Source organism: Lepisma saccharinum, chromosome 21 (genome assembly GCF_977018435.1).
Source record: "Lepisma saccharinum chromosome 21, izLepSacc3.1, whole genome shotgun sequence".
Classification (NCBI taxonomy): Eukaryota; Metazoa; Arthropoda; class Insecta; order Zygentoma; family Lepismatidae; genus Lepisma; species Lepisma saccharinum.
In genome coordinates, this window is record NC_139249.1 from 5,410,889 (window position 1) to 5,555,067 (window position 144,179).

The following is a 144,179-nucleotide window of genomic DNA, read 5'->3' on the forward strand; positions in this document are numbered from 1 at the left end:
GATGCATTTATGGATGTTATTTTAATGCTAAGAGCCCTAAACCCAACCTGCCTAACTTAATGGAAGCATTTTTGGATGTAATACTCTTTCATATCCACACACATGAAGTAGATGGCAGCAGCAGTCCATATCCAAGATTACAGTAAATGGATGGCTGCCTGCAAAGGAAGAATCATATAGGAGTATACCAAAGGGGAAAATTGTTCTCCACAAACATGCAGTACGTACATAATCCCCAAGACACTGTTGGCACACGTAAATAGAAATCGAACCACATGTGTACCATGATTAATCCGGAATTAAACAATCAGAACTTGGGCCTTATCAGCCACTATCCAACAAGTATCATGAAAAAGAAAACTGAAGGTTACTAATCTGATATTCCCCGGACAGATTTCTTCATTTTTACAGAGGAAACTACTTACGGTAATAAGTTCCTGTAGGATTGTCTAACACCGGGAAGGTGTTTCGTGTGATGTAACGGATTTCTTCAAATTGAAAAGTTTCGGGCTCATTTGGGTGCAGGTGACTCCGGCCAATTTCTAACATGCCTTTAACAGGGACTCTATAGATAAAGCCGGGGAGCCGGAGCGGAGCGAAGGGCGGGGCTGCGTTAGCGGTTGGGGGTGGTAGGTCAATTACCCCAGGGGCGAAGCCCGGAAACGGTGGGAAATTTGGACTCAAAAATTTCAAACAAAAATAATTTTTTAGTTTAAATTTTCCACCGATTCCGGGACGAAAAACGTGAATACACATTAAAGAATGTTCCACGTGAATACACATTAAAGAATGTTCCAAGAAGCAGATAGGTAAGTACAAATGTCAAAAATTGACAAAATGAAGAAGTTACAGGTGTCCGGGTAATATCAAATTTTTACCAACTGAAGTTCTTTAAAATGTTGGCAACTACGCATCAAGAAAATTTCCTATTTTACCATTTTTTGTGTGGTGTATGTCAACAATGGAGCAAATTCTACTGAGCAGTGAAAATAATCTTCCCTTTTTCAAGGTCTGAAATATTTTTACATGCTAGATTTTTCACTAAAACTTGCATCGTATCATCCTGATAATTTGAGTAGCATTGTATTTTAAAACATGAAAGAAATTTACACTATTCAAAGGGTGAAGATGAAATACATTATTCTGTCATATTTACCCAAGATCCTTCTAGATCATTATTTACGTAGACACCTGTATTGCAGTACACCCCTGATCCCCTTATTGCATCCACAGCAGCAAACTTGAGCTTGTTTATATTAAATATTTTTTTTAAAAAAAAAAAACAGAAAGCTAGCTTCAAAGTTGCCACATGTTAATATTCACCGGATTATCAGCATGTATTCTTAGAGGCATCACAAAAGAAACAAGTGTACATGTAAAGAAGTTACTTTCATCATGCAAATTTTTAGGGTAACGGTTCCAAATGTTTAATGAATTCTTGCAAGTTTTATAGTACTACTAGAAAGTGCTAGGGACATTATCTTAATGCTAATAGCTTTAAACCTGATCCACCTAACCTGAAAACAAAATAATGAAAAATAACCACACACTTGAGTAGATAGCAGTAGTAGTCTGTACCAAAGATGATAGAAAACAAATGGCTCCTCGGAATTTAAGAATCATATAGGAGTTTGAGGAAGGAAAAATTGTTCTCCAAAAAACTCAGTAAGTAATCATTAAGATGAGTCTGAAGTACGTGTTAACAGGCATAATTACAAATGGAACCATGCAAAAATCATGTGCACCATGATAAATTCGTAATTAAACAATTGGAACTTGGGCTGATTTTAGTGTTGATATCTCAAATATACATTTTATAGGACATAAGTTCATCTATTGGCTTAAGTCATACAAACTATTCATTTCAAAGTTTCCTCAAAGTACTTGATGACAGGACGTACAGTTTAAATTGTGATCAGAACCATTACATGTGCATAATAATTTAGTGCATCGTTCAAAACCATGCTTGCAGACAGCCGGCATCTCTTCGGGTAATTACCTTTTTCTTTTTACTTTCTGTTCACGTTAGCTCCAAAAACCATGCAGAGGTAGCCCCACGAACCATTCACGGGGACGAGGTAAGCCTATGAGGTTAGGTTAGGTTCCATTAGCACTCATTTCACCCCTAAATATGTGCTTCATCATCGAAAAATTTCCTCAGTATGTTCAATTACGCATATCCAGACAACATAGGTTTTTATCGATTTCCTTCTCCAGGTAATTTTTCCTCGCTTTGGGATTTACGTTGTTGAATTCCTTATACAATAACCTTTCCAACAATATATATGACATATATTCCTTAGGAAAAGGACGTAAAGTAGAGTCTTACCGCTACTTAATCTTTGCAACCTGTTATCTAGAAAAGAAATGTGGATATGCTAGATCTACGTATTATTTACTTAAAAGCTTCTATGACTATTTCATACTGAAATAGTAACAAGTATAATACCACCACCAAAAATCTTCCTTGCACTTAAAGATAGTTTACGATAATAAACATGAAATGATTAAAATGTACATTACGACAGATGAGGGAGTACAAAACACACATTTAATGTAAATAAATGTGTTCTCAACACAAGCAATAAAGAATAGTTTCTAGTAATTCGAGAGGAACTTATAATCATATTTAAATGGTGATACTTTCAACAGGTCTTAACATCACATCCACAAACTTGCATTATTTTAAAAGCAAAGAGAACGAGAATTTGTAAAATATCAACCGGTGTTCCAGTACAAACCTTTGTACACAACGGTCATGAATGATTTTGTGCTAAAAGGAAAGAATTATTATTTAAGTTTAAATGCGATGCTCACATTCCATGCATTTGAATTTGTGTTCTAACGATTGTTACTTTCTCACATTTCTGTAAAACATTTTTTTTATTGCTTTCCGAAATCGCTAAGGGGATTGTAGATGGTTTATTCGTCGCATGCCATTTCATAACAGTTCCTGTTTCAACTGAGTATTCACATTCATGTTCATATTATAAGAATCCCGGCATTTCAGACAATTTACAAATACGGCGAACACAATAAAAACCCTAAAATTTAAAACATACTTCCTTTTGAGGAATTTACAGGGTACATCCATCCTTATCCCTAATGGCAGTCCGATCAGGGACGCACGTATTTTTTTAAAAAAAAGTTACAAAATTTACATCTATAGCATAAAATACAGAAATAAAAAATACACATCAAATAAATCTAAACAAAAATACCAATCATCTCACGCACCTGGCTTTCGAAACTAAATTGCCTTTGAAACTCAAGTTCGCATTTCTTTTTGAAAAAAAGAGTTAGAAATTTATTCACCACTTCACACTTCGGACACAACAAACGCCGTTTGCGAAATAAAACGTCTTTCGTGAAAACTTCCAAAACAATAATTGGGTTCAATTAAGAGAAAAACAATGTAAAAAATGCAAAGTTCTATGCCACATAATTAGTAAGTTGCAAAAGACAGTTCATTAAAAAAATCAATTAAAACTCCACATTTACAATTTCTTTCAGCAACTACCCGAGTCGCGGCAATTTCTTTAACAAATTTATTTTTCAAACCAAGAACTTACATCATCTCTAGTAGATAAAAAGAGAATCAGAAAAATAAGAGAGAAGTCAATATAGTAACTTTTCGTATAAGAGCTTCTCACTACATAGCTTTAATTTAATTAATGTCAAGTGAAACTGAAATCCGTAAACGACTTCAATCTAAAAATTAGTGACTTGAGAGACATCTACAGTAAATCAACTTATTTCTGGAAACTAAAGCATAAGTTATGTAAGGAATGTGGATATTTTGTGTGTGATATAAATGTAGTGTAATGTGCAGTGAGTTGTATTCTATCTACAAAATATTGATGGCTGGGAAGTTATTATTACGAACATAACAATGAAAATGATGTTAATCGAACCATAAATATGCTTACAACGAAAGTAAAGAGTGACAAATTAAAATTTACTGTTATTTTTCCAATGTTTTTATTCTTAAGTGAACGCATCCCTGCTCATATCAAAAGGCTGGTTCAGAATCTGCGTATTGACTGAAAGAATACATCACCCATGCCTTTGCTGGGACTCGAATCTTTAACCTTGGAGCTTGTGAGTCGACTATTCTATGTGCCTGACCATCAAAACGACCGTGACATGACAAAGCATTTCTGGCTTTGCAAATAATTAAGTTCATTTTCCTGTATTACATACATACATTGATGTATTTTATTAGGGTATGATGCTTGAGCCTCTAGAAAATTCCTGAAATCAATATTAATCATTGATTGACTTCATTGCTCGAGGTGAGGGGGTTGGTATCTCCGTAGCTAACATTTTCCATTTCAGGGGCTTGTTGGCTTAATAAGGAAATCTACCCTTGAAAAAGAAGTATTTTCTCTCATTCACAAATATAAAGTACAGCCATTCAATTTTCACCACTAAATGACATTTTACCCCCCCCCCCTTACACTATATCAGAAATCCCTCGTTTTTTCTCTTTATATCCTCTCTCCCCATTTTAATGAGCGACATTTGCATTGGTAATATTCAAGAGGCAGTTCACAATGTTTTTTCCAGGATAGGGTACAAGTTGTGGGAATTCCAGCTAGTTTTTAAATAAACCCTAAAGTACGGAATATTTTCTCCTGACTGTATAGTACATAAAAATACAGAACTAGAAACACTTAATATATGTACAGTTGCATCAGCAGTCTCAGAGCTTGAAATGGAAATTGTTAGATGGGATATTTGCTTGGCCGAGTATAGCTGCAGGGATGCATCAGTTTTTTTATATGAGGACAATTGAGCAGCTAGGGGTTGCTTTGGGTAACTTTTATTAACCATCACCCTCCAGTTCAAGCAAAGGGCAGTCTGAAAATTCTTTAGTTTTTCCTCCCCTGCTACCCTTTCCACAATGTTTTGATAACATTATAGTATAGGGGAGACGGATTTCTTCAAATTTACAGGAGAAAATACTTAACAGAAATCATTTTCTGTAGCGTTCTGCCGCTGAGTTTTTTTTTTTTTTTTTTAACTATGCTTGCCTAACATAACCTTACGGAAAATTGTTTTTGGGGCTAAGGTGAATGGTTTGTGGGGCTAACGTCAATAGTTTGCGAGGTATTAGCATAATTTTAAATCCAGGCACGAAAGTAGGTATTTTCCGGTGAAAGAGGTTGCAACACTGCATAAATCGACAAAACCCTCTCACAACGCACCCTGAACATGCACGCTATCGCCTGCCATAATGTGTTACAGAATCAAAATAACAAATAACAGTAAGTACTCGTAAATGTAAGAAATAGACATTATCTTGGTTAGAAATGCATTATTTCACCTTAGGAAATGTTCCGTATTCCAAAATAGTACGTTAGCAATGTAAAAAAGTGCAAAATATATGATTTATAGGTGTCTCCCCCATACTATAATAGTACCCAATGTTTTATGTATCGATATTCAGAAGAAGCCGCGGTAGCTCAGTCGTTAGGGCATCTGACCATGCAAGAGAACCAGGTTCGATCCCCGGTGGAGAAGCGTGACTTTTTCAACCTGTTCAAGCGGCTCTAGCACTCACCCAGCACCATATAAAGTGTGTACCTGGAGGAGACTCGGGGGGGGGGGGCTAAAGCAGGCAGGGGCATGATGTGATCACATCACCCCCATCTCTGCCAAGATCAAGAAAGTGTGGGGCCCTAACCCCACAGGGGAGCACTTTACTTTATACATATTCAGAAGTAAGTTATGCAAGAATGTAATTAAGGAAAGTAATGTTACTTTTGGTTCTTTATCCTGTAAATGTGTATAATTTGGGGAATTGATGACCGTCGAGTTTAAGACAAAAACTTCCTTGAAAGAATATAATTAGTTGGTTGCACACAGGAGAGATATTTTTCCTTTTATTTTAAATTGCTTTTCTGCATTTTCGGTTAATCATGATAATGAGGAAGGAGCTGATGGAAGAGATTGACTCCACAGAGGATTATACTGTCTGTCGGTCCAGGCACCAGAACCTTGTCATCTTGCAAGAATGCAATTTCCAGTGTGTACTATGTGGAAGAGAGGTGTTAACACATTTCAAGCCACTCCCTTATACCTTGTGTGCAAACAAGGGGGAAATGATCACTTCTTTTTTCCACTTGCAATACTTTAGAATAAAAAGAGATACTTTTTTTTTTTTTGTCGTGAAACAGCTCCACGAGAGGGATATTCTACATACAAATATTATTTTATTTTTGTCCAATTATTTTGAACAATGCTGAATAAACTTTATTCTCTTGAATAGCATGTTGGTCATTATGTCAAAGCACCACAGAATGGTCTCTTAAATTTATTTTAAAAACTTCCTGGAAAATCCAGAAATATGTTTTGCCAAGTGAGTGGAAATTATTTGTGTACTTCTCTGTGATCATCTTTATTGTCTGCTACATTTTGACTCCCTCGCTACTGGTCATATGCTATGTTAAAATTAAATCTATATTTAGTAGAGCTTGGGTGATACCAATATATCATTATTGGTATCAGAACTTATCAGTTTAAATTCAATGGAATGCCTAATTGTAATTAGTTCTCAATCAATACCATTACAAACTGATGCCAAATTAAAGTTATTCCACAAAATACTGGTGCAAAATTAATTAAATTATAATTTTCACCATATTTCAAACCCCACAAAAATGTTGTACTGCATTTTATGGTCCTCTTCATATATCCAGACTCCAGAAAAAAGTAATCAGTGATTAAAATCAAACTAATAACTCTGACAATATTACCCGTCTGATTGTAACTACATATTCTGAAAAAAAAAACTCCAAATGCTATAATCTTCAAGTCCGTAGGCTTATAGTTTCATTTGTACCCATAAAAAGGTACATCTAATGTGAAACCTCTAAACATAATAAATATATATAATAAAGATGGGCTGTTTTGAAATTTTTGGCCGATACCGATATTCTACCGATCCAACATAAAATTAGAAATGGTCCTTGAAGAACTTGAAAGGTCATTGACCTCCTTAATAAATGTGTGTTTCGAGGTGACTGCAGTGAAAAAGAAATTGCATATTTAGACATTTACTTTTTTAGAAATTACGGCATGGAGATTGTCCATAAAAATTACAACAAAATGGCAGAATTTTGCACTAAATTATCAGATATTTATCGATATATCAGATAGGTAAAATAATCGGTAATTTTACCGATATGCCTATATCGGCCGATACCGATCGAGTACCGATTAATCGGTCCCATCCCTAATATATAACAACAACTAACAAAGTCACAACACATACCTTTCTTTTGTTGTAGTTCTTGATTCTTTTTCGGAGATGGGAGATAACTACAAGACGTAGTAGAAGAGTTTCAACACATTTCAAGATTACTTTAAAAGGTATAAAAACTAGATCCTTATCAACACATGGGTGGAATCGCTAGTTTCCTGCAGCTACGATGGAATTACAACTGCTTCTTTCAGAACATAGCATTCTTCTTTTCCAGGACTGTGTACACCTGACGTCATTCAGATGTTTATATTACCAAATATTTTTTTCATGGACCGGTTTCCATATTCTACTAACCCATGTGGGAAGGGAGTTGGTCAAATTTCAATTTATCGGAAACAAATTGTTGCTACTACATGGTTCAGTTATTTTTATTTACAAGACAAGAATTACAAGTTTACAACTTGATGTAAAAATTCATTTGTTTTTGAAACGTGAGATCACATTTTTTTTAACTCACAAACAACTTGCACACTATAAAAGCATCTTAAAATGTAAAACAATGGCTTCAATTCATGCTACAAAGTTTACATTTAAGTTAGAACATCACAAAAAAAAAAAATACATATTTGCTTCAAACCTTCCCTTCTAACTTTTTTTATAACACCCACCTTCAGATGCACTAATGTTGATACATTACTGTTATCATTACAAAAGTTACAGTTTATTATAAGATAAGGAAGAGTTACTAGTATAGATTGACACTAGTTAAACATAAAATTGCACACAGGATTCCTCTTCCTGAGACGAAACTAGCTTGTTCCTTACGTCTTTCCCAAAAAGCAGCAGGACAGTGAACACAGCAAAATATTCAGATCACCGCCCAAAGCACTCCATTGTTAGACAAGGGATCGCTTCCCATTCAGTGCGTTGTCAGTCATCTCCTTCAGTAAAAAAAATCGAAATGAGCACTACGTGTTAATGACCGTTTACAAATCTTCACAATGAGCTGCAGCAGTTTCTTCTTTAGAAATAGATGTGCCTTGCATCAGATGGGTTTTGTTCTACTGGGCAATATGGGCACTTCAACCTGGATGAAAAGAAAAGTGCATTAATTTATTTAATTCTTCAGCAAATCACAGTCAATATAAACCAAAGAATCATAATTAGGGCTGAGCCGATACCGATATATTGGTATCACATCAGATACCAGTGGTTGGTTGGTTGATTGAGGTGGGTTTTGAGTCCCACGTTTATGCACTGACTGTACAGATATGCTATCAGGGGCTGGATCTATGTGCATCCACTGGGTATCAAACCTGGGACCTCTTGATTACAAGGTGACAATGTTGCCACTATGCCATGCCATCAGGGAGGCCCCTGATAACAGATTTGGATTTTAATCACCGATACTTTTCTGACATTTTTCTTTTTTTTGCCGGGTATGTAAAACATGCCACTCAACATTTTTGCAAAATCTAATTATCCTGAAAATTGTGCATAAGTTTCCATTTATTCGTCACCAATATTGTGTGCAAAAACCATATTTGATGATTACATAGGAGGTATTGCATTATTCTGATGAATTCTTGAATATTTTGAAGCAAAACTGATAAATTAATGCTTGTAATTGGAATGCAATATTTACACACTAACATTTATTTTCAACAACTTTTAATTGTTACAATTTTCAAGCATCAGTATCTGTGACAACTGCTGAGATTATTGGTATTGGTTCCAAGTATCAGTCCTGCTCTAATCATGATGTTACACATATTGTTAACATTTTTAACCTGGATCCAATTGATTGAAGGCTGTAAAAATACAAATATCAGAAGATGACATTTATTAAAATACCACACCTTTAAACTATTTAAAGCTTGATACTGTAAGAGGTAACACAGGGGTGCCGACTTGTCAAAATTATTGGGGGAGGGGGCCTCTGATCACTGAAATAAATTAATGAATGACTCACTCCCTCCCTTTTTAAGTTTTGGCCTCAGTGTTCGGAATCTCGTAAATGCCCATGAATTCCTTAAAAATATTAAACTTTTCATTTACAGTTCGAATGCAAAATGTCAATTGTTCACGGATGGATATGTCAAGTTTCGTCAACCAAAATAGCAAAATATTCCCGACTTTTAATATCTGCTACCACGGAGCGCAAGACAGATCTCCCTAATATATCAATGATCTCGTTCTGAATGTCATGTGAGAGCCATTTGTAGCCCGAACGTCCCATCCACTCTCCTAGTTCATGCACATCTTCTTTTGAAACTTTTTAGTAAAAATGTTAACAATACTCATAATTATATACTTAGTATATAGTAATAAGTCATGTGTTTTGCTGTCTCTGGTCATAGCCCCCAAAATTTGATGGTTTAACAGTCTCAGCCCCCCCCCCCCCCCCAAGTTGATGGTATAGAACATTTCAAATGTGTATTTAAAGTTCATGTGGCACAATTCAGAGTAAACTTTACAAGAGAAGCAAAATAATACATTAGATTCTCTAAAGCAAAATTATTTGGGGGGCTCTGCCCCCACATCGACAGCTCCATGGAGTTGGCATCTATGCAACTTATTTAACTCTAAATGGTATCTGTTCAGTAGGTGTGTGGAGGAAGATAACACTTAACTGATTGCAGCGGAACATCAATTTTATGATCCTGCATTTTACATTTTCCCACATTATACATTCAACCTTGATGGTCTCAACATAGCAAAATGTTTTAAAATTTTCCTTCATTTTACATTTTCAAGCATTTTAAGTTTTTCCAGCTTGGTCCCCTAAAAAACGTAAAATCGAGGTTCCACTTTACTCATAAAGTTTCAAACATTGTTCCACAACATGCCACCCTTACTACGTCACTTCTGGCAGGAAAAAAAACAACTACATTGGCTCATTAGTCCTGGGTTCCCATCCCATTCCTCACTAGAGCGCTCGGAACCAAAGGATCAATTTGACAGGCAAGATCACACTGAAATTACCATGCAGGGTAATTGCTGAAAATCGCAGTAATGGGCTTTATAATTTATTTACAATCAAGGCTCCATTAAGTTCTCTATTTTACATTATTTACATTGTCCCTCTAATGTGAGCCCACGCGGAACCGCAAACATGGAAGCTAGACTCGGCGGAACCGCCACGGGATGCTTTGTGACCGATGGGAGGCTGCTGAAGTCCGAAAGATCACTCTCCCTCCAGCTATCAGTTTCACACACACTGTCCTTCTCCTCCGTCAGACAGGCCATATTTATACTCCCTCACTGCGAGGGGAGGTCTGGAAGTTCAAATCCTACTGGCTCTTTCAAACTACACTCGTAAGAACCATGGAAGAAATCCAAGGATACACACAACTTTTTACAATTTAAAATAGCAAAACCTAATTAGAAATGTGATTCTGGCCAGAACACACTCATCCAAAAACAAATATGAAATGCCAATACAATCAATTAGTTATACATAATTATACACACAAAAACAAATACTGTTCGATCAATTTCACCATCTTTCTGGCAGCTTTTTCAAGGGCAGTGTCAAAATTCCCATTGTGACCAAGGAAGAACTACTACGTTTGCAACAAGCTTGAAGAAGTTGCTAAAAGGCAGTGAAATCTGTTTTCAAAATTTATACATAACTGACAATCTTACACTGAATGTGTTCCACTGCGATGAAGCCTCAATATATTCTGCTTCATTTGAAAATAAGCTTTTCTTCAACACTAGCAGAGGATTTAAAATCCCTGAGCATTATGTTTGAAGAAAATCTTGAGATCCATTTCTAATTTTTAAAGAATATAATTTTTATTCAGCTTTTGATTTCAGTGACTCATTGCCATCATTTACAAATATAGTTTTCTTCAAAACTGACCTTCCATCTATCAGTATTGGAGGGTACTCACAAAGATCACACAATCAAACCACATTTCTCATTTTTTTAAAACGTGAAACATCTTATCTCATTCACATATGTATTTTAATTTACATTACTTTTCTGCTGCTTCTGTCTAATGGTGACAATTAGGATGAATGATGATTAGATCGGAAGAATACTAAGAAAGGCAAAAGTGAGCCTCAAGAGGTGAAAGAATCGAACAAGTAGACAGATGCATCATAATTGGTGATATGAAATGCAGTCAAGAAATAAAGTGAGCGTAGCAATGGCAAAGGAAGCCTTCCATAGAACAAAAAATATTTTCTGTGGATCTATGAACAAAGAACTGATGAAAAGTCTAATGAAAAGCTTTGTATGGAGTGTAAAGTTCAAATCACCAACCCTGAGACTTCTGTAAACAAAACCACGTGCATGTAGAAAGCATTGCAAACTCATACAAGTAAAATAATCTACATGAAAATCCAGCATTGTTACAGGATTCATTACGTAAGGTAAAACAACGGCCAATTTGTAGTATGGTATATGCTGCCACAAATCATGTCTCACTTTAAACCCAATGCTCTTTCTTTTGTACTTATTGCTTCACCTTTATATTTAACTCCTTGCACCAGTAATCATTTCCCATAAATTTGGCTTCTTGCATGCGAATTGAATATATTTTACTTGCATTTTTTAGACAAAATGACATGGTAATGTATATTTCTAAAGTTTGATATAGATAGGAGTGTATTTGAAATTTGTTTGTAGATTTTATGTAAATATAAAATGGGCATAAACAGCCATATGCAATGCTGTAAGTCCAATAAATATATTGATGATGATCAAAACAAGACAAAAGAAGTTCGTAAATTTATTGCGGTTGGAAAGTTTGACAAGCATCCTAATAACGATTTTTGTTGTGCCAAATATAGTGCACTTTGTAAAATAACTTGATGACATGGCAAGGCAAGATAAGTATGAATATTTTGTAGGAATATGCATTGTAACTTTCAATGAGCTTATACATTTGTGTACATAATGATATTTTATAACATTGGTTTCTAAAAATAATCATTTGAACAGCAAGGAAGTAGTACCACTTTCAACATGGCGAGTTCTATGCGTGTGGGAAGGAGTGATACATCGAATCAGTGAGACGGTTTGTTTATAGAAAGTCTCGGGGTTGGTGATTTACACTTTAGATCTATATGGTGCGGAAACATGGACACTGAGAACAAGTGCGAAAAAGCTTTTGGAAGCTCTATAAATGTGGCTATGGAGACGAATGGAACAGATGAAACGGATAGAAAAAGTGAGAAATGAAACAATGCTAGAAAAAGTAAGGGAAAATGCTGAGATAATTGTGAAGAGAAAAAGAAATTGGTTGGGTCACTAGATGAGAAGAAACTGTACGAGGGTCACTATTTATATTTTGAGCCTAACAATGAAAATACAGGAATTTGGCATTGAAAACTGCTTTATTGTTTTTCGAAGTATTCTCCTTTATGGTCAATACACTTTTGCATTTGTTCGAACCATTTGTCAAAGCAGTTTTTCCAATCTTCTTGAGACACCTCCATAATATAGTTTTTGAACGCATCAACGGCATCTTCCGCCACGCAATTTATTCTTGACATTCGGGAACAAGAAGAAGTCATTGGGTGCCAAATCAGGACTGTACGGCGGATGACCCATCAATTCGATTTTTTGACTGTTCATAAAGTCGGTTGTTAGACGAGATGTGTGACAGCTGGCATTGTCTTGATGAGGAATGATCCGACGGCGTTTGTTTGTTTTCCTTATTTGACCGAAGACCTCTGGCAAACAAATTGTTGTGTACCATTCAGAGTTGACCATTCTACGTTCCTCTAAAGGCACAGTTGCCACATGACCAGTTTTCCCGAAAAAAAACAACAGGCGACCATTTGTTTCGATGTGCTTCGAGCGCGAACAACTTTTGTTGGATTGGGTTCATCTTGAAACACCCATACAGTCGACCGCTGTTTACGTTCCGGCTCATATGCATATATCCATGATTCGTCACCTGTTACAATCTTATAAACGTCTTTTGAAGCACCACGATTGTATTTATTTGCACCAATTGACGCAAGCGTCTTTTTGAGTTTTTTGTCAAATTGTGTGGGATCCAACGAGAACATACCTTTCTCACAGCTAAATGATCCATGTAATATTTTATATATGCTGGTGGAACTAATGCCTATGGTTGCCTCAATCTCACAGTATGTCACATGACGATCTTGCAGTATTAGGTTTTGCACAGCATCAATGTTTTCTTGAACAACAACTGATTTTGGACGACCTTCGCGAATCTCGTCGGTGAGCGAATGGCGGCCACGATTAAATTCGTTATACCAGCGTTTCACAGTGGCAAAGGATGGGACTTCATCGCCAAATGTGGAAGTAAGTTGATCGATGCACTCTTGTCTTGATAATCCACGTCGAAAATCGTAAAAAATCATCGCACGAAAATGTTCACGAGTTAATTCCATTTTATTGTTGTCGCGCAATCTCCAAGGCAACATAAACAACATAAATCAAGCTATTGACAAAACATTTGAAGTACGTTATGGTCCATAATGCCAGACGATTCCGTGCAAACGTCAAATCGCGCCTAACTTCAATCAGTGTTGCCAAGGCTCAAAATATAAATAGTGGCCCTCGTATCCTAAGGGATGCTATTGAAGGGGTGGTCGAGGTGAAGAAGAAGATACGAAATGATTGATGATGTCAAAATAAATGGGTCCTTAGCTGCTACAAAGCGAAAGGTTCAAGATCGAACAGCATGGAGGTTGCAAGGAAAGACCTGCTCCTGGGCAGAAAACAATGAATGAATGATGATTAGATGAAATGACATTCACAAAGCAACACCTATGCTCAGAAGGAGGCTACATAATAATTTCACCTTGCCTAAATTTTCATCACACTTAATTTCTAACCATCCTATTCATAATTTTGGAAATAAATGTTATACTATCAGTCACTTACTTGTTGCCATTGCTAAGCTTGTTGAGTGCATCTCTTGAAATCACATGTCCACAAACCAGTCTCATAGGTGGGTTAGATTCGGTGCTTTGTTGTCTGAGAATTGGGCACGCAAATACAGAGTGGTACCTGTTCTCCTTACCCAGGTCTATTTCAATCTGAAAGGAAGAAAACGTAATATTCATAGCATGGAACTTAGCAAATTATGTGGATTAAAATTAAGTCTAACAATCACAAAATTGGCGCATGTTCCACAACAGTGCTTTTTAATTGATTTATTTTACTTCACATTTCTGCCACTTTCGGCTAATTGCGAAGATGGATGAAGGAACAATCACAAACACACATGGCCGACACAACACAAGTCCTACACAGGATTATGCTGGCTGCAGGTCCAAGTGCTCGAGCCTTGCAAGTCTGCAAAATGCAATACATGGTGTAGTATGTAGAAGCAAGGTTGACATCTGGGTGCATTCCGAAAGAATCACCCCTTACACCCCACAGTGCTTTTTAATTTTAAAGTGTTGAAATGTTTCAGAACAAGGCACTGTTTGACGACACAAGGCACACCTAGATTGAGGTCATTTCTTGACCACTTTTGGCTAATGGTGACGATTGATGGTATATGATGAAGGGACACTTGCAAAGAATGCCCATGCCCAGGCTGGGATTCGAATCTGGCACCCCTGGTGTCATAGGATACTGTGATAACCATTGTGCCATGGAAGTTGACTGCAAGATTCAGATCAGTATTTGATTTGCGTGTGTTTAGTTTTTTTTAGGGATGGGAATGATTAATCGGTACAATTACCGATCCAATATATCTATAAAGATCTGATAATTTAGTGCAAAATTATGCCATTTTGTTGAAATTTTTATGGATAATCTCCATGCCCTACTTTCTAAAAAAGTAAATGTCTAAATATCCAATTTCTTTTTCACTGCAGTCACCTTGTAACACACATTTATTAAGGTCAATGAATCTTTCAGGTTCTTCAAGGACCATTTCTAATTTTATATTGGATCAGTAGAATATTGGTTATCAGTATTGGTAAATTTTATATCGGTAGTATATCGGCCCATTCCTAGCTTTTTTTAATATAACTCAAGTTTTGAGTGTTTGTGATGACTGTCACGACTCATACTTTTCACACTGCACCTATAGCAGTAATGGTGCATGGGCACTTGGATTGGTAACTGAGAATACCACAGATTGGAAAGTTCTCTCTCGATTTTCCTGCATATTACGACTACACTTGGAAACTGCATCACCTAAGAAAATCATATTTGCAACCTCTTTTCAATGGTGTTACAATAATGTCTAGCATTGCAAATAAAAACAAAGTACATTTATCCATATGTATTTATTAATAGTGTAGGCAAAGCACTATTTCAAAATGAACAGATGCAACCTTTATACCACAGTTTCGGTAAACATGACTGTTATGCCTGAAATGCAGGTCTCCTACTCTGTTCATTTGATTTGATTTCTGTTATTTAGCATCGCTCTTTTGGCTACTTGCGACAATGAGGATGAGTGATGAAGGAACAGATACTCCTGTTCAAGTTTGCCTATGGAGAGGTTTGTATGCAATGAGCCATTCTTGTGCCCATGCCTGTACCAGAGATCCCGAGCTAATGTTTATCTGCAAAGGTGAAATTGTTGCAGGTGGGTCAGGAAATTGGGACTGGGATTCTGGAGTTTAGGTCTGTTGTGAAGGTAGAATTCAATGGAGCAGCTGCTGTGCGAGTGAGGGAAGTCACACCAATGGATTTCACAGTCACTGTCCATGCCAAGTCACAATACCACCTTCAATGACTGTTCCGGATAGTGGTCAACCACCCATTACTGTTTGACCAGCGATCCGAGAGCTCTCGAGTTTTCTGCGCATGACCGAAGTAGCCGAGTCCAGTCGTAAATTGGGGGAGTTTGCGGAGGTGTTTCTCTGAAACGCGAGCAGCGCGAGTGTCACGTGGGGAAAGAAAGCAATGTTGCCAACCGGAGAATATTGACACAAGTTATTGGAAGTGCTCTGGCCGTGGAGAGGCGTCTTTGCAAATGCTGGTCTTGAACGTAGCGCAAGTTCGACATCTTTGACCCAACCTCACAGGAAGCCGACCGGACCCGTATCTGGTTTCGGGCCACCACCATGGGGGTCTGGAAGGGGGGGGGGGGGGGGGGGGGGAGGGGGGACAAGAAAAATGAAAGTCAACCAAAAATTATGTATTTCACACATATAATTTCATTTTAGCCACAATAATGTGTGTTAATTATTGCATGATCACCAGAAATTCAAATTTAAGCAATGTTTTTTTATGGAACTGCACTATTTTTGGAGAAAATGTGCCTTGTTTGCCCCACTGGAAAAAAATACCTTGTATAAGTGAAACTGCAATTCTTTACCCTACTATCCTTCTATTTTAAATTGTAAGAAGGACAAACGACATGATTGTAATACAAAACAAGTCCTTGTCACAATCCTTTACTTCTGTGCATGTCCCTCAGTTTTCGATACTTATGTTCTGGTGGATAAGCATCCTCGCAGATTGGTAACACTGTTCAACGTGCAACCCCGAACTGCATTCTCCCGCCTGCCTACCTCTCACGAACTTCCCCTTTTTCTTGGCACTTTGCCAACTGGAGCTCTCTGATCGCTGGTCAAACAGTACCCATTACCCTAATTCATAACATCTCAATACAAAAACACTGGAAGAGGGTTTACACTCCGTAACTTTCCCAACCTAAATTTCATCCTCCTCTCTCCCATGCCTGGCTAGAGAACCATCTTATTTTGTACCAATTTTACCCTTGCTTTTAACCTGGCAACCTTGGAGTCTGTTTACATCATCTTTTACCAACACCTGTTGATGCGAATATTTTCAGTTGTCTTCAGTGTCTGTTGTTTCATATTTCCTAGTTAACTATTTCAAAAGTTGAACACTTTAACGTGATATGCCACCGAGTTTGCATGTATGTAAAGCAGCTAAATCCACCCATCTCCTTTCTTGACTTTACTCCAATGATTAAATATTACAGAAAACAGTCAACAAGAAGAATTTTCCGTCACAACCAAATCATTTTTATAACGTTAGTATTGTTATTTATTGAGTTGGTGTTTTAAGTCCACTTTATACACGCTAATCGGGACTACGGTTTAAAGTGGGATCCGAAGCACTATGTGCCTCCAACGGGTATCGAACCCAGGACCCCTTGATTACAATGCGACGACGCTATCACCGCACCATAGGGGAGGCCCTATAATGTTAGTATCAACCATTTGCATATTAAAATGAAGATAAAGCTATAAATGCATCAAGTCGACAATCTGAACAACTAAAATAACCATACTTGCTACAGCGTCGCACCAATGCCAAAACTAAGAAACTGCTAATCTTACTTTTCAAATAAAAGGATATTAATATTAAAGGCCCAGCATAGATGGTGTCGCTTCTTATTAGGTTAGCATAGGAATCTATCAACACTAGATGAAAAAGTCAAAATTTGCACATTCATGGTTTTGGCATTGTGGTGCGACGGTATCTATTTTCTAAGAAAAATAATTGGAATTTTCATACCTGAAACATACTCACCGGCAGTTCATCCTTTCCATTCCAAATTCCAGTTACTTGTCTCTGTTGCATCACCTGCTTAATATTTAGGAGGGCTGGAAGGGCTGTGCATCCTGCATTTATACTGTAAATAAAACACATTACAATATTATAATACATCAGTTTTAATGTGTTTGATGTTACTATTACATTATGAAACACGCGTGGTTACACATCCTCACATGTGGCAAAATTAAAAAAAAAAAAAAAAAAAAAAAAAGTCAACATTTGTAGACTAGTATGTAATTATGTAATCAACTAAACACTCAATCCAAAATTTTACTTGCTGGCATATGCACTCGGTGACATGGGGGGAGAGTTACATATACTTTTTTAGTAGCGACTCCTCATTTTGCCATCTATTCCTTCCTTGGATGGTTTTTTTTTTAAAGAAAACTGGGCCACAGGGGGATATGACCTTACCCCTGGGAACACCACTGTCTGCACTGCAGCATCACCAATACATCAGGGGCTTGGCTTTAAATTAGGGCTGAACCTTACCCATACCAATACTTGAAAACTAATAATGAAAAATTGTTTAAAATAAGTATTGAATTCCAAGCATCAATCTATCAGCTTTAATTCAAAATATCCAAAAAGCACATCAGAATATTAAAATACCTCTTATACAACCTCTGACAATAAAGTTCAGTGAATGATCCCGAATATCGAAAGTAGACGAATTCTTAATGAAACCTACCTTACTGTCCTTCGAAGTAGTCCCCTCCCATGGCTATGCACCCTTGAGAACGGCTGTACATGTCCTGGAAACTTTTAGAAAAGTCTTCTTTCGGGATGGTGTTCAAGACCCTCGTCACGTTCCGTTGGATGTCCGGAATATCCTCAAATCTCTGACCTTTCAAAGCGATTTTGAGGCGTGGGAAGAGAAAGAAATCTGGAGGATTCAGATCCAAATTTCTTGCAATGCATTACTACAGAGGATGAGAGCTGGTGTGTTAGGTACGACCCTGAAACGAAATGCCAAAGCATGGAATGGCATTCTCCTGCAGCACCCCATCGGAAGAAGGTCAAGGCGTAAAAATCACGCATCAAGACGATGCTTATCACTTTCTTTGACAGTGATGGCATGATCCACAAGGAATTCCTGCCAGAGGGAACAACAATTTTTCCGCATTGGCCTTCTTCCGACGGGGAGATGCAGGAGAACGCCATTCCATGCTTTGGCATTTCGTTTCAGGGTCGTACCTCACACACCAGCTCTCATCCTCTGTAGTAATGCATTGCAAGAAATTTGGATCTGAATCCTCCAGATTTCTTTCTCTTCCCACGCCTCAAAATCGCTTTGAAAGGTCAGAGATTTGAGGATATTCCGGACATCCAACGGAACGTGACGAGGGTCTTGAACACCATCCCGAAAGAAGACTTTTCTAAAAGTTTCCAGGACATGTACAGCCGTTCTCAATGGTGCATATGCATGGGAGGGGACTACTTCGAAGGACAGTAAGGTAGGTTTCAATAAGAATTCGTCTACTTTCGATATTCGGGATCATTCACTGAACTTTATTGTCAGAGGTTGTATAATCACAAAATACAGTTTTTCCCCCACACAATATGGGTACAAAGTAATTAGAAACTACATTGTACTTTCAGAATAATTAGACTCCCCAAAAGTGAAGCAAGTCATTTTGGCAAACCCCATCATGAAAGATCAAAATGCCAGAAAAAATTATCAGATAGTATCAATACATAAAATCCAACCAATAATGATACATGGGTATCGATATTGAATCAGCCCTATACTCTGTCCCAGCTATCGCTGGAGCGAGGCTGTGCGTGGCCAGAGCAAAGCAGTACACGCTGCTCAAGGCTGGTAACTGCAGTCGCTTCCCCCCCTCCACGGAATACCATTCCCTCACGTCGTCATTGGTGGAGCCGTCTCCAGTCACTACTTGCACAGAGATTTGTTTTCGTTCGCTTGCTCAAAAAAAGAATGGGACAGAGTATAGTTTAAATCCTGATGGCATTGATGTGTACTGGTTATCAATTCATCCTCATCATAGCAATGAACCCAGATAGATAGGAAAGTGATGCAGGAGGAAAATTTTACTCACCAAACAGACAATGGACTATCTACACTGAGGCCTAGAAGTGCGCAGGCATCTCGAGTAAAGACATCATAGATCTCTACCCATAAATTAGGATCCAGTAAATGATTATATGGAGAAGATGCTATACCTTGGGGAAGGTATAGAAAGGTACCCATCAGATTCTGTATCTCTGAAATAAAAAAATATTACATTACATGTGGGTACTACATGAAATTTTAACAATTAAACGCTAAACCAACTTTATAAATATTGATAACCATTACCATTTGATCAGATATAAAACTGCAAACATTTTATACAACCTATGAATAATGTTTACTTTCTTTTAATCTATGTTCTCAGTATCAATAAAAGGATGAGCAAATACCGATCTGTTGGAATTCAGTTACAGATACTTCTCCGGAGTCGAAATATGCCTATATGCCAGAAATTTTTCAAAATGCACAATGTTCAATATTTTGGCAACAATATTGTGCAGAGAAATGGATGATTATCTCATGTGAAATTATGAATACTTTAATGCAAAACTCTTGTTACAATTTATAGATATTCTGAACTACCATATTTACGAGTGTATAATGTGCATCCTGGTTTTTGATGAGGAAAAGAGACAAACAATTATATCTCATATATAATGCGCAGTACAATTCAGGTTCAAGAAATGGCTTTTTTACAAGGGACAATCAAAAGCGCAAAAGTGCCATTAAAAATCTTTTTTTTTTAACTAGGCATTTGCAAATTTGCAGACACAGTCCTTGACGTCTTTCCGAGCTGGTAGTACGAAGCAGTGCCGGTAGGTGGGGTTGGATGTGAGTAACAGCTGATTCAAGATGGTGGCACCACTATGCAGTTGCACCAAGCAGGAACAGCGTGGACTTATTCGATTTTTATGGAGTGAAGGTGTGAAACCGGTTGATATTCATCGGAGAATGCAGACGAAGTATGTCACAGCAGCAAGTCTACGATTGGTGCACGAAAATCGCAGAAGGTACGACTTTATTGATTGATGCTCCCAGCCCGGGTCAGGCTCAGCGAGTTGTGACAGAGGAGTCCATAGCAGCAGCAGATCGGCTTATTCAGGAAAACCGGCTTGTCACCCTGGCTGAAATGGCTTCCTTGCTGAATATGAGCTTCGGTTCAGTACAACACATAGTGCATGACGAACTCCGCTACAGAAAAATTTCCGCCAGGTGAGTTCCTCGACAGCTGACGCAGGAGCTGAAAGTCTGTCGGGTTGATGCAGGTCAAGAGCTGATGAAGTGTTATGAAGAGGAGAGAGGATTTTCTAGCTCACTTTGTCACCAGGGATGAAAGTTGGGTGCACCATTTTCAACTGGAGACAACGTGCAAGCAAATAATGGCGACATTCGTCTTCGCCGAAACCAAAGAAGTTTCGCAGCCAGCCCTCTGCAGGGAAATTCATGTTAACTCTATTCTGGGATAAGAAAGGTCCTATTCTGGAACACTACATGCCCCCACGTATGACAGTGACTAGTGCCACATACATCGACCTTCTCAAGAACCATTTGAAGTCAGCGATACGGGGGATTGCTGAGTGCAGGTGTTTTGCTTAAACATGATAATGCCCATCCTCATTCTGCTCGTGCAACCATGAAAACCATCGATGACCTACGCTTCAAGTGCCTACCACATCTGCCATACTCACCAGATTTGGCACCATCTGATTTCCACATCTTTGGTCCATTAAAGGAGCACCTTCGAGGGCAGAGGTTCAAGTCTGATGAAGACGTCCAATCGACGGTACACGAGTGGCTACACAGTCAACCGAAATAATTTTTCCCACGTGGTATCGAAGCACTACCTATCCGATGGCGTAAGTGCATTGAACTGGGAGGGGACTATATAGAAAAATAATGTACAATCAAACATTATCCCTGCATTAAAATAGTGGGAAAAAATAATTGCGGTTTTCATTTGATTCTCCCTCGTAGTTGTAGGATGTAAAGCTGTTCCTATGTGAACCAAGAGGAGGATATCGTCTTGTGTAAACAGTAAGTCGCCAACCCTCGCCACTTCCCCCCCTCTCCCTCCACTGTTTAGTATCCCAGAGCTTTCACTCTTTAATGGCTGTATTTATTCTATAATAGTAGAAAACTATATAAAAATTATGTTATGAATTCGTAGTGCTCAGGAAGTTATTTTCTATTATTTCTCGCCAATCAAATACCACTGACACGCATCCCATTTGATGGGGGGTGCAAGCTCGAATTCTCAGAACAGCACTGCTGTTAACAACTGTTATTAAACAGCAACTTGAACATTAACATTTGAAGTTAAAACTAGATGATAATTATAATTGTACATTTACAAATGAACATAAGAAGTAAAATACATTCGAGCTGTAGAGAACAGTCACAACATATATGTAACATGATAGGGTTCCGTAAACATGAAAAATGAATGCAAGCGTCACAAAATCATGGAATGCCCCCGTACAGTTTCATGTTGGCTGTCTGAATTATTCTGTGCACAATACACACCAACGTTTTGGGGAGCAAAAATTTTGGAAAAAAGTGCACATTATACATGAGTAAATACTGTACTTTAGGTAATTACAATTTTCAAGTACTCAGCAGTGTTATCGGCAGTGCTTTTTTCCTCTGATGGTATGCTGTACCAGCACCTTTTCATAGGTGAAAATAAACTAATTACATTTTACAGAAAAAAGTATATGTGTGTATATAACTGCATGGATGCATTATCATTTATGAACTTACCACGCTATTAAGATGCACAAGAAACGAGCTTACGTATCCACATACCTGTTTATTTTATTTGATTATCTATCGTGTCTCAAGCCCCTTACTATAAATACCACACTATTTTGTGTAGTTCTTATGATGAGCACAACAAACCAACTTGAAAGTACTGGAACCTTCCTTCCCAGAAAAAAACAAGCACTGGGCATCGGTACTGGCTCAGTGCTGGTTACACTGTTAAACAATATATACTGATACATATATAGGCTTAATACCGCCGCCTTGTAATCAAGGGGTCCCAAGTTCGATACATGATGGAGGTACATAATGGTTCCGACACCACTTAAAACTGTAGGTCCAGTCCCGATTAGCCTGTATGTGCATAAAGTGGTCTTAAAACAAAAACTCAATACTCAACTCAATATACAGGCTTGTAAAAAACACAAAGTACCATGATACACACCACTTTTAAAGTTTGCTCGTAGACAAATAAATGCTGTTTTGTGTGTGGTTTTTAATAAGAATGTTCCCGGCACATAACGGTATGATAAACTCCCTATCAAAGAAGAATGACTAACTCTGTACACTACCTTTGTCATGACGTTGCACAAACTGTGGGAAATAAGTACGGGCATAATGGATAGCTTCAGCCTGCTTGGATGGACCTTGTTGAATGAGGGCGATAAACTGTAAACGATGCAATTTGAATTCCAGTGAAGAGTTCTGAAAAAAGACAGGTGGCAGAATTTTAGCACACAATCAAATTTGTATTTACCAATGTGACACTTTCTGAGGTCTGAATTATCCTGCGAGTTATACACATCACGAAAAATTATTTTCTCTATAGATATTTCATAAGCAAAAATGGATTCTTTTACACAGGAATAAACTTAATACTCTGATAACTACGTAAGTGTGATATTACAAGGGTAATGTTTATTTTGTGTAATAAGCAATGTTAGAAAATAAAAACTAGGGTTATATTCATCATTTCAGCACTGAAATGCCATTTTATATACAACTATTCATCCTGAAATGTACTTAGTTTTCGCACCAAAATCTTGATATTTTATTCACTATGAATATGTGGCCCTAAACAATGCACATGTTTCCTAATGCGGATTCCAAACGTGTGGCAGGAATTCTATTTGGATGAACAAACATTATTACACTATGCAGTTTTTAAAATATCCCAATACTGTGGATTTTGAATTTATTTTCTACTTCAAACTATAAAGTCATGTACAGCATGTGATGAATTTTATTCTAATTAGGGATGGGCAGATATGAAATTTCGGCCGATACCGATAAAGTATATTAAATTTACCAATACCGATAACCAATATTCTACCAATCCGATATAAAATTAGAAGTGGTTCTTGAAGAACCTGAAAGGTTCATTGACCTCCTTAATAAATTGTTTCAATGTGACTGCAGTGCAAGAGAAGTTGCATATTTAGACATTTACTTTTTTAGAAATTAGAGCATGAAAATTATCCATAAAAATTACAACAAAATGGCAGAATTTTGCACTAATTTATCAGATATTTATTGAAATATATCGGATTGGTAAAATAATCGGTAATTTTATCGATAAACCGATATGCCTATATTGGCCGATACCGAATAGAGTACCGATTAATCGGTCCCATCCCTAATTCTAATCATACACTACATACATCTACAATAATCCCATTCTCATCACTTCTCACACCTTCCAGATCAGCAAATTTGCCCTCCACCCCCAAAGGGACCTGCCACACCTCACCTGCCACATCTGTGGGGGAAACATCCACATCAGAATAAACAACCACCGCTCCTCCACCCACAACCCGGACGTCACTGTCACCAACCATACCAACAATCACAGCATCCCTGATCATTCACCTCTTACCCCATTCTCGCTACACCTCAGTACGCAAAGATGGGAGAGCTACATATCAGCCATGAGTGCAGCCACATCCTCTGGCCTAAACCATCTCCAATCCCTAACCCCCCATCCCCACCCTTTCTTTACCACTCCCACCCCACCACTCACAATTTCTGACGAGCCTCGTGAAAAGAACAGGGTTTCTTCTGTACTTCTACATCTTCGATCCAGACCTAGGAACACTGCAGGTTTCTAACTTCCATTTCAGCTTTCTCTTCTACCACTGACAATGCGGCTCACGGCCAGAGTTTTTCTAGTGTTTGGTGAGCATTTTCTCTTCTTTTTAACTTTTTATAATAATCAATTGATGTGTGTGAATGTGACTGTAGATTGTAGCACATTTTTTGGATCAAATTTGAGAAGACACTTCTTGCACAGCTACCATTTAATTCCTGGTACAAAAAAATCCTGCCCAATGCAAGTAATAAACAGGGAAAATCCACTGACAACTCGAGCATGGGAGAAGCTAATACAATTTACCTGGATTTATTTCACGCCTCTTCCCTTCAAAACTATTATTATTATGCACAAAATGATAACAAACTGCGGTTAATGTTGCAGCTTGCTTACTTACTTGAGCGACAAGACTATCCCTGTGCGAACGAGCCCAGTCAAGAGCTGGTTCCAGATTATGCTGCTTCAAAGAGTCCAAGATCTTGTTTAATTCAGTAAACGGTTCTTTACTGCCTTCTTCGATTTTCAGACCAGCTTCCTGTCAAAAATAAATAGAATTATTATTTTCATTGCATTGCAAGCTCAAATTCATACTAAATATTTAACTGATAATGAAATTACAATAACGTAACCTAACTAGAGGGATCAGAATTTCAACACAGGATAATCAGCAAATACTTCATTCTTTTCACTTTTGTTACTTTGTGGGAGAAAAAACATGTTGAAAGGTAATGTACATTTATGTTATCTTGGACTGTGGTTATGCACACTAGAGTACTGTATGAAACCACTTTTACTCTCTTGTTCTCGTTCAGGTCTCACACCCTCGAGCGTATACAATGGAACATCATTTTAATGTGACAATAATCGGAGACACATACATATATGTAAAATCTCCACCTTAGTAGTTTCAGCCCACAATCAACTATTTGATTTTCATATATTATGGTGTATTGGTAAGATACACTACATTTTTACAACTTTTTTCAAAATTACAATGTATGCAATTAACGAAGAGGTGGGGAAGAAGATAGGAGAGGAAGAGATGAAGGCCCTGTTGTTCGCTGATGACTTAGTAATATGGTGAAACAGGGAAGAAGAAGTACACAGACAGCTTGATAGTTGGAATGAGGAAATCAGAATAGCAGGAATGAAATTCAGTGCAGAAAAGAGCAAGGTGCATAACAACAACAAACAGAGCCAGAAATGAACCAAGTTGAGGGTAGTGGAGAGCTTCAAATATCGAGGCAGCATAATTGAGAGAAGTGGAAGAATAGATGAGGAACTGAAGAGGACAAATGGGTGGTGGACTCTTATCAAAGCGTTTGAAGATCAAATATGGAACAGGGATGTGCGTACAAAATGCAAGAAGGTGATATCGTATCATGCCGAAGGCATGACTTGAATCTGGGACCCCAGGTGCCATAGTCCGATAGTCTAATCATTTCATAAAAAGGGCCCGAGTATGAAAGAAGCTGGAGAGAGCTTCTTTCAAGGAAATGACACCTGCGATCTTCAGCGGATGTAAAAATCCGCTGATATGAATCCTTCTGGAATCGCAGGAAAGATAATGCAAACACAGCTTTATGCTGAAACACCGTTATTGAGACACGCGGTCTCTCAACGGCCGAAAGTTCGAATTTCATTTAAATAGATAGACAGAATATTTCTTCCCGCAGTCGGTATCTGAAATCTATCGCGTGCACAGTCGGTGCCTCGGAATTATACAAACAGTTGAACTAAGAAAGATATGGCGTGAACAAGTCGGATTACCGAACTTTACAAACGGAGTTACAGCGATGAGTAGTACACTATCAAAAAGAAGTTATATTTCAGGATAGTTCATCAGTGTTTCATCAACGAACCAGGTAGTCGATCATCACTTCCGAGTTCTACAGGTAACGAACGTTCCTCTATCCTTGTCTTTCACTCTCTCACACCCCTGCCAGACCAGTCAATTGAAGTGTTTAAATTTAATCGTGAGTGTTGTTCTTATTTCACGGGGCAAGCCCCTTGTGTGGTAGAGTGTTGACGTTGCTTTTCAGAGCTATACCCCCACCCCTTTTACGATACAGATGATTACTATGTTCACTTAAGTTTCAATTTCACTTCATGATACATATTTGAGAACCCACTACCCCAGACAAATTGCGGTTATACATGTACTACTGGGATTGAAGTATATACTGCTCATTTTGCCTGTTCGAGCAAAATCCTCTTCCTGCAGCGCTCTAATGCACATAGATATCCACTGGGAAAGGAAAATAACAAATCATGAACACAGTGCTATGGAAATCGAATGACACAATATCATCTTAACAAAGAAAATAATTCTTAATACTAACACACCTTTGCCAATTCTTCTGCAATGTCTAGCATTCCCTGCCTGTAAAAGTGTTGGCAGATCACTTGATTCAGCAACTGAACCTTCTCTGGACTAGAGAAAACTTCCTCCCTGCTTGTTGATGCAAAATCAGCTACAAAATTCTGTAAATGACAGAAAAAGATTTAATAAAAGCATACACAAGAGTTCTGTCGTTTATCTATTTTTATCGTCAACAATTGCAACTTTAATACATCAAAGTTACGCAATCATTCACATCACAAAATATAACGACAAAGTTAATTGCTTTAACCTTATTTTAATATAATAATTATTAATAATAATAATAATACTTTTATTATTTATTAGATACGGGACAGAATAATCAGTACTCTATTGGTATCGGCCGACAGTTTATCGGTAAGACTACCGATCCAATATATCTATAAATATATTATTATTTAGTGCAATATTCTGCCATTCTTATAATTTTTATGGATAATATCCATGTCGAAATATGCAACTTCTGCAGTCACTTTAAGAGACACATTTATTAACAAGGTCAATGAACCATTCATGTTCTTCAAGGACCATTTATAATTCCATATCAGATTGGTAGAATATTGGTTATAAGTATCGATAAATTATATATTGCTACTTTGTTTGTATCGACCCATCCCTATTATTTATATTATAATAAATTAAGATTGTCAATTCTTTTCATTTCCAGGTCGTCAGAATATCAAGTTTTTAAAAAGATAATGCTCTTCATATCCAGTAAGGTAAAAAAATCTAAACATACCCTGTCTATTGCCTTTCCAACTTTTGAAACAGTACTATGAAGATCTCTGTGATCTGTAGCAAGTCGTTGGACAGTTTCTCTAATCCTTACTACAGCCTGCCTCAAAATGGTTATCTGGTCAGCGGTCAATTCATGGTCAGGCGGAGCTGAAAGATAAACAAAACAGCTTACCATATCATGTCAACAAAAAAGTAAATAAATATAATTAAAAAATTTAAAAGGCTTGTATTGCTGCCTACTACATAAATTTTGTTTGTAATACTTGGAAACAAATAGTATGCTGCTTCAGTTTAATGTTTATGTGGAAGAAATTATCTTGTTCAGTGCTTGAAGTGGAACTTTCTAGCTGGGGGAAGGGAGGTTGCTTGTACGAAACAACATGAAGACTGGCATTCTCTGCATCCCCCTGCCCCCCTGCCAACACACACATTTTGAGCACTGATCTTGTTGCATGTGGAGCAAGATGATGAAATATCACACGTTCATGAATATTCCCAGATCTTAAAATTCACTTTGTGAATAACCTTTCTTGTGCCTCATCACACATCAGTCTGTCTGACAAGCCTACATGGAGATGAAATCAATTTCAAATTTGAAATATCAGCAAACATGTGGGGTTTAATTATAAATAATAAATTTGCAAATTACTTTCACTAAGCTTACTCACTTCTCTGTTAATAGATTGTGAATGTACACCACTTGTTACACCTTCAAGGTTGTTAATCATTTGATTAATTTTGAATGCTTCCTTGTTACAATGTCCAAACACCAGAGATTCAAGTTTACACAGTGTATTTGTACTATTGATTTTGAAATGTTATCAATTTTGTAGCCCATAAATTAATGGAATAAAATATGAAACTGGCTACGCAAGTTCAATATGTTTGTGTTATATTAGATTTTAACACTACATACTCTATCTTCCAATACTAGTAATCAGCACTCTATTTTTCCAATTTTTGTGAATTTTCTGTGTTGTAGTGTTTCTGTCAATTGTAAAGCTCACTGTTTCTTTGGCATGTACATTTGTGAACTGAGTCATACATCGCTGAAAGTGTAATAGTGTCACTGCCACTATCCTCTTGGTGTGGTTTGGTGTTCTACGTTTTGCCATATGCCGATAGGTGCAGTGTTGTTGCATATTCATTTATTCATTTTATGCATTCTTTATGTTCAAGTTTTTGTTTTGAGTCCATGCATGGATAGGCAAATTGGGACTGGACCTACAGCTTAAAATAGGATCCGAACCACTATGTGTCTCCACTGAGGTATTGAGCCTGCAACCTCTTGATTGCAATGTAATGATGTTGTTGATTAGGTGTTTCAAGTCCACTTTATGCACAGTAAGGCTAATCGGGACTGGACTTAGTTTAAAGTGGGATCCAAACCACTATGAGCCTCCACAAGGTATCGAACCCGGACCCCTGCAATGTAATGAAGTGACCACTATGGCATCACTATTTTTATGTACAGGACCAAAATATCAATGGTACATAATATACTGTGTATATACAGTATATTACAAATGCAAAGGCAAAATTGGAAGGGAATACGTGCTTAGTTTGTCTCAGGCAGAAGCTGGGCAAGTGACAGACAGCCTAGTTTCACTACTGATACCGGTATTCCAAATGAAAATATGATTAAATTTTCCTCGGTGCTAATATTATTGTGTCAAAAGGTCAAAGTTGAATGGAAAAATAGCTGCTGTCCTTTCAATTTGGACCTTTTGAATCGTTTTAATATGAAGCAATACACTGCTCCTACACATGTGATGCATAGATGATGCTAGGTTCCAAACTGCTTGTCCAAATGCAACTAGCCTTCAATGTGTGAGTTACTGCTTTATGATACAGTAGGATGCCCACTAATCAGTATTCCAGTAGGTACAAATATTCTCCAAATTGATTTCTTCAATGGTGTGGTTACAATTAAGCAATGGACGTACATAAGACATGGATGTTTCTCATGAGCCTGTTTAATTAATCACTTCACCATTAATTCCTGCAGTCATAAATAATTTTTCCACCAGAAAGGTACCGAAAGTACAGAAAATATTAACTAGACTACAAACTATGAGTGATAAAGTCTGGTGAAGGGAGAGAGTAGGTACGACCAGTTCAACTGGGGAAAAGGGAAATGTGAGTGCAACCTCCCACAACACGCACAATATGATTTATAGTTCCAAGGTTTGAGGAAAATACTGTAATAATGAAAAACATCAAAACTGGATGTTTCATGAATGGCATTTTCCCATTACAGTTTTTTCAGTGCCATGAACATTCTATACTTGAATAACTTCTGAAAATATATTCGATTCAATTCTATTGGCCCTTCTCCCCCCCACATGCCTAAGGCACAAATAGCTTCAACCCCCCTTACTGGGTCAATGACACCCACACCTGACAAGTCAGCTGGGAAGGGAGGGTTGCCACATTTTAGCATAACTCATGCAAATGTCTCGTCCTTGGTCCCCAAAAGTGACAAATCGAGACACGCGGTACGCGAAAAGTCATATGACGTAATAATCATCACCGAAACTTGGCTTTGCAATACAGACGATACAAATGAGATTAACATTCCAGGTTACACGGTTATACGGAATGACAGAGCGAACAAGAGAGGCGGGGGAATTGCCATCTTCTTCCGCTCGACCATCCAAGCGGATGTCCTTGATATTCAGTCTCCAGAAGAAACAGTGGTCGAATACATGAATATCATTCTTAACATTAACACTTTAAAACTTGGTATTTGCACGATTTATCGCCCACCGAACGTTCCGTATACCAACTTGTCTGTCATTGAGGAAATTGTGATGGACACTTATGACCACGTAGATAAATTTATCATACTAGGCGATCTAAATTGTGACATGCTGAGCACACACAAATCAGATACTTTATATCTCAATGAAATTTTAAAATCCTACAACCTAACGCAATTAATTGATAAACCAAAAAGAATCACCGAAACAACCGAATCTTTATTGGATTTAATAATTGTCGACAATCCGGACATCGTATCTTCCTTTGAAGTATGTAATCCTATTGGAACCTCAGACCATTGCCTGACAAGTGTATATCTGCAAAGCAAAGCAAGAGTCACCGCTAAGTACGTAACATACCAAAAGTTCAAAGAATTTAACCAAGAAAATTTTAATCGCGACATTGCGGAAATATAAATTGGAAGCAACCTATACTCTGCGATAACATTGATGCTAAAATAGAGTCACTGGAGAAAAATCTCACAAAATTGATTAGTGATCACACCCCGATAAGGATGGCTAGAATCACAAAGGAGCCAACGCCATGGTTAACAAGCAACCTTAAACTTCTTATGAGATTGAAGGATGGGGCGCTGCGCAAATATAAACGAAACCAACCTGCCTCTACATTGGGATGAATACAAACGGTTACGAAATTTTACGACCTCCGTTATGAGGCAGGAGAAAAAAGGTTACTATTCATTTCCTCGACGAAAAACACAAAAAGTTTGTGGAACAACCTAAAAACAGTCAGCATAGGTAGCAGACGAAACACTGGCAAACTTCCACCTCACCTCAGTAACCCTTCTAAAATAAATCACCATTTCGCAAATGTTCATGATAATGCTTCCCGTGACACCGCCCTCATTGCAAAGGAGTGCAAATATTTCTCTGATAATATTCTGAACAACGACGTGGAAGAATTTCAGTTTCATCCGGTGTCCGAATCTGAGGTAAAAAAGGCTGTACACAGCATCTGTTCAAATGTAGCAGGAATAGATAACATCATTGCTACGCAGACGATACACAACTCATCATCCTTGCCAACAAATATATTAAACAAAGTTGCAAATCTAAATAAAGATTTACATGCCATTAAAAAATGGTTCATTGCAAATGGGCTCACAATTAACCCTCAAAAATCTGTTTATACGATACTGGGATCTCGCAACTCTATGCAACAAATAAAAAATTAAGCAATTAATGTTAACATCAGAAATCAAAACATAATATATGCTCACATGATTAAAAATTTAGGTCTAAATTTCAATCAACATTTATCCTGGTCTGTTCATGTTTCAACACAGTGCACAAAAGCACTTACAATCCTCAGATCATTATATAGAAAGAGAGATCATTTTACCAGAGAAACCAAATTATACCTTACTGGCGCATTAACATACCCTCTATTTGACTATTGTGATGTAGTGTACTGTACAAATTTGCAAAGGAAACTATCAAACAGAATTTAAAATTCAAAATTCTTGCATTCGATTTGTTTAATCGGTAACAGTTTGATATAGGGAAAACACATTTCACTCGTTCATTTCATCATTTTTTACATTCGTACTTACCTATTATGCAACCTGAAACATTCTTTAAGGTGGATTTCGCTTCACGAAAATAGCTTCAATTTTCCAAATATCAAGTAATTATTGTTCGTTCCTCTTTCACTTGTGTTATACACAATATGGCAGGCAAATCTTGACTAGCGTTATCTATCATCAGTGCGTATGCAGTGTTTCCAACTCTTCACCGAAAAATTCCTACTTTCGTGTTACTGATTTTGTATTTTTTTTTTTTCCAGGTTCGAAAACCCTCGAACCATTAGCCCCACGAACCATGCACGCGTAGCCCCACACACCATTTATGGATAGCCCCACAAACCATTCGAATAGTCCCACGAACCATGCACGGATAGCCCCACAAACAATTCATAAATAGCCCCACGAACCATGCACGGCAAGGTTAGGTTAGGCAAACATAGTTAAAATTGTCATGTTCTGGCAAAACAATGGCATGGTTGGAAACACTGACCAGGGGTTACGTCATCGAATGCACGGAACATTTGGTTCACGTAGTTGAAGGTAATGGAGGCAAGAGCTTTTGTGCATCGGAGAGACATTAATGTCGAAAAATACATGATTTACCGGCCGAATAAACGAAGGGAGAAAACACTTCCACGACCTTTCAAAAGTCAACAGAAACTCAGTTCCGTAAGTACTTTCTCCTGTAAAATTGAAGAAATGTGTTTTCCCTATATCAAACTGTTACCAAACAAACTAAAAAATAGAAACACACATACCAATTCGGTAAAAATTTACTATCCTTTGGACACCTCAAATTTTTTCGTTTCGTCAATTTTTGACATTCGTACTTAAGTATCTGCTTCGCGGAACATTCCTGAAGGTGTATCAACGTTGTTTTGATGAAATTAATTGCAATTTTTCACATTACCAGTAAGTCTTTCTGATAGGCCTTTTCGCTTGCCTGAGACGAACTAACCTAACCACGCGCCAATGGTTCGCAATTATTTCCAATTTCTAGATCCTGATACTAACACGACACGAAATTTTAACTATGTTTCCTAACCTAACCTAACAGAAATAACCTAACCACGCGCCAATGGTTCGTGGGGCTAGTGCCAATGGTTCGCAATTATTTCCAATTTCTAGATCCTGATACTAACACGACACCAAATTTTAACTATGTTTCCTAACCTAACAGAACTAACCTATCCACGTGCCAATGGTTCGTAGGGCTAGCTATTCTCCATCGGAGAATTAATTTTCAACAAACAACATGAATTTCAGCTATGAAACATTCCCACATCACACAAAACACCTTCCCGATGTTCGACAATGCTACAGCAACTTATTACGGTAAGTAGTTTCGGTACTACTTTACTATACCGGAGACACCTATCAATGATTTATTTAGCAATTTCTTACATTGCTAACGTACTATTCTGCATTGCGGAACATTTCTTTAGGTGAAATAATGAATTTCTAACGAAAATAATGTCTATTTCTTACATTAATGAGTACTTACTGTTGTTCCTTATTTCCAACAAACCATCCACGGGTAGCCCCAAAAACCATTGACATTAGCCCAAAAATTCACGATAGCCCCACGAACCATCACGGGGACAATTCAATTCAATTCAATTTTCCTTTATTAAAGGGCGAGGTTCAGCCTGTGGCTGTTCTACCTGCCTACTAGGTTAGGTTAGGCCTGTTAGGTTAGGTTCCATTAGCACTCCTTTCGTTCAATTTAGCATATACAGACAATACGAGAGCGTATTGTGCTCTCGTGCAGAATGCAAATGGCGGCAGCTAGCAATAGCGCGTCGGAAATAGATTTTCGTAGAAAACCACATGCATTCGAATTAAAATGGATCAAAACTACATTCACGAACATCAACAACGCTACAGAAAATGATTTGCGGAAGTACTTTCTCCTGTAAATTTGAAGAAATCCGTCTCCGGTATAGTAAAGTGTTACCCATATATTGATGTTCTGATCATCTACCCAGGTCCCAGGAATACAGCAAGTAAACACTGATCATTATGCATGAACTTATTTCCCTCTTCTTAAATGTACAGAAAATTACGTTCTACCAAAAAAATAATTATTCCCAGTAAAAAGCTCTTGTTGTTGCAAATATGCGAAAATACGTTATTTCGTAAACTATGATACCCACTTAAAAACAAAGCTGAACTGTCATCTTATCTTACATCCCAACGAAGACAAGCTTTTGAAAAGCGTCCCGAATTCTCAAGCGGGTACATTGTTTGTTACAATGTATCTAAATTCTATTTTCCAATATAGTATAGACTACACTCAATGCAACACATACCTGCTTCGAATTCTTTCTTTAGATCTTCGATATTATTTGTGACATCCCGTAACACTCGATCAGCATGTTCGTTTATTCCGCCAAACTTCGACAATACTTTGTCTACCTCCCTTTCGACAGCACAGCAAGCTTCCATCTTTCTCTTCCTGCAACATATACAAATTTATCTTCTACTAAATTTCCAAACAAAAATACTACGTATAGACAATTCACATTACGAAACAAAGAGGAGGTCGCCTGGGAAGTAAACCAAGAATTCTCCAATTGAGGGTAGTAGTGACAAAGTTCTCTCCTCTTTCTATTCTGTTTATATTTTCCGCTTATTGATTTGTTTCGGATTGCTTGTGGAATGCATCCTTATCCCATACAAACTTCCATTTCAATATTTATTGCTGAATTAGGATAACATGTCTGAAAAAATTACTACACATATATTGTCACCGAATTTAATGGTGCTATGTACTTTATACATCGTAATACTCCTTTATCGAGTGTTACAGCCTATGCTACAGCGAGTACTGACCAATCCTATTAGTATTTTCAAAATTTATCGTTATTATTACAATTAACCAAAAGAGCTCCAAAGCGGCCTTGAAATAACCTAAATTCAGTTTTTTTGTAATATGGGGGGGGGGAAATCAGTGGCGTGCCCAGGATTTTTGAAAGGGAAGGTGTTACCTACACTTTTTTTAGTAGTCAGCAGTAGCGGCGATTAGGGGTTAGGGCAGTTGCTACCCACTTCTGCCCCGCACTATGCTAAACCTTATATACCAAGGGAAAGTAAACTACTCTTGCCCCACCCTGCCCATTTTAGAACCCAATCACCACCACTGGTAGTCAGACCTCTACCTGCCTTTGATGTTGGAATACTGGGCCAGAAAGGGGGAGGAGGAGGTATGAACCCCATCAACTTCCCCTTGTGCATGCCAATGAGGGGATCCATAATATAAAAGAGCAGTAGCTTGGGGAACTTGATTTGACCCCTTCTGTCAGGAGATTATCTCTAATTTTTCATCTGGATGTAAGGATAAATTTAGAACAAAGATACCTGTTAAAAAAAAAAAAAAAGTTGGGGTAAAACATTAAGGGTGTATGAACAAATTACTGTCATTCTTTTGTATCATTTCCAATTACATTACACACTAAATTGTATCTTTATGAACATTAAATTTCACATCAATTGAATATATTTCATGCAACTTCAGTTACATGATTCAAATGTTTGGATTTGAAGTATCTCCCTAATTGTCGTGATGCTCAATCAGAACCTTTCGTTTCTTGCATCCTAGTTGACTTTTCAGTTTCATCTTCTGTGATCAATTAGAATTTCCTAACTAGTACAGTGAGGGTTCGGAATCCTGGGGGTGGGGGATTCTTATCCCCAACAACATTGTCATAAAAATCCCTCAACCAAAAATTTCTGGAGGGCTCTCTCTTCAAAAATGGGACAAATTCTGATACAAGCTCCAAGCACATCATAAAATTCCCATTGTTGACTGAGGCAAATACTCGTTTGTCCCCACACGAAACACTAGTCCACAAGATGGCAATTTCTTAACAACTATAGTCGTTTTCACGTTCAGAAGACACAATGGGCTCTTATGGACAATGCTTTTCTTATGGGAAATATGAGCGAGCTGTTGTGAAATTTCTCGATTTACAAATTTAGCTTACGTAAAATCGGTACCTGCAGTTTTGCAGGAAATTTTGTAGAGAATACGTTGGCGAGCGCAAAAAAGTGGTAATTTGTTTACATATTTTTAGATAAATTAAAAACGCAAAATTTCTGTGAAAACAAAATTTTTACATTATTTTCATTCCTAACGTTGAAACATGCTGTAAAATTGAAGCATTCATTATGAAAAAAATTGACACTGTTTTCTAATTGTCATAGGTGATGGTGGTGCTCAGACTTTATCAATACTTTAAAGCATATTCGCATTAAAAAATATTTAAATAAAGTATGTGGAGATTTTTTATATTCTTGCAGTAGAAAATGTCGTCGCTGGCTATTTTTTGTTCTGTAATTCCAAGTAAAAACTTCCAGCGACAAAGTTGTGAAGAAAATAATGAAATTATTTTTTATAACCACTCAAAGGTTCCCAGAAATATTACTTCCATGCATTTGGAGTTTATTTTTAACCCGAACCGCACGCGAAGTAAGGGGACGTTGTCTGGCCATCTTGAGCCGACTCACCGCAGCATTCAGGCTAATCACCACCAAATTTTCGAGTTTTTACTTTATTTCCATTCAGTAAAAATATTAACTTCATTCAGTTTGTTATAATAGAATTTCAATTACTTTAATTTAATAATTTACAATTATTTCCAATGCTGCTGTTGTGAGCAACATTAGTGCTGTTGCAAATACACGTTGTTTTTGTTTACATTACTGTCGACATTAATACTAAAATGAAGATCACCTTTCAGTTTACAACGTACACATAAATTCATAGATAATAATGAATTTATATATATATATATATGTAACACATTACCATATCTCAATGTTATTCTATGAAATAATTACAGAGAAAGGCGAATGAATATTAAATGTGCCTGTGTATTAAATTAAATCTAATGGGAAAATGACATGCTAATGAACTGTAATGTTCACAGTATAATATTAATATTAATAATTACATATAATTATCATTATATATATAAAATATGTAACACCTACATTGTGAAGGAAGCTCATCATTTCCCGGCGACATGAGCTAGCGCTGTATCGGCAACACTGTGCGGTTTCTCCATAAGCGCCGTTGTGTCTTCTGAACGTGAAAACGACTTTAGTACAAGTCTGGAGGACACCTTTAATATTCAATTCCCCCACACAAAAAATATTTATAAACTCTACCCAATTCATTGCCCTGCCCTTGAAACACTAGCAGAGAATCAGGTTGTGAGGTGAATTCTCCTGGTCTGTCACCCTCCAATTAAGGTGTTTCCAATCATTATACCCACTCTCCCTATATTGTGATGTTCCTCCAAAACGTTTACAAGAAGCACAAAAATAAATCCTCTTAGCTTCACGAATACACTAAGTAGTCACTTTTGAATATCTGTTCATTTACAATTCTTCTTTCTAACAGCACATTAGTAAAAAATCTGCCAAATTTAGAAATATCACCATCTAAATTTTACAGCCTCGGTAGCTCAGTTGTTAGTGTGTCTGACTACCTTGTGAGAGACCCGGGTTCGATCCCCAGCAGGGGAGAACCGGGATTTTTTCCACCTGTTCAAGCGGCTCCGGTGCCCACCCATCATCGTATAAAATGGGTACCTGGAGGAAAAGTCGGCCAAGAGCATGTTGCTGATCACATCACCCCCACCTTCGGCAGTGATGAAGAAAGTGTGGGGCCCTAACTCCACACCCCCTATATGCCTTCATGGCATGGTGCAAAGCACAGGGGAGCACTTTACTTTTTACTTTACCATCTAAATTTTGATTAATGCCATTTTTTTAACAAAGTACAGTAGAACCCTGATTTTTACATTTTCCCACATTATACATTCAATCTCAATGGTCCCAAGACACCAAAAGGAAAATTTTCCTCTATTTTACATTTTCCCGAATTTTAAATTTTTTTTTTCAGTTCAGTCCCCTGAAAAACGTAAAATTGAGGTTCCGCTGCAGTCATGTAAAATCATTTATTACTCAAAAGAATCATCATTTGGTTTTAAAGATTTATCATCTTTGAACACATTACACAATCAAGAGGGCATCAGTTCAATGCCTAATGGAGGCAGGTAGTGATTTAGATTGCTCTTTAAAGTGTTCATACAGTCCCGATTAGCCATTCTGTGCATAAAGTGGACTTACAATAAATCCAATTTAGGCAATTGTATGCACAACTCACAATATTACGTCCCATTTCTTTTCATGTTCATGTTATCATGATCTATCTTATGTTCAGTGCTTAAACTAGTTTCTGGAGGCACACAGTGGTTTGGATCCCACTTTAAACTGAAGGTCCAGTCCCGATTAACCTTACTGTGCATAAAGTGGACTTAAAAAACACCAACTCAATCAACTTAAACTAGTTTTGTATTCATTGTCAGCCTTTCTGGAGAAAAACTAGTCAAGTTTCAGTATTTTTAACACCACCACACATTTCTTCTGTTATTGTTTTTTTCCTTTAAATTTCACACAATACTTGGAAATACCACACATCTCCTCACTATAATAAGTAAGCAGGAAGTAAAAGGTGGTGTCATTACTTCACCTTCACACACTGAGACAGACAATAAAAGTGAACTTAATGGGACAAAGATAGCATTGCCATTCAGCTTGCTGGCCTAGTTGCCTAGGATCTAGTTGGATAATGAATTATGCTCAATTCAACACACAAATCATTAAGATGTTTCTACCACTCTTGTTCTTGGTGCATAAGGTCCATGCTTAATTCAGCTCTGCTAAAACAAAAAAATACATTCTGCATATTTATAATTTCATTTCTGGATCTTACACATTCTACCATTTTCATCCTACACAGACACTGAGGAATGGGACGGATTGAGGGAAACATGGGGGAAAAAAACATGGCATTGTGAGTGCATTCTGTATGTAAATTATCGCTTCAAGAATAATATTAACTTTCTCTACAGGCACAGCTGTAAAAATTAATAATTATTCAGATATTTTAAATTGCCTTGGCATTTAACAAAACTAACGTAAATGATACGACAGCCTTGGAATAGCTATGTATGTTGAAAACTTGGTACCATCTTGCACACAGAAAAAGCTAAAATTATTAATGCACGGATTGTAAGCAAAATTTGCATAGTTAGCAGACTTAGATTAGAAAATTTCAACAATTTGAAATATGTAAATTTAATGTGTTAATCTACCCAGCATTATGTTTATTTTCACAATAAACTACACACAGGAAATCAGAAATCTACAACAAAGTAAATGTGATTAAACATTAAGTAATACTCTGATACTGGTCATCAAATACAGTTTCTTTTAGTCACATGTGGTTACAATATTATAGAAAATTATTTTAATTTTTAAGATCATAGTGTAAATATTTATTAATACTTTGTACAAATATTTTTCTTCTTGTAGATCTGCAGACATTTTTCCACAAAGATATGGTAACCAGACCATTTCATTTCACATCACTGTCTCAAACACAATCACTGTTATACTGCCAAGATAGTCTGGAATATTTATTGATAATATAGTGCACGTTCCCTCACAATAGGCCTAATAACAAATGAAAGTTATCTCATTTTCAGAATGATGAAGATTATATAGTCTTTTCCTGAAAAATCAGGCCATTGCATAAACTAACAACATATAAAGCAAATCAGAGTATCTAATGCACAACTAAAACCGACTTATCTTCACATACTGTTAAGGTTGTTTGAAATTTTTGCAACTTTATGTTTTCACTAGTAGAGTCTGTGTGTCCATTTCAAAATTAAAAATCCCCCAGGGTTTTGCAAAACACATCAAAAGCTTCTGGAAGTTCTAACTCCTTAAACATGCCACACTGCTCCAAAAACATATTTCTTCCTTCTTCGTCTAAATCTGAAAAATTACACAATCAAGACATGTCATTTGTTACAATTAATATCTGGGCAGAAACACCAGTACAGTGGTTCCCGAATTTTACATTTTTCCACACTATACATTTGTTCTTCATGGTCCCTGTGGAGCAAAATGTTATGTATCAGGATTTTACATTTTCCTGCATTTTTTTTTTACCTTGGTCTGCTGAAAAATGTAAAATCGAAGTTGCAGTGTATATTGCCCATTCCACAAAGGACTTATAAAATCAGGATTTTGATAAAATTTTCATATCTCCGAGTAGAAACATTGTTACCTATAATACTTGAAAATAAAAAGTTGTATACTGCTTTACATGTCCTGTACTGTGGACGTATATTCTAAGGCATGCTTTAGACGAAAGCATTTTCCTTGGCATTTTTCTGTTTCCATGTGAAGTGAAAAATCTTTTGGCATTTCAGTTGCCATGGCATATTTCATGGCATTTCTCAAGGATAGAACCCATCCTATTTCCATAGCATTTTTCGTAGCATAACCAATCAGAAGCGACCTCTTGGTCACGAGTGAAGGTGTAATGGCGGCCACGTGAGATGTAAACAATGTATCACTTCACATTTTTAAAAGCCGATAACTATTCAACCGAGAGGAATACCATCTTGTATAAAACGTTATTAGATACAAAACAATGGCACTGTTTAAATACATACTTTACAACGTTTACTGTACACGTACGGAAGAGTATTTTAGTTGTTGCAAATGTAAACACTGTGCACTCAGCATAGATGGTGTTAGTCGACGTGCCTTTCATGCTGTATAAGTTATACACTATCTGCTACAAGATTTTTGGAAGCATTTAGATAGCAGTTATGCTGGCAAAAATGTTAAAGGAATTGCTTTCATATAAATCCGACTTAAGGCATTATGCTTTGGGCTCCGGCTATTTGACATATGCTTGTTGAAGTCTCCTGGGAGATTTCAGCCTGTGTATGGCATTGATGGCCACCCATCATAGTGAGAGAACTGGGGAGCTGCAAATGAATAGCATAAACCGATCATAGAAAACCTACGACTTGGGGTTTGTTGTACTGACCACACGTCACCCGTAACTGGTTGGATGGCCGACAGTCAGTAGGCTGGCCCTCACAGGCTGTTACGCCACTTGTTATTGTTACTTACATTGATTTATGTTAAAAAAAAATCTAGGCTCAAGACTTCAATTTATAAGTAAAGCAAAAAGCTTATCCCTATTTTTTTTTAAAATAAAACAATAAAGAATAACCAATGGAAAAACGTGTCATAGAAAATTGAGTGTCAAAAACAGGAACCAGGTCAGAATGTCATCTTTTCATAATCTATTAAAACTTTGCAACTAAAATTTCTTGGACAAGATGTGTAGAAGTTAATAAAAATATATTAATTGTGCATTTCAGTATATTAATAACATGAAATGTGGAAAAGTAAAGAGGAACAGTTGTGGCAGATAATGACTCACTTGATGGGATTGAGTAGAAGACTCTGCCCAAGGATATAATAGTAATCATAACAATAACAAATTGACAATAAAATGTTTATTATTACAAACTTATAATTATCATTATTTCGAATATTGAATTCTACAGAGTGATCCATTGAAATGTAGACCTCCGCATCAGTGTTTGCGAAATCGGCAAGTGAGGTACTCGCAGCCATATGTCGGCACTAGACTGCTCGTGAATCAAGCATACAAGTTTCTGTAACTAGTTTAAAGAGTGATTTATTTGCGACATGGAACTTTTACACCAGGGATTCATGTTTCAAATCGCCTTTGAACTTCATGTGTCGACCGAGTTAACACATATGAATCACAAATACACACTGTGCAATATAAAACATTTGCTGAGCTATAACACACTTTGCGGTTGAATACACTAGAAAAAAATACAATACGTAACATGGACCCTTATCACTTCACAATCTCATGTCTACTTTCAGGACCTTCATAAAAATCTGTTTTTAACCCCGCTTGTCAGCTTACATTACTGGGTGTCTTAATAATCATTTATAAAAAATGTGTGCGTATCGAAGGAGACTAATTTGAAACACATCCTTTCACTGACAAACGGCTGCGAGTGCCTCATTTGCCGATAGAGCAAACACTGACGCAGCAGTCTACACTTCAGTGTCACAAGCCATCCTTAAGGAAATACCTGATGTGACACCCATGCCAGGGCCGGCCTTTAAGTTTTAAAAACAACACAAAGAACATAAACAGCACAAAATATGAAATGCTTTAAAAGTTTGTCCGTGCTTTCAACTCTATCTTGGAGTGATCATCACGGCTGGTCGAGAGACAGCGAAGAAAACACACATGAGTAGGGGCGGATTTTTGCATATTTCCATGTGTTTTTCCTTAAGGAAAGTTCATATGCTCTCAACGGATTTAACCATTTCACTTCATGTGGATTACTCTGGTGAAGTCTTATAGTGCATATAAATGCATATTTGGGACGTTAGTGCATATTTTAGCTTAACGTGCATATATTGGGAATACTTTTCATATACTTGTTCGTTCAAGATTGTCTGCTTCATTTCCCCCGTTTTTTGTGTCAGAATTTAAAAATAGCCTAGTTTGTCTGGTCATTGGCTCTAGTTGGGTTGAGGACATTCCTAAACTTTGCAGGTGATCTGGTTGCAAAGATAGACAAACCCACCCTTTCACCAACCAACGGCTTTTCAGAGATGCGAGTCAAATTTCCAAATTCCAGCAACAGCACTGGGGTCGCCTTACTTAATGTGACATCTTGATAACGAGTGAGTGTGTGTGTGTGTGTGCTGCAGAAGTGGCAATAAATGCCGAAGGAGAGAAGAAGTAACAGCACATTGCTCTAACAGTTGGTAGAAGGCAACAATGTGTTTACCAATGCAGGCAGAGTTATTTATTGTCAAATATGCTCTAAACATTTATTAGAATTTACCAGGTATTTAGAATAGTTTTTGGCAGCTTAAATGGAAATTTTACGAAATGCAAATTTACCATGCTCAAAGAGAGATTCCATTTCTGGTAATGGAAAACATGTTGCCTGCGTAGGCCTGGACACTGTGATATTTATAAACTTCTGTTACATATTTACGTGATGTGCGAGTTACTCACAAATGTACCAAAATGATTATATTACACGAGTTCCTTTGTCATTCAATAACTGTAATATTGCAATTATAATATACTTATCTTCTTAGAAACACTTTGCTCCTTTCATTGCATTGTTTTGTTTGAATATTAAGCTGCAATCCATCGACAGACATAATTGCAAAAAGTAATGGTATTTTTATATCTAATTTAAAATAAAATACGATCATAATGCATATCATCATCATCTGACCATCATTCCCTTAGTTTCTACTTTCTTCTTATTTTGTACTAAATAATGGAATAATCCTTCACTAGGTTATACAGCAGCAATGTCCGCAAAAATTAACATACATAATTTGTACAAAATAGTCTTACTTACGTATGATCGTATTTTATTCTTAAATTAGACATAAAAATACCATAACTTTTTGCAATTATGTCTGTTGATGGATTGCAGCTTAATATTCAAACAAAACACTGGTGAGGTTTAAACATTATTTCTGGGTGATTTTCTTCATGAAAGAAATAGTGATTTGAAATGCTTATTTTGCTATTAAAGTAATTTGAAGGAGAAAGATTTATGTATTATTGATATATTTAATTTAGTTTTTATGGGCGTGTAACACGGTCCCTGGTTTTGATAAAGAAAATTGTCACAATCTTATCCCGTATATAACCTGCAGCACAATTTGTGTTAAAAAATTATGCTTTTCTTATTCTTTGGTCTAAAGCTGTTGTTATGCGCACAAAGATGGAATATCTTTGTGCATTATTTGCCATTAAATCACACGCAACACATAGCGTTTGTTCAACTCCCATATGACGGTAGCTGCGAACCACAGATTCATAGTGCAGACAGTTTGCTGCCTCAGTTCAATATCTGTCTATAATACATTTATATCTGTGCAAACTCTATCACCACCAGAACCGCACATTAAATGTAGCAATCCAGCATTGCTTCCTTTGAATTGATGGTTAATCTAATCTAATCTAATCTAATCTAATCAAAATGTAGTTAATCTGAATCATAAATGAAGTATCAAAAATATGCTAAAATTTCGCTGAATGGACAAAGATTAGATTTTTTTTTCTTTCTTTGTCCATTTTATCTCTTTTCGATATTGCTCAAAACAAAATAGTACTAGGAGAAGTTGAGAAAGCTGAATTAGGGAAGCAGTTAGCTATATAGCATTCAGAAACCCAGGTTTGCACAGTTCCTGCAACGGGTGAATTCGATGTTGCAAGGGGAACCTGTCCAGTATTTGCTTGGATATTCCACAACTGAAATTTATTTATTTATTTGAAAATCCTGAATACAGAAAAATCCATTTTACATCAGGATATCAACACAAGAAATGATATGAACAAATACTGTCCAGTGACATCTTGTGAAATGGAAAGAACATTTTCAAAATACAAAGACTTACTCTCTGACAATCGCAAGAGTCTGCTACCTGAAAGCATCGATAAGTATTGAAATGCTAATGTAAAAGAATAAGATATTGGTTAATGTAATGAAAGGAGCATAGTGTTTCTAACAAGATACGTATATTATAATTGCAATATTACAGTTATTAGAGCAACAAAGGAACTCGTGTAATATAATCATTTTGTTACATGAAACTAAAAACATTTGTAAATTAGCTTTTTTTGGTGATCTTAAATAGCAAAATATATCACACTTTCATTTCTATAATTGTGTTCAGTGAGTTACTGATATATATATACTTTGCATGTAAGGTTTGAACCTTAAAATAGGTGGTTTTGAAAATTTTTATTGCATATTTTAAGTGCATATTTTGGCCTTTTTTAGTGCATATTTTGGCTTTTTTTAGTGCATATAAATCCATGAGGTTTCGATTCCTGGAAGTAGTGTCATCGGAACCTCGACCATGTCTTCTGCTGTATATGCATTTTGTGTTATTTTTTAACAAGAATGTTGCCGGCACGTGGCGTGAGAAGTTTTTTAATGTCATATGGTTATCTTCTTGCATCTTGAATATGTTATAAAAGACACTAAAAATGCTTACCAAGGCAGTCTTTATTTATGTAATAAACACTTAAGGTGTAATGTTTCAATGCCCTTCAGACTAAGAACTAAAAAAACTGATACAGGGTCAAAATGTTATGTGTGAAATGTTTTATTACATAAATATAGTGCCTCGGTCAGCATTTTTAGTGTTTTTATAACATGGAAACAAGGCTTAATCACGTTATAAAAATACTAACCTTCACTCTCAACTTTTATCTCGTAAGGCAATACCTGACAAGAACTGTAAAGCAAATGTAAATCCACATCATGAGTTTTCTTTTCCACTTTGTCGTTTAAAGAGAAAGAGAGGCAAGCGTGCGTACAATCTCTACTGTTGAAGAAGTTAATGTTAATAGGCACTTGAACCTAAAAATACAAGAAAAAATGACGTAGCAGTAGATATAACAATTTTTAATTTCTGCACATCAACATTTGAAAAATAAGAAACTTATTAACTAAAACCGCGTTTATCAGAATTAGATGGGACCATGCCCATTTTGGATAATAAAGAATATATTTTATTAAACATGCACGTCACAATAGGAACATGATGACTCCATTATATAAACGCCATTGGTCAATGAATCTTATTTTTAAAATATTTATTTTTATACTTCAACTTACATTTCTTTCTAATTTTTCAAGAGTGCACGTAAAATTGGAATATTTTCCAGATTTATTCACATGACAAAATATGTTGTTTATGAATGAAGCAATCAACTTCAACCTTCCATGTGATATGTACTTTGATTGGTTACTTTTCAAGTGAATTGTATAAAACACCATAAAAGTCATTATGAATTATATACGGTGCTAGAAAAATCTTCTTCCGAGCTAGGTGCCAACTCCAAAAAATCAGGCACCAGGTAAGCACCTACTCGCAATTGTGCATACTATAAGAAGCTGAGCATCACTGTATTCAAAACAAAGCTAAGTCATGTAAGAAAGTGAGAAATGGGGGGTTGGGAGACAGAGTAAGAAATTGTTACTGATTCTATGGAATGTTCACAACGTTGATAAAAAAAAATCATTTGCTAACTTACGCTGTACTGCAATTTGAACTTAGAATCTTCAAAATTTCGTACATGCAAACTTAAAAAAATGGCAATATTACAGCAAGAGATCACTGTTGCCAGGCTGAAATTTTTAGTCACTGTGGCGACCGGGGTTTTTCGAGCCCTGATTATATACATAACTATGCTACCTTTGGGATGAGTATTTAGATCATTCTATCTATAATAGATACTCATAATGCTGTAAATAAAAGACTGTTACCCAAAACTATTTTGATTTCCCTTAAACATGGTTAAATATTTTATTTTCCATCAATATAGTGGCCTGTTACATAGGTAGTGCGTAAAAAAATAAATTGCTTTTTATACAAGGTCATTTTTGTTTGTCTGTTTCTCGTTCAATTATCTGAATGACAGAAGTTGGAAACAGAAACTAAAAACACCCTCTAGACAAACAACAACAAAGAGATATGGAACAGAATTATGAAATGTATGAAAAAGAAACACTACAATGTCCCTGCCATACTCAATTTTCAAACTCAAGACCCTTACATTTGCATTGAATTATGCAAAGCAGCTACTTAATTATAAAGAACAGTTCATAATTGGGAAAAGAGAGACGCGGTAGTATATAAATACGGAGAAACTAGTACCTGGCTGAAAAAGAGATACTCCACACTCCAGAACTACAATGCATCCAATATGGAAGGTACGCGGACGACACAACAGTCGTATACAAAAAGACAGAAGAACTCAACCTTCTACTGAACAAGCTAAATAGCATCCACCCCAGGCTCAACTTCACCGTAGAACAAGAAAAACATGGTAAAATCAAATTCCTGGACATCACCATCTGCCTTGCACTTAACAAATTCACAACCACTGTCTACAGAAAACCGGATGCAGGCAAGCAGTACATACATGCTCTCTCCAGCCATCCCCCCAAGCAAAAAGCCAATGTGTGGCTGAACTTTTATCGAAGAGCCTTCTCCTACTGTGGCAAAGAAGAGGATCTACGAGAGGAGATAGCCACCATCACAGAAATAGCCCTGAAACATGGCTACACTGAATCACAACTTTCCACTTGGTGCAGTAAGGCGGAAATACAGGTCAGACACCCTAACCAACCACAATCAACCCATCCACAATCAACCTCCAGCAGCTAATATAAATGGTTTGCCTTCCCCTACCATCCCACCACTTCCAACCACATATCCAAAGCCCTTCTCCCATATGGCATCAAAGTAACATACAAACCCAATTCCAAAATAGCTGATAGACTGAACAAACACAAAAGTTACTTCCTCTTCCCCCTTGATAACCCAGGTGTATACGACGCAGAGTGTGAATGCAAGGCACATTACATCGGCAGGTCCATCAGATCTGTCAATGAAAGAATCCAACAGCACATAGCAGATGCGAAAAAAGCCCAAACCACTACTGGTCTTGCTAAACATTTCATATACAATAGCCATAAAATTCAAAACGTTCAAGTCAAACACACTGCCCACACGCTTGTAGACACCAAAATCAAGGAAACGCACGCCATAATGCACTTCCCACACGATCTAAACATCGATAGCGGGCAAGCGCACCACACTTGGATTCCCCTACTACAACAGTTATCGCCCGGAAATAGCAGACGACACAGACCGAGATGCACAGTTAACAACAGCGCACCTAGCGGCAGCCAGAGAACTACAAACAAAAGACGCAAGCCAAGCAACAGCACAGCAAGTTCCAACGAGGATGGTGGCAGTGACCACTGAAATTAATCGAAAAAGAAAAAAACAGCTTCGCGGATAAAAGTGAGTACTAGTTTCTCCATATTTATAAAAAACAGCATCATCAAATATGAAAATACATTATGAATTTTTGAGAAAAATGCCAAAGTTTGTTTTTACACAAGTATCATAGGGTACATTTTTTTAATGTTAGCATAGTTATTACATATTAATTATTACACGGTACTTTCAACATGATGTGTCCTACAATTACAGCTTACAATTTTACCTATTTAAATGAGCGCACAAGTGTACATGACATGCATGTACAGAAGCAGAAATTTTTAAAATACCTTTCCTACCTGTTTCACTTCCGAAATTTGTTCCTGTCTGATCACGAAGCACGATGTAATCCAGTAAACGTGCCTGCAAAATGCAAAAGGATCCTTGTTTTTTAGAATTTCTTCCAAGTCGGATCGTGCAATAGGCAGTGGAAGGATGTATTTATCCAGCGACCAATTGCCTGCAAAATATGAAGGGCATATAACTGTTTACTTCTCTCACTAGGTATCACATTATTTGGACTAAAAGTAGGAAACAGAAGAAATAAGTAATATTTTTTAGAATGCTTCGAATTGCAGTTCTTGTGCATACACACATATTGTCATCACACAATTTTAATTAAGATCAAGTCTGACAATGAAGAAATAGAAAATCTGAGAAACAATTTAGAAAAAATTGCCTTGTAGAAGTGTGCTTGAAGTGGGGCCATTACCAGGGTCTGAGAAAAAAAATTACATCCAGATTTTTGGAATTCCAACTGGAATTCCAACCAGTTGTGTAACTTCAAATGGTTATGTATTAAAGTGCCTAATTGTCGAAGTTGTCTCAACACTAATCAGAAATCTTAAAACATTACCCATTCTGAATACATCCCAATTTTCTCCAGATATGGTGTATACTTCCCATCCGAAACACCCCAATTGTTTTACCCTGATCCCATTCCCAGCAAAAGTGATTTGATTTCATTTGACTTTTGTTATTCAGCATCACATTTCTGCCAATCTTGGCTAATCGCAATGATGAGAGTGAGTGATGATGTGATAAAATCGGTGAAGGGGCATTCACAAAGAACATCTATGCCAACGTTGAGATTTGAACCCAGTACCTTTAGCATCGTATAGTACATGTGCTAACCACTCCACCATGGAGGTCGCTTCCACCAAAAGTGTATCATCTCTACTTGAAACACACATGGTAGTGGATCAAAAGTCTGCGATTTTCACATTATATGCTAATATTACCTACTAATACATTGTGGTATTCCACAAAAAAATAGTCCTACTCTATGGAAATAACAAAATGAATCAAACTGAAAATTGTTATTGCTCTTAATTGCATTAAGGTTTAAATCTCTGTGAATGCACATAATTTGCATATTTTAACAACACATTATAATAGCATCTGTAGACTATATCCTTCATGGAGAAAGAAGTCAAACTTTGCTACATTTATAAAGAGTCGCACACGTAACACATTTTCGTTTATGTTTTTCATGCATTCAGGCTATGTCATCACTCAAGTTTTTTCATTCGCTAGCAGACACCACAAAGTTCTTTATAATTCTACGAAATCAATTCATTATGAATACCTTAATCCAATAACATGTCTACAAATGTCACACATTCAATCCTGGAATGTATATATTTACTGTAAATGTGATTGTGTCCTAAATTTCAACTTAAAGTCCTTCATTTTGGGAAAGAATAATCTACTCTAACTGATTACCTGGAATTGCCCGGGTATTTATTTATCCCAATCTTGTATTAGACAGGAAAATTATGAATTCTAAGTATAGTGTAAAATGTAACTAATTTTAAATGTGATCGTGAATGTCACCAATTAGCTTAGCGACTCCGAAAACTATGGTTTCGACACTAATCTAGGTAATTTGTGGCATTTTATTTTTCACCCCCACTCTCACTCCCCCATGCCGATAGGTGATGAACTTGGAGTTGAACCACATTGGGCGTGTCTCGAAAACTATGGATTCCATTTGCAACCCAGCCTGAATGTTAGACAACCCAAGAAACACTATCGTTGTGCAGATTGCATAGAGTCACGGATGTCTGTTTGTGCGGAATTTAATATCGATGGTTCTCGATTATTTTTACATATCACCCCTTCCCACCCCACCCCTAGGGGTGTCTTACTCCCACAGTATTTTTTTCCAGATTGCAAGTGATACGTGTACCAAGTTTGGTTGAAATTTCTCCAGGTGTTCGAGAGTTATGCCAGAACAAACAAATATATACACATACATACATCCATTTTTATATACAATAGTGTCTCGTTTATCCGACATTCCGTATTATCCAACAAGAACTGAAAGCAGTTTCTCCCGACTCTAACGCACGGCGCGCCCGCCTACACTATGACTCATGTGTGTCATTTGCTACTCAGTGCAGTGATTACTGTATTAGGTTCATTATGTGTAAAATTATAACACTAGTTTGACGTTTAATAGGCTCTTTCTTAACACCTCCCTATTATCCGACATTCTGCCAGCCCGTTTATGTCGGATAAGCGAGACTCGACTGTATATAGAATATATATTGCTTCCAGGGATCTGCTTGACCTACTCATAATTAATTACTTCCACAATGCATGATCTGTGTAAACAAGTTACAGCTACCCATGGACCCAGAACAAACATCCTCAGGAGATAGTAATAAACAGGGCTAGGAAGTTGATGACCTAAAAAATAGCAAAAAATGACCTTAAAATTCTTTAAAAATGCCCTAAAATTTAAAAAATTAACTAAAATTAATTTTCACTTTGAAAATGAAAGTTTGATTTTTCATAAATTACATGAGAGTAGTTGAATAGTTCAAAAAAAACATTCCTTGGTGGTTTAAACTACAGAAGCAAAGGGGTGAAACCAATTAAGTGTTAATGTAGTTTCCTTTATTTTTACTTCAAGGTTATATAAAATACATTGCAAGGTTGTTCTGTGTAAGTCATTCATCTTCTTTCAAAGTGGACCTTCTACAATACAGTAGTGGGCCAGTATCTGTAAAGTTGTGTTTCGCGTACATCAGATTATATATTTTTTAAATATTGTGGCTAATTTTACTTTAAAACCACAGATTAAAGCGATAATACTGGCCAAAAATGATACCTCAAAGTAGGCTTCACACAAAGTATTTTGCGTTTGCTGGAAGAAAAATAAATTATTTAATGCATTGCCAAACATTTTAGTTAAAATAATATTGTACTTTTCCATTGACAGTATTCTTTTGATTAATGCTAATCTTGGCAAAAGGACCATGCTAGGAAATTTAAATGTATAAGTTCTGCTAGCAAATGCATTTAAATTCACGAAACAAAGAAAGAAGCCTCAAAAATGAAGAAAAATGCAATAAAAAAGGCAAAAAATACTGAAGAATTAACTAAAAGCCACAAAGGCCAAATTTTTTTCAAAAAATGCAAAAAAAATGTTTTCTGGTTCTAACTGAAGGGAAATAGACTGGTATCAGGTATAACATTGTTTTCAAGGCCCAGAAAAAAAATTATTAATCTAAGATTGGTATTTTATGATCTTATCTACTTATACAGAGTGTCCGAAAAGTCACGCAACCCGGTGTTTACGACCGTATAACGGAATAGCGAAACGGAACGTGAAGAAACGCTTTCTGCCAAGAGAATGCCCTGTATATTGGGAAAATTTAGAGAGACAAACATATGTAAGAACATGCATGTTTTAATAACAAATAAGCAAAGTGTTGCCAAAGGCGGAAAAAAAATATTTGCAAATCGTGTATATTGATGCACAGAACTCACTGAGGTAAATTATTGCAACATTTCACAATACCAACGAACAATTTGGATGGCCATCTAATGAATTTGACAGAAAAAGAACTTTGACGAAGTTTCAAAAACATTGCAGAAGGGAATAAATGGGCTGTTCCAAAAATCGATGTTTTCACAATATTACGCAGGGCACTGCCAACACTGTTGCTGTCACGTGTCACTAACAGATGTGTTTCACCTCAGGCTATCACACTAGGGCACTTTTAACGACAAAGGAGAAAGTTGGTTATTCTCGAACATATGCAATAAATTACATACACCTTGCAACCCTGAAATGTTGGTACAGAAGAACGTGTATCAATTGTTATGTTTTCTGTGCCTTATACCGCGTTTGTTACAACCTGTCCCGGTTCCCGCGCTAGTTGCTCCCTGGCTTTTCTCGGTGCTGGGGAAAGTCAAAGCCAGGCAGCCAATTAAAATACGCAACGTCCCAACAGCGTCTACGTAAGCGCCTCTCTTCTGGCTTTCATTCGCTCCTCGCTGCCCAGCAGACGATTTTTTCTCGTTTCTCATTGACACCGAAACTGTCGAGCGCTCCCTAGCGCGGGAAAGGGGACAGGTTGTAACAAACGCGGTATAGGTGGTTGCTGTTTGCTGCGAACGGCATTCCAGATTGTGTCTACTTATGCTGACGTCCTGTGTGTGTTTTTAAAATGCCATATTCTACACAGGGAAGAGTGTTTATTGTTGAAGAATATATCCGAACATCGTCATATTCTTGCGTAAGAGAAGCATTTAGGGATACCCACATTTCAGGGTTGCAAGGTGTATGTAATTTATTGCATATGTTCGAGAATAACCAACTTTCTCCTTTGTCGTTAAAAGTGCCCTAGTGTGATAGCCTGAGGTGAAACACATCTGTTAGTAACACATGACAACAACAGTGTTGCCAGTGTCCCTCGTAATATTGTGAAATCATCGATTTTTGGAACAGCCCATTTATTCCCTTCTGCAATGTTTTTGAAACATCGTCAAAGTTCCTTTTCTGTCAAATTCATTAGATGGCCATCCAAATTGTTCGTTGGTATTGTGAAATGTTGCAATAATTTACCTCAGTGAGTTCTGTGCATCAATATACACGATTTGCAAATATTTTTTTTCCGTCTCTGGCAACACTTTGCTTATTTGTTATTAAAACATGCATGTTCTTACATATGTTTGTCTCTCTAAATTTTCCCAATATACCGGGCATTCTCTTGGCAGAAAGCGTTTCTTCTCATTCCGTTATACGGTCGTAAACACCGGGTTGCGTGACTTTTCGGACACTCTGTATAAAAACATTAATACAACAATGAAACAGTACACTACAAGTAATATAACCGGTTGAAAAAAAAATACAAATTATCTACAGCACACAAAACCTGCTTACTTGTACATACCTTCAGCGTTCTTCACCAACTTTATGTAACAAGCTTCAGCATAGGATCTATGACTGTATGTACAAAAATTTGCTACAAGCTCATTCTTTGTTGCTTTCCCAAAGCTAATTCCTAAAGTGAAAGAAAAAAATTAAGAATGAGACTTTGTGCATCTGGCAAGTAAATTTATCATTTAATGCTATTTTTAAAATTTTTCATTTAAATATATTATACAGCGTGTCCCGCTTATATGTATAATAAAAGAAAAGTTCATAACTTCTAAACAAACTGTCAGAATGATGTGATTGTTGTTTCATTTTAAAGAATGACGCATATTTTTTTTATTTTTTTTAGTAACACAATCAGTGGTAGTTGCGCATGCGCAGTAGGCAGAATGTCTTGAAAACTGATACTATCTGTTTCTCACTGGCCATTCGTCATGTGGTCACCACAAGAAAAGGTGTTTTGTGTTTTAACATTGTCTGAAGTGAAGTCTGTGTGTGACACTTGTGGAGAGACGATTTCGTGCACGTTATGGTTTGGGTGCTAAAGAAGTAGTTCCATCGTACATTTCAATAAAGAATTGGGGAAAAAATTGAGCGAAACCGGTTCATTTCTCAAATCTCGTTAGAGACTTCCAGACGAGCATTTCAATGGAAAATGGATAGGAAGAGGTTCGGATTTTATTGAATGTTCCCCACAGTCACCAGACCTCACTGTGTGTGATTTTTTGTTGTGGTGTGTGTTAAGGACAAAGTTTACTGTACACCGGTTAGAGATTTGCAAGACTTGCGTGAAAGAATTGTGGTTGCAGTAAGCAACATTACCCCGCACATGCTTCAAAATGTGTGACTTGAGGCTGACAACCGGTTTGACATTTGCCATGCCACTAACGGTTCACATGTGGAAGTGCGCTAGTTTTCTTGATTTGTAAAAAAAAAATTCTGAGTTGTTACATGTTTGTACAAAGTTTGAACAAAAAATATTGGTAAATAAAAAAAGTTGTGATTTTTTCTTTTATTATACGTATAAGCGGGACACGCTGTACATGCACAATTGCATCGATGTATTTGTAGGAGGGCGTTCCCAAGTAAAAAGTAAAAACTTGTACTAGTACTGCGAGAAGGCAGGTAGCTTCTGCCCAACCAGCCTCTAGCAATACAAAGCAATTTGCCACTTGTAGTGATTTCTGTACATTGTTCTTATTTCTGAAGAGAAGAAACATTATTATTTCACTTTTTATTTTGCAAGAAAAATAATTTTTTCACCAATTTTCTATTGTAAGAACTAAGCAAGAAGGTGTCATATTGCAGTGACATATACTCTCCTGTTACCTGATTTACTGCTGGTAAAGCAATATTTTACATGTATACAAAAAAATTGCCACAAAATTCGAAGTTTTCGGACTTCTGTTTGTATTTTACCTGCATGCCTGTATAGGTGTGTCATTTCTATTTTATCTGATTAATATACAATAAATAAGAATTGTTGTTAAACCAGGTCGAGTTTTCAGAAAACACCACTGTAATATTGTTATGTTTTGATAACATAGTTAGTTTAGCCCAATTAACAGTGAATATCAGACATTTCAATAAATTGTGCACACATATAGTAAAACCTTTATTTTACATCTGATCTATCCGAAACACTATTTTTAAGATGAAAATGTTGCATACATGTATTGTCTGAAGTCTGTGGAACATGTACCAGTCGTTTTGAGGTCACAGACGGCAGTGTGTAAATATATGTGTAAATAACATTTCAAAAGGCTGGCTGCCAAAGCCGTCATTCTCATAAATTATAGTGGTATTCAGGTTTTCAAAAATTTAAAAGTAATTAACCCTTCAAGCCGGGAGTTAAATACCCATCAGCCACTGCGAGAGGCGGTAATTTTAAATCACCAAAACCGCAATTTTCTCATAATGTCACAAAATTGAACATATCTTAAAAACCATTTGCTCAATTACAATGCAATTTTCCAGACTTTTAAACGAAACTTCACACTACACAAAAATGTATAAATAATGACATTTGTACTATAATAACAAAAATAATAATAAAAATAAGAACTTACATGTTGCGCTTACAAAGTACTCCTTCTGTCTTGTGTTCTTGTTAGTTTAGAAGTCCAACGTTGTGTGTTGTGTCAAAAAATAACAAAAAGGGATCAAGAACATTATTGACTGCTTTTTGGGGACCGCACAATCCACAAAACGCAAGTTTATTTGCTTTCAAAGAGTCGTCAACTTCTTTCCAGTTCCAGGTTACATTCGATGATGCAACAGGTGAGGATGTAATGCCATCTAATTCGCTTTCACTATCACTGACACTATCTACTTTCTGTTCTGCATAGTTTACTTCACTTTCACTTTTAGATAGAAATGAAGAAATTGAACCTTCACTGTCACTTTCCTCTAAAAACGCACAAATTTCGTCCGTTTCAATGCCCTTTACCTGCTCGTGCGATGCCATTTCTCAGCTGTTTTCTTTACGTAATAAAGTGATGCAATCTCACATAATTTCATGTAATTGGAAGGAAAACCAACAGATGGCAGCACATTGCAGTCTACTCTTGAGTTACATGCGTTTTCATTCATGTGGGAAAACAACAGATGCCAGAATATGCATAATTTCGTCACTACTACACGGGACGTATACGTGTACGTTGAACCGCCTCTAGAAGCACTATGAGGGTCCGTACACGTGTACGTCGAACCGGCTTGAAGAGTTAAAACTGAACCTAACAAAAATAATCACGTATGATGTTTCTTCAGATTAAAAATGTACATGAAATAAGTAAGTAAGGCACCATAACCAAACTTGCCTAATCCACTCATATCATTTCTGATTTTAATTGAACATATCAGAATAAATAAAGAAGTTTCCACTGTGTGGGGATAAAAAGGAAAATTCAGAACTGCACATAATGCTAAATGCCTCAAATATGGCAGCACTAGTCCATTACACAAGAAACAGTTGACAAGTAAAATGCATACAGAAATACCGGGTGCAGAAAACATGTTCTCTAAGAAAGGTGATATAAATTAGCCTCTGTAACATGAGCATATATAAGTGTAGCAAATGCATACGAGTAAAACAGGCATGCAATAATGATGAGATTACCTTTGGACATGTATTTCTTCCTCAGGCTTACCTGACAATTTATGAAGTTCCAGTTGCAATTTTAGACTTTGCTGCTTAAATGTTGGAGAATATTTTTTTATAAAACCAGTAACATTGTGATTCTCATTCTCTTCTGCACATTCCTCTTCTCTATTCTCAGACTCCTTAGATGCTTCTCCATTTTCATCAATCTTCATGCGTTTACCTTCAAAATTAGTTATTCTTCTATGCAACAGCTGTTGAAATAACCTCTGTTTTTCCTTTTTCACAGCTTTCAACTGTTCCTCTAGTAATGCTACCTCATTTTTTTTCCTAATCCATGATGACCGGAATTCTTCATTTTCATCTGCATAAAGAAGAAAAAAGCAAATCAGATCATTTCATACTCCCTGCTGGAATAACATCCAGCAGGATTGGCCTTTCAGCCTATGACAGATAAAACTTTTTAAAAATTTCCTCCCCTTTCAAAAAATTATGATATTCCAACTTCTGAGAAAATTACATGTTTTGAATTACTTCTATAGCATTCGAGTGAAATTTGTGTGACAGTTTGGTGCCACAGTAAGCTGTTGCTGCTTTCCTTTCTTTCTTTTTTTTTAAAGATACCCCCAAAACAGTGTAAGCAAACCACACTAAGACTCACTTGAATTTTGCAGAAAGAATTCTAAGCAATGTAATTTCTCAAAATTTAGTTCATTATAGCATATGTATGTCATCGGGCAATTGCGTTCGCGAACTTGCCACCATGCTCGTACTTTGGCAGCACTGTGCAAACAACTCGGAAAGGTTTCATAACCGTGGTATATCAGTGTCTCACAGCTGTGTTCGTGTCGTCGTGAGAATGTTGGAGCTTGAATTTAGCAATGAACGAACATTACTAAATTTCTTGTTAAACTTGACAAGAGTGCTTGGCAAGAGTGGAAGTGTTAGTCCAAGTTTATGGGGATAATGGTGTGAAGAAACGGCAGTGTACAAATGGATTAAACGTTTTTCTGAGGGAAGAGAAAAACTCGCTGATGAAGAGAGGCCGGGGCGGCCAGTAACAAACAAAACTGGCGAAAACAATCCAAAAATTTGTCGAATTGTGTTAAAATTGTTGGTTGAACGTGAGAAGCAAAGCAGACCAAGTAATGTAATTGATAGAGAAACAGTTAAAAAAATCCTAACTGAAAACTTTGGCATGAGAAAGGTGTGTGGAAAGATGGTCCCAGAGGAGCCCATTGGTGAAAAAAAAATCGAAGTTTGTCAAGATATTTTGGAGAGGCAAGAAGATGGTTTTGGCCATGTTATCACTGGTGATGAAAAAGTCATGACCCCAATTACTTTCTTTTTACCCAAAGGAAAAAGAAACATTGAAAGGAAGACATTTTGATTACATTCAGGACATCAAGATCAATAAGATGACAGCTCAAATGGCGATTCCAGAAAAAGAGTTCTAAATTTGCTTTGAAGGGTGGACTAGGTGCTGACATCGGTGCATAGCTTCCCAAGGGTGACCATGGTGATATTCAGCAATGACGTATGAAGCCATTTTTATAGGATGAGTTCGTGAACTTAAATATCAGACCTCGTATAACAGGAAAGTTCTGAAAATGTCTTTACTGACAAACTAAAGTTTTCATAACCTCATGATCCCTTAATTCGGTACAAATATTACATATCAGAACCATCAGTTGTAACAGATTGTTTACAGAACGTTCCGGGAAGAAAGAAGCAAAAGGAATCGAAACACCCCTTTTTGAAATAATAGACTGAGTCCGGTACACAAAGGAAAGTAAGCGCTCGTGGATTTGCGCGCGGAGACGTTGAAGCAGTTGGCGCGGAGAAGTTACAGCAGTTGGCGCGGAGATTTTGACTGGAAGATGGTCGCGCAATTCAGTGCTCTTTCTGTTGAGTTTTGCATACCTCCGGTGACATTTTCTTGGCGAAGTGGTAAAGTAGTCCCTTCAGTCGGAAGACCATGCTAGTCCGCCGTTGTTTGCAGAGGCACAAGAAACGTTAAATCGGCATTAAGGCTCTTTTTAAAAGAGATGGTGCGGAAGTGAACTCACTCTGCAGCAGTTTAGCAGATTTTCAGTCAGTGACGCCGAGGTTGCAGAGAAGGATTTTCTCCAGCGACAAGACACCAAGGATCGTCGGACAAAGAAGACGGAACAACGAGGATTTTAGTGAAGTGATCCCCAGTGTCGAGAGCTCTCGTGTTTTAACCCCCACAAGCTTGATCTTCTGATGAAAAAATCCCACTAAAGTTTGAAAAGCGCTAATTCTTTCTAAAGGCCGGCCATGTAATCGTGAGTAAAAAGGTTAAATTTGTTATTTTTATAAATATATGTGAGAGTGATTTTTCCTTATATTTCTTTTACCAAGATAATCTAAAGTACTGGTGTCAACTCTTGTATTGGGTTTACTCATGTAAACCAAGAACCACCAGCGAATCAGTGTGAACCTTTAATTCTTTTTTTGTGAAGTTTTTACTTAGTTTTCTTCTGTAATAAAAGAAAGTAAAGGTAATTGGTTATTCTTTCCTTCAAACATTGAAATCTATAATAATACTTGAAATCAGTTTATCTCAACCGAACTGTAGTTAAAAAGCATAGCTAAGTCTAATACTAATAGTAATAACGATAAAATCACGTTTTATCGTTATATGGTGCCCGAAACTCCCGGGAGTTGCCTTAGGTTGTCTTGGTGAAAGAAAAAAGAAATGAAAGGGGTAACAGGCATTGTGTTGCGTCGTTGTGGGCGATGTTTATGTAAACATTGAGTGTTGCAGCCTGCGTTCGTGTTTGTCGGCAGCATGGCTCGTACAATACGGAAAGCTCCTTGTTGCGGCAGATTGTTGATTTCAGACGCTCCTGTACAATGTTCAGACTGTAAACAATGGGTGCATAAAGACTGCGTTGAGAAAGATTTTTCCTGCAAGCAGTGCAAGAACGGAGCTGAAAATGAAGTTCATGATAATGAAAAAATAGACGAAAAAGAACAGGGTGTTTCGAAAGAAAGTGACGAATTTGGTTGTCAAGTTGACATTGATCGGGGAAAGAAAAATGAAATTTTAAATAAAGTTTTGTCGTTTATGGAACAGAGTAGGCTAGCGCAGGAGAACTTATGCCTAAAATGGGAAGAAAATAAGGAACAGGATAAGCTAAAATGGGAGAGATTATACGAAAAAATGGAGGAAGAGAGGTTAGAACGGAGACAGATAGAAGAAAAAGATAGGCTAGTGCAGGAAGACTTATACAGAAAATTGGAGCAGAAAGAGGAACAGAATAAATTGGAACTCAAGGAAATAATAAATGCTTCCATGCAAAAAATAAATGACAAGATGGAGAAAAGATTAGGCGTTTTGGAAGTGGAAGTCACTAGGATAGAAAAAATGGAGGACGTTGTGAAGGAAAATAAAGTATCATGTCAATTTCAGGCCGGATTTGATGAAGTAAAAGATGATTGCAATGAGGTCCGTGACAACAGTGAGAAGATAGAATATAATTCTGATCAAGTACAAGTGGCTATAGAAAATAAACAAAGAGAGAGAGATTGGAAAGTACAGGTTCTAGAGGAACGAGTGTGCGTATTGGGAATGAAAAAGCAACAAGTTGAACATGAGTCACTCGGAATACAGCAATCTCAGGAAGTGATAAGTAAAGAAGAAAGTTTTCACGAAAAACCTGAGAAAAATGATATGTTTTCTAAACTGAAAGAATGTGTAACTTTAGACATGACGATACCGGAAATGACTCTGATCAGTAGAAGGAAGAGAAGTAAAATGAGGTTTATATATATTTCGGAAAAGAATAAGAAGAAAACGAAGAGAAAGAAATTGAAAGCTGCAAAGAAAGTTGAGAAAGCGTCAATGAAAGTGAAGAAGAAATTTCGTAAAAAGTCTAAGAATATCAGCGCAGAAAGGTCAGACACAAATATGAAAAAGATGAAACAAGAAAAGAGAGCAATGCATTCTTCTGATGAGCGTGAAAGAAAGTTCCAAAGGAAACGAGACAGGAAAGAATGGAAGAAAGTTACTAGTGATGATTCTCATAGTGAGGAAAATATACGAATGGACAACAAGAAACGAAAAGAAAAGACTTTAAGAAAAAGAGATAATACAAATAGTTTTGGAAGACTAATAGTTTCTCTACTTGACGAAAGTTGGAAGAAGAAGATGAAAAATGAAAAGCAGAGAGAAGGGAAGAAGAAGAAAAGGAAAAAGAGGCATGATAGCTACGACGAACAGGGATCTTTAGAAGTGAAAGTAACAACCAAGACGGATAATTCAAGAAGAGATATTTTGAGTAGTCGATTGATAATGATGTTTTCCTAAAGTTGGTACATTTTATGTAAAATATCAAAATTTCCATTTCACTTGTAGAAATGTTGATAATTACTAGTTTATGTAAATTTGATAAAATAATGGAAATTGTTCAAATGTAAATAAGCTGTTTAAAAAAAAATGTGCGTATGTTGTTATGAGCCAAGTATATTGAAAATTGAGAAGATGAAAAGAAAAAGTTATTTAATGTCAGTTGTTTTGTATAGGTTATGTGAAAACTAGTTGTGGTTCAATGTAAAAAGTTTAATGATGGTTTTGATAAAACCTCTGGTAACTATTATTGTCAATGAGCAGGTAGATAATGAAAATTTGAATTTGAAAATAACTTTGTAATAAGAGAAAAATGCCAAAGAGTAAGAGAAAAAATGGAAGTAAGCCTCAAAATCGTTAAGAATAATGATGAACAAATGAGAAAGAAGATAGAAGTCATGCTCAGAAGAAAGTTATTTGAGGAATTTTTTTGGAAAGCAAGGTTAAATAGCATTAATAGAATGATGAAGTGATGAGAGTTCTTGAACATAGCTACATTTATATGAGGTAAAAGTCAGTGTGTATTAAGATATAGTGCGAGAGAGGCACATAAATATAAGGTCGAAGGCGGACCGGAAATGTTGAAAAATAGTAGGTCGAAGGCGGACCGAAAATTTGATATTAATGTACATGCTGATATATAATAAATGTTGATGTGCAGAATTCTGTTGCTAGTCTGAATAATAAAATGCTATTAGAAGGTCAACATGTTAAAGATGAGAGAATTTCCTTAAATTAGAAAAATGAGCTAGCTGATACTTTGTAAAAGAAAGAAGAAGAAGAAAAAAGGGAAGAACTAATTATTAATGGCATGATAATGAGGTTTACCAATTAAGATTATTTTGAAGGAATCTATACATATTTGGCATCCTATTTGAAGATAGTAGTAAAAGTAATAATAATTTTTGATACTATTCTGCCAAAACCAGCCGAAGGGCATATTTCAGAGTAGGATTGTTAAAAAAAAAAAAAATGTGGTTTTTAATAATCATAAAAAGTCAGGTTAATGATAAAGAAAAGGCTGTAAAATTTAGAAAATATGTTTATTTGTGAAAACAAGTTGGAGAGTTTGATGATTTTGAAGATAGAAGCTGGGTACATGAAAATGATACTGTGTGTTCAAAATTAGTTTTATGTAAAAGAAAACAACTGAAAAAGTTAATGATGGTAAACAGATAAAGGATTTGTGTAAAATAATATATATATAATAAATATTGTAATGGTGTTGATAAGAGATATGTAATGTATAAAGATATGTAATATGTGATGAAAAGGTTGTATAGGATGATGATTACGCTTGAATGTTTACAAAATGGTGGTTATGCATATACTTCGAAAATGTCCATACTATGAGGTTGGAAAATAAAATAAAACGGAATTGAATATCACTATTATGATTGTAAAAATTGATCTGATATTATCTTTCTTTTGAAATTTTGAAATTTTTGTTAAAAAAAAATAGAACGATTGTTATGTAAAACAGATGGAAAGGTTGATGGTATTTTTTTTTAAAAAAAAAAATTTTGAATAATGTAATATGAGTAAAGAAATATATATATACGAGGTCTGGTCGAAAATTTAAGGAGATAAAGAGACTTGTAAAGACATTATCTCTTCTTGATCAGTCCATCTAATGTCTCTTCGGGGAGGGGGCATCTGTAACAGATTGTTTACAGAACGTTCCGGGAAGAAAGAAGCAAAAGGAATCGAAACACCCCTTTTTGAAATAATAGACTGAGTCCGGTACACAAAGGGAAGTAAGCGCTCGTGGATTTGCGCGCGGAGACGTTGAAGCAGTTGGCGCGGAGAAGTTACAGCAGTTGGCGCGGAGATTTTGACTGGAAGATGGTCGCGCAATTCAGTGCTCTTTCTGTTGAGTTTTGCATACCTCCGGTGACATTTTCTTGGCGAAGTGGTAAAGTAGTCCCTTCAGTCGGAAGACCATGCTAGTCCGCCGTTGTTTGCAGAGGCACAAGAAACGTTAAATCGGCATTAAGGCTCTTTTTAAAAGAGATGGTGCGGAAGTGAACTCACTCTGCAGCAGTTTAGCAGATTTTCAGTCAGTGACGCCGAGGTTGCAGAGAAGGATTTTCTCCAGCGACAAGACACCAAGGATCGTCGGACAAAGAAGACGGAACAACGAGGATTTTAGTGAAGTGATCCCCAGTGTCGAGAGCTCTCGTGTTTTAACCCCCACAAGCTTGATCTTCTGATGAAAAAATCCCACTAAAGTTTGAAAAGCGCTAATTCTTTCTAAAGGCCGGCCATGTAATCGTGAGTAAAAAGGTTAAATTTGTTATTTTTATAAATATATGTGAGAGTGATTTTTCCTTATATTTCTTTTACCAAGATAATCTAAAGTACTGGTGTCAACTCTTGTATTGGGTTTACTCATGTAAACCAAGAACCACCAGCGAATCAGTGTGAACCTTTAATTCTTTTTTTGTGAAGTTTTTACTTAGTTTTCTTCTGTAATAAAAGAAAGTAAAGGTAATTGGTTATTCTTTCCTTCAAACATTGAAATCTATAATAATACTTGAAATCAGTTTATCTCAACCGAACTGTAGTTAAAAAGCATAGCTAAGTCTAATACTAATAGTAATAACGATAAAATCACGTTTTATCGTTATACAGTGACACATATGGATTTGACAGATACTTGTCCACAGTTCCCTTGAACCCATGTCTCCTGAATATGTATCGGTAGTTCGAACTTTGACACCAGGTGATTGAAAACTAGTTGTTATGGAATATTTTCATCTTAGATTTCATGTAATCCTCAACAACACACTGCTTTGCTTCGCTTTATAGGATTTTCACAGTACACCTTTATTTGTGTGCATCTTCCTTTTGTACAATAACAGATATTTATATATATATATATATATATATATATATATATATATATATATATATATATATATATATATATATATATATATATGTATGTATGTATGTATGTATGTATGTATATATATATATAAATAATTGGAGGCATTTATGGTTAGGCAAGCAACCAGATTAACTTTGTAGAAGATTTATCTACTCTAAGTTTATCTAATCCCTTTTGAACCGGTATACACTGACTAATCAGAATATGTACGTTGAATGAACACTTCCAAAAATACAAGGGTCTCCTTGACTGTCTGTACACTCACCTCACTTAGTACTATACTACGACAGTTTGTTTCTTTGTACAGCATATTTACAGAAGATACAATTAAACCTACAAGTGTATCAATATACGCTGTATAAAACACATCTTATTACTAACTTCGTTGTCTGTACTACCTGGAGAAGTGAAATATTTTGCATGGTTTATGAACATTTTCCGTTGTTTTTGACTCATGGAAATGTGTTATTGTGAAGTAAAGTAGGTCCGTTACCTTAGCGTACTGGCGAAAGCAGAAGGAGAGGGACTGAAGGGGCTACAGCCCCCTTGAAATTTTTAGAAAATAAAAATTCAAACGAAGGCAGTAATAAATTAAGTTGGAAAAACTTTAAATTACCCTAGATAACCATTTTTGTGTTTGCATAATTTTTAATATGAAGGCTTAAAATAATAATTGGAGCTCATATCTCATGAATAAAACTTCAATGCCAAAATTCATTTTCGGCGATGCATTCTATGATCGAAGCAAATATTTAATCTCACTCTGTTGTCAAGGTTAGATTCATGGCACTGAACCTGCGTTCACATTCAGCTGTAGATATTTGTGCAATTTAAATTGAATTCACATAATCCTTGAGTGAGGGGGAAATGTTTTTTGGATTTTCTTTGTAGATGTGAAAATCTTTAAGTAGTTACGCACACATGCTTTAGCTTACATTAAAGTTCACCTGACATGTCACCATAAAACACTACATGAGAGAAGAAACATAAGACTTAAGATGGTGGAATTTCCATTTTTAAAGCATTTCAATGTATTTAGAAATGACCGTGCAAGTCGTCGTGGTGGAGGAGTGATGATCTGTGTTAATGTTAAATGGAATTGTAAAATACGAAGAGACCTAATCAAGGACTGTGAAATTATTTGGATAGAACTCAATTTTCAAAAAAACAAAAAACTTCTAATTGGATAGTATTATCGCCCACATAAGAACTCTCCCATTTCCATCCTCGAACCCTGCAGGGATTCAGTATTAGCAGCAATGACAAGTGGTGATATTATGTTATTTGGTGATTTCAACCTGTCCATCAATTGGGAAAACCCAAATACGGGAACTATAAACTGCCAAAATGATCAGTGGTTTATTGATACGTTCATTCACGGAATAGGGTTAAACCAGTTCAACTTGCATAAAACACGCGGTGACAGCAACCTTGACTATGTACTGGCAACCCTGCCTAATATGCAGGTAACTAGAGGAAAAAATCTTCTAACCTCCAACCATGACTCACTCGACGTCACAATGCACCTGCCTACCACGAAGAAAGACAAGGAATCCGTCCAGCAGAACCAACCCCCCACTAACCCCCCCCCACCACCACCACCTATGGCGAAAAGCTCCATGGAATGTCATCCAGCGGGCGCTCAATGTCTACCCTTGGTTTTTGTTGATGGAAGAGGAAGTGAACGAAGCCGTTGAGAACTTTGGTGAAATTCTGCATGCCACGATAAAGGACTTCGTGCCCACTGCGAGACCGAGATCTACGAAATACCCCGTCTGGTTCGACAGAGAAGTTTGCTTTGTGTTAAAAAATAAAAAACAGGCTTGGTACCTATGGAAGCAGCACCCTAATGTTCACACTCACGGTACCTATTGTGACATCAGACGTCAGTCAAAATACCTACTCAGAAAAAAATATAGTGAACATATAAATAACATAACAACCGAATGTACTACAAACCCTAAGAGATTCTTCACATTACTAAATTCAAGAAAACAAAGCCCACGTATACCTAAAGAAATTGTTCATAATACTGATATTGCTAGTGGAGAAGAAAGAGCCGAACTTTTCAATGTTTTTTTTTATCAGAACTTCTCACCTCCCTCAGTTTCCTACCCTCTCCCCCACTTAAATGCTGTCTGTCCTCACACACTATCTTCAATCAAAACATCCCCCGAGGAAGTAAAATACCTTCTCGCTTCATTGCCCCTCCACCGGTCCCTAGGTCCAGATGAAATCCCCACAATATTCCTTCGTAAAACTACTGACTCCTTGGCTCTTCCTCTGTCTGCCTTACTCAACAAATGTTTCTCTAAGGGTGTGTTTCCGAAAAACTTCAAATGGGCCAACATTGTGCCCATTCACAAAACTGGAAATAAAAAATGTGTAAAATCCTATAGACCAATCTCACTTCTATCCCCACTATCAATTATTTGTGAAAAAATCATCAAAAACAGGTTACTTCAGTTTGCATCACCATACATCAACACAGCACAACATGGTTTTCTTCCAGGCAGCTCTTGCCTAACAAATCTTTCTGTCTTACTTTCGCATGCTGCCAGAGCTATTGATAATAACTCCCAACTTGACACTATATATTTGGACATTTCGAAAGCCTTTGACAAAATTAATCATAAATTTCTTCTTCATAAATTATCATCAAGATTTAACATCCATGGCAAATTTCTTTCTTTACTCCAGGGCTACATCCATGAGCGTGAACAACGTGTTGTTCTTTCAGGTACCTCTTCTAACTTTCTTCCCGTTTTGTCTGGAGTTCCTGGAGTTCCCCAGGGGAGTGTCTTAGGGCCGCTACTATTCCTTCTCTACATGGATGGCCTCCCTGAAAAACTGTCCTCCCTCCCTATCAATATACTTTTGTTTGCAGATGACTGTAAACTCTTTAAGGAGATCTCATCTCATGACATGATGATTCTTCAAAATGCTCTCACAGAACTTGTTAAGTGGTGTCGTCAGTGGAATTTAGAACTAAACCGTCAGAAATGCTCTTTCCTTACTTATTCCCTAAAAAAGAACAAAGTGGTGTCTACCTATACTATTGAAAACAATCCAATCCAAAACATTTCCACGCAAAAGGACCTAGGTATTATCATAGATGAAAAACTCACTTTTAATTATCATAAAAAAAAACTACCACTAAAAAAGCCATGCGCCTTCTCGGTCTTCTATACAGATTTAGAGAAATTAAAAACCCATCATCTCTTGCTATATTCTATAAATCTTTCATCTCGCCCATCTTGAATACTGTTCCCCAATTTGGGCAATGGGCTCAAAAACCAATCTCACCAAAATAGATTCTGTTCTCAGTTTCTTTCTTGCAATTGTTCACCATAGAATACCTTCCTTTCGACATGTATCCAAATCAGACACCATGGCTGCTCTGAACATTCACACTTCATCCTTTCGTCGTGATCTAGCTGACATGAAATTTTTATACAAGATAATAAATGGCAAAATCAGAACAGATCTCCTAATCAGTGGATTCACACTTAGGGTACCCCAAAAGCTAACGCGCAACCTGCAACTCTTCCACAACCAAACCACTAGGCTATCCCTTCTACAGCACTCCTTGTTTTACAGGCTCCCAGAAATCTACAAGAAACTTCCCCTGAATGTAGATATTTTCCTTCCAGAACGCAATTTTTGTATATTACTTACGAAGAACATGTAAATCTATCCCATCTTGTTATTCTTTTTATCTTTTGTTATTTTTTATTTCTACTTTATGTTGTTTCAGTGTAAAATGGCCAAATAAGACTGTATCTGAAACTGTGAGTAAATAAATAAATAAATCTTCAAACCGGTTATTCATATTGTCTACCGAAGATTGAAAAAAAAATTATTTCGAACATATGGTTTCCCTCTAACTCCTGAACTACTGTCCTGCTATCAAAACATTGGGTGGGCTGGCACCAGTGTACAAAGTCGCAATAAATTGAATAACGAAATTTTTGTATGTAGCTAATATGGTGCGGTAATCTCAATTGAATTCAATTGGAACACCACAAGTACAATATAGTTTAGAAGTGAGTTGGAAATAATGATCCCTGGTTGAGATGTATCATTCATAACCAGAGATTTGATGGCTCAAAATGGAAAGGGGGGCATGGGCCATTCCCTCCTATCTCCCCTTCAAATCACACCATACATTATGCATTAAAATGAATAGATGCATGTTTGTTCGCTACACTCAAATGACAAACTTCTGATTTTCCGTTCCATTTGAAATGAGCCCAAAACGTGGTCTACAGGTTTAGATGTTTCAGAATTATCTGTTTTTAAAGTAACCATAAATTCGAAAAAAAATAATGGTAACAGTATGGTATAGTGAAAACACATTTCTTCAAATTTACATGAGAAACTACTTACGGAACTGAGTTTCTGTAGACTTTTGGAAGCTTGTGGAAGTGTTTTCTCCCTTCGTTCAACTTATTCTGCCAGTAAATCATGTATTTTTCGACATTAATGTATCTCCAATGCACGATAGTTCTTGCCACCATTACCGTCGACTATGTGAATCAAATGTTCCGTGTGTTCGATTATGTAACCCCCTGTTAGTGTAGCAATCACGCGGTAGTTTTACAAGATTGAATTATTGTTTTAAGTACACTTTATGCACAGTAAGGCTAATCGGGACTGGACCTACAGTTTAAAGTGGGATTTTTTTGTTTTTTTCAAATCTAATTTTCTATGTTTGCCTAACCTAACCTTCCGTGAATGGTTTGTGGATCAACTTTCGCTTAAAAAAACCTTCTCTGAATAGTTTGTGTGGCATTTTTCGGTTAATAAGTGTTACTGTAGCAACCACACGTAGTTTTACAAGATGGCCTGTGAGCGTTTTTTTTTCTTTCCAATTTAATTTTCTGTTTGCCTAACCTAACCTTCCATGAATGGTTTGTGGATCAATTTTCGCTTAAAAACCTTCTGTGAATAGTTTGTGCAGCGGTAAATGTTTACTATCCTTCAGACACCTATAACTTCTGAGTTTCGTCAATTTTTGACATTCGTACTTACCTATCTGCTTTGCGGAACATTCTGTGAATGGTTTTTGGGGCTATCCATCCCGGAATTGGTGCAAAATTTAAACCAAAAAATTATTTTCGTTTGAAATTTTTGACTCAAATTTACCACCGATTCCGGGCTCCGCCCCTGGGGTAATTGACCTGCCGCACCAAACTGCTAACGCTCCGGCTCCCCGGAGTCACCTGCCCTAAATGAGCCCCAAACTTTTAAATTTTAAGAAATCTGTTTCCAGGATACGGGAAACTTACCTGAATTTCACACAAAACACCTTCCCGATGTTAGACAATACTACAGGAACTTATTACGGTAAGTAGTAAACTAGTACCCCATTTCCCATAAGGTTAGGTTAGGCAAGCATTGTTAAAAAAAAAAAAAATACTCGACAAGTCATGTTATAGTGAAAACGTGGCAAGTTTGAAACACTGACTATGGGGTTTACGTCAACTAACACACAGAACATTGTGCTCTCATGCAGAAAGCAAATGGCGGCAACAGAAACAGTGTGTCGGACAGAGATTTTCGCAGAAAACAACATGCATTCGCATTAAAATGGATCAAAACTACATTCACGAACTTCCACAACGCTGCACAAAATGATTTGCATACGTACTTTCTCCTGTAAAAAGTAAGAAATCCGGTAAATGTCTGTTATATTGGAGACACATTAAAATCGGATATTTTGTGTTTCGGATGGTTCGTACTTACCAATTGTGTATTGCGGAACATAGTTGAAGGTGCCATTATGCTTTTTACACGAAAATAACTTCAATTTTTCACATTACGAGTAATTCTTTTGGTTCCTTTCTTCTGTTGCGGAACATAGAATATGGTGTGCACAGCTGTGGATCATCGCGCGTCGTGCTTGGTGTTTTGTCGATTTGGAGTGGGTATGCAGTGTTTCAACCTTCCTAACCGAAAAATACCTACTTTCATGTTCATTATGTCATCACTAGAGACCGGATGTTAGGCAAAATGCCTATTCTTTCCTGTTAGAGATATGATGAAAACGAATGTTGCGAAGGCCAGGGGGGAGGGATTAGCTTCATTTAGAGGCAATTTAATTTTGCCTATTTTGCCTATTTCATACGATATTGCCTATATTAAATCATAAATGCCAGATATTGCCTATTTTAGGTATTTTCTTTAAAATTGGGACATGACTGAACACGGTGCATACAATTTCCTGTTCCCAGGATTAGTGTCCGATGCTTCCAAGAAATTTAAAAATAACAGTTAGCGAGTTATTGCAGCTAATAAGGACTTGGACAAATTAAGGGCAATTCAACAAGTTCTGAAAGGTGAAAATATACAAACTGAGTTAGATCCACATGTTCTCGCGTGCTTTAAGTATGCTCCGGTAACATCTGTGGAGGTTGAAAGATCTTTTTCAATTCTAAAAATGTGTTGTCCAATCGCAGACATAACTTGTCGGTTATGTTGTAACAAAATATACGAATTCTGTGCCAAATATAACATAATTAGTCCACTACAACATGGTTTCCAAAAGGGTAAATCGACAAGTACAGCTACTTCTCAATTTATTGAGATAATTATAGATGCATTAGAAGATAATGAGATACCCTGTGCTATTTTTCTGGATCTGTCCAAAGCCTTTGACTGCTTAGACCACTCTATGCTCATGCAAAAAATATACAATCTTGGCATTAGAGGAAATACATACAAACTGATAAAATCTTTTCTCACGGATAGACCACAGTACACCCAGATACTACATACTGAAAACTCCGTGGTTCACAAAATTATATCTGACACTGAATATGCAAAAACAGGAGTCCCTCAAGGCTCTATACTAGGCCCGCTACTGTTCATACTATATACCAACGACTTACCTGCTCCAGACAATACAAATATTTTAACATACGCAGATGACACAACCATAACATGCAGTGCAAATACACAAGAACAATTAGAAATACAAACCTACATATCAGTAAATATAATAACTCAGCACTTAAATTCATATAACTTGAATGTAAACTATCAAAAAACAATGTATATGGCTTTCAATCCTGGAAATAAACCCAATTTTGATAATATAAACTTACAAATAAATTGTAATCAAATCAATTATGAAAATCCAGTTACATTTTTAGGTTTAGTTATTGATGACAAATTAAGATGGTCATATCATATTGACCATGTATGCAAAAAAGTAGGGAAAAACTTATATCTACTAAAACTCCTAACACAATATAATGTGTCTGAAATAAACACAAATCTATACTATGGACTTGTATATCCATACCTAGAATATTGCATAATAGCATGGGGAGGAGCTGCACAGGAATACACTCAAAGATTGCTTACTCTACAGAAAAGAGCAATAAGGTATATGTTCAAAATACCAATTAGAAACTCATGTAGAGAATTATTTAGAGAAAATAAAATTATGACCATATATTCCTTATATATTTACAAAGTAATTGAATATGTACTAAAACACCGTAAATTAGATAAGAATTCGACCGTCCATCAGCACAACACACGTCAAAAAGAGAACTTCCACATGCAAGCACACAGACTTGTTCTCTCAGACAAATCACCTCATGTTGCAGGAATAAAATACCATAACAAACTTCCCACATACATCAAAGAAATTACAGAAACTCACAAGAAACTGAAATCAATTAAACAGTATTTAACAGATATACCTCTATATAATCTCAATGAATTTCAATAGTTAAACTGGATTAGTAAATTGAAGCATTTAAATTCTTTTGATATTGTATGTCTCCTATATTTGGATTATCTGTTTTACAAGTTTAGTATGTAACACTTATAACTGTTTATGTTTAACCCATATGATTTATTTGTATTTTTGTGTTTGCATTTTGTTCTTTTTATTGTAATCTTACTCCATTTGTAATATTTAGTATTGTATGACGTTTTCCACACCCATGGATATGGGTCTACGGAAATAAAGAATTTATTATTATTATTATTATTATTATTATCACCTGAAGAAATACCTTGTTGTGATGTGCAACCACAATTAGTGCTTCTTATTCAGAGACTGCCAAACCGTTCAGTACAAACTTGAAATGCATTTAAACAGATTCTTAGTTCGAACTGCTATGTAGAATATATAGTGTAAATTTTTTAACTGAAATAACCCTGTGTGCAGTGATAAAGTGTATATTTAAATAATTTGCATACTGGTTGGTAGTAGCCAACAATTTCTTTTGTCAGACTATTGTGTGTAGTAGCCATTATACAATGCAAAATTTTGGGCTGACGTGACTCCTGTTTGAAGTGATTTATTAAGTACAATATTGGACTGCTATCTCTAATGATGAGCTCCTGGTTTATTTTAAGCAACTATAAAGAATGTACAGGTATGTTTCTATATTTTTTAAACACCTACTTCTTTTTGTATGTCTATCTTCATTATTTTGAGTTAAATTTAATTGCCTTTTTTATTGCCTATTTGTATTTAATGCCTATTTTACTGCCTATTTTGAAAATTATAAGTGCTTATTTGCCTGCCTATTTTATATGTTTTTAGTGCCTAAACATCCGGTCTCTAGTCATCACAAACCATTGACGGATAGCCCTAAAAACCATTCACGATAGCCCCACGAACCATTTACGGATAGTGTGACCGATTACTTTGGGTCACGTAAAATAACGCACACGTAGGACGAAAGGGTGATTACGAGGAACAGGAATAGAGCATAGGAAGAGTGTTGGATTACAGTGAGCGTGTTTTACATAGTGGCGCAATAGAAGCTGTAGCTAGGTGGGTAAGAGCTTGAATGCTTTTGGTTAACATTGCATGGTGTGATTATGCAAAGACCAATCACAGCCTTAGCGTTGCAATGGGGTGAGTGATGCAAAAAGAATGAGAACAGTGCGGTTGGGAACAGAAAAGGCGTAACATCAACTTTCTCTGTGTGGAAAGATTTCCTCGGTTAGGAGTAGTGCCTTCGGACGTCACGTTGCGAGTTCCCAGCGATTGATCAAACTTTATCCGGGTGTCGCGAAAATACTTTTATAATCCCACATCACATTCTCTGGCCTAAGAACAGCATAAGAAGAAAAGTTCATACCACTGTTTATAGTGTAAAATGTAGTGAATATTGGAGTTTAAGGTTTATTTTCAAATACAAGGTAAAAATTAGATATTAGTGGTTCATTTCCTTTTGTGTTAATCATTAAACAACGGCATAATGTTGTCGCTTTGCACAAAATGCAAGTTTATTATATCAAAAGTGCTCATTTCCGTAAGTAGTTTCTTCTGTAAAAATGAAGAAATGTGTCTCCGATATAACAGACATTTACCAGAAATCCGTCACCTCTTTAGTAAGGTGTTACCAAATGGAATTTTCCATGACCCAACAAATGTGTATGTGTGTGTGGGGGGGAGGGGCGAATTTTGAACCTCCTAGATGAAAAATGGTCGTTAGGCTAGGATTGTTAGGTTTGGTGCTAAGCTTGATGGGTGTGATCTTTTGCACCTGTTTTTCAGCTATTTGACTGTGCATACAACTGGATTTTCTAAAAATTGCTGCGAAAGTACTTAGGGACAGCATACTTTTACTTACGTGGGCCATACTTTAACACCAAATATCTCCGTTATTTGTGTTTTCCGAGCGTTGGAACCAATTTTATATTACGTAAAACATCGAAATCTGTCGATTAAAAAAATCCACGTAATTTTCGAGAGGGGGATGAATGTCTTATCCTCCCAACAAATACCCCTCTATTTCTATAGATTGTCTCCTCCAGCATATTCTTTTCATGACGAAAAGATTTCACAAGAAATTTTAGTATAAGAAGGCACAAGTTTACATAGAGTATTTTCTACATTCATTATGACGATTGTTTCATATGCTGCAGAAATGTATTGTACTTCTGGTAATTATTTTATTAGCATTTCAGTGATATGCAACTTTTCACTCTACTATACTGTGCCGAAGCTGAAAGATCAAACAAAGTAATACTTACCCATTTTTGCTGATAAACTTCAAAATAAAATTTACGTCCTTGTCCATCAAACAGTTCGTTGGTGCACAACCATAGTGCACAAACTTTCCCGGTGTTTATTGTGATGACACCCAAATTGTCCAGCATCGAGGTACATTGGGTAAAAAAACAAATTCGGTCAGGAATTGTCATAGCTTTGCTCAAATTAACTTTTCTCTCTCGTCTACAGGACAATATTTATTTTCAAGCTATAATAGTTTTATTTGTGGTTCGCCGCGCTTGGTGGTTGACATTAACTTCTTGCATCTCTCGTTTAAAATATTCCCGCAAATCAATTAATTCAAAGGTATTCATTCTAATGTAGAAGTTTCTAATTGTATTGTATAATAATTATTTCTTAGGAAATTGCTATTGGCTCTTTAAAGTGCAACTTTCGGCCGAAACCGTGTCATACGGATATGGCAAGGTAGATAGAGATTGGATATGGTGGAACTGACAATCCGGGACATATATTTGGTCCGGGAAGTGTCGTGCAGAATGGATCTCACTTTTGAGTCCTACTTATCGCACACATCTGAGCAACCTTGTGTCCTGACGTCACGTGAAAAACCTTTTAATTTTAGGCTAGATGCCTACGTCGTCAGGTGAGGCTCAAGGTAGATAGAGATTAGGTAAAGCCATCCGAAGATTGCCGATCTTGCACGAACGCGTGACGTCACCAGAGAGGGAGTGAGCTCGGCTGAAGCAGACGGCTCCTAGCATTTATATGGGAGATTCAGAGAGCGAAAGTATATTATTACTTTTAGGAGGGGGAAAATATTAATTGTCATCCTCCAAGATGGTATTGAGGCATCCTTTTAATGATTAGTAACATAATTGAAAACGCGCTACTTTTAAAAGGGCGCAAAGTACATGTGAAAAAATGTATTTCGAAAATCCATATTCCTGAAACTTTCTGACCGATGCGCTACAAAGAAAGTTGCGTGTTCTCCTTTAGAATTTCGTCATTTTACAAATCGTAATATAATTTTAACAAAAACGTGGCATGCTAAAGAAGAATTAAAGAGTTTTAAAAAATAATTGATTAATAGACTTAGTTTATTTTACTTCGCTTATCTGTTACATATGGCTAATCGCAAAGATGAGGATCCGTGATGATATGATGAAATTGTTGAAAGGAAAGTAGACCCGGGCCCGGGCGGGGATTCGAACCTGGGGGCCCTTGGCATCGTAAAGCGTTGTGCTAACCACTTCGCCACGGAGGTCAGCATTACCAGGAAATAAACAGAAAATGGCAATCATATGGCATCTATGTTTTAATATACGAGAAACATTTGCGAGGAGGTTATTGAAGTAACAAATAATTATTACATTATTACTAGACGTTGTGATGAAAATTATTAATATACCTATCTGAAATATCGGGAGTTGACCTTGCAGTCTCTAAATGTACTTTTAGGGTTACGCAAAACCTTTACTAAAAATTGCTTGTGTAAATTTATAAGCTATTAAAATTTAAAACTTATTCCTGTTCGAAAAAAGAAACTTCCAAGTCAAATTAATATTTCGTATAAATACATATATTTCTCTTTCATGAGGCCAAGAGAGTATTTGGAGGTGACGGTGGCTTGGGAAGGCTATAGCCCCGGATCTCGATCTGCAAAGTGGCTTCCAGTGCGAAAACATTGCTATGAAATAGTCCAGAAGAAGGGGCGAAATGATTTTAAATGGCTCAAGAATACAAAGATATAAGTGGACATTTGACAAGCTTAGTCTAAAACTTATAACTGAAATCGTACGTGTGTGTGTGGCGCGGGGGGGGGGGGGGGGGCTGGCTGCGTGAGGTAACACAGTGGAATATGATTCACAATACTAAAATTAAAATATATATGTGGGAACAATAGAAATCAAAATATGTTGCAGCTAGTGACGGCGCAATACGCGTAGTAAAGATGGAGGAATAAATCATATTTTCCCGGGGCAATCATGTTTATTATTCCGTTACATACGACACAAAAATGCATATTTTGGCTAAAAGAGCATTCATTCATTTATTTATTTTTGTCGTTTTACTGGGGGCAGATAAGAGAGAGAGAGAGAGAAATTGTCGAACGAGAAAAGGGGGCGTTCTTGCCCCCCCCCCCCCGTAGTGTGGTCACTGCCTATAGCTATTCTGGAGAAGAATGCACCAATTAATACGCTATTAAATAAAACAGATACTTTTAAAACTTTTAATCAAATTATTTGTGAACTATGATTTAAATTTAGAGAGAACACATACCTGTTTAATTTAATTTGGATGAGTTAACTTCTGAAGCCTGCCATTTCAGAGCCTTCTTCCGGTGTAACTCACTGCCCTTTGAGCTCTAGCTGCTGCGTTCAGGTGGCGGAACGAGCAGAATACTAATTAAAACAAATATGTGACAAATATATAAATATATAAAAAACAACGTGTTGAAGCTATTGACGGCGCCAAAGAAAAGACAGAAGAGAAAAATGGAGAGTGCAGTGATATTTTACGGGAAGCAGCAGGCACGTATCCAGGAATTCCTTTCCTATCTAGTGTACACAAAACAATTTCCTAAAGGAGGGGGAGGGCTCGAACCCCTGATCCCCACCTTGGATAAGTGCCATTAACAATAATAGGGTTATAGAACATTTTCCGTCTTGTCTCGATAATTATTCCTTTCCTTAAATTATCGTCACTTTATTGAAGAAGCCAAAAACCTAATTTTATCAGTGTAAACTGAAAAATTTCCTTGGGGAGCGGCTAGGGCCTCGAGCCACCTGATCCCTACCTTGGATACGCGCTATTAACAATAACAGGCTTATAGAACATTCTCCGTCTTGCCTAGATAATTATCTCTCTCAAATTATCACCATATTATCCAAGAAGCCAAAAATCTAATTTTATCTAGCGTAAACTGAACATTTTCTGAAGGGGGGGGGCTTGAGCCCCCTGATTCCCACCTTGGAAACGAGCTGTTACCAATAACAGGGTTATAGAATATTCTCCGTCTTGCCTTGATAATTATCTCTCTCCTTAAATTAACGTCTCATTATTTTATTTGACACCACAAGAAACAAAAAATCTCATTTTATCTAGTGTAAACTGAAAACTTTCGGGGGGCTCGAGCCCCCTAAGCCCCCCCTTGGATACGTGCCTGGGAAGCAGTCACGTTTATTACACCCTTACATTTACATACAATATTAAAAAGTTCTGCTTTTAGATCTCGCACAATGCCTTTTCACAAGAAAGGGCAATCCCGCATTTTTATATCAATCAAGCTGTGATATTTTAGATTTCTTCCGTTAGTTTTCTGATAATAGTTTTTACAGCTTTCCATAGCATTTAGGCATGATTTCAGTTGACAAGAACAAAATAATCTTATTTCAAAACATACAGCAAAAAGAAATCCAAGGCGCTTAAGTTAAAACTCCCTTACATTGGAAGCCTGGAGAGAACAAAACAGGGGTTCCTTCGTAACACGATTTCTTGAAAACCATTTTACACATTTAAATCAACTTTGTGATAAATTGATTAGAAAGGATGAATCTTAACAGTAAAAATTGTAACTTTTCCCCTGCTACTATATTTTAGAAGATATTCGTTGTCAAATATCTCAATATTTGCATAAGGAACCAGCCTTTTCCGTGCCGAGCTTCTCGACGATGACGTCATGCATCCACGGACAACTGCGCATACGATCTGCGCCGCCGAACGAGCACCCCCTGGGTGAGGCTAGCTAGGTTGAGTTCTCTTAGCCTAAATAATAAGTTTCCATTGTATTTATACTAATGGAACCTAACCTAACCTCGTACGCATTCCTCATCTGACGTGAGAACACAAGGTAGCAAAACCGTTGTGCGGAGAGGAAGACCCCTCACATTTAGCTCCGCCCCACCCTTCGACTTATGGCGTCAGAAAAAGTTACGATATTATAAACTGTGACGTCAGAAAGACGGAGTGGGGCACAGACCTGAATAATGTTTGTTGCTGGCCAAGGCCTGAGGGTCTCCCTTATCGCACAACGCTAGGACAACCCTGCATTCGGATTCAGACGTTAGATGAATGTCTACGTTGTTACATTTTTGGATCGATTCTTTTGGCATAAATACACTGTAAATATATTATTTATGCTAAAATAACTAAACTTAACAGGGCCTAACCTATCAACTTAGGCATCTAGGGGCTAGATTCCTAAAATTGAATTGAAGAAATGTGTTTTGCCTATAACAGACTGTTACCCTCTTGAATCAATTATTTGGGCAGACAAATGTCATGGAAAAATATTTTTTGTATATTAAAGAAATATTTATGCACATGTGCTAATTGGGACAGTATTGCAAGCAGTGGTGTGCCCAAAGAAGGGTTTGTGGGGTGGTCATAACTCCCCATTTGGGGCAGTATTCTTAAAAAAAAAAAAAAAAAAAAACCATCAAAGGCAGGAAAAGATTGCAAAATTGGGCTGACTGCTAAAAAAAAAAGTGTATATATAACCCATCTCAAGCAGTCTGCTAAAATATTTCCATTGTATGAATAGGAAGTCAGTTCTCTTGTAATCCTATTATGTTTGATGTAACCCTTCTCCCAAATTATTCTCTGAAAGAAAAAACACAAATTTCAAGGAGGTACATCATTACATTATACACAGTATGTAAAAAGTTGACATGGTAGCAGTGGCGGCGATTGGGTTCCAAAACTAGGGGGCAATGACAATTTATTTTCCCTTGGTAGATAAGGTTTAGCATGGTATGGGGAAAAAATGGCAAGACGTTGGATCGCAAATGTCCCCACGCACTCACTAATTGCTGCCAATGCATCGTAGGTGCTATATTAAAAACTCTTGGCACCATATTTGTGTATCAATATCACCGTGTAATGGGGGATCAGGCTGCTCACATAAAGTTGAAATGTAGAAAAACTTATTGCATTATTACTAGTAGGAGTATTCCACTGGGGAGACTTCTAGTTGATTGACCAAATGAGTGATTATCCAACAGAACGTGGTTAGCATGATATGACATCATGGGGCCTGGGTTCGATTAGTCGAAAGTGGAAGAAAAGCAATGTAAAATAAACAAAATCATTTTTTTTTTACGAATACTAAATTCACATTATTCTATTTAGTCATTAACTTTTACACGAGGGTTACCCAGTCCTGCACCATTGATCTGTGGTCTAAGGCATCATGCTTTGGGTTCCGGCTACAGGATGCGTGCAGGTTCAAATCTCCTGGGGGAAGCTAATAACTTTTCTCCTGAGACTTCAGGTGTATGGGACCGGTAGCCACCCACGAATGAGTAGCGTAAGCTGGTCATGGAAACCTACAACAATGACTGGGGGTTTGTTGTGCTGACCACATGTTACCCCGTAACTGGTTAGATGATTTCCCATCTTCGCAGACGAGAGTGAGGCCGGGAGTCGGTAGGTAGGCCCCTGGCCGTCAGGGGTTGTTGCACGAAAGGTTATCATCATTATGAGGGTTACCCGGAAAGTAACTTTCATATTCATCTGGAGTGTAAGTACTGGTTGACTGTTGAATGATCAACTGGTTCAGAAGATTGATAAAAAGGGTTTAACAAAATAGCAGATTCACAATTAACAGAATTACAATCTCGATAGCCCTTTTATTATAAGTTTGTTAAACATGCTGTAATCTTCTTTAGACCCAGTTGCTTTGGATTTCTGACTTTTAGATTATAACTTAAACAGTGTTTTGTATTGATATAATAGAATTATTTTCAATTGCTTCTGTAACTTGGTAGGCAAACCTTCCATTGTCTTTCCTTTCCTACAAGAACTAGAAGCTGCATAAACTATGTAACCATGATATGTCCCAGTCCCATACCTGTGCCTAACCTCCCAGTGACAACACAATTCACAGCTGAAAAAGACTGTACGTGCAGTAACTTCTTGTGCTGCTCTCCCAGCCTATCACAAGGGATTGTGAACAAACCTTTGAAAAGGACAATTGTTGTTGTTCTTGGCTGCTCTACTAGTTACTCATAATCAATGGTACTGGTGAGAGAAAAAAATGCAATTGATACTTACCGATACATTGGCTCAGTCCTACAAACTATTCTGTTGAAGAAAATTCACTCGATCATTCACCAAGCATATGATTGGAATTGGTTGAAATGCTAGAGTAAAAACTTATCAATGAAATATTTTCACATTGTCAACTACTAATGACAAGAGATAAGATGAGCAATGATAACTATTTTATCCATTTTATTTTTTAACAATATACACCTTCATTAGTTGTGTCATTCACACTGAGCTCATCTGACACTGAAACAATTCATATGCAAAAAAACTCGCATAACCAGAAATTATTTTACACATGAAATGCTCTTATGCCATCCACTTACTGGCACTTGCTAATCTTTGTTCACATGGGTGTAACTTGGGGGGGGGGGGGGACAGGTACGAAGTTGAGGCTTAACTTTTGAGGGGGCAGGGCCAGAAAATTTTTTATCCTACAAAGATAACATCCACGATTATTTCCTACATAACTGTTACATTTGCGAAATAATAATAATTATTATTATTTATAAGCTCCTCAGGTCTTAGCAAAAGTATCCTTTTAACAAACCTGACCATTTGTGTGTGTGTGTGTGGGGGGGGGGGGGGTGCGTGTCCCCCTTGTTCCTGCCAAATTACGCTTAAGTTTGTTCACTTTGATTACAATTGTTTTTTAACATGGTCATCTACCAGTAGTACGAGATATAGTTTTGTTTTTATTTTCTCAAATTAACTTTTGTCTCAAGTCTGTTTTAAAAAAAATCTTTCAAACATTTTTGTTTTAAACATGTAAATATGTCATGTCATCCCTGTGCCTAGTTGGCCGTCACTATTATAAGAGGATGATTAGATGAAAATAATGATGTGACAACCACAAAACAACACCCATTTCCAGGCTGGAATTCGAGCCTTTGGCATGTATAACATACAGGGTGCAAACCTCCCTAAATACCTATGATGCCCCTGACCCCCCCCCCAAATATGTCAATTATTTGGTCAGACAAATGTTATGGAAAAACATTTTTAATAAACATTTTGTATTAAAGTTACTTTTATGCATATACGTTACAAGAAATCTAAACGACGTTGCTCACATATCCCTCTCTCAAACCAATACCTAATATTTTTTATAAGTAGATTGAAGCAATTTGGTAATTGCTTTAGATTTAGGTATTAATTTCTTCCTATTCTAATGTATAAAACAGTCCTTGTATCTAAAAAGACAAAATTTGTCTTAAACAAATCAAATCAACCCCTCCGCACCCTGTTGACATGCCTTCTTACTTTTAAGAGATACTTGTTTCGGATTCTCCCTAGAACTAGAAATAAAGATTTAGATACATGCCTGCATATACAGCATGTAACAAAAGTCTGGAAACACTTTAAAAAAAATTATTGTAGCCAAACAATTAGCATTACAAAGTGACAAAGTACATCATTTCAAAGAGTAAAGTTGCAATTTTTTTTTCTCATTGCAGGTGTTACGTGTAGTTCCATATATCGTCGCTAGGTGGTGTCATAACCAAGATGGCACTTTCTGGAGCTGAGAAGGCTTTCTGCGTGCTAGAATTTGACAACGGATGTCCTAAGAAAATTTAGAATGAAGTACGGGAAAGCAGCACCAACCAGGAAGGTAAGTAAAAGGTAAATTGCTCCGCTGTGCTTAGCACCACGCCATGAAGGTGAATAGGTAGGGGGTGGTGGGGGGGTAACGCCCCACACTTTCAGGAAGGCAATCTACAATTGGCATGTAAAATTTGTTGAAGCTGGGTGTTTGTGTGTCAAGAAGAGAAGTGGTCGGCCAGGTGTGAGTGAAAATGACATTGAGCCAGTGAGAGAAGCTTTCACAAGGAGTCCGAGAAAATTTATACGGAGAGCTTCACGTGAGTTGGAAATGTCAACAGTGACTGTGTGGCGAGTTTTGCGTAAAAAATTAAACATGAAACCATACAGACTACAGTTAGTGCAAAAGTTATAAACTAAAGACAAAGACCAGCGATTCCAGTTTTGCTGTCCATTGGAGTTCAAAGATGATGCTTTTGTGAATTTGATAATTTTTTCGGACGAGGCAACATTTCATGCAAATGGGAACGTAAACAGGCACAATTGACAAGTAACAGCCACAGTCTCGGAAGACATGTTGGGTCGTGTGTGGCAAGAGTTTGATTATTGCGTTGACATTTGTCGGGTCACACATGGTTCCCACATAGTGTGTTTGTAAAGTGAATGTTGTTGAAAAAACTTACAACTTTATTCTTTGAAATGATGTACATTACTTTCTAATGCTACTACAATAATTTTTTAAAAGTGTTCCCGGATTTTAGTTACATGCTGTACATAATATAAAATAACATAGCACAAAACATGGCCACCAGGCAGTAAAATTAGAACTTTTCAGCAATTGAAGAAAGCCAATACTCAAGAAACACCTTCATCAATGACTTCATCTCACCTTAGTCCAAGTAAAAAAAATAATCAGAAATAGGAGTCATGTGCACAAAAAAATAATACTGAACTTACTGACCACTATATTTAAAATACTGACAAAGTACAGACTAAGATGAAAAAACAACAAAGTTCTTATTAACAATGTTTATAAGATACATGTGGGTACATGGACCCTTTACAAAGACTGCTTTTTTTATTGCATTTTAATGAAATTGGACAAAGAGTTTCAGGATGAGACTTTAAACCTACAAAAAATTTGGAAAGCCCCTTTGCAAGTGACATATATAATTTTACATTGCTGAATTTTACGTAACTGTCACAACAAGAATTAATATTTTTAATACAATAGACTTTACCTTAAGGATGTAAAGATAAATTGAATCAACATAAAGGGTATAAGTTATAGTTATGTATTATGAAATAAAATACACTTCATTTATAAATGTGACCAAAATCAAGCCTCCAGGAATGATAGATGCCCAGAGAACAAAATTATGAATAATAATATATAAATCAGTCACCCATTAACCATGCACATGATTTGCATTGGTTGAAATGCAAACAATGACATGTGACCAAACATTTAAACATGAAGTAATTCATATATTTTCACTTTATCAACAGCTAGTGACGAGATCAGATGAGTATTACAATTAGGTCAATGTATTTTACAGTGAAGTATGCAGAGACCTTTTCCACTACATAAACATGTTGTTGATGAACGACTAACAAAAAGTAATGTGCCAAAAAATAATACTGAATTTTATTCTGAACAGTCATATTTTCTACATTCTATTACAATAATAACTTTTATATTCAAAGTCTCAGTCAACTTTGAACTTGAGTTCAACACTGACCTGACCTCCACACAGGAACGATTTTTGCACAAAAAACTTACAAAAATTGAACTCTTATATCCAGCAAAAAGTGTCATCGCACAACATTAATAGAAATCAATTTCTTACCAAAAATTACACAATATAGTTCTTATTAAAACACCCAACCCAAACCCTATAAAATGCACTCGATGTAACAATTTTTAAATGATCACAGCCAGTATCACATTAGAAAATGTTTATATGCACTTTGATCAATGTTTAAACTCATGTTAACAGTTATTGGAAGTTGAAGCCATTTCATTTAAATGGTTTGGAATAAATTTCCTTCCTAAATCGACCCAACATTTTAAATGTCATTGCTTCTATATCTATCTACAATCAGTCTTTTTGAGAGTGCCATACTTGCCATTGCTAATCTTGATCACAATCATAAGCCTAACAAAATGTAAGATTACATTGATTACAATTGTTCTTAACATGGTTGGCTATCTGGATATCCAGAGAGAACAATCAAAGTAACTTATATTCCTCAATGTCAAATGCCTTATTGAACTTAGCCTTATATATACGCTCCAGTTGGTTGAAGGCATCACGCACAGGATCAGTCTCTGGTGCTACTTCTTCCAGGGAAGTGTTTATACACCTGAGGACGAGGCAGAAATCATTCAGCAAATCAAAATCATATCCTTCTCTAATGTAATTTTCCTCTCTTATGGCATAAGCTGAACCATGTTGGAAGAAATCCCACGCGTACGCATTGAGGCTGGAATTCACATCCATCACAGGTACCATTTTAACATCAGTAAAAACCTTTAAAAGAAACGCATGATAAGTAGGGCTAAGATTTTTATGACCTAATAATCACCAAAAGATGCAAAATTATTTTAAAAATATGCCCTACAACTGAACTGTTTCAAGCATCACTATTTAACATATTGTCCATTGAGAATGCAAATGTTCTATCTCCAAATTGTAAACAAATGAGATATTTGACTGTAGTCTATTTAGGATGCAATTATTTCATTCCTGCAATCGTCTGATGCCTACATACAACCAATATTGATATACAAGGTGTGTTAAAAAAAAGACCGGATTGAGTGCACTACGCACAAACTACTTGATAGAATCAAATGAACACAGTTGCGCCATCTAGCAGCATCTTTGTGAAATACATTGCAACAAGGTCCGGAGCTCAGTGCAAGCCGTTCGCGCACGTGAGCAACACGTGTCAAGAGTCTGCAGCGGTCAGTTGGGACATGTTGTGGCTGTGTGAAAAATTAAAGATTTGCAGGAGCAACCTGTGTGCGTTAAATTTTGTTTCAAGCTTGGTAAAAGTGCCACAGAGACGTTCACAATGCTTCAGGAAGCCTTCGGTGATGAAACAATGAGCCGATCACAGTGTTGTGACTGGTACACTCAGTTCAAAAGTGGGAGAACTTTGACGGACGAAGATCCTCAAAGTGGGCAACCGTCCATGTCAACAGACGATGTTCACATCAACCTAGTGCGTGAATTGTGTGGGCAAATCATCAATTAACAGTGATGGAAGAGCAGAAAAGGCTAACATTAGTGTGGGATCGTGTCACGCCATTTAGACGCATGAATTGGGCATGCACCGCATAGCATCAAAATTCGTGCCGCGCACCACGACAACGTGCAGGTTCACACCGCTCTACTTGTGACTGAATTTTTGGCCAAAAACAGGACGACGGTGATTCCTCAGCCTCCATACTTCAGATTTGGCTCTGGCAGACTTCTTCCTCTTTCCAAAATTGAACCCGACATTGAAAGGTCATCGGTTTGACACAATTGATGACATCAAACAAAAATGTAGGAGGGACCTAAAGAGCATTCCAGGAGGTGTTTCAAAGCTGGAAGAAACGCTGGGAGCGGTGTGTAGCCAGCCAAGGACAGTACTTTGAAGGGGACAAACATGAATAAGATGTACATGTTCCGGTAAAGTTGCTATTCCAACAATCCGGTCTTTTTTTTTTTTTAACACACCTTGTATTGAGTGTTTTTTTGGTCCATGTACAGAATTTGGAAGCAGCCACGAGAATGCAAACTCCAACACCAATGAAACCTTATGACAATTTCCTCATCCAACCACAAGCGCCATCTGAGTGTGAGGTAAACCACTTGCATTCTAACCTCCATCACTTGGGAGATACTTACCAATAGTAATGGTCTTCGGTTCTTACTTTTGTGGTTAACAGACAAAAATATAGAATCAAAATAGTTGACTGATTTCCCAAAATATGAATTATTTATTTTACTTTGCTACCGAATGACAAATTTATAATGAAATTGTTTCATCTCCATCTCGTTTCCAGAATGCAGTGTTATATCTGGGAGATAGAATATTGGTACTCTCAAATCAAAACTAGTGTTGCATCCAATTGTTCTAACTGAAATTTCAATAATTAATTACCGCATAAATTCCTAACCAAAGAACTACATATTTTTTGAGAGGCTTCAATACATCAGCCTATGCAATGATACAAACTTTCAGCGCAATGATGACAAAGGTTCAATAAATATATCATGTCAAACTTTAAAGGGCTTTGATGAGAAAAAAAATGAAAAATTGGACATAGAACATTTACATTCTCAGTGGACGATATGCTGATATATTTTCACGAACTGTTTTTAGTTTTGTTGCCCCAATCCATCACAAACACCATGTAAGTTATTGTTGAACCTCAGCGCAGATATTTCCCTAGTTGGTTTTACAAAGAGTAACAACACATGCTAACAGTAAATTAACACTTTATTAGTGTCCAACGCGACCGACTGTGACGCGATGTACAGAGCTACATTTTTGGTACACGACAACCTTCTTGGAGAGCATTCTCCACAGACTACTCACTACAGAGCAAATAGAAATTGATAAGTCAATCTGACCATGTTGGGAAAGTGTGTCTTTTGTACAACGTTCAACAGTTATTCACAACTTTTATCTGATCCACTGGTGGTACTCCTGATTGCTCCAAAGCAGCTGTAGCAGAAGGAACAAATCCAAAATTTTTTCATCACTTATCAGGAAATAAATTGTAAAAATTCAACTTAGTGAACATGGAAGTAAGAATGAATCCACTTTGAAAATGGCTGTATATTCCTTGAAAAAGCGAAAATATGCTGAATTTGACTGAAAATTTTTATCAAAATATGCTCTATCATGTAGAAATGGACAAATATGCCTAAATATGCTGTTAAAAAGCACCTTAATTAAATTAGTTTCTTCATAATACGAATTTCTATATATTTAGGGAGCACCTCTTTCAATTGAAGGGCTGTTGCACATTGTGTGGAATGTCCAAACATACAGAAGAGGCAGACATCACAGTGGTCTTAGGAACATGCGCGCCGACTACGTGGGTGCTCCGGGGCTCGAGCACCCACATAAATAATCTTGTGGGTGCGCCGCACCCACAAGATTTTTAGTTTGATAAAAACAAAATAAAGTAAATATTTCTCACTTGCCATTATCAAAAAATAATAAGCAATTAAAACATTGAGATGGAAGTTAAAATTTCTAACCTCTAAAACATAATTGTTTCAAATGTGTTTGTGCAAAGGCAACCAAGCAACACATTCCCCCATTCCTTGCCTGTCTCTGACCAAGTCAAAGGCAGTCCTTACAATAACAATGGAAGTATATTGACATTACCAAAATTGCAAACAAATTCATAAGTGCAAATGAAGTAAGAAGGAATGTGTTTTATATTGAAAGTTAACATGTCATGATTATCATTATTATTATTTTGTACATAAAGTTAGTCATTTTGTAGTTTCTGTTCACAACAAAATCCTTGCATAGTTCTTTCGGCAACACAATTTAAATTATTTGCATTTATGAATATTTTTTCATTTTAATTTGTATGAATGTGGTATTTTCTTTTAGTAACGTGTTGATAATATCATTGCCTCTTGCAATCATTTTGCATGTAAGTTGTTTAAAGTATACAATACTTGATAATTACAGATCTAACCGCCATTGATATGCACCCACAGAAATTTTGGAAAGTCGGCGCCCTTGCTTAGGAAAGTTATTCTACTTTAAAAATTTTTTTTTTTTTTTATGGTTACTTTATACTAGATAAGATATAACTCATGTGTGTTATATGTATGAACTGCAAGTGGACTCATTTCATACTGCTGCACTACATTAAATTAATATTAATTTTCATTAAATTATAATAAGCCATAATTTTTGGAATCTGAACATGCACAAACAAAAACAAGGGAGGGATCGATGGACAGACAAAAAAAATCTTGCCAGAAGAAAAAATAAAAAGTGAAAAGGCCTCTCATGCTTGTTTGCTTGAATTGGTATTGTAATTCTACTTTATGCACATATAGGATAATCGGGACTGGACCTACACATTAAAGTGGGATCTGAACCACTGGAAAATGTGCCTCCACTGGGTATCGTACCCGGAACCCCTTGATTACAAGGTTATAACGTTACCACTACGCAGGGAGGCTGGGAGGCAGGCCTCTCAAAGACTGTTGACACTCACCTGATGCCTAACATTAGATTTCAGAGCAGCGTAGCCACACAATGAGTCATCTCCATGGCCTGATAAAGCAGCAAATGAGGAGCAGATTTTGTTCGGTGTACTTGTCTCTGCAAGTTTTGTCTCCAACGTTGCTCCTGGAAATAAATTAAAAGTTCTTATCAGAATAAGGTAAGGTATAGAGCGACCACAAGGAAAAAAAACCTTGGATGAAAAGTCCCCGTGCAGCTTTCCCTTCTTCCATTCAGCTCGGTCCATAAGGAAGCATGGTCCACTCTCCTCTTCCCCTCCTCGTGGAAGTACGGTGCACAGGAGTCGCAGGTCTGTGCAGGTTTCTTTGCTTGTGGTTCCACTATAAAGGTAATGTTCCCTATGCACACTGCACATTTAGGGGATGTGGGGGTATGGCATCACACATTCTTGATCTCATCCATTTTGGAGGTCATGTGATTAGCACCATGCTCCAGACACCCTTACCTCCCCCCCCCTCCACCGGTTGCCCCCAGGTAGCCATTGATTTGAGACTGGTGAGCCCCAGAGGCACTTTATGAGAGGACAAGGCAGGAGAAATTCTGACCTTAGATCACCCAACCCAGGAATCGAACCCAGGTCTCCCACATCGTAGTCAGATACCCTACCGATTAGATTACCGCCAAACCCCATACAAACCTTCTCTTTTCAATTTGAGAATGAAGAATTGTTCAACATTCTTAATTCTACGACGGCAAATGTATTACAAAAGAGAGATATACGAGTGATGCAGTACGTTCTTAGAACGGCCCTATGGTAACTTCCGATTTCTTCCATGGCACGACACTGTTATCAGTTGGCAAAGATGGCCAGAGTGATCAGGAAGTCCACGCCATATGAGCAGCGAAGCATTATTTGCTTTTTATGGTGCAAAGGACAAACAGCCACAGGGAAATGGATCCAGTGTATGGGGACAAGTGTTTATCAGTGCGAAGTGTGCAGTGGTGGTGCAAGGAGTTTGAAAATGGACAGGAAAATGTGGAGGACAATGGGCGATCGGGCCGACCTTGTTCCTCGCCAACACCGGACAACATTACCCGTGTTGACGAAATGGTGAAAGCTGATCGACAAGTTCATCTGAAGGACATTGCCACTGAACTTGGCATTTCCTATGGTAGTGTTTACGACACTGTTCATGATTCGTTGGGATACTGCAAGGTGTCGTGTCGCTGGGTTTCTAAGCTTCTTGATGATATCCACAAAAGCAGCCCGTCCATTTTCAAACTCCTTGCACCACCACTGCACACTTCGCACTGATAAACACTTGTCCCCCTACACTGGCTCCATTTCACTGTGGATATCTGTGGTGGTTTGTCCTTTGCACCATAAAAAACGAATAATACTTCACTGCTCGTATGGCATGGACTTCCTGAGCACTCCGGCCATCTTTGCCAACTGATAACAGCACCGTGTCGTGAAAGAAATCGAAGTTACAATAGGGTCGTTCCAAGAAAAGCCTACTGCATCGCTCGTATATCTTGCTTTTGTAATAACACTTATAACAAGCTAGAAAAAAAATAGGTGCCAAGACTTTTCGATTTGCCCTCGTACTTACGATTTTTGTTTAATTGTGCATTATATCACTGGTTCATAGCTTCTAACTTCATCAGTGGCGTGCATACAAGGTAAGCTACAGAAGCACTGCTTCGGAATGCAATTCGAATTTTGCATAATTCCCAGGATACTCTCCAAAAGTGTCGAGAGGCATTTTTGCAGAGACCGTGAAAGACTACAATGCTGCAAAGCAGTGGCGTGCAGTGTTTTTATCAAGGCAAGCCTGCCTTTGATGCATTATTGTTTATTTAAAAATTATACATTCAGTGCTTCGGCTATCTAAATGGTCACCCCATGCTACTGAACTTCATAGAATATGGGAGAATGAAAAGATGTCATTTAGTAGAAGAATCTGTATCACAGTTAGCTACTCACTGTTGCCCAGCCTGGAATTTGAACCCAGAAACTTCGCTGGCCAGATCAAGAGTTGACCACTTAATGTAAATGGTCACCGAGTTGATGCTAAATTGGTAGTGCAATCAGCAGTGTTTTTTTCTTTCTCCTTTAATACTGTACTTACCACTTGCTTGAAAATTTCTCGAGGAACGAAATTCCAATCCAGACAGTGGCAGGCACCTGTCTTCCCCCATTGTCCTGTCACAATGCTTGGCAACACTTCTTAAGCAATGGGAAAAAACAGTCTCAACTTGTTCGTTGAACTTCTCTACTTGCTGAAAAAAAAAGAGGAAAGAAATTACAAAATAGAAAACCTTCCTCACATCACATAACTTAATGAGACACTAATTATTGAGTGGTCGATAAGACATACAACAGTGCCTAAAAGCTTGCAATGCTCAAAACAATCTATTTTGACACCCAAAAACTAAACTACATGGTGTAGGTAAGGTTTCACATATCCATGTTGATGTATAATACAGAACTTTACCTAAACAATACTTTCATCAAATTTACCACAGCAAATCATGACTAAACTATGGATGCCAAGTGACTTCTGAATACATTATATTACTCCTACCACTGAATGAATTCACAAACAATAGAACTTTCCAATTTTGCTTATTGTAAATTGAATGAAAAAATAGTGTCGCAAAATGATTACCGGCGTTTCACAGTCGTTTTATTTCCCTTATATGTGGGGTACAAGGACAAAACTTAAATGGGAGTAAACAACAACTCAACAAGTTTACATAATGTACTTTATAAATGTTCAATGTGAGCACCTTTCTTGACATGGCACACATCCATCCGGTAGTCCAATTCTTCCCAAACATTGGTCAGCATGTCTGGGTGATAAATTGAACAGCTGCAACAATCCTGTTTCTCAAGTCTGGCAAGTCGGCAGGTAGTGGTGGTACTTATACTTTACCTTTCACATAGCCCCACAAGAAGAAGTCAAAAGGTGTGAGGTCAGGGGATCCTGGAGGCCATCAGAGAAGAACTGCAGTTGCACTCGAGTCGCAATCTTGTAATACACCTATGTCACTGTGACTGATGGGAAACAAATGACAAGCGCTCAGGGTATCTAACTTCCACAGCAGTTCTTATCGTACATGTACGATATAAACATTCACCTTCATCTGTTGTAATATACCAACCATTTGAAACCCCGATAATCAATTCGGGACATGGTGTACTGAAACAGTACAAGCATCACTTCAACTTGTATCATAAAAGCATGATATACGTACCGTAGTGAATGGTTCTGGTAAAGGAGGAAGAATCACTTTAGATCTCTCATGCTGCCTTTTACCAACTGATGGATGCAGTGCAGTGTGTGTGAACAGGTGGCTAAGGACAATTGTCATAGTGCTGAATGTTTTGAATGAAAACTTGCCATCGTTCTTCTTCCTACACAGGTCATGAAAAGCTCCACACTTCAGAAGAAAAACAAAGGCAAGATTCCCAGGCTCATGGTAGTGTAGATGTGAAGCAATGCGAGTGAAGCATTGTGGATTTCCACAGTCACTGAGCAATTTCTAAAAATAAAAAAATTAACAGATGGTGGCGTGGATGAGAGTACTTTTGAGTGAAAAATGTACCTTCACCAAGATATGAATGAGAAGTAAGTTTGCAATTTTCATTCATAGAATACCATTTTTCACTGCATAATTGTCATAACCTGTTTTTTTCAGTTAAAAATTCAGTTTATAAGCTTTCATCTCGTAATCATTGCATCAGGGAGTCAGAAAATGAAACCAACGATAGTAGTGCAGAAACTTCGGACACAGAAGATTAAATTTTATACTTAAGTACTTCGAAACATTCTAGTAAATTATCTAAATTAATGTGTTAACTTTTTTCAGACTGGAAAAAAGTTGGCTAAACTGCCATGAAGATATTGTGTGTGTCGATTTGACTATTCAATTTTAACGTATATTCATGATTATTCTGTGCATCCTAAGCTTGCACCAAAGACAGTTTACCTAGAAATCAATGATTTTTAAGTAACAGTAATACTGGCATAATTTTTGTTTTTAAAGAAAGCTTCACATAATAGTTCCACACTACTGTTTGCCAAAAAAAGAAGCATACAATCTGTGATGATTATGTGGTGAAATATGGTATTGGTTATCAGTTCTGGTAAATTTTATATTGCTTGTTTAACATTATCAGAAAAATATTTGTATTTGTCAATCCCTACAAAAAATCTCAGCTACACTTCTTTAGTCATAGGCCACGACATAAAAAATAAACTGGTACCTGAACTGACAAAGGTATGAATGCATATAAATAATGTAACCTCTTTATGAAAAGGTAATAATAATAAAGGATTCTGTCATGATGCAATCATTATAGTGTGAAAAATAACCACGTAATGTGTGTAACTTGAAAATGCACATACCTGAAGCATGAGAAGTTGAACGGAGTAACAAAAGAAATGCTGGATTTGAGGCCTCAATTGAGGATAGGTTTTGTAGATCAAGAAATTATTAAGCATTCCTAGAGCACTGGAAGAGAAAAAGGATTTCTTTTTGTAATTACTGGATTATAATACAAGTCAGTCAAACGAAAACCTCAAAAGCTCAACAAAAATTATGTGACATGCTGTATGCAGCTAATTTGCATGGGGTATCATCAACTGTTATTTACAAAATGACCTCGCAGCTGCAACACTGATCAAAATGCCATTTTGTCACTGTAAAGATGGCGGTTTCTCGACAGGTGATCTCCAACAATTTGAACATCCACATCTAGGAAGGTAACTTCGTCCTTGGAGTGAGACCAGGTGCAATTGAGGGTGGTGGTTGTTAACCCTTTCGGGGTGGGGCCTACAGATGTCAGAAGTAACCCAAGGACGGACGACGAATATTTCATCAAACAAATGTTTTTGTAATAAAAGTTAAATAAACAGGAAACCAAACTAAAAAACACACAATTTTTTTTTGGGTTTAATCTCCAAGCTTTCACCTCACATCTGGCATCATCGCCAAGTAGACTCTGAGGAAATTCTTGCGTCGCCAGGCTGATTGTTGTGCTGTCGTATTCACCTTTATATAACCCAGGGCAATCAGCGACTAGTGGCAGTTTGCCCTGATCTATGGGGGCATTTCTGATGACGTCTCTGCAGCCAATTGTGATGAAAATTCTCCTTGGTTTTGAGTAGTCTTTTTTTTAATTTACTATTTGTATTATCGTTTTGATACTACATATTCGCCTTTATATAACTTGGGGCAATCAGCGACAAGTGGAGTTTTGCCCAGATCGATGGGCGCTAGCGGATGGGCTTGATTTTGAGTTCTTTCTTTCTTTTTTTATATAAAATTTACTATTTGTACTATCATAGTCGCATTTATATAACTTGGGGCAATCAGCGACTAGTGGCGGTTTGCCCAGATCGATGGGTGCTAGCAGATGAAAGCTAGCAAAATTTTGAAAAAAATATTCAAAAAAACAAAATTTTGAAATTCATCTGTCCATTGCTTCCAAAAATAGGTACACATCGACATGTTTATATTACAGAACGAAAGGCTTGGAAATTCTGAATGAAACGAGCCCTTATTTGCATGTTTCGTGTTATTACAACATTTTTAACAAAACATTTTCCAACATGTTACATTTTGCTTCAGATGAGCCTCGTCCTTGGGGGATTTCCATGCGTGACGAATATTTCGTCTACCGGCACGAAAGTGTTAAGCTGGTTTAGGAAGGTTGTGAGGGAGGGTTCGCCATGTGTTCAAAGACGGAAAATGCCATAAATGAATCTCAACCAGAGGAGAGGAGAGGTTTCTTTGGGAGTATAGGAACTCTTGTTCCAGCCTGCTCATTAACAGGCTATCTCACGTATTTGCAGGAAGTGCTGGTCTCCAAAGTGAAAGTTGTTGCAGGCAAGTTCAGGGTAGCTACAATTTTTTGATTATGAAATCCCTTCACATTTGCAGGTTTTCCAGTTGAAAAATGAAATTTTTCCAGACATGTTTATCATGATATTTGCTTTTGAACCTTGTGTTCGTCAATTAAATATATCAACTGTTAATTATTATTATGGTTTGGAAGTTGAGGAAAAATCCTTTTTTTTCCTAGTGTCCGAAGACGAGGCCCAACGTAATATATGTTAATTTTGGGTCATTGTAGGACACAAAAAGGAGGGTTTTATTTGTCCTTTTTTGCCTTTTTTTTGGCTTATTGGTCCTTTTTTAGCCTTTTTTAGGTCTTAACGCCTTTTTTTTGCAACTTCACCTTCTTTCGACTACGTTTTTACTGCCCATTCTCAATTCGAATCATCATCAGTTCATCACCTCTTAAACATCCTTTCTGTAGTAAAGAAATAAAAATAAATAAATATATTTGAACCATTTCTGAAACGAGAGAAAAACATTTTTGGACTGAAAGATGCATTTCATTCATATAGTTTTTTCGCACTGTGTGTTCCATACCACCAGAATTTTGTACTTTTTTTATTCATTACATATGTAATTAAAACTGAATTTATTAATTAATTTGAATCAAATTTATACGTCCTTTATTCAGTTATTAGGTCTTTTTTTGGCAATTTATATAAACGGATCCGGATCCGAGAGTTTCGTATCTCAATCCCATTATAATATTACCACACCTTAAAAGGTATTATGATCTTCGATTACAAATAAATTTTTCATTAGTTAGTCCTTCATGATTTTTTTTGAAGTGTTGTTCCTAAAATAATTTGCTACGCATCGGCTAACACACTCGTGCACAAAAATAATCAGGTGTATAAATGGGTCCAAAAGAAGAAATGTTTTTTTTTTGTTTCGGCTAAGAAACTGTTTTAGGGGGGCAAACCACCCTCAAATATCAAAATGAGGACAAATTTAAGTGGGCATTTGACCCCTGTGTCCCCCTCCGATTTCCATGAAACTTGGCAGGTGTATAAAGGGACCCAAAGGAAGAAATTCGTGATTTTTTTGTTTCTGCTAAAAAAAAAACACTTTTTAGTCAGCAACCCCCTGTCAAATATAAAAATGAGGACAAATTTAAGAGGGCATTTGACCCCTCTCTTTTTTTTGGGGCAATTTATAGGTCTTCAACTTCCGAGCCCTAATTATTATGAATATTCATTTTCACAACTTTTTTTATAGCAAATTTCATTCTATACACTCAAGAACACGTGAAAATTCGAAGATTAAAATGTAATATTACAATTGGCATCAAATGTATTGGGTGCAACAATAACATGCACCTAGCCTTCAGGGTAAGATCTGGAGAATTTTTTGTTGCATATAGGAATTCTATAGGAAATGTCAACAAAACTAAGATCTATAAAATAATAGACGATAACCTCATCTTCACCAACCTTTCCGATAATTATGATCATATTGTCAATGTACTTTAGTAATCAACCAGATATCTGGACTGCAAGTTTTACTTTGATATTCTTTCTAATATCTAGTATTATAAAAGTGAACATTTATTACAGAAATTCGAAGGAACCGTAATTTTGCACAAGACTGAGAATCATGAGAATGAAAGAAACAGGTTTCTAAACTGAATCTCTTTTTGGGAATGGAACCACAAGAACCGAATCCAGAAGTGGAAGGGAACTGCTTGTTCATTTCGCTTTTTCTCTTGCAGACTCCAAAATGAACGTAAATTGCAGACGATTTGCGAATTCCCTGTTGATGCATAGCAATCCTTAAGTTGAATCAAGAAGTGGGGGCTGGGGTTTTGTGGTCTGAGTCGGAATGATTCTGTGGAGCGGAGGCCATGGGCTTTTGGTGTAGAGATAGGTGACATCAATGGTGGTGAGGATAGGGAGACAGTGATTGGAGATGCGAGTTTATGAGAGATGATACACGTTCGGTGGGTGAATTGTAGCTGGACATAACGGGTTTCCCAGGGTTGTTAGGTTTGTGAATTTTGGGGAGAAGGTAGAAAGTAGGGGTTGTCATGGATGAAGGTGGAGATGGTGGAGTTGGATAGGCATTAAGGGGGCCTATGAAAAGGACAAATTCAAGGATTTTGTTTGTGTGTGGTGGCTAAGTCATCCATGGTGGGTTTGTAGGTGAAGGAGTAAGAGACCTGGTGGGAGGCTTCTGCAACATAGTCTGAGGAACTCGTGGCTACTGTGGTGGACCCTTTGTTGGCACGGAGGATTTTGATATCAGGGTTGTTACGGAGGGATTGATTGGTTTGGTGTTTCAAGTCCACTTTGTGCACAGGTAGGCTAATCGGGACTGGACCTACAGTTTAAAGCGGGATCCGAACCACTATGTGCCTCCACTGGGTATCGAACCCTGGACCACGGAGGGATTTGAGGGCTTGGTATTGGACTGAAGTGATGTTGTTGTGAGAGGATGTATTTCTGAGGTAGGAATTGTTGGAAACGTTGGTGATGATGGCGGTGATGTATCCTTTGGGGGAGGGGAGGGGGTAAATTACACTTACTCTACCGTATGTTTCGAGAGAGCACCTCTTCTCTTGTCTTCAGGTAAAATGTTTCCAGTAAACCTAACATGCATGGTTGCTTTATTTGCTTGAATAGGAATGGCATGTGGTCACTTAGACTTTGAAAATCCACAAGAACCTTACCTTGACATTGCATCTGCGACTGCCTTTTCCGAGCCTTCTCCTGTGTAATATACTTCACTCACTAGAAGCATAGTCTTCAACACGTATGAAACCGTGAGTGGGAAATTTCCCACCAGCTTCGGCAGATGGGCAGTCATCAACCTCTGCATCTTCCTCTGTGGGACTCCGAAGAAGATGACTTCTCCTGCCAAATCAAAGCCTCTTCTCCCAGCCCTCCCTGACATCTGGTGGTACTCGAGGGAGTTAAGAAATGGACTGTTGCCTGCTACGACAACTGTTTTGCAAGGCATATGAATGCCCAAAGCAAGTGTTCCTGTGGCAAAAACAACATTCAGGAACTTCATCCTGAACAACATCTCAACGGCAACTCTTTTCCTGCTACTCAACCCCCCGTGATGATACGAAAGTCCTCGCTTCATTCCGGAAATCAGATTCTTTGTTTTTGTGTCTTGCACTAGTTGCATCTTCCAAATTCCATTGATCTCTTTCCATCTTGTGAATGTCAGCCTTTCTTCAACAAACTTCAAGTCGTCTTCATCTACAGCACCCACTCCTTTCACACTGCAACATTGTAGGATACTCTTATCCACAAGTTTAACGGTCGGCATATCTGTTTCATGTCGTCTTGGATTTTCCCCATCAATATCTGGATTGACAATAGTCCGTTTTACTGGCTTTGAACGTTGGTCTTCTAGTTTTTGTTGCATTTTTATTCTTCTTTCTTTCTTTTCTTCAAAAAATTGGGTCATTTTCTCATTCCTAGCTTTTACATGCTCCTCTAATCTCTCATAAAACCTTCTCATTATGTCATTTAAACATACACAGAAGTACCTGTCATACATAAATATTAATGCTGGGAGTTTGTTTTCATATTTCAGCTGCTGGACAAGTGGGACAATTTTTCTTGAAATGAAGGGCACACCACAATTCTCCTGATACGAGCTAATCCCAATGTCAAGGTCCTTACCCAGATGTGCCACAACTGCTTCGAACTTGTCTTTGTAATTTCTTGACCACTCGATCATCATTTCTTTCATTTGTTTTTCATACTTTCTCACGTCAGATCGGGTTATGAACCCTGAGAAGTAACTCTCAGGACTTAGGCTCTTCACTTCAACATCCTCTGGCCAAACTGAGTTTATTGCATCATACAGCTGAAGCGCCTCCTTTGGTGAAAGTGAAATGTGCTCAGGAATGCCTTCGTGGTGTTCTATCACAGCTCTATTTAATAACGCATACGGATGAACATGTTTCAGATCTCTTTGTTCTACAAGCTTCTGTTCGGCATCATAATAGCTCTTAGTGTCGAACATGTACTTTGTGAGATCAGCATGTCTCTCGTTGTGAACGACAAGCTGCACTTTGTACGATGAGTGAAGTCTGCCACATCCATCCAATTTATCTCGTTTTTCCTTAAAATGTTCAGCCTCTTGTAACCATGAGTGTAACCCTTCAGGGTTACGAATCGTGGCAGAAAGTGCTAGGAAAGGACACTTGATCAAAGTTATCACATGCTCCCACACTGCTCCATCGGAACGTCCACCCAGACAATGAACCTCATCAAATATGACGTAGCGCAATCGCTTCACCCATTCGCGCTGCTGGGGAGACATCAGGAGAATTTCAAGACACTGAGGGACGGTCATGAGGATTTGACAGTCGAGAGCATTCTGTTTGAAGTCTCTTGTGAACACTCCGTAAACGGTCTTCCCGGAAGGCATCTGCTTTCTACTGAAGCGAGCACAGACTGTTGCGGCCACCTGATTCACTAGAGCTTTTGTCGGAGACACGTAAACGACGACGCCATCATTGCTGCTTCTCAAAACCTTTTCCATGCAATAGTAGGAAGCGTACGTTTTGCCTGAAGACGTGGGGGCAACTATCAGTGCTGACTGTTGCCTATCGACCACATCAAAAAGCTCTCTCTGCCAGGTGTCTGGTATGAATTCGCTCACTCGAGAGTCAGGGTCAGATCTCACATCCCGGTCTAGTGTGTGACCTAAATGCATCAGCTGGAAACGTGAAGAAGATATATTAAGGGAAACATTATCTTCTCTTGGAGAACTTTTCTCGCTCAGAGACCAAAGTTGTTGTATGTCGCCGAATCCTATTTCATTCAGGTAGTTACTAACCTGCTTCTCTTCTTTAACTGACAGTAGCTTCCGATGTTGTTTCAGTAATGTTTTTAAACAAAGGAAAAGCTGCTCAGCTGGTCCTGTGTCTCTGCTCGATGAACGCTTCCGTTTACACTCCTTGCGCCACAGAGAGTAACAAAAATCAGCTTTTATCAACAAAGCTTCCTTGAGACAGTTTTCAGTTTCAAGTGTGCCTGCAACATGATCTATCTTCATCAGCACATCACTTTCCTGTTTGTTCCTCATCAAAACTTTCAAGCTGTCTTTTAAGTTTTTGAGCTGCTCTCGCTCCTTCTCTTCACGTTCCTTCAGTTTTCTTTGCTCGTTGTTCTTTATGATCTCTAATGCCTTTTTGCTTTGTTTCTTCTGTTTGCCTTTGCTTCTCGAACTTTCATCAGTGCATACTATTGGGTTTTGCTGGGATGGTTTACCTGCAAGGTTCATTCCATACTGGTACATGTATCTACAGAAATTCAAATGCTGCTTCTCCAGTCTCTGCCTTACTCTTCTGTCTACACAGTTTTTCACATTAAACGAAGTGTCTTTTATTCTCGCAAGCTCATCACTCATGAAAACTCCAGAAAGCCAATGAAAATTATTCAGAAACTCCTCATCACTTATTAAGTACTCTTGCATATTCTCACCCATAAGTTGAGGGTAAGATAACCTGGCTGACGGTAAAATATCTTTCCCAAATTCCTGGTAGAGACGACTACTGTTTGATCCCAAACAATCAATTTTGAATTCATCTGCTTCCTCTTGAGATCTAAACTCAGGGCTTACCCAAGCTTCTCCTCGAGTCAGATTACTATCACAGATAATGGGGAAGCTTTGTATATCCCTTCCTAAAATCCTTTTCACCTCTCCTAACATGTTTTCGTACACAGTTTTGTTCTCATCTTCCAAGCACGTTTCACAGTCTAGCATGGAAATAAAAGAGACAAAGAATATTCCATGCCACAAGTCTGCAACAAACATCATTTTCTCTTTCGCAATTACTTTCTGTTCTTCAAGGCACTGAAGAACTTGAGACATAAGAGCTTGAATTTTAGATATGAAGTTCTCCACGGTTACGTCCACGTCTATTTCAGAAACCGAGACTCCTCGTAAGCTTAACGGCAAAGACTCTACAACAGCACAACAAGCAATGAGTGAGCGAATTAAGTCTTCATCTATACTGCTCACTTTCTCTTCTAAATCTTGAAGATATAACACTGTGCTTATCACAGTTACAATCTGTCTTACTGTTTTCAGATGAAGAGACTTGTACAGAGTCAGAATCTTTCTTGTACTATTTTCTCCAATTTCACCATGTGGTAAAACACTTGCGTGCTCTCTAGCTACATCTTGAAATTTCTTTTTCATATCACTCCTCTTCAATCTCATGAACTTGTTATAATTCAGAGACACATGATGGCCCTTCAATTCTGAAATACCAGGACTCAAGCCATCCAAAAATACAGAATGCAAGCCACATTGCAACACTGCAAATAAAAGATTCTCAAGCATGAGATTGTAATTACCGTATAACTCGCCACAACTGAGTCTGGTTAAAAGAAACGTGGGTTTGAAATGCTCCAAGTGTGAGTTAAACTGATTATTCCAAATGCCAGTGAAAGTGAAAACTTTGTGTGGTGTGTTGTGTTTGAAATGTGACATTAGAACGCTTCTTGCGAGCAAAGCCAAGGGGTTGTTTGCCCATACTTTCTCCCACGCTTTGAAGAATACCAAATGAAATTCTCCACCCCTCCTCACAAACAGTTGCAGTTTTCTCTCACAGATATACACAAGGTGGAGGAGCTGCCCACCATACTTAGAGCTGAAGTTCCTGTCATTCAAAGCATCCACTAGCAAAGAATCACCATCAACAAGGAAAATTTCGCTGTCAGAGAATTCATTGGTTATGTCCAGAAACTGCACCTGAAGACAGTTTTGGTAATAAAAGTCCAGTTCGTCTGTTGACAAAATAGTTGTCTTTCTTGCGCAAGTAGTTCGCCTTGCTTTTTGCTTCTGTGATATGTTCTGAAAAGACAGAAAGTATGACTTTAACATGTAAAAAATCTTAGTCCGGCTCAGATGGATTAATTGTCACTATTGTATAGCTGGGATGATCAGGAAAAAAAGGTTACAAGTGCCATAAATTTCAGTGTGGTTGCAGTAGAGTCAAATAAAAATATGCGTGTATTGATAGCATGTGTATCTTGTTGCATGTGTAGGCATTTCTAATTATGACCAGAAGTAGCTGTACAGAGAATGTTCAAAATAGCCGTAAATTTGGAAAATTGGTCAAGAGCAGAAGTGACGTTGTGGTCCAAAAATGTTTTCTTTCCCAGATTCATAGCACACTGGTGGAAGTTTATGGTGAAAGCATGATGTCAAGGCAGCATGTACCAAAATTGTGTTGTTTCTTTGTGGCAATGGAGTAAGAAGTTCGAAGTGATCCCATCAGCTACAAAAGTTCTGGATAATATTTTATGGGATGTGTATCTTACTGGTGGAGTACCTTGAACATGGACGCACTGATAATACCGTTGTCTATTGCCAGACACTTCAGCATTTACGGAAGGTCATCAGAAGGAAACGTCCAATCTTCTGCACAGTCGAGTGTTCTTCTGTATGTTAATGTACGTCCCCATATACAGTGTGTATCATACTTGTTTGTACAGGCTGTATACATCGTATAAAACCCCACTGTACATAGTCAGTTGGCGAAATATCGTAACCAAAGGTATCCAGTATTCAGGGAGGACCTTCAAAAAGATAATTTGTACAAAAGATGCAAGATAAAGTAATTGAATTGGATGGAGAGTATTATAAATCGTTTGAGGTTGTTTGTATGCATGAGTCATGTAGTGGCCATGTCACGTCATTGTGTGCAGCACCCTACGTTTTTGTACGTACAGTAGGGGTGTGGGATCCCGAAAACTCGGGATTGGGAAAAAATTTCCCGTCCCAATCCAGACTTTTGAGGATCCCAAGCAGTCAGGAAATACTGAATGGTCATTTTAAAAAGTCGTTAATTCTCGATGTTTCTTGCATTGTAAATACCTGGAACTTATCGGAAATTGTTAGTTTTTGTACCAGAAATGCGAAAACAATCACTTAAGGTGAAAATGATGTGTAGAATTCGAGATTTCAAGAGCTTCGGGGAATGTCATTATTTAAAAAAATTCCCGTCCCTATCCCATCCCGACCCAAAAAATTCTGTCCCGCACACCCCTAACGTACAGCTTCAGTTGCAGGTCTGTGTAGTCACTCTGCCATTGCTACTAGTGAGCATCCAACCACCCGGTCAGCATGGGCAATTCGTAATGAGTAAGCGAAAGCAGCTCAGCTCTAACCTTAAAGGTGTGATAGTGAATCTTGCTCTTACAGGACATTCTTTGAGGGAAATAGGGTCATTAGTGAACAAATTGCATTCTGCCATGCAGTATATAGTAAATAAGTTCAAATATGAGGGTTCAACAAAGAATTGGGTAAGAAGAAGTAAGGAGAAAAGGCTAACTGAAAGAGAGGAGTGTTTTGTGGTGAGAGAAAATAATTGAGTGTTTTAGTTTTGCAGAAAAAAATGCTGTTTTTTATATTCTATAAACTAAAAAAATGGATGGTCCAATCGTGATGAAATGTTAATACAGTTCAGGCAGAAAGGTTTTAAACAACTTTTAATTTTCAGATTTTCAAAATTTGTCAAAAAAACATTATCAATTTTGCGAAATAACTTTATCTTAGAATTGGGTGCTTGTACAAATACAATATTGGTTTTCTTTCGAAGCTCTGTTTTTAAAATCCATTACCATTGTTAATTCACATTGTGTAATCGATTTTATTCAGATTTTCATTCAACGGGTAAAGATGTATGTGGAACGTGGCAACAGAGCATGCACTGACAGCCCACAGTTTCCACACTTCAACGGACATCGGACATCACTCTTGCTGCACACAGTTATTTCGCAAAATTTATAAGATTGGTTTATATTTTTTACAAGTTTAAAAAATCTGAAAATTAAGAAAAGTATTTAAAACCTTTCTGCCTGCACCATATTAAAACTTCATCATGATCGGATCACCCATTTTTTATTTATAGAATTCCAAAGAGAGCTATCATTTGCAAAACAAAAAAAGTCACTTTTTATGTTCTCACGACAATAAAAAATAGAAGGCATACTCAAAAAAAAAAAATTGGTTACCGTAGCTTAACGCAGAATTGAATAAGCTAAATTTTGATGTAAATCGTTTTTATGTATGTCTACAGGTTAATTTTTAATTGGAGTTCAAACTCCAGCATCCATAATTTTTGATCTGATAGTAGTTACTGGTACCTCATATAAATAGGTTTTACATGCTTTACATGGTCAAAAGCTACAGGAGAATTCTATACATAACTCAAACATATTTATATTCTTCCTTCAGCTCTGCTTTTGATTTCCTCACAGTTGAAATAATAATAATAGATATAAAACAGAAACTTTAGCTTCAATAACTATAAAATTTAAAAATTATACACTGTTAATCACATAATGTAATACAAAAATTACTAAATGAATTTATTTTCAGTTAAAAGCAAATGTAATTAATCTAGTTAACACATTATGTAATTGCAACTGATAAATCACTATAGATCAGTAATTACTACCATAATATAAATGTCTCATGTAATATATATTTTAACCATTGCTTGTAATGAATTTCTAATCAGTACTGTTATTGGCTATTTTCAAAAATAATTTATTTATTTATTTATTTGTTGTTTTAAGTCCACTTTATGCACAGGAAGGCTAATCTGGACTGGACATACAGTTTTTAAAGTGGGATCCGAACCACTGTGTCATGTGCCTCCACCGGGTATCGAACCTGAGCCCCCTTGATTAAAAGGCGACAACGTTACCACTATGCCATCGGGGAGGCCCTCAAAGATAATTGAAATCACTCTCTTAGTACAAGATGCCAACAATGCAACTAGCCTGGATTATTCATTCCATAAGCTAGAAATATGTATGTAAATATCTCACTGCTTCATATTCAGTCTTCTTCATCAACTTCACGGATTTTGATTTTCCATCTCCTGTGTTTTTGCTTGCAGTATTTTTCTCATTATCATTGTCCTTACAAAACAATATCTCTCCGGATTCTGTATCTGAAGAACTGTCCCCTAGAAAAGAAGAAGTTATAGTCAAATATAATGAAAACTATTACAAAAATGATTTGTACAAAGAGAACTGTAATACTATTGCAACTACTCAGGAACCAAATAATTAAATTAAATTAAAGTGTCGTGGACACACATTTTCTTTATTTTCTTTAAAACATTATCTACAGAACATTTCTGCTGGCATCATCACAGCAGCAAGAAAATTTATATACAGGGGTATACAAATACATAGCCTCTGGGCACCTGAATTTTCAAAATCAGTTCTAAATTACTTTTAAATATATATATATATATATATATATATAGAGTTTGTTTACAGAAATTTTCATTGCCTTTTTTGAAAAATAAAGGGCATTGTGTGTGTTTTTTAATGTTGGTATGTTTTATGTATAACATGCATCATTAAATACGAATAATAAACATGCCATTATAATTTTTTGCACTGTTTGCTAGCTGAACTATAACATCTATAGTGATACGGTAGAGTAAGCCATATATATTTCAATGTTACATAGTTATTCATGCTGTTACTGTCTGAGCCTTCTATAGGAAAGGCACTTGGACACAAGAGTTAATTATTTTTAGACATATCTTCTATTAACTAATAAATTAAATGTTTTAAGAACACATTTTAAAATGTGTGCTTGATTTAACTTTCGGTCTTGTGTATGTCTGTACGTACAAGGGCTGATTTTTAAGTAGTGGCAACTATGTTATAGCAACGTCACGCAACGGAGCCAGGCAATGTTGTTTATACCAACGTACATGCGTAACCTCCATCAGAGTAAATGAACTCACTTTTCCCCCTCCATGCCCATGTGCAGTGCAACAAGAACAGAGCAGTTGTGAGCGAGCAGTCACAATGTTTAAGAAGCAGGAACAGCGGACCTGGTTAAAAACTGAATGGGCTAGAGGTCGAACAGCACAACAGTGTCACCTGGACTGCAACAGGCTTGCAGTGAATAACAGTTGGGCTGAAAAGTTCGTAGGCTGACTCATAGATGGCGTTACTAGAATTAAATCCATGTTATTTTTACTTAGTACTAACCTTCAAAAGATACGTGTATAAATTTCACAGCTGCCGGATAATTAGTTCGTGAGATATAGCATTGTGAGTGAAACAGCTTTTGTTATTGTGAAAAAATGGATAAAAAAAAATTTCGTGTGTTAATAAAGCATTGCTTTTTGGAGAAAAAAAATACTGTTGAAGCCAAGGCTTGGCTTGATAAACATTATTCGGACTCTGCACCAGGAAAATCAACCGTTGAGAAGTGGTTTGCTAAATTTAAACGAGGCGAAATGAGCATCGAAGACATGCATGCAGTGGACGCCCCAAAGAGGCTGTTACCGACGAAAACATCAAAAAAGTCCACAAAATAATTTTAAATGATCGTAAAGTGAAGTTGATCGAGATAGCTGAGACTTTAAAAATATCAAAGGAACGTGTTGGACATATTGTGCATGAATATTTGAACATGCGAAAGCTGTGTGCAAAATGGGTGCTGCGCGTGCTCACAATCGATCAAAAGCAACAACGTTTTGATGATCCGGAGCAATGTTTAGCGATATTCAACCGTAATAAAATTGCTTCCCCATCCACCATATTCTCCAGATCTGGCCCCCAGTGACTTTTTCCTGTTTGCAGACCTTAAAAAAATGCTCGCTGGAAAGAAATTTAGCACTGATGAAGAGGTAATCGCCGAAACTGAGGCCTATTTTGAGGCTAAAGAGAAATCGTACTATAAAAATGGCATCGAAAAATTGTATGACCGCTATAATCGTTGTATCGCCCTCGAAGGCAACTATATTGAATAATAAAATCGAATTTTGTCAAAAAAATATTTTTTACTATGTTAGCCTACGAACTTTTCAGCCCAACTGTTATGCATTACCGTACCGAACAGTAGCAAGGTGGGTAAGAGCCTTCAAAGAAGGACGCGAAAGTGTGTCCGACATGCCTCGGTCTGGTCATCCCACAGTAAGTGCCGAAGACGTGCAAATTGGGTCTGCGTTAGTGGAGACGGATCGAAAGTTCACGATTCATGAGTTAGCCAAAGGAACAGGACTGACACCTTCGCTCTCTTCACACTATCAACTTCCACATCACTGGCAACACGTTGTACGTAATGCTGCGAACTACATCGAATGCCTGTAAAACTTAGAACCATGTATGTATGCTATGCGCCTAGAAAATAAATAGTTGCCACTAATAAAAAATCAGGCCTGGCATGTATGTGTGTGCGTATACATACATAACACTTAGACTCTCACAAACATTACAGCAACAGTGAGAAGTTATTATTAAGTCAGTCAGTCACATATAACATCATAAGACTTCAATACATCCAAGAATTTGGAATCTTGGTTTTACTATTCATGGAAATTTCCTTTTCCAATTGGGACTGTATTTAGTAATGTCGATCCTAGGATAAAAATGCAAAATATATTTCGTGCCCCCCCTCCAATTCAAACTCTGTTCTCTCATACCTCACCTAATTGTGGTGCTTAACCTATGGAGAAGTGAAATAACTAACAGAAAGAATAAAGAGTTTAGCACAACAATAAATTGATGCATAAAATCTGCATGTTCTGAAACTAAACAAGATGTTTCTTAGAATTTTAAAACTTGGAAAAGTGTGGATGGTGCAACTTTTAAACTTAAAAATATCCACAGAACGTTTCTAACAGCTATCATCATTACTAGGGAAAGGATTTTAAGGTGCAAAATTATGGTCGGGAAAGGGAGAAAAAAAAGGTTCTGAAAATGTTTTCAAAAATGTGCAAAAAAGGTGCTAATAAAATGTCTCGATTCAGGCCTAAACAACTTCCATTAACATTCTTTATTCAATACTGTAGCCAATAACATAATTAGTAATAATTACATAAAGTAACCCATACTTAGGAAGTAAACGTGGCATTTACTGGGTTCCAAACAACTTGTTATACTGGTAATCCAACATTTCTATGTTTTCGAATGAAAGTTTCTGATGCTTTGACCTTAGGAGATCCTTATGTGTGGAGAAACTACATTATCTTGAGAACTATTGGGGCTGCAATCATTATATTATACCATTTTATAGTCCTCATTCTGCTCTACAAATTGACTGCTCAAGAGTGAAAATAATTTCTTTTCTGTCCAATTTTTAACAAACCATGAAATAAAAGGAATGAATAAGGTGCTGAAGCATCAAACAGGGGGTAAAATTTGTGCTAATATCACAAAACAGTGCAACAAAGTGTGTTCATTTTACTTGATTCCATGTCCTAAATACATATCTCAAACGATCGGTATGAAAACAGCTATATTTTTGGAAAGGTGCTACACCTTAAAATCCGTTCCCTAATCATTACTGTAAGAAAAACAAGTGTGGCATTTAAACTTTTGCAATGGGGATGTCCTACACATATGTCCTTTACTTCAAAGATGCCCTGCCCTCTCTCAACAGAACATGCATCTTTTGTGAACAGGAGCTACCTACGAAACTTGGAAATCCACTTACCAGAGCTGCTCCTGTCACTTTCGGCAAACACTTCATCTTCACCAATGAATGCATTACCCACTAACTCATTCACATACTGCTGTAAACTCTCATCTTCGCTAGATGACTCTGAATCATCTGACCCCTCTGGGGTCTTCAGATACGTAGCCATTTCAATACAACCTCCTGCAACAAAACATTAGTTAATAATGGTTGTTGAAAATTAGGTTCTACAGGGTGCAACCAACACTTTGAACATACAGGTATTGGACATTGAAACTGAAACACCTGGTAGAAAGCCATAATTTTTATTTAATAAAGTGATGGGGCTTCTTTGGCGGCCATTACAGCAGCAACACGACGTGGGAAGGATCGATACTGTGTGCAGAGGGATTTGGAGCCATTCCTCCTGAAGCACAGTGACAAGTTCAGTACGTGCACGTGGTGTAGGGAAACCTTTCCGCACTCGATCTTCTAACAAACATTCTCAATAATGTCGAGATCCGGCGATTGAGCGGGCCATGGCAGATGTTCAACCTCACTGTCATGCTCATCGAACCACTCTGTGGTAAGTTTAGCAGTGTGAATAGGACCGTTATCATCCTGAAACACAGCACCACCGTCAGGGAAGAGTGTTTGAACCATAGGGTGTAAATGATTCTCCAGAATGGTCCTATAGTCCTTACCAGTGACACGACCCTCGAGAACAATTAGTGACCCCAAAGTCTGCCACGATATTGCACCCCACACCATCGCGGATCCGCCTTCATGTTTGACTGTGGGTACCAAGCAGTCTGGGTTGTATGCATCAGAGGGACTTCTCCAGATGAACACTCTCCCTGTTGTTGGGAACATGGTGTAGCTGGACTCATCCGAGAATATGACACGTTTTAGGTCATCCAACGTCCAGTTTTTATGACTCTGGCACCACTGAACCCGCTTTATGGCATTTGTGCTACTGATGAAAGGCTCGGGATAGCAACCCTGCCATGAACGTTGACCTTATGCAGGTATCGACGGACTGTTTTCGTGCACACAGGTTCTGTGAGGTGTGTATTTACTTCTGCGGTGATTGCCGATGCAGTGGTTTTCAGTTTTCGTGCAACAATCCTAGTCAATGCCCTGACGTCCCTTTACGACAACTTCCGTTGTCCTCTGCAGTTGCTCCTCCTGGATGTGGTTCATCCTTCCTGTTCATATGCACACATCGCCCTGGATACTGTAGCTCGTGAGACGTCACGAAGTGTTGCAGTTTTGGACACAGATGCACCTGCTAGACGCACCCTTACGATCTGCCCTCTTTTGAAGTTGGATATGTCTCCCATTATACCGCTCTACACACATGATTTGACGTTCACTGACGAACGTCTTCTAATGGAGTGACTACCAAGGACCCGCAAACGTGACTCATTGCCCATAAGTACGATTTGAACTACCAGATGGCTCTGGTGAGTCCAGCGAACATCCCAGGCTATTTACGCAGGTGTTTCAGTTTCAATGTTCAATACCTGTACATAATCTTATCCATGTTTCTTTTTACTTCGTACAAAAACTGGTCTACACTCAAGCGACTTTTTTTCCCCCCATATAGAGAATCATCTTCTTGTTTAATGTTTAAAAAAACATCCACACAGACAAAGGAAATACCCAATCCAAGGTTCACATTTCTATTGCTATTTGTACGAAAGTTAGGTATGTTCAGTCTCAGTTGCATGACTTTTCAGACACCCTGTATTATTCCAACACCAAACTTTATCTACAGCAGTGTTTCTCAACCGGCCCTGGCATCAATTATACCAAGCCACAAGAAGTTCTCATAAATTTGTCATTTTAATTTAAGCAGCAGTTTTCATCAACAAATATTTATATTTGTCAACAAGCCTAGACATAGTCAAATTATTAGTCTTTTTGATTGTACCATAATTTCTTTATTGATATTTAATTTCAAGGGCATATTAATTAATGTATAAACCAACCTCCATGACACAGTGGCTAGCACAGCATGATGCCAGGAGTCGTGAGTTTGAATCCCAGTACAGGCATGAGTGATCAGTGAGTGTGTTCTTCATCAATTTCATCATATCATTACTCACCCTCATTATCCTAATTAACAAAAAGTGACAGAAAAGCAATGCTAAAATTAAATTAAATTAAATCAAATCTAATTAATGTATAAAGTATAAAAAATTATAAAGGTTATTTATGAGTAAAATTGTTGAGAATCACTGAGTACTGATTTCATATACACATATTAAAGCTCGGCTGGAGCTTTGGCATGCAAACAGGCGAATTTTTTCAAATTTTCCTCTCCATTCGAAAAACTTCTTGGATATTTCAAAATATGAAACATTACATCAGCTTAGAATTCCTTCTAGAACATTGACGTGAATTTTCATGTAGTTTTCTTTCATTGTTGTCTAGATATTATCAATAGTTTAATATACTTATGTAATTACAAAACTATTGATAATATCTAGACAACAGTGAAAGAAAAATACATGAAAATTCACGTCGATGCTCTAGAAGGAATTCTAAGCTGATGTAATAAAACAGCCATCAGACATGCAAATTCTCCAAAATGACATTAACAGATTCTCTGAATGGTGTAAGGGATGGAAACTGTCCACAAACCCTTCTAAAAGCTCATACATAACAATTTCATTGAAACAAAACATTCTTGAAGGCAATTATACACTCACTGACCTCCCTCTAGCAAAAGAAGCACAACACCAAGATCTAGGTATCCTCATAGATTCAAAACTAAATTTCAATAATCACATATCAACCATCACAAAAAGGCAATGTGTATGCTAGGCCTACTTTACAGATTCACCGAAATCAATAACCCGAAACCACTTTCCATTTACTTCAAGATATTTGTGTCCCCCATTCTAGAATATTGTTCACCAATCTGGAACATGGCTGCCCATTCTCATACCTCCAAGATCGACAGTGTTCTCAGCTTTTTCCTCTCCATCGTTCAATATAGCGTGCCTGCCCTGAGACACCTGCCTAAGAGAGATCTGCTTGTAAAACTGCATATTAATACTCCAGAAACTCATAGATATATTGCAGATATGAAATTGCTATATAAGATTATAAATGGAAACTTAAGATGCAGCATCCCACTCCACGAATTCTCACTCAGAGTGCCTAGACATAAAACACGGAGCAAGGAAACTTTCCACACTGCAACTCCAAGGCTCTCACTCATACAACGTTCACTATTCCATAGGCTACCGAATCAGTTCAAAGGGCGCCGACTTGTCAAAATTATTGGGGGGGCTCTGATCACTGAGAAAAATTAATGAATGACTCACTCCCTCCCTTTTTTAAGTTTTGGCCTCAGTGTTCGGAATCTCATAAAAGCCCATGAATTCCTCAAAAATATTAAAAATTTTATTTACAGTTCGAATGTAAAATGTCAATTGTTCACGGATGGATATGTCACAAGTTTTGTCAACCATAATAGCAAAATATTCCCGACTTTTAATATCTGCTCCCACGGAACGCAAAACAGATCTCTCTAATATATCAATTATCTCGTTCTGAATGTCATGTGAGAACCATTTGTAGCCCGAACGTCCCATCCACTCTCCTAGTTCATGCACATCTTCTTTTGAAACTCTTGTTAGTAAAATGTTTTATTTATTTTATTTATAGAACTTCACACTCCAGGCAAATGCCCATTTATAGTGTTTTACATACCATAATATGAGTAATTGACATAGACATATAATTCATACATTACTCTCATGACATGAATATATATAAAATTGTATATAAAATGGACTCTGTGATTACATAATTATAAGTTTTATATATATACACACACACACAAACATACGTATATACATGTACCATTGTTATTAAGGTATGCAAGTACTATATAATGTTGCCTAAACAACAAGACGATTACACAGATTTACATTGTACGAGATTTAAAATATTTAGGAGAAGATACAGACTTTGAACGAAGTTAAGGCATGGTGATAAAAATGAGAGTAAACAATTCAGTGATTAGCGTATTTGCTCGTCACCTTTCATATTACATTAAGAGAAGATGAATATAGTAGTAAATACATTGAAAAAATATAAAGAATACAAAAGGTTGACTTAAAAATATATAATGTTATTTAGTTAATAATGTTTGTGGTATTATGCATATTGTATGGGTATCCTGTTTGTTCTACTCGTGATTACGGAACTATTACGTGTACTGTTACATCATAGTATTTTGCGATTTTCTGAAGCAAGTCTGGAGTTCGGATTTAAATTTTAGGGTGCTTAGAAAGATGTCCACTGGGTACCTTGATTTTGTAACTTCGTTATATGATTTACACATTCTTCGAATTGGAGCTGCATCTGCAGATTTCGTTTGGGTTCTGGAAATTTGGAATAGGTCTTTGCGCGGCCTTACTTTGCTGTGCGGTACGTAAAAATTAAATTTCGAAAGAAGACGTTCGGCGTCTATTTTATTTGTGAGTAATTTGTGCAGAAAAAGTAATTCATGTATCTGTCTTCGGCTGTGAAGGGAATCTATATTGAGAAAACTTCTTAATGCTTCGCTTGGAACATATATGGGATAGACGCCGGATATTTTTAGTGTAATGAACCTAAGGAACTTGTTTTGCACTCTTTCGATTTTGTCTATATGGGTTTGGATTTGTGGAGACCAGACAACAGATGCGTATTCCAGTTTTGACCTTACATAATAGTTATATAACATTTCGAACGTTTCTTTCTTTTTAAATTCGCTTCCCATTCTCATTATAAATCCAAGGTTTCGATGCGCTTCGGTTATTATTCGGTCCATGTGTTTTTGGAAACTTAGATCATATTCGAACTGGACGCCCAAGTCTTTATAGTTAGTTACTTTCTCCAAAATGTGGTCATCGATTGTGTAACGATATGAATAAGGACGCTTTTTGCGACTAAAAGTCATTATTTTGCATTTGTTAAGATTAAGCACTAATTTGGTCTCTTCGCACCATTTCGCGAGGTAATTGATATCATTTTGTAGTTCGGTTGCATCCTTATAGTTTGTAATATTTTTGTAAATTTTTAAGTCGTCTGCGTACAAAATTGTTTCAGAGTGTTGAAATTTTTCTGGGACATCATTTATCATCACCAAAAACAGTAGGGGTCCTAGATTCGAGCCTTGCGGGACACCTGAGCAGGCTTGGAATTCCAAGGATGCGCTGTTACAGTACTTAACGTATTGTTTTCGGCCTTTGAGATAAGAAGACATGAGTTTTAGGAGAGGCAATGAGAGGTTATAGTGGTGGAGCTTTTTTAGAAGAATATCGTGATCAACAAGGTCGAATGCTTTGGAAAAATCTGTATCAATTACGTCTACCTGTCCTTGCTTGTCTAATATGGTGGAGACAAAGTCGGAAATTTCTACCAAGTTCGTTACCACTGATGATGAGGAGAAAGAACTGAGTGAAGATGGCTAGATATATATTTGTACAAGATTTTTTCGAATATTTTGGCAGCAGCGGAAATGAGAGATATCGGCCTGTAATTGTTGTTAACAACACTCATAATTATATACTTAGTATACAGGGTGGCTCAAAAAGTCACTTAACACCCCCGGTACAAGACTACTGCAGCGAGCAACATGCAAATGGTGATGACCAATCGTTGCCAGGCTAAGGGGGAACCACATTGACGCCACCCGCACGGTCGGTGGCCATCTTGATGTCCGCAATATTGAATTCAACTTCAGAATTTTAAATGGGAAGGGGGTGATATGATATATCAAATCAGGCTAGAATTTCACGAGAAATGCAATGGTGAAGGTTTTTTCGACGTATCTTTAACCAGTAAAAAGTTATGACTGTATTCTTGTACCAATTTGATCCTTTTCGAGGTGTTAGAAAAATGCCTTAAAATCTGTTTAGCGCATCGGTAACTCATCGAGATCAAAGTGACGTCTAGTGAGAGAAGTTTGCATGCCATTGCACAAGATTTTAATCGGATACATGAAGAGCTGCACGTTATGAATGCTTGTCGCGAACAATTTACAGTGTGACGCTTCCATTGAATTATAAGTCCTTCACAGTGACAAGACTAATGTTTATGTTCATAAGGAAGTTTATGAACAGAATATTCGATGCTTTTTATCTGATAACTCATTTTTGACAGATCAAAGCTGAATGGTTAGTGCTGGTAAGTTAATGGTGTGACGTGCTGTGTGGAAAACGATTGGTTAATCAATTTTCCATCAACGGAACCTTAAATGCTTAGGACTACTTGGATTTCTTAAATAAACAGTTTTTTTCATCCTTGCTTATGGAAGAAGGTACTTTTTACAGAGTTTTTTTCAATAGGGAGGAACACCAGAACACTATGGGAACGTTGTGAAGCAGTTTCTGTCCAAAGTTAGTTATCAGATGACAAGGGTCGTATATTCTGTTTATAAACTTCCTTATGAACATAACCATTAGCCTTGTCACTGTGAAGGATTTTTAATTCAATGGAAGCGTCACGCTGTAAATTGTTCGCAACAACCATTCATAATGCGCAGCTCTTGGTGGATGTATCAGATTAAAATCGTGTGCAATGGCATGCGATCTTCTCTCCCTAGACGTCACTTTGATCTCGATGCATTACCGATGAGCTAAACAAATTTTAATGCATTTTTCTAACACCTCGAAAAGGAGCAAATGTGTACAAGAATTCAGTCATAACTTTTTACTGGTTAAAGATACGTCGAAAAAACCTTCACCACTGCATTTCTCGTGAAATTCTAGCCTGATTTGATATATCATATCACCCCGTTCCCATTTAAAATTCTGAAGTTGAATTCAATATGGCGGACATCAAGATGGCCACCAACAGTGCGGGTGGCGTCAATGTGGTTCCCCCTTAGCCTGATAACGATTGGTCATTACCATTTCCATGTTGCGCGCTGCAGTGGCCTTGTACCGGGGGTGTTAAGTAACTTTTTGAGCCACCCTGTATAGTAATAAGTCATGTGTCTTGCTGTCTCTGGTCATAGCCCCCCCAAAGTTGATGGTTTAGCGGTCTCAGCCCCCCTAAGTTTATGGTCTATAACATTTCATATGTGTATTTAAAGTTAAGTTCATGTGGCACAATTCAGAGTAAACTTTACAAGAGAAGCAAAATAATACATTAGATCCTCTTAAGCAAAATTATTGGGGGGGCTCTGCCCCCACATCGTTAACATTGGGGGTGCTCGAGCCCCCCCAAGCCCCATGAAGTCGGCGCCTATGAGTTCAATATAATCTCAAACCAAATAGATATATTCACTTCATATTCATTTTTTATCAGCAACATAGAAAAAATTGTACATAAGTAATGCTTTTGTGAAACTGATCTTTTTACCTTGGTACTTTTTTTGGCTTGTTTTATTTTTGTTTATTTTATGTTATCCGTTCTTTTGTTTTTAATCTTAGTTTATTGTTTTACTGTTGTTTCTTTCTGGTTTAAAATGACTTCTGCTGTACTGGAAATTTCAATAAATAAATAAATAAATAAATATTTTGAAATATCCAAGAAGTTTTTCGAATGGAGAGGAAAATTTGAAAAAATTCGCCCATTTTAAATTATTGGTTAGAAAATAGTTTAGCAGCAGCAGTATCCCAGTGACTAACTAGGAAGAGTGGAAATTGTAGCACGCATAACACTATCAAATCATCCCAACTTTTTCATTTTGAACTACACTAAAAGAGCTAAAGATAATTTGTGATAGATGTTATTCTTGTTAAAACCATCCTACGATTGCAAAGTTATGTGTCTATATAAAGGGTGCATATAAAATGACTACCAGTAACTTGCAGTCCCTTCTTTACCATTCAGCTATGTAGTTGTGGATTGGGCACACCGTGCTTTCGCTGTAAAAGCATATTACAAGAACAATGACTGTTACATGTTTACGGAACATGCATTTCGGAAACAGTGGTACCTGAAAGCAAAAGTCTTCCTATCACCACCTCCACCACATCAACGAACTTAAAAGATCAAATCCAGGAAAAGGTGGCTCAAATACCTGTGGCCATGCTGTGCAATGTGGTGTAACCTACCCAAAGCACTGAGTGTGTATAAAAAGAAATGGAGGTCATCTTGGTAATGTTATTTTCAAATAAACCAAAATCAAAATGAAAGCATTGTATTTTATTTTGGTATTTCTTTTTCAATGGAAAAAGTAGTTCAGATTATATGTTATTTTGTCTTAAATGTGAAGTATTTAGAACTGTTCGATTCATTGCCGCACCCTGTATAAAAACAAACCCTCCACAATGATCTAGTCAGCAGGTTATCTGACTGCCATGCAGGAGACCTAGGTTCAATTCTCAGGGTGGATGATCTCCGGTAGAATTCATTCCATTGATGTCCTATCAGAAGCAGGCCTGAGGATCACCCAGCCACTCGTAAACAGAGATGTCCATCTTCCGGAGGCCGTGTGAGGCTGAAGCCAAGATGGAGTTCGGAGACTGAGGCCGTTGGAGGCTGGAGTCTGAGAGTGAATTCGGAGGCAGAGGCCCTGTGAGGCTGGATGGAGTTCGGAGGATGAAACCGTGCGAGGCTGGAGGCTGGTGTGGAACTCAGAGGCTGAGGGCATGTGAGGCCTGCAGGCTAGGCCTCACGAGCAGTCAAATATATATCTCTCCCTACATGAAAGCAGAATTCGATCACACAGAGCTCAATACCACCACGAAAGCTACATCTAGTTTCCAATAGATTGTACTATGAGTATCACTGAGAAATTCGGGTTATATGAAATGGCTTTGAGTTGTGAAGAGTTGATTTGGGCCTCGGAGCTTAGGAGCTTTCCCTTATTTGGCATCTCTTTGACTCTCTGTTGCGTGGGGTGCGGTTTTTTTCCCGCAACTTTTGGACTTTGTAGCAACACAGGATTTTTGTCAGAGGGGGGGGGGGGGGGCTGGACTTGTAGAAGTGCACAGTACTATGAATGTCATGCGGGGGTCAAGCCATTGATAAAACTTGATTGATTGATTGATTTGCTTTATTTTACTTCACTTTTTGTGCCATATTTGGCTAATTTGTAAAGATGGGGATGAGTGATGATATGTTGAAATTGATGAATGGACACTCACAAACATCCATGATAAAACTTGGGTAAAAATCTGATATTCCTCGGACACCTATAACTTCTTCGTTTTGTCAATTTTTGACATTTTTACTTACCTATCTGCTTCGCGGAACATTCTTTAACGTGTATTCACGTTTTTTTGATCAAAGTAATTGCAATTTTTTTTAAAAAAAGTGTTTTTGTAACTGAAGAACGTACGTTTCCGCAAATGGTTTGTGGAACTATGTGTCAATGGTTCGTGGGGCTATGTGTCAATGGTTCGTGGGGCTATGCGTCAATGGTTGAATTTCCGCTATAAAACATTCTCACATCACACAAAACACCTTCCAGATGTTATACAATGCTACAGGAACTTATTACCATAAGTAGTTTCTTCTGTAAAAATGAAGAAATCTGTCCGGGGAATATCAGATTAGCACCAACGGTAAAATTTCAGTAACCACCAAACTGACCGGGATTACGTCATCACACACAGGCCACATCCACCTGGAAGTAAATGGATGCAAGAGCGTTCGTGCATCGGTCACACATTTATATCGAAAAATACATGATTTACCGGCAAAATTCAATGAACCATGCGAGAAAACACTTTCCCGAACTTCCACAATTACAAATAAACTGCATTTAATTTCTCCTGTAAAATTGAAGAAATACGTTTTGCGTATACGAAAATTTTACCATTATTATTATTATTTTTTTTTCGCTATTTGAGTGTGCATGCAACCGGTTTTTATAGTTTTTTTATTTTTTTACTAAATCGGGCCATACTTTGGAAACAAATATTTCGGGGAACGACTTGAGATGACCGGACCCCTCTCAGATTTTCTTCATATTTAGCATACTCACTAATTGAGGCCTCCTAATCACGAATCTGAAGTTAAAATTTGTCGGAAACTACTCGAAATTGCAAAATAAGCTAAAATAAGGAGTTAGTTTTCGGAATGGAAACTGTCGATTTTCGTGAAATTTTTTGTTTCACAAGCAAATATATATATATTCCTGATACTACCACGACACCAAATTTTAACTATGTTTGCCTAACCTAACCGAAACTAACCTAACCACGTGCCAATGGTTCGTGAGGCTAGCATCAATGGTTCACAATTTCTAGACGTTTCCGACAAATTTTAACTTCAGATTCGTGATTAGGAGGCTATGTCAAATATGAAGAAAATCGGAGAGGGGTCCGGTCATCTCAAGTCATACCTATATGGGTTATTTGTCGTGGTACCAGTTTCATAGATCAGACACACATTAAAATCGGATATTTTGTGTTTCGCATGGTTCGTACTTACCAATTGTGTATTGCGGAACATAGTGCAAGGTGCCATTATGCTTTTACACGAAAACAAACACTTTTTCTACTAAAATAACGCATTTTTCTAAGTGCTACCGAACGCACGTAACTGTGCGATATCGCTTACTTTGCGAATGATTCCGCTCCTTTTGTTTTTGGATATCAGTGTTTCCAACCTTCTCCACCGAAAAATACCTACTATCGTGTTCAACACATGTGCAAATTGAACATTATGCACGACTAGCTGACGGATAGCCCCACAAACCATTCCGATAAGGTTAGGTTAGGTTTGGTTGTTAGGCAAGCATAGTTAAAAAAAGGGGGGGGGTTCGAAACACTTTACATGATTTTCCGGTGAAATAGATACCACGATGAAAGAAAATACCTCGACTAACGTTGGAAACCTTAGAGAAACTCATTTCCGTAAGTAGTTTCGGTAAAATTTTCGTATCCCCAAAACGTATTTCTTCCGAAATGGGTTTATTTATACTTTAGGAAGGTCTTGGAAGTTTGTTTTCACCTCGTTGAAATTTTTTTGCCGATAAATCATGTAATTTTCGACATTAATGTCACTCCGATGCACGAAAGCTGTTCCCTTGATGTCAGTCTACTATGTGAACCAAATATTTGCGAGCGTTTCATGACGTCACAACCGGTCAGTGTTTCCAAATGTGCCATTTTGTAACTTTGTAGAACGTAAATAAACGTGAGTTACTGTTCATCATTTCTGATTACGAACTTGCGACAACATGACGTGCACAGGATCAGTGGCGTGCTCAATGTGAGGTTGATGGGGGTTATAACCCCACCCCCCTTTCGCCCATTATCTCTAAGGCTGGGCTATTTATGAATGGTTCGTGGGGCTATTTATGAATGGTTCGTGGGGCTATCTGTCAATGGTTCGTGGGGCTATTTATGAATGGTTCGTGGGGCTATCCGTCAATGGTTCGTGGGGCTATTTATGAATGGTTCGTGGGGCTATATATGAATGGTTCGTGGGGCTATCCGTGAATGGTTCGTGGGGCTATCCGTGAATGGTTCGTGGGGCTATCCGTGAATGGTTCGTGGGGCTATCCGTGAATGGTTCGTAAAAAATATCTAATTTTGAAAAACAAATTTCACTATCTTTCCTAACCTAACCTTGCCGTGCATGGTTCGTGGGGCTATCCATGAATGGTTCGTGGGGCTATCCGTGAATGGTTTGTGGGGCTATTTATGAATGGTTCGTGGGATTTTCGAACCCAAAAAAAAAATTTAATTTTGAAAAACAAATTTAACTATGTTTCCTAACCTAATCTTGCCGTGCATGGTTCGTGGGGCTAATATTTATAAATGGTTCGTGGGTCTATCCGTGCATGGTTCGTGGAGTTTTCGAACCTGCAATAAAATACAAAATCAGTAACACGAAAGTAGGTATTTTTCTATGAAGAAGGTTGCAACACTGCATAACCACTGATCATGGACTACGCTAGTCAAGATTTCTCCGCCATATCGCGTGTAACGCAAGTGAAAGCGAACAAAATGAAAATACTCGATATTTCGAAAATTGAGATTATTTGCGTGCAAAAAACGAAACGCGAAATAGAAGAATCCTTACGAATGCAGAACATGTAAGTATCAATGTGAAAAATACGAAAATAAGGGAATTAGAGACGTTTGGTGGTTACCGAAATTTTAATGTAGTTTCTTCTGTAAAAATGAAGAATGTGTCTCCGATCTATGAAACTGTTACCTTTGTCGTTTCCCCACGCTGAAAAACATTTTATATTACATAAAATATCGAAACATATAGATTAACAAAAATATATACGTAATTCTTGAAGGAATCAGTGAATCAAAGCCACCCAGGCAAAAACATACTATAAAAACTATATGTGGAAAATGAAACTGAAATTGGTGCACCTGTATATATTATGTTCAATGCACGATCGGCATTTTTCATTGATACATGAAAAACACAAAAAGTTGAACTCCAAACTCTCGCGCTTCTAACAAAACTGTTGAGGTTTCCTATTTCAATATTAGTTAAGGCAATATATGTGTTAATTATGACATAATTCCATTTTATACCTCATACATTTGTAAAACGTCAACGTCAAGTTGCAGGATTAGATAACAACAAAAGAAGAAAACACGAATCCATCTCTCTTATCACACAATGCTAGAGCAACCTTGCGTTCTGACGTTAAGATAAGATTTACTTCCATCCAGTGGCGCAGGAACGTTTTTCATTTGGGAGGTTACAAAATTCAGCCTCCCAAATACGTATATAGACGGTGTTAAAGGCGGAGCTACTGCGGAGCATGCGCACTCGTCTGGCCCCCTTCGAACATCCGGTTACGCTTACGGTGCTATGGGCGTTAATAATAAAGGGCAAAGTGGAGATTATTTTACAAGGAAATAGGGTGTCAGCTGTGTAGCATATGGTTATACAGTTCGATCGGGAACAAATTTATTGAGTCAAGTATCACTTCGTAGGTTTCCGGGACGTAGAGAGACGAAACCTATTGATATTCTATGATATAAACAGAACGAAGAAAGGATTGGTACCCAGAAAGGATTTGTACGACTTGTATTTTGTTACAAACATGTTGATCATATATCTGCGTATTGTGTTGAGGTGAAAAGCACGCCTCTTAGTGAGGTTTCAAACCGAAGCGACACGCGACAGCAGTGGTTCGTACCGAAGTGACAAGCTACACAAACCCATTTAGTCTATAAATAAGCGTTTACCGCTCATGGGAAATCAAGTGTCAGGCGGCACAATACACGCCATTGGAAATCTGAGCGACACGTGCAGCTTGTCGTGTCGCTTCGGTTCGAAAAATTTCATTGATGATTCACTTTTAAGTGGCACGGAGATTATACATCGAAGCGATAAGCAACAGCCCCTTTACTCCAAAGAGAATTTTTTGCTTTACTCTAAAGGGAACAATTCACCTTGCATACGAGTACAACAGACCGAGGCGACACGATGCATGGTACTGAGAAAACAACAGTCCAGTCCAAGCGACACGTGCATTTTATCGTGGTGAATTGGTTCGAAAGGAAGCTTTCAGACTGCAGCGATACGTCTCTCTTTGAAACCAACATTCAAAAATAAACAACGCCTTCCGAATTAAAGAGACACGACAAATTGCAGGTGTCGCTCGGAATGAGCCGTCTTATCAATACCGTGCATTGTGTTGCATCGGGCCTGTTATTTGAGTAAGCGTGACTGGTGAATGGTTTGCTTTAGATCGAATGCTTCTGTGCGAAATCTCGATATCGCTTGTCCCTTCAGTCTGAAAACTTCCTTGTTGTTTGAAATAAATTCCTGCACATGAAAGTGGCATGCCATATCGTAGGTTTTCCCTAAATCCCTCTCGCGGAAAGGCGACATTGAAAGCACATTACTAGCATTTGTTATATGTCATTTCATTAATTCTGCAGATTTGTTGGCAAAGATTCACATAAGCATACTTTATAATATAATAATATTAGAATTATCTTTCCCTCACTTTTCCATTTACAAAATAATTGAATATATATATCTCAACTTTCGTACGTTTTGAGTTCGTCGTGCGTGTACATGATAAGATAAGATAAGATTTATTTCCATCCACTTGATCATATGAGTACAAATAGCACTATAATATGAGATAGGTCAATTACATGTATAATTTTGAGTACAAAGGAATTAACACATACTTAAAGCATATTAAAAAGTATAAAGAGTATAAAATAAAATTACATGTATGATTTTGAGTACAAAGGAATTAACACATACTTATGCATATTAAAAAGTATAAGAGAGTATGGAATAACATAGAAAATAGAAGAAAAATCAAAGGTTATGACTATTAGTGAACATAAAAATACAAGAAAAGTCAAAGGTTATGTCTATTAATGAAAAATATGATCTAAGTACTCCTCTGTGCTATAAAACAAATACTTCATAAGCAAGCTTTTTACTGTTATTTTAAATTTGGTTGGATTATGATTCTTGAATTCCTCTGGCAGCTTGTTATAGAGTTTTACACCTTGAAATCCTAGACCACTATGTGTTTTGGATGTGCGGACAGTAGAAAGGTGGAGGGAGTTATGCATACGAGTGCTGTACTTGTGTATGTCCAGATTTTTTGAGAAGATTTTAGAATTTGTATGAATAAAGTACAACGTTTCTAATATGTACAAACATGGAAGAGGTAATATTTGAAATTCATTGAAAATTTGTTTTGTTGGGTTTGAGAGGGATACATTCTTCATAATTTTTAATATGCGTTTTTGCCAAATAAAAATTTTCTGCATTTTGGGTGAACTGCCCCAGAAAGAGATACCATATGTGAGTACAGGTTGAATCTGTCCAAAATATACTGTCCTTAAATCATTCAAAGTTAAAACATTTCTCAAAATTCTCATCATGTAGCAGAGCCTGCTTAACTTTTGAGTTAAATTAGTAATATGCATGTCCCAAGACAGGTTTGTGTCTATCCATACTCCTAAGAATTTTATTGCATTGCATTCTTTGACAACTTCATTGTTAATAATCACATTTAAGTTTTTTATTTGTTTTGCTGGATTAAAATTTATTAGAAATGTTTTATTAACATTCGGGGAAAGCTTGTTGTTGTTTAGCCAGGTGTTTAGTTGTGTTGTTGTTGAAATGGAATTATTTTGAAGTTGCTCATATTCCAGGCTTTTTACTATGATATTTGTATCATCCGCAAAAAGTATTGTTTGAGACTCTGATAAGGTTTCTGGAAGATCATTTATGTAGAGTAAAAATAAAACTGGTCCTAGAATTGAGCCTTGCGGTACACCTGTATTGAGGAACAGTTGGTCTGATTTGATTTTGTTAATATCTACATACTGACATCTGTCTTTTAAATAAGAGGTGAACCATTTTTTTGCTAAACCTCTGATACCATAATGGTCCATTTTATCTAGTAAAATGTCATGCTGAACCAAATCAAATGCTTTGGTGAAATCTAAAAATAATCCATGCACATGATATACTTGTATGTAGTATGCTATACAACTGGCAGCCACAAAGACACGTCATATTTTAATAATCTGCTCTGCAGTTGATCATCCGACGGATTCTAGACGTCCACTCCTTCATAGTAGAACTTTAACAAATACCTTTCTTGACTATCGTCGCACAACTAATGAAAACAAGCGCCCATTTCTTACTTCGTACGCCGGTGAATCTGCACTGGTAACAACGGGGATTGGCCTAAACCGGAAGTTCCAGGGGGACCGGGCAAGACCTCACCAATGTTTATGTTTACATTTTTAACACGGTCTATACATACACACACACACACACATATATATATATATATATATATATATAAATATATACTACACATATACTACTTCAAAGGTAGTACCTATAGGTATAATGTGAAGGCATCGGAAATATTCCGTTTTAGAACAGCAAACGAATTTCTTGTTTTCTTAATTAAAAATTAGCATAAATAAATGTTATTTCTTTGTCTTCCTTAGTATTTATGGTTATTTTAAAAACAGATTTTAACCAGATAACAATTCCGAAAATATATAAAGCTCTGGACCTTGTTCATGGGCTCATTTTGAATTTAACGAAACGGAATATCAGGAGTTCGAAATGTGAAAATTGCGAACAAAGATACATCTATTGATTTTTAATGCAGGGTAATATTAAAGGGAGTGAGGAGGATTCCCCCCTCTTCTCTATATTCAGCCATCCCAACCAGGAATTATCGTCTCTCACCAACTGGATATAGAAACCATATTATTGAATATATCATACTTATAGAGTCCACATCAGTTCAGTTCCTTTTAATTTGAAGGTCCCATAGCTAAGCATAAAAATAATCTTTAAACGATTTATGGCAGATGTGTACCACATCCAATGCCTTTTAGAAGCCATGTATTCGTTATTTCCTCAGACATATATAGGGTGTTGTATTTTTTAAAAAAATGTTGAGTTGAGATGGTTCCCGATCAACTCGTAAGAGGTCTAACTTTGGAATATTTGTAAAACATTTGACAAAGCATTTATTTGTAACATAATTATTTGTACCTAACGGCGTTCTTCAAGCACTGAAAGTACTATCATTACATAAACAAAACCGAAATCCTTCAGATCTCAGAGCAAGCAAGGAAAGCCAAACGCTCGAAAGTTGTAACTCAACTTCGGTGGATAATATGAAGAGCCGACCAAGGTTTCTTTTCGTATTTAGTAGTATTAAATGCATATACATGCATGATTTAAGTTGACTTGTCAATTCCTCGTTTCCGTGAAAAGGTGAACTTTAATGTAAGCAAAAGCATGTGCGCATCACAGTTAAAGATTTTCGCATCTATGTACAAAGAAAATCCAAAACACATTCCCACCTCGCCGGCCTCCGTGGCGGAGTGATTAGCTTGGCGTTCTACGACGCCAGAGGTCCCCGGTTCGAATCACGGCCTGGGCATATGAGTTATTTGTGAGTGTCCCTTCATAAATCTCATCATATCATCTTCGCGATTAGCCAGATGTGGAAGAAATGCGAAGTAAAATAAACCAAATCACTCAGTCAAACATTCCCATCTTACTCAAAGACCTTGTGAATTCAATAAAAGATCTACCAATATCTACCAGCCGAATGTGAAATGTCATAAACCTAACCTTAACTGATTAGAAATATAATTTAGAAGTTTTAAACATACTTTTACTTTCCTTATACCCCCAGGGCATTGCTTTCATGCAGAAAAATTTGCAAGAAATTGAATGAAGTCTAGTCTAGATAACACAGTGACCTTGACAAGCCAACTGGCAAACCATAGGACCTGCAGTGAGTCTCATTTATCCCGTGCATTCATTTGATTAATGTAATTTTCTTCCAGTTTGACTTTAGGGTTTAATTTCAAATGGCGTTGTGTTTGTGTTGCATTCGATATCAAAATTAGATTTTAAGCCATTAATGTCCAATTCTAAGTACTATATCTAATACTTAGGCAAAAGTAAGTTGTCGTCCTCTGATAAAATCACAAATTGCACCCTGTTCTAATGTCTAAGAAAGGGGAAACTTTCATTTGACCTAGGAATGACATCGACATGAAATGAGTCGAGAATTGTCACAGCCTCATCTCGTCTCCTGTGTGGTAAGTTTGTTTGAGTTGGTGTTTTAAGTCCACTTTATGCACAGTAAGGCTAATCGGGACTGGACCAACGGTTTAAAGTGGGATCCCAACCACTGTGCCATGTAATCAAGGGGTCCCGGGTTTGATACTCCACTGGGTATCGAACCCGGGACCCCTTGATTACAAGCCGACGACGCTACCACTGCGCCATCGAAGAGGCCCTCCTGTGTGGTGAGGTCCTTCTCGTTCTTGTTTGTGCTTTTCTTTTGTTTCGGTGTCCACTCAGAAGTTGTTGAAACTTATTCTATGTATATTCACTTCATGGGCTAATCGGGACTGAATCTGCAATTTAAAGTAGAATCCAAAGCTCTGTGCATGTTGGACCCTTCAATTACAAGGCGAGATATCTCGTCCTGACCCACGAAATGTTTAGTATAAACGACACGTACATTGTGTCACCACTCAATGTTTCACAAACAACGTATATGTCATTAAAGCAAATCCACAGAAATCTCATTTCTGACACCACTACTATTTCGTATATTTTACGTCCCTTGCTACCTTTAAGGCTTTCGCTTTATAGGATAATCGTAACGATGAGAATGCATGGTGAATTCTTGGAATAAAATTATTATTTTTTTGTGTATGTAATTATTAATTTTTATAATTATGTAAGTAAAATAATAACCACAAACATTGAAATAACCATTTCTTGCTGAGGATTCGAACCTGCGACACCTGACGCTTCAGAGCGTGTGTAACCGATCTTAACGCACCCCTTATAAAAGTTGACCCGCCCTCGCTGGCGAGAAAAGGGTGGCAAGATAAGCTAACGTCTTTTCTGGGGAACGGTGATGTGCGTTGCAGAGAAGACAGTCCGGCTCAAGCATTGATACGGTTAGGATCCGTGTTACGTTGGTTACTGGTTTCGCGGGCAAAGAACAAACTGTAAGTGAACTATCGGCCATAATCTCAGCCGGAAAGAGATATAGTATCCAGTGGCGAAGCTTAGATTTCCTAGCAGGGCAGGCACAAAAGTGCGAAAATTTCCATTAGTTGCTTAAATCTGTAAAAAGAAAGGGAGGGGGCTATGTCATGGAGAGTGGTTCAATGTCTCTCCAGGCCGCTTCTTTACTTGCCAGTGGCGTGACGTTCTCGAGCCCTGTTGTCAATTCTTCATCACTTTCATTCTAAATTTATTTTGCAATTGAGGTGAAAAGAGCTAGAAACCCCCCCATAATTTTCGGGTCAGTCTGACGTTTGTGCCGTGAGCAGACGACAGAATTCCGCATTTTCAGCGACTGTCAGTTTGGTACGTTCTACTGCTGCCAACTTAAGCCCCTATCACACGGAACTGGATTTCTAGTTGGAATGCTCTAGTTGACGCTGGACTGGCTACCCATTTGGTAGTTTTCGGCTCACTTGTTATACCGTACTTGTCGATAGTCTTTCGTTCCCATAATGGCGGCCGCGCGAGATGTAAACAACGTATCACACTTTTAAAATACGATAACTATCCAACCGAGAAAAATATCGCATCGCATTAAATGGTTTTAGGTAGAGAAGAACGGCGCTGATAAAATACATACTTTACAACGTTTGCTATACACGTATGGAAGAATATTTTAGCTTTTTTCAATTGTACACATGCCTTTCGTGTTGTATGCACTCGGAAGCCACAGACAAAAAAGGCTACTTTACAAACTCACAGATTATCTTCACATGGCCAAACTTTGCTCTGATTGGCTGTTCCACAGAATCTAGTCGAAGAAGTTAGTAGCAATTAGAACATGTCCTATTCCTCAAAACCAGTCAAGCAGTCAGCCAGGCGGCCATGATTACTACCCAGAAAGTCAGTTCATCGCCAACTAGGGCATTCCAACTAGAAATCTAGTTCCGTGTGATAGGGGCTTTAGTTTTTTTAGCAAGACTTCCTCGCACCGATTAAAACACCATTGTTATCTGTTGTCTAACTAAAGGAATGATTGTAGTTAATTCCAGTCTTGGCTTTCTAGATAAATGAATTTCTAACACCTGTATGTGCAAGTAAACATAATTTAAATTTTGAATATTTTCGTCTCATTTCTTCTGCTCTATGCAAATTGTGTTGATGAGAATGTATGGAGAATGAATTAAAGATGATCAGGAAACATTGACATGACCACAATTAGGTCACCTGGCTTCGTAACGTGTTAGGATGACCACCACGCGGCTTTCAAGAAATAACATAAGTAAAGATGACCTCTCTCATTCAGTGTGTATACTTCGCATCCTAGTTTGTTCTACCCCTTGTGTTAGTAGACACCTTTACGTGATAATAGAACATAGGATCTTTGTTTGGGACCCGGCAACAGGTTACTATGTAACATATAAACAGGTTATAATAAATGTAGTTGCTTGAGAGAATAGAATCCCAATTTTTAGGCGCAATTCAGCTCTTTCCAATGTGACAACACTGGCCTGTTCCGCCAGACCTGAAACAGACATGGCCCGCGCAATAACCCAATAACACAAAACTATGTCCTAAACCCAAAAAAAGTCTTCCCTTGTATTGTACTCTCATTGACCGCCCTCTTCTCTTGTTATCCCTTCAGGGTAAACGAAACTGCCTACCTCTTCGCTTGTGTCGGCTGCATAAAAAAAAGTCTGCCTGTAATATTTATTCAACGACAGTGTTAACGCATTAAATAACGTTTCAACAACTTTGAATTTTTTTAAAATATTTTGCTGTCACTTGCCACTGCTACTTGCAAAGGAAAATATAGTTGAAAACATTTTAGAAATGATTGTTATAAGAAGGAAACATGAAAGACCAAAAGTGGGTCCTACCTTACCGATGATTACATCTTCACTGAATTAAGAACTCGATTGTTCTTGCATTTCAGTCCGGCACTTCTTGCGTAAATCTGATCGCTGCACAACACACGAATCACAAACAAAGCTCTACCGCCACGAACCTCGCGCTCCGAGCCACTCTCCCTTGTAGCGTCCTGAGCAGGAGGCAAGTTTTCAAAGAGAGGGAACGAACGAGGGAATCCCCGTTCACGATAAAAATGAATTATTCTATTTCCAGTGAAAGTAAAACTACTTTGTAAATATAAGGTGTAGCTAGCATTTTAATTTACATAATTTGGTATGAATACTTACTTTACAAATATAAGTTCTTTAGACTTTCTGTTTACGCTACGATGTTGGGTGAATCGACAAGACCGTCAGCACTCTGACCAGAAAACGAAGTCAGAACTACAGTACTCCGTAATTTTCAATTTCACTTACACTTGTCGATGAAAGGAAGGAAAACCTAAGTTTCGTACAAAATATGGAGAATGTACAATGAAATAGAAATATCTCTGCACGAACACAGGCTAATGTTTACAAAAAATGCCGGTACACCACAAATTTCCAACCCTGGCGGAAATGCAGTGTTGCTGATATTCTGTTCGTTCTAGTGGGTAACACCGCGAGGCCGGCCTCAGGAGCACGTTATAAGCATACGTACAGTACTCGTAAGATTAGGCTTCCCGCATATACGACCGTACGACTACAGCGCCTTGAATAATGTAGTGTGGAAAACGACCCAAGAAACTGGTTCCCCAGATGGATGAGAAACATAGATGGCAGTGCGATCAATGTCGGTGCTAATTTTCTTATGAAAGTAGCCTAATGCGGCTTTGTTACATTTTCGAATATATTATGTGGATTTGTTTGTCTTGAAAGGCGGTACGTGAATTGATGGAAACAGTTATTTTTGTGGAGTGATTTGCAGTCACGAAATGGCATTAATTTGGAAAGAAAAGTAAAATAAAATTAATAAATAAATAGCATGCGTAACACAAGAAGAAACATCGCAATGTGATTCCGGACGTCAGGTCTTGGACTGTGTATTAGAGCTTATTTTTCTATGTTATTAGAATATAAATAGTATCCTGAGAGATATTTCATACCGAGGCGACAAACCACAAATGTGGCTTGAAAGCGAGCAGTCGGAAATCAATGCAGCCTTTCGAACCGTAGGAACACAAGCTCTGACTGCACCGTTTCCTCAAGGAGATTTTACACCAAAGCGACACGCGACAAACGATACGAGGATTTCACACCAAGCGACACGGGCCATTCGGTCCAATGCAACTTTCATACCGAAGCGACACATGTTGCTTGGAAACGAGCCAATCAGGAGCAACATTTCACATCGTAGCGGCATGACGGGAAGCACAGGCCAGCGTTCGGTTGGAGAAATCCTCAAGCGATAAGTGTCGCGTGCCGCTTGTCGCTTTGGTGCGCAATCTCACTAAAGCAAGACACTCATTGCATCGCGTATGCGCGAACAATAAACCACAGCAACATGTTGCAAGCTATTGAGCAAATGGCCCAGTTCGAGCGACGCAGAAGTGACAAAGCGACACGTGTGGCTTATCGTGTCGCCTAGATCTGTTGTTGTAATGTGCGGTTTATCGTGACGCCTATCTGTTGTTCGCAAGCAAAACTTTCTAATAGACTAAAGGCACCATGTCGCTTGTCACTTAGTTGGGAATTCCCCCTGTAGCGAAGTAACAAGTAGCACGCGAATACGCCATATGAACGTGTCGTTTGCTGTTTGGACCCTCATGTGCAATGAATGCTATTTTACAGTCTGGAAGTGTGTGTCACTAGTGTGACAGTGTGAACATCCCGTGTCGCTTGTCCCATTGGTTTGAAAGTTGCCTTACACTCATGTCGATGGCACTAAGAAAGTTTTGTGGGGTTCCCCTTGTCGTTTCATGCAATCATCATTATCATCATCGCCGCGATTAGTTTAAAGCGGAAGAAAAGAGACAGTAAATATTAAAGATACAAATGCTTCAGTGTGTATATCTTTAAAAGAAATGATGATAATAATAATGAACCTAATTCATACACAAAAATTTAGTTGCCAAGAGCATTCCACGCGTATTTTTTCTCCCGTATTATTAACGAAAGTATGACGATAACAGGACTTGGTCGACTGTCTAGAATGTTCGTTAATATCTTCGCGACCACTGTACCTAATATCATAGCAATTATCACATTCATAGAAATGCTTCATGTAAAAGAATCAGACGTTGCAGCGAAAACTCCATTTACTTCCATTATAAGCAGTCGAATACCAAGCACCGGGTTCAACACCAGCGCCTCTAGCGGTATCATTTTCGAGTGGAACCAGCCAGAGAGCGCAAAACCGTGCGCGTTTTCCACACTACGTTATTCAAGGCGCTGTAGTACGACGAAATGTAAAGAGAAGAGGCCCCAGCATGTGACAGTCAGACTTACCGTCATTATTATTATTATCATTATTATTCATGTATGTAGCGGTAAAAAGACGTGTTGATTCAAAGTGTTAAGTGTTTTAATTTGTAAGATTACATATTTGATTTTTCGCCAAGCCGACGGGAGGAACGAGACATTCGCTGGTGTTAAGGGTGAGCACCTGAAGGGTCACGCTATGCGTGTAAAGCTTAGGAAATTCGACCGTAATGACAAACATTTAAATATCTCGGTTTACAACGGTCAGATTCATGTGAAACTTATACCAACGCAGCGGCATGTGTGCAAGGACGGATGTGTGGAGTTTCGTCACGATCAAGCGACAATTACGGACGCCAGATCAAATCGGTTCTAATTGATCAGTTTGTGGACAGCGATTGCAATTGAGCTATGGGCGACAGCCAGGCGGAAGCTTAATCCGCACAAGTAAACGTCGGACACGGTCCGTCCTAGTTTGGAGACAATAGAGCGTGGTGGAATAACCTCTCCGGAAGCGTCGCTCCAACGTGCGCCTAGCGTCCTTTTTCAAAATCCAAATAAAACGAAGGACATGGTTTTTCGATACACAGTCTTACCGCGATCCTTGTAGTGAGAGCAGCTCCGTGCTAACTCTCCATATACAGTTTTGCCGCGATTCTTGGAACGAGAGCACCTTCGCGCTACCTTTCGTGTACAAGGGACTTTGTTGTGTTGTGCGAACACCAGTGTGTGTGATAGGCAGTAAGTCTACACGAGTGCGCCTACCTCAACCGCTGGGGGAAGTTGAAGCGAAACCGTGTTTCCGCGATTACCTTACGCCATTTATAATTTTTGAGAAACAAGGAACACCGGAAACTATGGCGGGCTAGAGGAAGAAAGGAGATGAGGGCGTTACGTCGATTCGCCCGACGTCAGAAGAAACTACGCCGATGATGCCTATCCGCCGCCATGGAGAGAGAGAGAACGTCGAACGCCGCCCTATTGATACGCCGACGACGCCTACCATCCGCCACGTTGACGCCCCGACGACGCCGATGATGCCTATCCGCCGCCATGGAGAGAGAGAGAACGTCGAACGCCGCCCTATTGATACGCCGACGACGCCTACCATCCGCCACGTTGACGCCCCGACGACGCCGATGATGCCTATCCGCCGCCATGGAGAGAGAGAGAGAACGTCGAACGCCGCCCTATTGATACGCCGACGACGCCTACCATCCGCCACGTTGACGCCCCGACGACGCCTACCAGCCGCGACAGAGAGACGTAGAGAGAGATGTTGACGCCCCGACGACGCCGACGACGCCTACAACGACCGCTCAGATGCGACGTCCGAACCGCGCCATACCACGGTGATCCACCGATCCCGAGAGGAAGAGGAGCCGGGGAACTAGGTGTTTGAATCCTTTTCGCATCTTCATCGTCGCGACCAAATAAACCTTTCGCGTGGATACTATGTGTTTTCAATCGCCCATAAAGACGCCAGGATGCACCCCGGAAGCTGAGAGATGGTAAAGTATTCATCTGTGTGAACCTTAACACGTGACGGCCCGATTGATTTAGAGAACGCCCTTGAAATTCGTCGACATTTAGAAAACGCCCACTCAACTCGAACTTCATACCAAACTCCCGTCGCGCTTGTCATTTGTAATTTATTCGTCTCAGGTCAATTTTTCTTATTCCTTGTGATATTTTTTAATGGTCTTAAATTTATTGTTGTTTGTGCTCCTTTGTATTTGTTTAAAGTGCGTACTATTAGAGAAAGCGCCGCCCACTTAATTGTTTAATCTACCGGAGGTTTGTTCATTTTTATGTGTCAATGCTAGCTATGTCAGGCCGCATGTGTGATTATTTAGTAAAAGTATTTGCCTGGTAATGTGAATTGCTCGTCGCGGCGAAGTGTTTAAGTCCCGCCTGCTAGCGAGTATAGGTTTGCGTCACTCAACGGAGGTTATTTGTTATGTTTAAACCACGTGAGGTCTTGTAAAAGGAAAACGTCCGCCCACGTGAATGGAATTTCCGTTGAGACGCCTTTGTTTATACTGGTCAAGTAATGTATGGTCACCGCGCCGACTAGTTTTTTTTTAAAAAACAAAAGATGAACTTAAGTAAGGGCTGGCTAGGATTTAAGTAGCACTGGAGCAAAATCACAAATGACCTGATTAGACAAAAAGTAAGATAAAATTAATTGAGAATGCAATAATTAGGGCTTGTCGCGATAAAACCTGTACATGTCATGTATAATTTCTTGTGTCGATGACCCCATGAGGATTGAATCTGAGAGAGAATGTGAGAGTGCAAGTGTGGGGACCTGTAATAATTCCATTTTTGTTGGTTATGAATAGAATATACTTTTTATTTTCATGTTAATTTTGGGCTATATCATTTTCGTATGCATGTCGCTACCCGTGATTTTCAGGTATGCAGCTAGCCGCTTCCCGGCTACAGGTAAAGAGGTGGTAATTTGAAAGTACATATGTCTTTGTTTTTATTCGATATGGCTTATTACTATGCACTGTTGGTCACCGGTTCCTACACACGAACTTAACCTGGACCGTAACGCTATTTCGCTTGTCCGAGGGAGATTTTGCCGCCTCTATCTAGGTAGTGGTAGCATTTGTTTTCCCGGGCAAGGGAGGGCGTAACATACAAGCAAATGTGCCTCACTCCGTGGAAATTCGTATACTGGACAGGGTTAGAATTTTTTTGTAATTATCTAACTAACTAACTCTCTAGCCTTCTTAAACCCGAAGGTTCATGGCTGCAGCAACACAGGCCTTCCATCTGTCCCTATCTTGTGCAAGATCTATATACTCTTTTCCATCCCTACCGATTTCCCTTAGGTCCATCTCAACGTTGTCCCTCCATCTTCGTCTTGGCCTTCCTACTGGTCTCTTACCATCAGGTTTCCCAACAAGAATCCTGTAAACTCCTCTTTCCTCTCCCATTCGTGACACATGGCCTGCCCACCTAAGTCTTCTTGATTTAATTATTCTAATAATGTCTGGACATGAATACAAATTATGTAGTTCTAAATTATGTAACCTTCTCCACTCACCTGTCTCCTCATCCCTTTTAGGTCCAAATATTTTCCTAAGGATCCTATTTTCAAATACTCTCAAATGTTCCTCTTTCAATGTAAGGGACCAAGTTTCACACCCATATAATACTACAGGCAAAATTACTGTTTTGTATATTTTAACTTTTAGTTTCTTAGATATTAAACGAGAAGACAAAAGTTTATGAAGAGAGAAGTAACATGCATTTCCTGAATTAAGCCTACTTTTTATTTCCTCTTTAATATAATTTTCATTTGTTAATATTACTCCTAAGTATTTGAATTTGGAAACTGTTTCAAACGAGTTGTTATCAATAATTAGATTTTGATTATTACCTAACACTTGGTTTCGGCCTGTAAGCATATATTTAGTTTTCTCTTTGTTAACTTCCAAACCTATCTCTTTAGCAGTTTTGAAAAATATTTTAGCATTATTCTTAATTGTATTCACATCATCCCCCAGTAAGTCTACATCATCTGCATATGCTAACAACTGAGTCACACCATTTAATTTTAGTCCTTCTTTAGTTTCGTTTACCTTCCTAACAGCATATTCTAAGGCAAAATTAAAGAGCAATGGAGATAATGCATCTCCTTGTTTTAACCCATCATGAATTGTAAATTTGTCAGAGATATTAATACCCACACGAATTTTACTTTCTGTTTCACTGGTGCATATTTTTATCATACTAACAAGCTTCTTAGGTATTTCAAACTCTACTAATATATTATATAATTTCTCTCTTTTGACCGAATCATATGCTTTTTTTAAATCAACGAATAGCTGATGGACATTTTGATTATATTCCCACTTTTTTTCAAGTGTCTGTCTGATGTGAAAAATTTGATCTGTAGTTGATCTGTTGCGTTTAAATCCACATTGATAATCACCTATAATTTCATTAGCATATGGGATTAGTCTTGTTAAAAGAATGTTAGATAATATTTTATATGTTGTTGAGAGTAGAGAAATTCCACGGTAATGATTGCAGTTCATTTTATCACCTTTTTTAAACACAGGAACAATTATGGATTCTTTCCACTGTTGAGGGATTTCTTCTTTATTCCATATTAAACAAATTAATTTATGAATTTGACATATTAATGAATTTCCACCATATTTAATTAACTCAGCTGGTATTAAATCAATGCCAGGTGCTTTGTTATTCTTTAGCCTTTTAATAGCATCTTTAACTTCAGTCAAGTTAGGTTCTAGAACTAAAGGTTCTGCTGTGTGGACTTCATAAATGAAAATTCCAAACTTTTCCATTGCATTACATATGTTTTGACAAAATAAGTAAATACACCTTTAAAAGAGTAATGGCGTGGGTAGGCCCGGCCTCCTGGCCTCATAGGACGCTTCGCCACTGATAGTATCTAAGGAACGAACTGTGAGTGAACTATCGGCCTGTGCAGTATCTTTACCAGAACCTGAGAAAAGGTTACTAAAGAAGAGAGGCTACATGTTTATTATGAACCAACGACAGGAGGATTAGAAGATTGAAGACATCGAACTCGGTGTCAGCAAGATTTGTGCTTTCCCCCCAACTCCCCCTAAGTGTTCAACGTTAGTGTTTTTCAGCGTGTTTATCGCCAAGTGAATTGAACACCTAAGTAGTTACATCGAAGACGTAAGTACTCAGTGAAGTAACCACTAAGTTTGGTCTAATATATCTCAACAAATTCACACCGGAAGCTGACTAATCTGTGTATTCCGGAATCGTTTGTAAACCACAGACGTCAGGTGCCTGGGCCTTTAATAAATATTAATACTGTATTTTATGGTGTGTAAATACTTAGATATATAAAATATAAAAATTCACTGCTGGTCTCCTTTTGTGTTGTTGACGTTGTCCGACGGCAGAATATAAATTACTCGAATAATAGCGAAACCAAAGAAAAAAACGTTATATGGTGCCGAAACCCGGGAAATCCTTCTGGTTATTTGTTGAGATACTATGTTAAATTTAAGAAATCATGTTAATATTGGATTATTTGTGTGTAAAATATTTGTGGAAAATGGAAGAAAAAGCTGTACTGGTTGATCGGAAGAGCAGGTTTCTCTTTTCTTCTCCCTCTCGCTGCAGCCGTAAGGGATTAAGGGATTAGCAAGCTAGCGATAAGTAAGTCAGTGGTGCGAATATGGCTCGAACGATATGGAGAGATCCCTGTTGCGGCAGGTTGAGGATTTCAAACGGCGGAATTGTTTGTTCAGTCTGTAAACAAAGGTTACACAGAGATTGTGTGGAAATGAACAAATGTACATTCAAAGATGATCAGGCTGATTTTTGCTGTGAACAATGTAAGAGTCCTGCTGGCAACGAAACATCAACTGAAGTAAAAGTAGAAGAAAGTGAACAGGGTGTTCCAAAATTAACTAGCGAAAATGAAGAGAATGTTAACCTCACGTCACTTTTGTTATTTATGAAGCAGAGTAGGCAAGAACAGGATAGGAAATTGGATATCTTGTGTCATAGTATGGAGAAGAATAGGCAAGAGCAGAATAATAAATTTGACATGTTGTACCAGAATGTGGAGGAAAGTAATCGAACCATGCAAGAAATGAGCGTACGGCTGGAAGATAGATTGGACAAGTTAGAAATTAAAGTATCTAAATTGGAAGAGTTACGTAGTTTACATGATCATAAGCATTCTTGTCAGATTATGCATGAAGAACCAAAGATGAGTTCAGAATTCAAAGAGGTTTTTGAAAGTCCAGTGAAGACCCAACACGAACAAATGAGTGTATCAGAAACAATATTACCCAATGAGATGCAGCGAAATAATGAACTGATAAAAAATGGAAATGAAGGTATTCCTAGAGAAACGAATGTGAAAAATAATGATCTGTTCTCCAACTTGGAAGGATGTGTAACTTCAGACAGAACATTTCAGGAAATGATTATGATCAATAAGAGGAAGAAAAATAGAGCAAGACTTAGATATGGTTTTGTAGAAAAACTGAATCGAAATAAATTGAAGAATGCGAAGAATTTAGATAAAACTGAAGAAAGGTCGGAGAAAGTTCGCGAAAGGTCTAAGAATGCCAACACAGACGAATCAGATTCAGACACTACGTTACCGGAGAAAAGTAAGAAGAAGGTGAAACAGAAAAAGCAAGGAGTGTATGTATTTTATGAAGATGTTGAGCATGATGCCAAGCCCCGACAGAAACTAGACTGGAAGAAGTGAAAGAAGAAATTAGTTTCTCTACTTGAAGAAAGTTGGAAGAAGAGGAAGAAGAAAAAGTTTGGCTTAGAAAAAGAAAGGAAAGAGGAATTCTTATTTAAGTAAGTTGAAAGAACAACAAGCTCTAAATATCGAACATAAATTTGTGATTGTTATATTATGTGTATGAAAAGCTGTTAATGGAAATAAGCGACTAAAAATGTATAAATGTTATCTAGAGTCAAATATAATGTAAACTGTAAATACGAGGCGCATCCAGAAAGTAAGTTTCCCTATTTTTTTTAAAAAAAACCAACACAGTTTCAGGAAACCATTTATTGGCAACAGGTACAGCAAAGGTTCAGCTATTTTTCAACATAGCAACCACCAGAATTGAGACACTTGTCGTATCGTGGTATCAACTTTTGGATCCCACTGTCGTAGAACTCTGCCGCCTGTGAATGGAACCAGCGTGTGACAGACGTCTTCAGCTCTTCATCGTTGCCAAAACGATTTCCTGTCGAGGAAATCATCGCCGTCATCATGGTACCGTTTTAGGAATGTCAGTGCTGCTCCTGAACGTTTCATTTTGTGTTCGGGTGTCAGGTTTTTCGACACCCACCTGGCACACAATTTTTTGAACAGCAGGCGCTGCGTGACAGTCTCATGCAACACGGATCGCGATATCTGCGGAAAAAGGCTACTCAACTCCGTAATCGTGAAGCGACGGTTCTCTACGATGCGCTGCCGCACCAGCTCAACCAGATCATCAGTGATGAGGGACGGACGCCCACTGCGCTCTTCATCATGGACACTTTGACGACCTTCCAGAAAACTGCCGACACCAGCGACGCACCATCTGCTTACTCATAATGTTCGGCCCATAGACCTCACAGAGCTGACGATGAATGTCAATTGGCGCAATGCTTTGTGCATTCAGGAACTTTATCACCGACCGAACCTCGCATGCGGCGGGAGAAGGAATACGAACTTCCATTTCGGACCACTGATGCCTCGCTACTGGCATGCGGCGGGAGAAGGAATACGAGCTTCCATTTCGGACCACTGCTGCCACGCTACTGGCGCCGGGCGGGATCTGTCCGCCTGGCATATGATTGATACGTCTTAGCTCTGCTGCGCATGCGCAATTTACACGGCTCATTATGTTTACTTTCACGGGAAAAAAATAGGGAAACTTACTTTCTGGATGCGCCTCGTATATATATTCTTTGATAGTTGTTTGAACTAGTTATGGTTCAATGAGGAACTCTGCTGCTACTTGTACTTTTGGTAGACGCACTGGTTGCTATTAATCTCAATAGACATTTGAACGAGTCGGTATATTATGAAATTGTTAAAGTAGTTTTGAGATTTAATATTTCATTTAAAAAAAATGCGAAGAGTAAGATTTAAAAATATAAGTAAACCTCTAAGTTATCTATGATTATGCACAGATAGAGTGAAGAACGAATGAGAAAGAAGATCGAACATTTACGCTGAAAGGAGATATACTTGGGAAGTTCTTCAGAATGAAAGATGGTATAGTGTTAATGGAATGATAAATAGCATTAATAGAAGAAAGAAGTAACGAGAGTTCTTGGACATACAGATGATAAAATGTCAGTGTGAATTAAGAGAAAACGAAAGTGCGAGAGATGCACAAAAGTTGAAAATAAGGTCGAAGGCGAACCGGAAAATAGCTGTTTAAAATAAGGTCGAAGATGGACCGGTATTTATTACAGTTGTGTATTAAAGTACATGCTGATGTGACGTAAATATGAATGTTCAAGATTCTGTTACTAGTCATAGAAGATATATGCTATTGAGCGGTGAATCGTAAAGAAATTGGAAATTTTTCCGAATTAGTGATCTGAACTTGATGATACTTTGTATAAGAGAAAGGAAAGTAGAGGTTATGGCAAAAACAAGAAGGTTTACTGTTAAAATTATTTTGATCAAGTAGGGTGATATTTTTTAAAGATAAAAGCAATAAAGTTATTTTTGGAACAATTCTATCGAAGCTCGCTCAAGTGTTTATTTCAGGTTATGAGTGTTAGAAAAAAGAAAAGTTGGTATATTTAACAAAGTTACAAAAAGTAAAAGAGGATGTTAATGTGATAAAGTAAGGGTTGAAGAACAGTCTGAAAATTGTTGAAAGGTTTATGTAAAATGAAACAAAAGAAAATACTAGAATGTTAAATATATGTGAGAGGAGAAAAATATTATTTGAATAATTTATGAAAGCAAACTGGTTCAAACAAAGGTGACACATTTAAGTTAAAAAGAACACTCAAAATTATTGATTTTACGTAATAGCAATCTACAGCAATAATTCATTACAGCAATAATTCATTAAGTATTATCCCGATACTAAAGAAAAGCTGCTTTTGATATATATTGTTTGAGAATGTTTTCTAAATGTGTGTAAGCATACTGGTGTCTATGTAATTATATTGTATGTGGAGTATATATGATCTGTACTTGATTGAATAATTGGATTAATATGCAAGATGTTTAAGTTGGGAGTGGAAAAATGTTTGATTTGCAAGTTTCGCTGTAGATTGGCGCCATAATGCCAACTTGAGTTTTGGAGGAGTCAAGAAACAAGAGAAACAATTTAATCTCCAAAGATGTTTTATAAAAATTAATATGGTTTGAACTTTGAAAAAATAAAAACATTCTTTTGTAACTCTCTTTTATTGTTAATCATTTATAACATTTAATAATTGAAGTAATAATACTAATGGTGAAAATTTGTATGTACGAGGCTCGTCTAATAATTGAAGGTGTCGTTTAAAATTGTAATGGTTATTAAGTTATTATCTCTCATAAATGTCCATATAATAACTTTTTTGGGGAGGGGGCTGTTGTATCCGATCTTAACGCTCCCCTTATAAAAGTTGACCCGCCCTTGGTGGCAAGATAAGCTAACGTCTTTTCTGGGGAACGGTGATGTGCGTTGCAGAGAAGACAGTCCGGCTCAAGCATTGATACGGTTAGGATCCGTGTTACGTTGGTTACTGGTTTCGCGGGCAAAGATAAACTGTAAGTGAACTATCGGCCATAATCTCAGCCGGAAAGAGATATAGTATCTAAGGAACGAACTGTGAGTGAACTATCGGCCTGTGCAGTATCTTTACCAGAACCTGAGAAAAGGTTACTAAAGAAGAGAGGCTACATGTTTATTATGAACCAACGACAGGAGGATTAGAAGATTGAAGACATCGAACTCGGTATCAGCAAGATTTGTGCTTTCCCCCAACTCCCCCTAAGTGTTCAACGTAAGTGTTTTTCAGCGTGTTTATCGCCAAGTGAATTGAACACCTAAGTAGTTACATCGAAGATGTAAGTACTCAGTGAAGTAACCACTAAGTTTGGTCTAATATATCTCAACAAATTCACACCGGAAGCTGACTAATCTGTGTATTCCGGAATTGTTTGTAAACCACAGACATCAGGTGCCTGGGCCTTTAATAAATATTAATACTGTATTTTATGGTGTATAAATACTTAGATAGTTAAATATAAAAATTCACTGCTCGTCTCCTTTTGTGTTGTTGACGTTGTCCGACGAATAATAGCGAAACCAAAGAAAAAACGTTGTACGTGCTATGATAACAATCGGGAAAATATGCTTGTAAGTAATGTTTTCACTCAAAAACAGTTCTGCTACCTCAAAAACATTGCTTCAATCCGAAATTATCGCATTCCTGCGACAACGTATGTCAATCTCAATCGGCCCTTTCAACAATTATCACAAATTCCTGTAACCGAAATAATATTATATCGTATGTGTGAAATATAGAATTTTAGGTTGACATTTTTAGAAGGACAGCAGACCCCTTGACCATCCCCATCCTTCTCCTCTCCTTCTCGCCCATGATGTCGAAAAAGGACAAAGTGGACTTTCGTAATCGCTGATATTTAGTGTAAATACTTGGTAGTTTGTTTTTCCCCAGTGTGATTTAACATTTTTTTAAATTTTGATTTGGCGTTTTAAGTCCACTTCATGCACAGTAAGGCTAATCGGGACTCTGCCTACAGTTTAAAGTGGGATCCGAACCACTTGTGCCTCGAAGTCGGGACCCCTTGATTACAAGGCGGCGACGCTACCACAGCGCCATCGTTCCCTAGTGTGACTGGACACCTTCAGAGTAAGATAGACCCGATTAGGCGACTTAGCTCTCTTCTGTCAATTGAATATGGCAACACTGATCTGTATCCGGTAAGGATCACCGGCAACTGTGGCGGCTAAACAGGCATGGCAATAACCCGCCTCCTCCTCCCGCGGTCAGTCTTTGCCGAAACGCGAAATCTTCCTTGCGTGGTCTCAAGGCCCTTGCCTCAGGACGGTACCGAAACAGTCCTGCTCTTCCCTTTTGTCGGTGTCAGAAAAAAGTCAGTCTGCAATATTTACTTTACGACAATATTACCAGTTTATGTATGTAATAATATTTTAATACAGGTTCTTCATTCTTTATATTTTGCTGTTACCTTCGGTAACAGCGGTGACATGCACACCACGCCTCTGGGTCATACTTAGATTGTGCTGGTTGGTGTTGGTGGGGGTGGGGGAGTTTCTCCTGCACGCCGACTTCGAATACTGCTCGTAGTCATTGTCGCGATTACCCAAAAGTGGGAAGAAATTTGACATTAGAGAAGATACATACTAACCATTAAACAATATGACGGAAAAGCGACGTAAAAGTAGGATAAATACATAAATTTGCAATATAGCTATAGATTAACTGAAGAAAACTGTAGTTTACTGCAGGAAATTTAAAAACTCCGGGTACTTTTTTTTTTTACCATATCACCTCTTATATTGAAGAAATTGGCGTGTAAACCCGAGTGTTCTAAACGCAGGGTGCGAAATGTAGGGGGGACGTGGGGAATTTTCCCCCACCAATGATCTTGTCCTGAAATTTCCCACCACCAATCTCTTCCGGGGAGGAGAGTTTTTGTTTTAACAAGAAACATAAACAATTAATTTGGGATTCTCATATATTTGACTGGAATAATATCGAAAACTTACAAAAAGAATGGACATCAAAGAGCCTCATCTCTAAGGACACTGAACACAGCTATCCCCAGAACACAGAAATAAGACCGACTTGTTATTTCTTCTCAATTTTTCATCGGCTTTCGTTAGCAACCGCGAAGTATATAAATATATTACTAAAACACGTACTAGCATTTATATGTGGATTTTATACACCCCGATGGCGCATGGTTTCATCGTCGCCTTGTAATCAAGGGGTTCCAGGTTCGATACCCGGTGGATGCTCATAGTGGTTCGGATCCCACTTTACACTGCAGGACCAGTCCCGATTAGCCTTACTGTGCATAAAGTGGACTTAAAACACCAACTCAATCAATAAATTGGAAAGGAACATAATTTAATTGATAATAGTTTGATAGAAAAAAAATCTTACGTTTTGCCCCCCCCCCCCCAAACTAATCACGTGACTCGAATCCAGAGTTTTTGAAGGTGAGATGCTGAATCGAATAACAGTCACGTTCGATCCTGCCCTTCGCAATTCAAATAAAATTCATACACGAAGGAGTTTAGGGCATGAGCACGAAAATTTTGGAAATTTTCATTTCGCATCGAAGAACTGAGAACCAATGTTTTCTTTTTTTCTCCCTCTGCATCTCCATCCCCTATTTTTCAATTAACCAAGTTTTGTCTCATTGGAAATTCTTGGCCACCTCTTACCTCAGGGTAGCTCCACCCTGCAAAACACAAAATTAATTTAAATATACATCTACTGTCCAAAAAAAAGTGCCTGGCTTTGTCTTTTCTGTAATGAACAGCAATGAGGTATTGGTCTGAGTTTCTGTTTTAACTCTGTAATAATAGTATTTTGAGTGTGGTTTTAAATTTAACTCTGTATCTTCAGTACATTAATTGCTTACATTATAAGTATAAATGTTTTATTTTTCTTGCGATCCGCGAGACGCGAATGGTCCGGGGATCCGTGCCTGCAGGTTACGTTGCCGATAATAGGATATGTGAACCTAACCTACTCACCAACTTTGGGCTGATTGAATTTACAAGTCTACCTGGCTATGTAACCTGGACGTACTTATCCCCGTGCAGCTCTACACTGTCCTCCTTTGACCATATACATGGAGGATGTCCCCAGCTGACCAGCATCCATTCCGAGGAATGATTGCTGGTTTATCATAGGGACTTTTAGCCTATTTAATCCGGAGCGAGTGGCGCGCTTCCCGGACTTATCCACCCAAATATGAATTAAAAAACCAAGACGTTGGAATGACACATTTAATCTTCTTGGGTTTCTCACATTTAATTCTACACAAGCACTGAACAAAATTATAGGTGTGTTTTTACATAGATAACCAACAAATAGGTAACAAGAGCATGGTACTTACATAGTCTGCTTCCACTTCATCACACATGGGCCTTTGGAAATTTCACTTACCACTCCAACTTTGAATGGGGGGGGGGATTTCTGAGAATTTACACTAGAAATATGACTGGGTCATAAGGCAGATGGTTGTTTAAATACAAATGCACTGTTCCAGGGAGATATCTAACAAAGGATGTGCTGAATAAACTTGGATGCCTTTGGATACAAACCACCTTGGTTTTCTGAAGGCCCTTTGTCCATACCATGTGGTTTGGAATTGTTCCGTTTTTTCATGGTTTAAGGTTCCATGCACTATAGGACACTTTAAACCCTGCAATTTGTCCCGTTTTATCCACTATTGGACTAGTTCTATGCACTTATTGGGATTTCCACACTTTGGAAACAATGGCCGCACCATTCTTCCCCCTCTCCAATGGCCTACTCTGGCCCAAACTGCTGGATCGATGTGTACTCCTTCAAAACCAAACAACAAGTGTTTTTAAGATGGCGTCCTCTCATGTTAAGTAGTATCACAGTTCTATTGTCTGGAAGCCACGCCCAGGAGGCCATCTGATTGGTCCCCAGCACCTTGGGCTACTTGCTTTCACCAAGTACCTTAAAAAATCCACCAGGTGGCAGTCTAGTCAGGGCTAGTTCCACTGGCTCTCAACAGGTGGCACTGGTGCTGTGAGATCGATTGTCTTTTGTCAAAAACATCGATTTTTTTATGTTTTTGGGGTTTATTTGTGCTTGCACAAATGTTATCCTGAAAATATGTTTACTAATAAAAAATTTGCTTGAAATGCAACATGTGCTCATTGTATAATGCCTACACACAAAATGTTATCATTTTGATAACTAATGAATTTTGGTCAGGGACTTAGGCCTAATTCCTGCTAATCTTAGTATATCTGGGAATGTCTACTCCTGTTAATTTTACATGGAGTGAAATAGCCTTGTACTTTTCTTGGAGTGGAGTGGTGCTTGTATGTATTGGGGATGTATAGCCAACCTTTGGTTGGTTATATTCTGTGTTTTTTTTACTGTAAAACTGATTTTCAGGAAGTGTTATGTAAAGTACCAATTGCAATATGTATTTCACAAGGGTTTGTTGTAAAAGCAGCCCACGAGGCCGAAACATGCCAGATCAATAAAGGCATTTATTATTCAATTGTAATTGTGAAAAGTGGAAACATTACAAAACAAGCGGTTTCTGTTACAGACTTCCTGCAACGCAATTTGCCGGGACCTGTTGCATGAAGAGGCCGTCGAGCAGCCGACGCTCTGGCGGTAAACAACTGAAATAACCTCCCTGTATTATATTATAGCCATCAGGGTGGCTGAGCTTCTCCTCGCGTTTCACTTGATTGTTTGAGTTCTTTGTGCACATAAAGTGGACCTACAGTTTAAAGTAGAATATGAACCACTATGTGCTTCCACTGGGTATGGAACTCGGGACCTATTTGTTACAAGACGACGGTGTCAGCACTACGTCATCGGGGAGGCCCGCTTTTGACGTGTAAGCGAATTTATAAGTCGATTATTAAGGTCATAAGAAATCATTACTAAATGTAAATTCCAATAAAATAATGCCAAATCAATGTTCTGATGAATGAAAACGTAACGTTAAGTATTGAATGTTTTCATTCTCCATAAGAAATATTGCACTGAAGTCTAAACATATCTCCCATCTGTTGAAGTAGAGCATGGTTAACCACATTGGACGACACTCGTCAGGTGGAATGTTAGTAATGACTTGACATTTTTTCTCTAATTCACGAGATAGTTGGTCAACTGCAAAACCGAGTATTGTGTCACTATTCCCATAAAAAGTGTGAGGCTGTTAAATTTAGATTCATGGTGAATTGTTTGGACATTTATGGTTTCTATATATACATGTCAACATTTCAGACTGGTTCTGTCGGTCTTCAAGGTAGTGGTTGTATGCCAGTAATCCCTGAACACATGGTGTGTTTGAGGAAGAAGGCATTAATACGAGCCGTCCGAGTCCCCTATACAGAATGCCTGGGAGATTTCTCAAATTCAGACATGGCCCAATCTGAAGTTAGGCTTCCCGTACTCCATCCCTGGATTCCAGTGTTCTTGCAGACCTAGTTGGACCAAGGATTGAATGTTTCTTGCTATTACCGAACTCACTTGTAAAATGGCTTGTCAGATGGTACCTTCCTATACTTGTACTGTGCACAAAAGGAATTTTGATTCTATATGATCGAGTCTGTTCTTATGATGTGCTGTACTGATGACACACACTGTTGCTTACTCCAATGGTCCATGCTGAACTAATCTCCTTCCCTTTCATTGCATGTGTGGCACCAGGCTAGAAAAAACTAATTCAGGTGCCAGTCCCTTTTTT

The 144,179-nt window shown here is 37.6% G+C and overlaps 3 protein-coding genes across 4 annotated transcripts; all 3 read right to left on the reverse strand.

Moving 5' to 3' along the window:
* Positions 1–7,620: 7,620 nt before the first annotated feature.
* On the reverse strand, positions 7,621–34,665 carry Sou (required for meiotic nuclear division 5 protein souji). Of its 2 annotated transcripts, none has more exons than XM_083143284.1 (9): positions 34,332–34,665; positions 27,712–27,857; positions 26,936–27,073; positions 24,987–25,124; positions 23,073–23,205; positions 19,766–19,931; positions 17,676–17,778; positions 14,088–14,242; positions 7,621–8,297 (listed from the first exon to the last, which is right to left on the reverse strand). In XM_083143284.1, the coding sequence occupies exons 1-9, from the start codon at positions 34,465–34,467 to the stop codon at positions 8,234–8,236; spliced, it is 1,179 nt and encodes a 392-aa protein (XP_082999410.1). In that variant the 5' UTR covers positions 34,468–34,665; the 3' UTR covers positions 7,621–8,233. The 2 variants fall into 2 exon arrangements, with proteins under 2 accessions (XP_082999410.1, XP_082999409.1); XM_083143283.1 differs by having other exon boundaries at positions 17,661–17,778; positions 34,332–34,663.
* Positions 34,666–39,179: 4,514 nt separating this feature from the next.
* LOC146003968 (uncharacterized) lies at positions 39,180–73,437 on the reverse strand. Its single transcript, XM_083142498.1, has 6 exons — positions 73,346–73,437; positions 56,116–56,430; positions 52,983–53,093; positions 48,093–48,253; positions 45,191–45,359; positions 39,180–39,873 (listed from the first exon to the last, which is right to left on the reverse strand). Exons 1-6 carry the CDS (start codon positions 73,347–73,349, stop codon positions 39,764–39,766), a joined length of 870 nt encoding a protein of 289 aa, XP_082998624.1. The 5' UTR covers positions 73,350–73,437; the 3' UTR covers positions 39,180–39,763.
* Positions 73,438–81,630: 8,193 nt separating this feature from the next.
* Positions 81,631–106,654, reverse strand: LOC146004461 (putative ATP-dependent RNA helicase DDX60). Its single transcript, XM_083143317.1, has 8 exons — positions 106,494–106,654; positions 102,854–102,993; positions 95,710–99,866; positions 91,547–91,652; positions 90,393–90,680; positions 89,264–89,414; positions 87,163–87,296; positions 81,631–83,449 (listed from the first exon to the last, which is right to left on the reverse strand). The coding sequence occupies exons 1-8, from the start codon at positions 106,642–106,644 to the stop codon at positions 83,150–83,152; spliced, it is 5,427 nt and encodes a 1,808-aa protein (XP_082999443.1). The 5' UTR covers positions 106,645–106,654; the 3' UTR covers positions 81,631–83,149.
* Positions 106,655–144,179: the final 37,525 nt, after the last annotated feature.

What these genes read in the sequence shown, in the direction of transcription:
- LOC146003968 (XM_083142498.1), bottom strand. An exon ending in GGAACTTCATAAATTGTCAG is followed by an intron (nt 53,094 to 56,115) that starts GTAAGCCTGAGG and finishes CTTTCACTTTAG; the next exon opens with GAATTAGCTTTGGGAAAGCA. An exon ending in GTTGGTGAAGAACGCTGAAG is followed by an intron (nt 48,254 to 52,982) that starts GTATGTACAAGT and finishes CATATTTTGCAG; the next exon opens with GCAATTGGTCGCTGGATAAA.
- Sou (XM_083143283.1), bottom strand. Translation starts at nt 34,467, where the DNA reads ATGGAAGCTTGCTGTGCTGTCGAAAGGGAGGTAGACAAAGTATTGTCG. An exon ending in TTGGAAAGGCAATAGACAGG is followed by an intron (nt 27,074 to 27,711) that starts GTATGTTTAGAT and finishes TGTCATTTACAG; the next exon opens with AATTTTGTAGCTGATTTTGC. An exon ending in TGCCGGTGAGTATGTTTCAG is followed by an intron (nt 14,243 to 17,660) that starts GTATGAAAATTC and finishes TCTTCCTTTCAG; the next exon opens with ATTGAAATAGACCTGGGTAA.
- LOC146004461 (XM_083143317.1), bottom strand. Translation starts at nt 106,644, where the DNA reads ATGGCTACGTATCTGAAGACCCCAGAGGGGTCAGATGATTCAGAGTCA. An exon ending in AGAAGACTGAATATGAAGCA is followed by an intron (nt 99,867 to 102,853) that starts GTGAGATATTTA and finishes CTGTCTTTTCAG; the next exon opens with AACATATCACAGAAGCAAAA. An exon ending in AATCTAATGTTAGGCATCAG is followed by an intron (nt 83,450 to 87,162) that starts GTGAGTGTCAAC and finishes TTTCTTTTAAAG; the next exon opens with GTTTTTACTGATGTTAAAAT.